Source organism: Bos indicus, chromosome 7, assembly GCF_029378745.1.
Source record: "Bos indicus isolate NIAB-ARS_2022 breed Sahiwal x Tharparkar chromosome 7, NIAB-ARS_B.indTharparkar_mat_pri_1.0, whole genome shotgun sequence".
NCBI classification, from domain to species: domain Eukaryota; kingdom Metazoa; phylum Chordata; class Mammalia; order Artiodactyla; family Bovidae; genus Bos; species Bos indicus.
In genome coordinates, this window is record NC_091766.1 from 13,471,729 (window position 1) to 13,615,907 (window position 144,179).

The window sequence follows — 144,179 nt, forward strand, 5'->3', positions numbered from 1 at the left end:
GATGGCATCACTGACATGATAGATATGAGTTTAAGTAGGCTCCTGGGGCAGAGAAGGCAATGGCACCCCACTCCAGTACTCTTGCCTGGAATATCCCATGGATGGAGGAGCCTGGTGGGCCACAGTCCATGGGGTCGCTAAGAGTTGGACAAGACTCAGCGACTCCACTTTCACTTTTCACTTTCATGCATTGGAGAAGGCAATGGCAACCCACTCCAGTGTTCTTGCCTGGAGAATCCCAGGGACTGGGGAGCCTTGTGGGCTGCCGTCTATGGGGTCGCACAGAGTCGGACACGACTGAAGTGACTTAGCAGTAGCAGCAGGCTCCTGGGGTTGGTGATGGACAGGGAAACCTGGCATGCTGCAGTCCATGGGGTCACAAAGAGTCAGACAGGACTGAGCGGCTGAACTGACCTGAAGTACCACATTTGTTCAATACATAAAATGAGCATAGTATCCTGGGGGATAAGCTGAGTTTTCAGTTAGGGAAATTCTTGTACCATCCTTCATAATACACAAATGAGAATTTCCAAATATGCACACATTATCGTTTCAATTGTAAAAATTGAAACCTGTCCAATTTTACTATTAATTACCTGTAATTGTTTTCCTCTTGGAAAAATCAGACAAGATCAAGTACATGTTCTGATTTTAAAAATTAAGTCAAAAAGATTCCTGAAATCTGACTAGCAATAGTTTTTCATGATAGAGCCACATGAAAATTCCCATTTTGTATATGGCTGTTATTTTCATGTGTCAAATTTCCAAAATGGACTGGAAAATGCATTACCATTCATAGAAAATCTTATGGTCCATAATATGTATTCAAAAAGTCCCCATTTGATGCATTCTGCTAATTCATAGATGGACCCACCGAATCACACTAGAAGGAATCCATCATCCTGTTTACTTCTATTTGGTCATCTGGGATTAAAGCAGGTTTGGAAATAGTAATCAGTCATTGCACCCTGGTGGGACAGAGCCCTAGGATGGGAATCAGCAGACCTTTGTCTGAGTCCCACATTTTTCACCCACTAAACAAAGGGGGCGACAGAGGATGAGATGGCTGGATGGCATCACTGACTTGATGGACGTGAGTCTGAGTGAACTCCGGGAGTTGGTGATGGACAGGGAGGCCTGGCGTGCTGCGATTCATGGGGTCGCAAAGAGTCGGACACGACTGAGTGACTGAACTGAACTGAACTGAAACATGGAGTGTGTGGAAATCTCCCCACCTCTGGGCACTGGTACTCCTTACATTGAAGTCGGGCAAATAACATCCACTTGGAGATATGGGTTATCAAGGAAGGAGAAATTTCCCCTTCTACCCTCTTGGGTTCTTGTGCATGGAATAATAATAGCATCGACACAAGGCAGATTAATAGGAGAAAAGGAAACACATTTGAATTCTTGCACATGGAGGTTTCATAGAAATGGGACCTATGAAGTGTCCAGAACAGGCAACTTTTATACTTTTTAGAGGAAGAAACAATAAATTGGTGAGGAATTGGCAGGACAAAGAATCTTAGTATTTGGGTGCTTAATTAGTGAAGAATCTAAATAGTCTGGGCTTGGGGTAGTAAATTAAAGAGATATAGAGTATTGTTTATACAGGTTTCTAGGCTCCAAATTCTCCATTTCTTGATGATAAGTGGGTCCTTCTATCCCCAAATGCAGGGAGTAGACCTTTCATAAGAGATATTCATTTCCTACTTTCATAGAGACAGAGAAGGACAGAGTTTCTTTCTTATATCAGCTCCTCCAAAAACAACTTCAGTTCATACTAATCAACACGTCATTTTGGCATGTTTTGGGGTGACCCATCCTGATTCCCTGGAGGAGGACATGGCAACCCACTCCAGTATTCTTGCTTGGAGAATCCCATAGACAGAGGAGCCTGGTGGGCTACACAGTCCATGGGGTTGGAAAGAGTCCGACACGACGGCAGCAACTTAGCACACAGCACATCCTGATCCCCAATAGTGGCCTCTAACAGAGGTCAGCACTTAATAAACATTCAATCTTGATTCTTAAATCAGAATTTGAGACATCCCTGGAGTAGTTAGGTATTGATGAAGTACAATCCTAATAAAGGTTTAATGATCTTAGATTCTATCCTATAGCAGAAACCTATCATGGTTCAGGGAAGTCATTCATAAAATGAGTGGAGATCCTAAAATATGTCTCAGACCACACAATCAGATTAATTTACCTTTTTTCTCTCTCTCTCTGGCTCTCTCTCTCTTTTTTTTTCTGAAAAGGGCTGTTTATTTTCTTTTTTTTTCTCTCTCTCATTTTTCTTTCTTTTTAATTTTTAACTGGAGGATAATTGTTTCACAGCATTGTGCTGGCCTCTGCCACACATCAATGTGAATCAGCCATAAGTATACGTATGTTCTCTCCCTCTTGAACATCCCTCCCACCTCCCACCCCATCCCACCCTTCTAGGTTATCACAGAGCATCTGATTTAAGCTCTCTGTGCCATACAGCAAATTTCCACTGGCTATCTATTTTACATATGGTAATTTCTTTGAGGACCCAGTGTTGTTTTTGTTTTTGTTTTTTTAAAATAATCTCATGTTTTAAGTTCTATTAAATGGAAAATAATTCTTGTAGAAAGTGACATAGAGGGTTACAAACACTGATTCATCTATTGTCTAGTCCTATAAGACTTCACTGGAAGGAATGTTGAAACAAGCAGGAAAGTGCCCAGCGTGTGGAAGTCATGTTGCCCACACTCTTTTTGAGAACCAAAGAAACGTCTATTCAATATTTTAACAAATTTTTGTTCTTGTATCTTGTTCTGTGCCAAGCAAGGAGAGGCTCTGAGAATTCAAGAAATGAAGGAAGCTCAGATGTGTCCCACCAGGCACTCTAACTCTACCTGCAGAAGAACAAAAATAAAATGTTCAGACTTCCCTGGAGGTCTGGTGGTTAAGAATCTGCCTACCAATGCAGGGACACAGGTTCAATCCCTGGTCCAGGAAGCTCCCACATGCCTTGGGGTAGTTAAGACCATAAGCCACAACTCCAGAAGCCCACGCACCCTAGAGCACCTGTTCTGCAATGAGAGAAGTCATCACAATGAGAAGCCCATGTACCGCAGAGAGTAGCCCCTACTCGCTGCAATGAGAGAAAGCACATGCAGCCACGAAGACCCAGTGTAGCCATAAATAAATAAATAAATTGTAAAAAAAAATGTTCTCTCAGGATTTAGGGGAAAAAAACTTCTGATCACAGCATATGTCACTTAACCTTGATGCTGCTGCTGCTGAAGATAAAGATACCTGGTTTACTCTGGTATTGCTATAATGCATCCATCACACATTTAGTCACATGCTTAACACTCATTCTGTTTAATTCTTATGCACCACAGTTCTATTGACTGATATCAATTTAGGTGACAACATTCAGGCTCAAAGATATTAAGATCTTTCTCAGTGTCATTTAAATACATACAGCAGATACAACTCAAAATTGACTGTGAGTCTCTGAGGCCTGTGCACTGAACTTCTCCACTGTTTGCCTACACTTCAGAGAGTTTAAGTAGGGGATCAGAGGTGTCTTCCAAACATTCTAAGGTATACCTTTAAACTATTTCTTGTTTCTTGCCCAAGAATAAAGTTCAACACCCTCACTCTGTACTCCCTTAGAGATCAAGAGGATATAAATTACAAGAATGAAGGAGCAAGTGGATACAGAAACAAAATCCAAGAGCTGGCTCAAGAGAGAGAACTGTCTTGAATCATTTTACATGGAATCTTTGTGGGATTCCCACCATCAACTCAACCTTCTTTCCTGTAGTTGATGCATCAGGTACCACCGCTGCTTTCCACTGTGTCTACCATGAACCCCCACAGGGAAGAGCCCAGTGAGCAGGACATCTCTGCCTAGGATGAAAGGATTGCTTTTTGCTATCTTTGTAGTGGGTTGATAAAACTTCTTAAAGATGTCGCAAAACCTAAACATTTGTGAAAGATTGATTTCTCATCAAATACACTCCTCTTATGAATACTTGAGAAATTTAGGACCGAGGCCACATCTGAAACCCAAAGTTGGCCTTTTATGACAATTTCAGAACTTTCAAGCCAATTCTCCCTTTTAGAGGATGGCATTTCTCCTAAATTCAGCTCTCTGAATACAGGTTGAGTTAGCAGAAAAGAACACTGTCTAGATGCCCTATGAATGGAATTTCATTGTCTGCATTCAAATCTGAATTTAATCCTTTTCTACCCCAGAGCCTAGTAAAAAATTGCATTAAAGTCCTGTGTTCCTATCCTTAACTGTAAAATGATGCTAAAACATATTTGGGAGGTGATAATGCAGATAAAAGGAAACAAGCTATATGAAATCTTAACTCAGCTCCTGGCATGTGGAATCCCTAGGTAAAAGTTTATAATTTTGTGGTTACTGTTCATTTTCATGAACATCCCCTTCATGATCATCTGGAGTACTTAGGGTATAGGTTAGAGGTTCCTGTTTCTTGTTCAGGTAGAAAAGATGCCCAAGGAAGAAAGATGGGAGGAAAATAAGCACTTAAATAAGAGTTCTATGATCCCCACCGGGAACAACAACATCAACAACATCAAAGTCTTGAACGGAATCTATATATTTTGGTGCCCTCCCACTGGCTAGTCCAACTGTCCCACTGCTTTGATGATAAGAAAACAAGGCTCCCCCAATGCCTCCTGCATTCAGTGTCTCCCGCTGCACTTGGCACTCACTGGGTTGTGCTGCGTCTCTGCTGGGGCAGGACTGAGGGATACAGATTGGCTGCCGTTTTCCACCGTTTGTTGGATGAGGGCTGAGGCTTTGTCCTCAGGACTGGCAGCAAGGCAGACTCAGGTGTGGGTCTCCTGGTGTGGACAACAACTCTGGGGCAATGGGACACACAGCTATGGAACCCACTGGACTGGAGCTGGCTAACTAAAGGTCTGGGAAACACAGGCTGATTATTTATTGTGGTGCAGCTTTGAGACCTTAATGTACATAGCAGATTATTAGCCAACTTGGTCCATGGTTTCCCAGTCTCTGAGGATTTGCTAATTTAATGGAGGAGGAAGAGGAGAAAGTGACTGTTTTAGGAAGGACCTAGACCTGGCCTCTTCTCAGAGGCTGATCTCGTCTCCTCACTCTGACTTCCAGGTTGTTTACCTCCTCATGAAATTCAGGCACATTCTATTTAATAAGAGAAGGGAATATGTGACTTTCATATCTGCATATTTATTGAGTTCATCATATAAACTAGAGAGATTTAGGCCTTCCATAACAGGATTCTGACAGTATTTCTAATTCTTTAGTTAAGATTTCTGTCTCTGAAAACTTCCTACTTTTTATGTAGTCTTGCTTTGAAGTTTTAGATTTTATGCCTTGGAGATGTATGGGTTTTGCTATTTTGAATGACAGTTCAAATTCAAGTTCTAATTTAGGTGGAATTTAAAATTTCTAATTGTAATTAATTTAAAAATTTTGCTCTAATTTTACTGCTCAGTTGAAGTACGTTTTCACATTGCACAAGTCTTTATTTGACGTATTTATCTGGTTACTTGCTACTTTGCTTAAACTCTTCAAGAGGCCTTAGAGATATCTACATTCAAAATGTGTTAGGGCTACAGTACTTACAAGGCTTGCCTGGAGAAGTATCTGATTTCCCTCACTTACAAGTCTGTTGATGGGATTCAGTTCTTTGAGGTCCAGAGAATTCTCTTAGCTTCTTACCAAATGGACCTCTGACAATATGGCAACTGGCTTCCATCTCACCAGAGCAAGGTGGTGAGATGGTCAGAGAGTGTTGGCAAGATAAAAGCTGAGTCTTTCTACACATTAAGGTTTGAAGGGACAGCCCAATAGTTTTCCAAATTCTTTTCATTGGAAGCAAGTCACTGTTTCCAGTTCACTCAAAGAGACAGGTATGTACAAGAGCGTGAACACAGGTGGCTGGTTTCACTGGGAACATCTTTGAAGCTACCCACCACACAGACCTTACCCTCTATCAGGACCATTAACTTGGAGGAAGATAAGACTACATAGATATTCCTTTGTTTTCCAGCCTCATCTCCAATCCATTAAAACTTGATCTTTTCTAGAGAATTTTCCTGTAGAAGAACTGGAACATGGAAGGATTTGCACTGCTTCAGGGTATTTTTGCAGATCCCACCATGCTGCTTCTGGCCATATAGTCAGAAAATCCTCTAGTTGCTCTAGAGGAGCAACTATGCTCACCATAGAGTCCTTCCATCAATGTTCGAATAAGCCACAGTCATTCAGCACCCCAGGTCTACAGTTCCCAGGTGACTCAGTGGTAAAGAATTTGCCTGCCAATGCAGGAGACACAAGTTTGATCTCTGGGTCAGGAAGATCCCCTGGAGGAGGAAATGGCAACCCACTCCAATATTCTTGCCTGGGAAATCCCATGGGCAGAGGAGCCTTGTGGGCTACCTGAAGTGAGGCTAGCCCTGGGAACTCCTGAACTTGTGCTGGTATCTGAAATGAGGACAGGCTTGTGAGGACTGTTTCCTCAGGCTTTGTGGTTTAGCAAACTCTTTGCAGTGAGGAAAGGCAGTAGAAAAAAACAAGCCAAGTTGAAGCCCCTCAAAGGCCTCTGAAAACCTCCAGAGAGCTTTGGAGTTAGGATGATCCCTTGGATCATCCTGGAGTTGGGGCAAAGAAGATAAATGCGTCCACCTCCACATCACATAGTAATTGGATGTGGGCTGCCTGCCTAGTGGCAGATCCCTCTAGAAGTAGATTGCTGAGCACTAACACCCAACTTTGGGGCAGTATGTTTCTCATCCCTGATAGGAGATTTTTTTTATTGTGGTAAAATAATATAAAATTTAGTCTTAATCATTTTTTAAAAATTTTATTTAAGTATAGATGTTTTACTTAGTTGTGTTTAATTTCTGCTGTATAGCAAAGTGACTCAGTTGTATATATGTATATATTCTTTTCATATTCTTTTCCATTGTGGTTTATCACAGGATATTGAATGTATTTCCCTGTGCTATACAGCAGGACCTGTTGTGTATCCATCTCTATATAATAGTTTGCATCTGTTAATCACAAACTCCTAATCTTTCCCCTCACCTCTTCTCCCCCTTGGCAAACACAAGTCTATTCTCTATGTTGGTGAGTCTGCTTCTGTCTCCTAGATATGTTCATGTGTGTTGTAGTTCAGATTCCACATATAAGTAGTATCATATTTGCCTTTCTCTTTCAGACTTACTTGGCTTAGAATGATAATCTCTAGATCCATCCATGTTGCTGCAAATGGAATTTCTTTCTTTTTAATGGCTCTGATATTCTATCATGTATGTATACCACATCTTCATTGATTCATCTGTCAGTAGACCATCTTAACCATTTTTAGGTGTGCAGTTCAGTGGCATTAAGTGCCTTCATATTGTTTTGCAACCATCACCATCAACCATCTCCAGGAATTTTTCATCTTCCCCCAACTGAAACTGTTTGTATTAAACACTAACTACCCATTCCTACTCTCAAATCTTCTCTATGCATGATTCTGCCCTCCACTAGTATGAATTAGACTTCATTTGGTATATAATAAACATGGAATCATTTAATATTTGTCCCTTTCTGTCTGACTATTTAATATGATTGGGGAGAAGGTTGATGGACTAGGAAGAGGAATTATCAGAAACATTGGGGATCAATTTTGCTCTGGTAGGTACTCTCCATTCTATTCCTGAAGGAGCATTGTCACACTTTTCCTAGAAAAGTTCCATTTGAAAAACCAATATTAATAGTGTACCACTTGAATTTCAAAATTTGAGCAGGATCTTATTCATCCTACATGTTAAAAAATCTGGCCACAATCATTAAGAAACAAAAATATACTAAATGTCTGGTTCTTTAGGTAGTGTTTAGATACTCTTATTAAATAATGGGGAAAATTATAGGCAAAGTGTAGAAATAATCAATAACAGGAAAGAGAGAGCTATGATTATTTTGCAGTGATAGAAACAAGACTGTCTGTGATCAATACATTGTCTTTATGTATCCTGGATAATACATAGGAACGTGAGCATGGTATACTCATATGCTATGCAAAATCCAAGAAGAATTATGACTCAAGTGGAAAGTCCAAAATATTTCCCAATTCTGTTAAAGCTATTCCAAGAGGATGAAATGTTGTTGCTGAACCATGAAAGACTGGGATTCTTGCCATTTGGAGGAGAAGAATTCAATCCGGGGCCAGAGACGAGGCTTGATTGCTCAGAGCTTTTGTGTAATAGAGTTTTATTAAAGTATAAAATCAGGCTACATTGTTGTTTTATAATCCCTAGTACAGAGTTTAAACTGAGTTGTAATTGACTAAGACTAAGGAATGTAGAGGAAAAAAAAGTTTGTCCTTTCCTCCTCCTTGAGAATTCCAGAACCCTCTCTCCTTGGGGACCCCCAGACTTCTTATCAACCTGCCTAGAAATTGACTCTCTCAAGGACAAATTGTGTAAAGAGAAAGTCAAGAGCTAGATAGATACATATACATGACATTATCACCGCATCTGGTTTCCTGTATCACATATTTGATTTTTCTGCCTTTTCCAGTCTTATGAACCAAAAAAGACCAAAAAAAAAAAAAAAGACACTAGCACTGAGATTAGACTATTCTGCTGATAATCCTCCAGAGGGCACACTTAATGCCCTTGTTTCTCAAGCTATAGATAAAAGGGTTCAGCATAGGGGTGACCACAGTGTACGTCACTGAGGCGTACCGGTCATAGGAAATCACCATCTGAAGGAGACTCTGCAAACATGCAAAAAGAGAGAAAAAGTTCCCCTGAGCTAGACACCCTGCCTAGGGGATGGATTTGCTGTGTGTCTGGAGATTCGCTAACATCCTGGGGACAGTGGTGGTATTGAAACTGGTGTCAGCCAAGGGCAAATTGGAAAGGAAGGAATACATGAGGATGTGAACGTAGGGGTCAGAGATGACAGGCAGAATGATGAGCAGGTTCCCAAACATGGTGACCAGGATATACCTGGATATACCAGGATATACTCTTTGGACAGGAAGGGCTGCAGGTCTGGACCATCTGAAAGGCCCAGAAGGAGGAATTCTGAGAGACCTGTTAGGTTCTGAGGTTCCATGTTGATGGGGTATCTTTAGAAAAAAGTAGAGGGCGTTGAATAAACAATTGTGGAGGCACCCAGATAAGTGTCCAAACTTTGTATTTAATAATTCACAAATAGTTTTCACTCTTGAAGACCACACACTCCAGCACCTTCAGCAATATTTCTCAATTGTGAGGACATCTTTTTTGATGCCCAGAGTATTCACCAGTTTCTTTTTCTTCTTCTTCTTTTTTTCAATCCAGAGCTTCTGTTTATCAAAAGACTCTGTAGGAAATGAAAGGAAAATCACAGAGGGACAGAACCCCTTGGTAACACATTGATTACTAGTTTTCTACTGCTGCCTCAACTCATTACCAACAACCTAGGGACTTCAAACACAAGGGAAATGTGTTATCACATAGTTCTACAGGCTAGAAGTCTGGCATAGGTATGACTGGGCTAGAAGCAGGTTGTCAGCAGTGCTGATTCCTTCTCAAGTTTCCAAGGAGGAATTTGTTTCCAGCTTCTGGATGCTCCTTCTTCAAAGCAGCAAGGGCACACCCCTCCAACCCTACTTCCGTGGTCCATCTCCCTCTGGTTGTGGCCAGGAAAGCCTCTCTGCTCTGAAGGACTCATGTGATTCAGTGGACCCACCTGGATATCACAGGGTCATTTCTCCATCTCAAGATTTTTAGTTTAAGCACATCTGCCAAGTTCCTGTCCCCACGTACTGTGACATACACATCAGTCCTGGGGATTAGTGCAGGAAATCTTTAGCAAGGGAAACATTCTACCTACCACAACCTACTAAAAAAATCATGGTCTCATACCCAGGATTTTTTTCCCCAAACTTTAAACCTTTTATTTTGTATTGGGGTATACCTGATTAACAATGCTGTGGTAATTTTCAGGTGAACAGCAAAGGTACTCAGCCATACATATACATGTATCCATTCTCCCCTCCCATCCAGGCTGCCACATAACATTGAGTATAGTTCCATGAGCTATATAATAGGTCCTTGTTGATTATCCATTTTGAATATGGCTGTGTGTACATGACCTTCAGAAATTCCCTAACTATCCCTTCCCTACACCTCCCACACCGACCCCAGGCAACCATAGTTTGTTTTCTGTCTCTTTGTATTTTGTAAGTAAGTTCATTTGTATCATTTCTCTTTAGATCCCACATATAAGGGATGTCATATGATGTTTCTCCTTCTCTGACTTATTTCACTCAGTATGACACTCTCTAGGTCCATCCCTGTTGCTGCAAACATACCAGAATATTTAAAGAACTTCTGAAAGTGAAAGTGAAGTTGTTCAGTCATGTCCAACTCGGTGACCCCATGGACTGTAGCCTACAAGGCTCCTCTGTCCATGGGATTTTCCAGGCAATAGTACTGGAGTGGATTGCCATTTCCTTCTCCAGCGGATCTTCCTGACCCAGGGATGGAACCCAGGTCTCCCGCGTTGTAGACAGACGCTTTACCGTCTGAGCCACCAGGGAAGTCCACAGTTGTTATTTAGTTGCTAAATTCTGTTCAACTCTTCTGCGATTCCATGGACTGTAGCCTGCCAGGCTCCTCTGTCCATGGGATTTCCCAGGCAAGAATACTGGAGTGGTTTGCCAATTTCTTCTTCTAGGGGTCTTACTGATCCAGGGATCAAACCCACATCTCCTGCATTGGCAGGCAGATTCTTTTACCACTGGGCCGCCAGGGAAGTCATCGTTAGTTCCTTTAGCACTGTTTTTAAAGGCATGGGGCCAAACAATGTTAGTGAGGTAAGGAAATTTTCAGATAACAAATCTATGAACCCAATAATATATCTGCTCCCTATTTTTAATGGGAAAATAAAAATGAAAAAAATATTCTGATTAAAAAAAATTATACTTAGAGGACACTAAAAAGCACTCAAATATATTGTATCTTATCTAAACGCAGTACAAGAAAGTTCATTGACTTGCAATGTAGTCCTAAAGAGATAAAACTTTACTCACTGGATTCTAAATTAAAATCAAATGTTCACAGTCAGATAGTATTCGTGTTTGCTAGTTAACTTTAAGGGGTTTTCATCGTTTTTTTGTTTTATAAAATACATCTTTCATGGAGATAGAAACTCACTCAAATGTGTGGGTGGTTTGGTCAGTCTCTTCAGATGTAACTGATAAACACTTGGTCTTGGTGAACTTCACATTTTTTAAAAAAAATATAAATTTATTTATTTTAATTGGAGGCTAATTACTTTACAATATTGTATTGGTTTTGCCATACATTGACATGAATCCACCATGGGTGTACATGTGTTCCCCATCCTGAACCCCCCTCCCACCTCCCTCTCCATCCCATCCCCTCTGGGTCATCCCAGTGCACCAGCCTCAAGCATCGATTCATTTTGCATATGATAATACATATGTTTAAATGCCACTCTCTCAAATCATCCCACCCTCTCCCTCTCCCACAGAGTCCAAAAGACTGTTCTATACGTCTGTGTCTCTTTTGCTGTCTCGCATACAGGGTTATCGTTACCATTTTTCTAAATTCCATATATATGCATTAATATACTCTATACTCTTGCCTGGAAAATCCTATGGATGGAGGGGCCTGGTGGGCTGCAGTCCATGGGGTCGATAGGAGTCAGACACAACTGAGCGACTTCACTTTCACTTTTCACTTTCATGCATTGGAGAAGGAAATGGCAACCCACTCCAGTGTTCTTGCCTGGAGAATCCCAGGGACAGGGGAGCCTGGTGGGCTGCCGTCTATGGGGTCGCACAGAGTTGGACACGACTGAAATGACTTAGCAGCAGCGGCATACTGTATTGGTGTTTTTCTTTCTGGCTTACTTCACTCTGTATAATAGGCTCCAGTTTCATCCACCTCATTAGAACTGATTCAAATGTATTCTTTTTAATGGCTGAGTAATACTACATTGTGTGTATGTACCACAGCTTTCTTATCCATTCACCTGCTGAGGTACATCTAGGTTGCTTCCATGTCCTGGCTATTATAAACAGTGCTGCGATGAACATTGGGGTTCACTTGCCTCTTTCATTTCTGGTTTCCTTGGTGTGTATGCCCATTAGTGGGATTGCTGGGTTGTATGGCAGTTCTATTTCCAGTTTTATAAGGAATCTCCACTCTGTTCTCCATAGTGGCTGTACTAGTTTGCATTCCCACCAACAGTGTAAGAGGGTTCCCTCTTCTCCACACCCTCTCCAGCATTTATTGCTTGTAGACTTTTGGATAGCAGCCATTCTGACTGGTGTGAAATGGTACCTCACTGTGGTTTTGATTTGCATTTCTCTGATAATGAGTGATGTTGAGCATCTTTTCATGTGTTTGTTAGCCATCTGTATATCTTCCTTGGAGAAATGTCTATTTAGTTCTCTGGCCCATTTTTTTTTTTTTCTTTTGAAATAACTTTTTTTTTCTTTTGCACCTTTATTACTGATTCTCTGGTTTATTTCATTTTTTAAGCCACTTATCATTTATTTATTATTATTATTATTTACTTTACAATATTGTATTGTGCCGGGAGCCAGTGAGGCATTCCACTTGTGACAAAGGTCATGAGGAAGGAGGCTCGGCATACGCAAAGGCGGGATCGAGCCTCAGGAGTCCCCCTGGATATTCTCAAGCATCTTCCCCCAAAAAACCAGAGTCTGCCTACTTTATTGCTTTGTGCTCTCACCTCTGACTTTACTGGGGACTGTCCCCCACCACCATCTCACTCTCTCTGTCAAAGAGTTAACTTACAGCTCCAATTAATAAAGTTCCTGGGCAATTAGGAGTGTTTAAATCCAAACCCCTCAGATGGCTCTCTAACTCGCCTGACAAGTTTACCCGGACTCCTACAGCTATGCATACGATTGTTTACAGTCTCTCAGCCTCGAGAGGCACGGGAAGCTTAAGATATTCAAATAGCTTAGAGCCTCTCAGAGAGTTAGAAACTGTCAGAATAAACTAGTAAAGGATTTCATTGATGAGCCAATGCTTGTTGCCAAGTTTTCACGTCCCCTGAATTGTATCCTTGAATGTGTATTAATTAATATAGTTGGTATGTAGAAAAAATAAGTAGTGGCCTTGGTGTTAGTAACTTTAGACCCTTAAGGTAATAAATTCTTTCCTTTGTTGTAAACCCATTACACATCCACCCTATAGGAATGCAATTTTATCTTCGGAAGATGGTGCCAAACCTTAAAATAATTACTCTTAGAGAAAATAAGTCTTTGTTGATAAGTCCTTGTCAAGAGTCATAAAATGTTAATAGGCCTTCTGGCCAGAAGATGATGTAAATCACCTAAACCATTTGTAGATGATAAATTTGCAGGAAAGAAACCCTGGTTTTTGATAAGGATCAAAGACTGCTGGCTTTGCATCCCCTATTATCCTCTATGTGTAACTTAGGGTATATAAACCCCTGTTAAAAATAAAGCTATGGGCCTTGCTCACTAACGCTTGGTCTCCCCATGTCATTCTTCCCTTTAACTTTCGGCTGAAGTCTCCATCTGGAGCGCAAATATCCTCTGCGACCATTTATTTGCCTGGGCTTCTAAGACCCACTCGAGAAGGTGTCTAAGGTGGGGCACCTTCTGCTATTTGAGAGGGCGCCTGCGGCCTCCGTGGTCAGAACTAACCTGGTGTCATGGGTTATATTGATTTTCCGCGTAAACCAAGCTACTCAGCCTCTTTTCTCCACTGAATTTTCCTACTGAGCTATCCTCATTCTATTACTCTTTATATCTCTAATTACCATTTGAATAGGTCGCCGACGCCGTCTCCCCTTCGAATACCCTGGATCAGCCGGGGCTGGACCTCGGCAGTATTGGTTTTGCCATACATCAACATGAATCCGCCACGGGTGTACATGTGCTCCCCATCCTGAACTCCCCTCCCACCTCCCTCCGCATACCATCCCTCTGGGTCATCTCAGTGCGCCAGCCCCAAGCATCCTGTATCCTGCATCGAAACTGGACTGGCGATTTGTTTCTTATGTCATATTATACATGTTTCAATGCCATTCTCCCAAATCATCCTACCCTCTCCCTCTCCCACAGAGTCCAAAAGACTGTTCTATACATCTGTGTCTCTTTTGCTTTCTTGCATACAGGGTTATCATTACTGTCTTTCTAAATTCCATATATATGCGTTACTATACACTATTGGTGTTTTTCTTTCTGGCTTACTTCACTCTGTATAATAGGCTCCAGTTTCATCCACCTCATTAGAACTGATTCAAATGTATTCTTTTTAATGGCTGAGTAATACTCCATTGTGTATATGTATCACAGCTTTCTTATCCATTCATCTGCTGATGGGCATCTAGGTTGCTTCCATGTCCTGGCTATTATAAACAGTACTGCGATGAACATTGGGGTACACGTGTCTCTTTCAATTCTGGTTTCCTCAGTGTGTATGCCCAGTAGTGGGATTGCTGGGTTGTATGGCAGTTCTGGGTCATAATTGGGTCGTTTATTTTTCTGGAATTGAATTGCAGGAGTTGCTTGTATATTTTTGAGATTAATTCTTTGTCAGTTGCTTCATTTGCTATTATTTTCTCCCATTCTGAAGGCTGTCTTTTCACCTTGCTTATAGTTTCCTTTGTTGTGCAGAAGCTTTTAATTTTAATTAGGTCCCATTTGTTTATTTTTGCTTTTATTTCCAATATTCTGGGAGATGGGTCATGCATATGTTCTCCTCTAGGAGTTCTATAGTTTCTGGTCTTACATTTAGAACTTCACATTTTGATGAATATGTTTTTGCTGAAAGAACAAAGCCATTTGGCATTACTGATCTTGAAGACAGTATTAATATACAATACACCAATGATTAACAATTAAATTTTAATATATATTTGAACTTGTTTTTCGTATTTGCAAATTTTTAAAAATTGGAGTATAGTTGCTTTACAATGTTGTGTTAGTTTCTGCGGTACAACAAAGTGAATCACGTATGTGTATACACATACCCCCTCCCTTGTAGACCTCACTCCCGCTTCCCCCTCCCACCCACCTAGGTCACCACAGAGCACCCAGCTGAGCTGTCTGTACTATACAGTAGCTTCCCATTAGCTATCTGTTTCATACAGTACACAAATGTCAATTTTAGTCTCCCAATTTATCCCACCCTTCTCCTGCTCCATGACCACCAGTCCATTCTCCATGTCTTGTGTTTCTATTCCTACCCTGAAAATAGGTTCATCTGTACTATTTTTATAGATTATTTTTCTAGACATTTGTTTTTATCTTTCTGACTCACTTCACTCTGTATGACTGTCTCTAGGTCCATCCATGTCTCTACAAACAACCCAATGTCATTCCTTTTATGGCTGAGTAATATTCCATTGCATATATGTACCACATGTTTATCCATTCATCTGTTTGTGGATGTTTAGGTTACTTGTATGTCCTGGTTATTGCGAATAGTGCTGCAATGAACCTTGGATGCATATGTCTTTTTGATTTATGGTTTTCTCAGTGTATGCCCAGGACTGTGATTGCTAGATCATATGGTAGCTCTATTTTTAATTTGTTAAGGAACTCCCATACTGTTCTCCATAGTGGCTGTATCAATCTACATTCCTACCACTATCTAACACCATACACAAAAATAAACTCAAAATAGATTAAAGACCTAAATATAAGACTGGGCAATTTAAAATTCTTAGAGGAAAACATCGGAAGAACACTCCTTGACAAGGAGCACAGCAAGATCTTTTTTGACCTACCTCCTCCTGCTGCTGCTGCTAAGTCGTTTCAATTGTGTCTGACTCTTTTCGACCCCATAGACGGCAGCCCACCAGGCTCCCCCATCCCTGGGATTCTCCAGGCAAGAACACTGGAGAGGGTTGCCATTTCCTTCTGCAATGCATGAAAGTGAAAAGTGAAAGTGAAGTCGCTCAGTCGTGTCCAACTTTTGGTGACCCCGTGGACTGCAGCCCACCAGGCTCCTTCGTCCATGGGATTTTCCAGGCAAGAGTACTGGAGTCGGGTACCATTGGCTTCTCCGGACCTACATCCTAGGATAATGAAAATAAAAGCAAACATACAAATGGGACCTAATTAAAATTAAAAGATTTTGCACAGCAAGTCAGTCAGTCAGTCAGTTCAGTCGCTCAGTCATGTCTGACTCTGTGACCCCATGAATCACAGCACGCCAGGCCTCCCTGTTCATCACCAACTCCCAGAGTTCACTCAGACTCATGTCCATCGAGTCAGTGATGCCATCCAGCCATCTCATCTTCTGTCGTCCCCTTCTCCTCCTGCCCCCAATCCCTCCCAGCATCAGAGTCTTTTCCAATGAGTCAACTCTTTGCATGAAGTGGCCAAAGTACTGGAGTTTCAGCTTTAGCATCAGTCCTTCCAAAAAAATCCCAGGGCTGATCTCCTTCAGAATGGACTGGTTGGATCTCCTTGCAGTCCAAGGGACTCTCAAGAGTCTTCTCCAGCACCACTGTTCAAAAGCATCAATTCTTCGGCACTCAACTTTCTTCACAGTCCAACTCTCACATCCATACATGACCACAGGAAACACCATAGCCTTGACTAGACAGACCTTTGTTGGCAAAGTATTGTCTATGCTTTTCAATATGCTATCTAGGTTGGTCATAACTTTTCTTCCAAGGAGTAAGCGTCTTTTAATTTCATGGCTGCAGTCACCATCTGCAGTGATTTTGGAGCCCCCCAAAAATGAAGTCTGAAACTGTTTCCACTGTTTCCCCATCTATTTCCCATGAAGTGATGGGACTGGATGCCATGATCTTCGTTTTCTGAATGTTGAGATTTAAGCCAACTTTTTCACTCTCCTCTCTCACTTTCATCAAGAGGCTTTTTAGTTCCTCTTCACTTTCTGCCATAAGGGTGGTGTCATCTGCATATCTGAGGTTATTGATATTTCTCCCGGCAATCTTGATTCCAGCTTGTGCTTCCTCCAGCCCAGCATTTCTCACGATGTACTCTGCATATAAGTTAAATAAGCAGGGTGACAATATACATACAGCCTTGACGTACTCCTTTTCCTATTTGGATCCAGTCTGTTGTTCCATGTTCAGTTCTAACTGTTGCTTCCTGACCCGCGTACAAATTTCTCAAGAGGCAGATCAGGTGGTCTGGTATTCCCATCTCTTTAGACAACCATAAGTGAGATGAAAAGACAAACCTCAGGATGGGAGAAAATATTTGCAAATGAAGCAATGGACAAGGTATTAATCTCCAAAATATACAGCTTATGAAACTCAATATCAGAAAAAATAAACAACTCAATCAAAAAATGGATGGAAGACCTATGCAGAAATTTCTCTAAAGTGTGTTAGTTGTTCAGTCATGTCCAACTCTTTGTGACCCCATGGACTGTAGCCTGCCAGGCTCCTCTGTCCTTGAAAATCTCCAGGCAAGAATACTGGAGTGGGTTGCCATTCCCTTCTCCAGGGGATCTTCCTGACCCAGGGATCAAACCTGTGTCTACTGCATTGCAGGCAGATTCTTTACCATGAGCCATCAGGGAAGGCCTCCTTCAAAGACATAGAGAATGTTTTCTTTATCAATGTCATACACTGTCAGAGAAAGGTTGGAGGGTGAGTTTATGTTTTGCTGTGTTTGTTTGTAGTGGCTAGGTAAAACTTCTTAAATATGCCTCTAATCCTAAGTATTTGTGAAGGGTTGATTTCTCATCAGATCCTACCTTTTATGAACAGTCAAAAAAATCAAGACCTAATCAGGTCCTAAACACTATTTTAGCCTCCTTATGCCAGCTTAAGAGCTTTTCATGCCAATTCTTCCTTATAGTGAGTTTCTGTTTCTCCTAAATTCAGCTCCCTGAATGTCAGTTGGATTGGCAGGACAGAATACTGTCAAGGTGCCTTGAAATGGAGTTTCACTGTCTGCATTTGAATCTGACTTTATCCCCTTCTATACCACAGGGCCTGACCAAAATTACATTAAAACTAAAATTTCCACCCTCAGGTGTAAAGTGATAATAATTAATTCAGGTGTAAAGTGATAATAATGAATGTTGCTCTCTTTTTGTGGGGGATAGTAATTCAGATAAAGGGCTTCCCTTTGGTTCAAAGAGTAAAGAATCTGCCTGCAATGTGGGACACTAGGGTTTGATTCCTGGGTTGGGGAGATTCCCTGGAGAAGGGAATGGCTTCTCCAGTATTCTTGCCTGGGGAATTCCACTGACAGAGGAGCCTTGGTGGACTACAGTCCATAGGGTTGAAAAGAGTCGGACATGACATAGAGACTAAAACTTTCACATTCACACTTTCAATGCAAATAAAATAACAAACTACATTAAAAAATCACTTCAGCCTCTGGTGTGTGAATTCCTACATAAATCTTCATAATACTGTGGTTACTGTCATCATTTCATCACCGTCACCTTCAAGAACATCTGGATAACTTAGGGGGACACTTTAGAGGGACCTGTTTCCTAATCAGGTAGAAATGATGCTCAAGAAAGATAGAACCAGTGTGGAAGGAAAGCAAAAACTTAAGTGTTCTGGGATCCCCACCACTAACAATAACATAAACCTCAGGCTTTGAGCTGAATCTGTACTTTTTAGTGGCCTCCTGCCAACTATTCCAACTTTCCCACTGCTTTGATGGTGAGCAAACAAGGCTCCTCCAACTCCTCCTGCCCTCAGTGTCTCCCACTGCACTTGGCACTCTCTGGGCTGGGCTGTGTCTCTGCTGGACCAGGACTGAGGGATGTAGATTGGCTGCTCCTCCCCTACCTGCCGGAGAAGGCAATGGCACCCCACTCCAGTACTCTTGCCTGGAAAATCCCATGGACGGAGGAGCCTGGTGGGCTGCAGTCCATGGGGTCATGAAGAGTTGGACATGACTGAGCGACTTCACTTTCACTTTTCACTTTCATGCATTGGAGAAGGCAATGGCAACCCACTCCAGTGTTCTTGTCTGGAGAATCCCAGGGATGGGGGAGCCTAGTGGGCTGCCGTGTCTGGGGTCGCACAGAGTCAGACACGACTGAAACGACTTAGCAGCAGCAGCAGCAGCCCCTACCTGCTGTTGGATGAGGGCTGAGGCTTTGTCCTCAGGACAGGCAGCAAGACAGACTCAGGTGTGGGCCTCTGGTGCAGACAACAACTCTGGGGGGATGAGACACACGGGTATTGATCCCATTGGACTGGAGCTGGCTAACTGAAGTCTGGGAAGCACAGGCTGCTTATTTATAGTGATGTAGCCTGGAGACCTTCATGCATGTAGCAAATTAGCCAAACTGGTCCACAGTCTCTCAGTCCCTGAGGGTTTGCTAATTTAATGGAGGAGGGAAAGGAGAAAAGTGAATGTATTAGGAAGGATCCAGTAGAGCCTGGAGGAGGCTGACTTCTGCTCCTCACTTCTGCCTTCTAGTTTATTTTCTCATCATAAAATTCAGAAACATTTTTTTTCAATTAGGGGAAGCAATACATGATTTTATTTCTGTAAATCCACTGAATTAGTCATGAAATTTAGAGAGATTTAGGTCTTCCCTCCCAAGATTCTGATAGTATTTCTATTTTCATGGTTAAGATTTCTGTCTCTGGCATTGTCATATTTTTTTTCTATAGTCCTTGTCTGGAGTTTTAGATTTTCTTCCTTGGAGAGTTATGGTTTTTATTTTATTAATTTTTATTTTATTTTTTAACTTTACAATATTGTATTGGTTTTCCCATGTATCAAAGTGAATCTGCCACAGGTATACATGTGTTCCACATCCTGAACCCTCCTCCCTCCTCCCTCCCCATACCAGAATTTTGAATGACAATCCAATTTCTAGTTCTAATATGCTTGGAATTTTAAATCCTAAATTCTATTAATTTAAGGGCTTCCCTGGTAGCTCAGACAGTAAAGAATCTGCCTGCAATGCAACAGGCCTGGGTTTGATCCCCAGTTCGGGAAGATCCCCTGGAGAAGGAAATGGAAACCCACTCCAGTATTCTTGCCTGGAAAATTCCAAGGACAGAATTAATTTAAAATTCTAACTCTTATGTTTTCTCTTCATTTGATGTATGTTGTTACATTACACAACTGTTTATTTTAACATATTTGTCTAGTAATTTGCTAGCTTGCTTAAACACTTCAAGGGGCATCAGAGAATCTACATACAAAATGGGGGCCAATGTTGTAGTCTTATCAAGGTTTGACTAGAAGAATATTTGATTCCAAGCTCATTTCCATGTCTGTTCATAGTACTGAGTGCTTTGGAGACTAGAGGATTCCCTTAGTTTCTTACCTCTTATGACTCGGCAACTGACTTCCATCAGAGCAAGGTGGTCAGTAGACTGGAGAGGACTGGCAAGATGAAAGTTGAGCTATTTTACACATTAATGGTGGAAGCGACAGGCCAATAGTTTTCCAAATTCAGTTGACTGGAAACAAGTCACTGTGCTCAGTCCAAGGAGACACGTATGTACAAGGGCATGAACAGAGGTGGTGGGGATCTTTGAAAGCATCTTTGAAGCTACCCACTTAACCAGCCTCATTCTCCCTCTGTACAGTTGACTCTAAAAAGAATAAAACTATGGAGATATTTCTCTGTGTTCCAGCCTTGGCTCCAAAACATCATCTTTTCAAGAAAAATTCCCCAGAGAAGAACTAAAACATGAAAAACTTGCCCTGTTGTGGGTACTTCTGCAGATCCCACCTTGCTGTTCCTAGCCATTCATCCAGAAATATCTCTTGTTTCTCTTAGACCCATAGAGTCCTTCCATCACTGTTAGAATAAGCCACATCCTTTCCAGTGCTGGAGTTCTACAAACATCTCAGTGTTCATCCCTTAGTCGTGTCTGACTCTTTATGACCTTTGGACTATAGCCCACCAGGCTCCTCTGTCCATGGGATTCTCCAGGCAAGAATACTGGAGTGGATTGTCGTGTTCTCCTCCCGGGGATGTTCCCAACCCAGGACTCGAACCCGGGTCTCTGGCATCTCCTGCATTGCTTATTTCTACATAATAAAGAGGTCACATCTCTCTCTAAATATATTTTTCTTTAAAACCTTTGTGTTTGAACACTTAGTGTTCATCAAGACAGTGTCCTTTTAGTTTTAAAGCAGGATATGTGAGATGCGGTCTGTTGTGACCTTCTACATCTTATCCTTGCAGTATTCCTGGCTCATAGTCTATGTATGAGGAACTCAGAGATTAAGTCTTCATTAAATAATAGACAGAAAACTAGATATGCAGTTTTCTCAATTAAGCTGCACATATTTATCTAGTTTTCTGCCTATCAGATAATAAGAATATTCAGTTACATTGGACAAGGGACTTCCCAGGGGGTGCAGTGGTAAAGAACCTGCCTGCCCTGCAGGAGATACAAGAGATGTGGGTTCTATCCCTGGGTTGTGAAGGTCCTCTGGGATAGGAAATGGCAACCAGCTCTAATATTCTTGCCTGGAAAACTCCATGGACAGAGGAGCCTTGTAGGCTACAGTCCATGGGGTTGCTAAGTGTTGGATACAATTGAGTACTGAGCACATTCAGCACAAATTGGGCATGGAACCCTGGGAACCACTGCACTTGTGGTGGTATCTGATATGAGGGCAGTCTCGTGAGGATGGTTCTCTCGATTTTGTGGTGTGGCCAGTTCTCTTCAGTATGAAAGGGCAGTGGAAAAAATAAAGCCAAGTTGAAGCCCCTCAGAGGTCTATAAAAACCACCAGGGTGCTCTAAAGATGATCCCTTAGAGTTGGCTGCAGTTGAGGGGAAAGGAATCAAATGCTTACATACTCACATCATACAGTCTTCGGATGTGGGCTGCCTTGGGCTCTCTGTAGCTGAGGGAGATCCCTCTAGAAGTTGATTCTTTTTTAAAAAGTTTCTTTATTTTAATTGGACCATAATTACTTTATAATATTGTGATGGTTTTGCCATATATCTACATGAATCTTGAAGGCTGAGTAACATCCAACATTTGGGGAAAGTGTCTCTCATTTCTGACTGATTGTGTGTGTGTGTGTGTGTGTGGTAAAACAACATAAGATAAATTTTACCCTGTTAACTATTTTTAAGTGTACAGTTAAGTGGCATTAAGTATATTCATACTGTTTTGAAACCAACACCACCATTCATCTCCAGAACTATTTTGTCTTCCCCAACTGAAACTCTGTGCCCATTAAACACTAACTCTTCTTTCCTCCTCCCAAAGCCTCTGGCAACCATCATTCTCTCCTCTGTCTATAGGAATTTGACTACTTTAGCTACTTCATATCAGTGGAATCACTCAACTTCTGTTCTTTATGTCTGATTATGTAACATGATTGGGCTTCCTTGGTGGCTCAGAGGGTAAAGCGTCTGCCTGAAATGAGGGAGACCTAAGTTCAATCCCTGGGTTGGGCAGATTCACTGGAGAAGGAAATGGCAACCCACTCCAGTACTCTTGCCTAGAAAATTCGACAGATGGAGGAGCCTGGTAGGCTACAGTCCATGGGATTGTGAAGATCAGTCACACACAACTGAGCAACTTTACTTATGTAATATAATTGGGGAGAAGTTAGATGGAATGGGAAGGAGAATTATCAGCAAAATTGGGAATTGACTTTACTTTGGTGAGTACTCTATATCTACCCCTCAGGAAGCACACATCCCAGTTTTCCTAGTAAAGTCCCAGTTAACAACTTCTTATTCAAACTTAGTATTCATAGCATCCTATTTTAATATCAGAATACTTTGGTTTGGAAATGAAATGAAATACCCATCCTATTTGTCAAAATTCATTAAGGAGCAAAAATATATTAGATGTCTTGGTCATTAAGGTAGGGTTTAAATACACATAACAGATTGGGAATAATAATAGGAAAACATAGAATCAGTTGTTGTTTAGTCACTAAGATGTTTTGGGACCTCAGGGACTGTAGCCTGCCAGGCTTCTCTGTCCATGACATTTCTGAGGCAAGAATACTGGGGTGAGTTATCATTTCCTTCTCCATGGGATCGTCCCAACCCAGGGACTGAACTCTCATCTCCTGTACTGCAGGAGGATTCTTTACTGTTAGGCCAGCAGGAAAGCCCAAAGGTTCAGTATATGACAAGAAATAGATCTGTGTTTATTTGGAGGTGATAGAAATAAGACTGCCTGTGACCAAAGGCTTTGGGTAATACATAAGGAAATTGAGAAGTGTACAGTTAGGTGGTGTGCAAAATCTTGGAAGGGTTATGACCCCCAAATAATGTCCCAATTTCAGTAGAGCTAATTTAAGAGGAAAAAAAGAAATGTAACCAGAAACCCAGATTGCTACGTATATGCTATGGAAGTGCAGATTCACAGTTACTTGTTGTACATATTTGATTTTACTGTCTTTTGCAGTCTTAACAAACAACAACAGAAAAATTACACAAGTATTGAAATTAGGCTTTTTTGATGATAATTCTCCAGAGGGTACTCTTGATGTCCTTGTTCCTTAGGCTGTAGATGAAGGGGTTCAGCATAGGGGTGACCACAGTGTACATCACCGAGACCACTGCACTCTTCCTGTGGGAAGATGAGACAGTGGAGCTGAGATACACCCCAAGGCCAGTTCCATAAAATAAGCAAACAACTGACAGATGAGAACCACAGGTGGAGAAGGCTTTGTACTTCCCATATGAAGATGAGACTCTTAGAATGGAGGATGTAATTTGAGTATAAGAGTAAATGATCCCTGAGAGTGGAACTCCACCCAAGATGGCTCCAATGAAATAGATTAATATGTTATTGATGAAGGTATCAGAACAGGAAAGGTTGAGGAGTTGAGAAAGTTCACAAAAGAAATGAGGAACTTCCACATCTTCACAGAAAGTAAGCTGTGACACCATCAAGCAGTGCAGCAGGGAGGTCAAAAGGCTGATGGAAAATGACACCAGGACCAACAAGCCATAGAAGCGGGGGTTCATGATGACCAGGTAGTGGAGAGGGTGACAAATGGCCACCAACCGGTCATAGGCCATCACTGTCAGAAGGAGACTCTCCAAAAAAGCAAAAAGAGAAAAAAAGGTCAGTTGAGTTAGGCAGCCTGCATAGGTGATGGATTTGCTGTGTGTCTGGAGGTTCACTAGCATCTTGGGGATGGTGGTGGTGCTGAAACTGACATCAGTCAAGGACAAATTGGAGAGGAAGAAGTACATGGGGGTGTGGAGGTGGGAATTGGAGCTGACAGCCAGGATGATGAGGAGGTTCCCAAGCACAGTGACCAGGTACATGGACAGGAAGAGTCCGAAGAGGAGGGGCTGCATATCTGGATCATCTGAGAGGCCCAGGAGGAGGAATTCTGAGACATCTGTTAGATTCTGTGGTTTCATGTTGATGGGGCACCTTTAAAAAAAAGAGACTGTTGAATACACAAAACAATGGTAGAGGCACCTAGATAAGTGTCCAAACTGAATTTAATCAATTCACAAATAAAGTATTAGAAGAAAAATATAGGAAGAACATTCCTTGATCTAAATCACAATAAGATCTTTTTCGACCCACCACCTAGGGTAATGAAAATAAAATGTAACATGACAACAACAAAAATGGGACCCAATTAAAATTAAAAGCTTTTGCACAGGAAAGATAACCATAAATGAGATGAAAAGACAAAGCTCAAAATACGAAAAAATATTTGCAAATGAAGCTATGGACAAATAATTAATCCCCAAAATATAGAAACAGCCTGTGAAACTCAATATCAGAAAAAAAAAATCAATAAAAGTGGGTGGAAGGCCTACATAACATGTTTCCAGAGACACACAGAATTTTTTTTTCAATCGGTATCAAATACTTTCAGAAAAAGATTGGCGGTTGAGTTTACATTTTGCTGTATTTGTTTGTCATGGCCAGGTAAAACTTCTTTAATATCCTTCTGTTCCTGAATATATATGAAGGCTTGATTTTTCATCAAATCCCACCTCTTATGAACAGTCAAAAAATGTAAGACCTAATCAGGTCTCAACACCAAGTTGGCCCCCTTATGCCAGCTTAAGAGAGCTTTTCACGCCAATTCTTCCTTATAGAGAGTTTGTGTTTCTCCTAAATTCAGCCCCCTAAATGTTGGCTGGATTGGCAGGAGAGAATACTGTCAAGGTGACTTGTAAACGGAATGTCACTTTTGCCCTATAAAAGGAGTGTCACAAGTGACAATACTGTCAAGGTGCCTTGAAAAATGGAGTGTCACTGTCTGCATTCGAATCTGACTTTATTCTCCTCTCTACCAGAGCCTGAACAAAATTACATTAACGTTAAAATTCTTATCCTCAGGTTGAAAATGATAATAATGCATGTTGCTTTCTTTTGGGGGATGGGAATGCAGATAAAGGGCTTCCCTGTTGCCTCAAAGAATAAAGAATCTGTCTGCGATAGAGGACACCTGGGTTCAGTCCCTGGGTTTGGAAGATCCTCTGGAAAACAGAATGGCTACCCACTTCAGTATTCTTGCAGTTTCCCTGGTGGCTCAGATGGTAAAGAATGTGCCGGTAATGCAGGCGACCCAGGTTTGATCCCTGGATTGGGAAGATTCCCTGGAGAAGGGAATGGCAACCCACTCCAGTATTCTTGCTTGGAGAATTTCATTGACAGAGGAGCCTGGCAGACTACAGTCCATGGGGTTGTAAAGAGTTGGACATGAATTAGTGACTAAAACATTCACACTTTCAATGCAAATAAAGTAACAAACTATATTTAAAAATTACTCCAGCCTCTGGTGTATGAATTCCTACATAAGTCTTTGTAATACTGTGGTTGTCATCATTTCATCACCATCACCTTCAAGATCATCTGGAGAACTTAGGCGACATTTAGAAGGACCGGTTTCCTGGTAGTAGAAAAGATGCCCAAGGAAGATAGAACCAGTGTGGAAGGAAAACAAAAACTTGAATAAGTGTTCTACAATTCCCACCACTAACAATAACATAAACTTCGTAGGCTTTGAGCTGATCTTTGCGTTTTGGTGGCCTCCCACTGACTATCATAACTCCCACTGCCTTGATGATGAGCATACAAGTCTCCCATATCCCTCCTGCATTCAGTGTCTCCCACTGCACTTGGCACTCTCTGGGTTGGGCTGTCCCTCCGCTCGACCAGGACTGAGCACTGCAGATTAGCTGCCTGTCCCCTACCTGCTTTTGGATGAAGGCTGAAGCTTTGTCCTAAGAACAGGCAGTAAGACAGACTCAGGTGTGGGCCTCCTGGTGCAGACAACAACTCTGGCAGGATGAGACATATGGGTATTGATCCCATTGGACTGGAGCTGGCTAACTGAAGGGCTGGGAAGCACAGGCTGATTATTTACAGTGATGCAGCCTGGAGAACTTCATGCACGGGGCAGATAATTAGCCAAACTGGTCATGGTCTCTCAATCCCTGAGGGTTTGCTAATTTAATGGAGGAGGAGAAGGAAAAAAGTGAATGTATTAGGAAGGATCCAGTAGAGCCTGGAAGAGGCTGACTTGTACTCCTCACCTCTGCCTTCCAGTTTATTTTCTCATCATCAAATTCAGATACATTTTTTTTCAATTAGGGGAAGCAATACATGATTTTATGTCTATAAATTCACTGAATTAATCATGAAACCTAGAGAGATTTTGGTCTCTTCCAAGAATGTGATAGTATTTCTATGTTCATGGTTAAGGTTTATGTCTCTGGCATTGTCATATTTTTCTTTCTATAGTCCTGGTCTCAAGTTCTGGGCTTTCTGTCTTGGAGATTTATGTTTTTTGTTATTATATTTTTTGAATTTGGAGCCAAGATGCCAAGAGTGAGAGTCACTCTGGGAACCACTGCACTTGTGTTGGTGTCTGAAATGAGACAATCTTGTGAGAACTGTTCCCTAGACTCTGTGGTTTGGCAAACTATCTGTAGCATGAAAGGGCAGTGGAAAAGTCAAGCCAAGCTGAAGACCCTCAAAGTTCTATGAAAACTACCAGGGTGTTATAAAGATGATCCCTTAGAGTTGGCTGCAGTTGAGGGAAAGGAGCCCAATGCTTATAACCTCACATTATGCAGTCATCAGATGTGGGCTCCCTGAAGCTGAGGCAGCTACCTCTAGGAGTTGATTCCTGAGGGTTAACACCCAAATTTGGAGCAATTCATCTCTTATTCCTGACAGGAGATTTTTTTTGTTGTTGTGGTAAGAAAAAAAACATAACATTTAGCTCCCCATTTTTAATTGTACAATTCAGCAGCATTAAGTACATTCACATTGTTAGCAACCATCACCACTATCCGTCTCCAGAACTATTTCATCTTCCCCTAATGGACACTTTGTGCCCATTAAACACTAACTCCCCTTTTCCTGATCCCAAAACCATCATTCTCTTTAAATTTGACTACTTTAGCTGTGGAATCATTCAGTGTTTTGTCCCTTTATGTCTCATTAAGTAATATGATTGGGGAGAAGTTAGATGGAATGGGAAGGAGATTTATCAGAAAATTTTGGAATCAATTTTTCTCTGGTAGGTAGTCTCTTCTCTACTCCTTGGGAAGCATATACCCCAGTTTTCCTAGGAAAGTCCCAATTGATAACTGCTTATGTAAACTCAGTATTCATAGTGCCCTATTTTAATTTCAAATTTCTCTGATTTGGAAATTAAATACCCATTCTATTTTCACAAAAAGATTATTTTTTTTTCTAATTTTATTTTCACAAAAAGATTATTAACGAGCAATAATATATTGGATGTGTTGATCGTTATGGTAGAATATAGATACATATGACAAATAGGGAATAATAAAAGGAAAAGTATAGAATCAATATATAACAAGAAATAGAGCAGTGTTTCCTTCCTTGGAAGGAAAGCTATGACAAACACAGATAGCCTATTAAAAAGAAGAGACATCACTTTGCTGACAAAGGTCAATATCATCAAAACTATGGTTTTTCTTTTTTTTTAATTTTATTTTATTTTTAAACTTTACAATATTGTATTAGGTTTGCCAAGTATCAAAATGAATCCACCACAGGTATACCCACATTCCCCATCCTGAACCCTCCACCCTCCTCCCTCCCCTACCCTCCCTCTGGGTCGTCCCAGTGCACCAGCCCCAAGCATCCAGCATCGTGCATCGAACCTGGACTGGCAACTCGTTTCATACATGATATTATACATGTTTCAATGCTATTCTCCCAAATCTCCCCACCCTCTCCCTCTCCCACAGAGTCCACAAGACTGATCTATACATCAGTGTCTCTTTTGCTGTCTCGTACACAGGGTTATTGTTACCATCTTTCTAAATTCCATATATATATGTTAGTATACTGTATTGGTGTTTTTCTTTCTGGCTTACTTCACTCTGTATAATAGGTTCCAGTTTCATCCACCTCATTAGAACTGATTCAAATGTATTCTTTTTAATGGCTGAGTAATACTCCATTGTGTATATGTACCATAGCTTTCTTATCCATTCATCTGCTGATGGGCATCTAGGTTGCTTCCATGTCCTGGCTATTATAAACAGTGCTGCGATGAACATTGGGGTACATGTGTCTCTTTCCCTGGGCCAAAGAACTAAATAGACATTTCTCCAAAGAAGACATACAGATGGCTAACAAACACATGAAAAGATGTTCAACATCACTCATTATCAGAGAAATGCAAATCAAAACCAGTATGAGGTACCATTTCACGCCAGTCAGAATGGCTGCTAGCAAAAAGTCTACAACCAATAAATGCTGGAGAGGGTGTGGAGAAAAGGGAACTCTCTTACACTCTTGGTGGGAATGCAAACTAGTACAGCCACTATGGAGAACAGTGTGGAGATTCCTTAAAAAACTGGAAATAGAACTGCCTTAAAACTATGGTTTTTCTAGTAGTCATGTACAGATTTGAGAGTTGGACCATGAAGGCTGAGCACCAGAGAATTGATGCTTTTGAATTGTGGCGCTGGAGAAGACTCTTGAGAATCCCTTGGACTGTAAGGAGATTAAACCAGTCAATTCTAAAGGAAATCAACCCTGAATATTCATTGGAAAAACTGATGCTGAAGCTGCAGCTTCAATACTTTGGCTACCTGATCCAAAGGGCTGACTCATTGGAAAATACCCTGATGATGGGAAAGACTGAGGGCAGGAAAAGTGGGTGGCAGAGGATGATATGGTTACATAGCATCACCAAATCAATGCACATGAATTTGAGCAAACTCTAGGAGATAGTGGAGTACAGAGGAGCCTGATATGCTATAGTCCATGGAGTCGCAAGAGTCAGACACGTCGGAGATACTGAACAACAACAACAAAGAGCTACATTTATTTTGTAACTATAGAAACAAGACTGCCAGGGACCAAGGGCTCTGTGTAATACATAAGGAAATTGAAAAGGTGTAGTGATGTGGTATGCAAAATCTTGGAATGGTTATGACTCACACTGGGTGACTAAATAATGTTCCAATTTCATTAGAGCTATTTTAATAGGAAAAATATGTAAACAGAGAGGTACATATATGGTGTGAGACTGAATATTCAGAATCACTTGGTGCACTTACTGCCTTTACCAGTCTTAGGAACATATATATACACACACACACACACACATATAGGTACATATGACACAGGTATTGAAATTAGGTTCTTCTGATAATAATCTTCCAGAGGGCACTCTTTATGTCCTTGTTCCTTAGGCTTTAGATGAAGGGGTTCAGCATAGGGGTGACCTCAGTGTACATTACTGAGGCCACTGCACCCTTCCTACAGGAAGATGAGACAGCTGAGCTGAGGTACACCCCAAGGCCAGTTCCATAAAACAAACAAACAACTGCCAGGTGAGAACCACAGGTGGAGAAGGCTTTGTACTTCCCATCTGAAGATGAGACTCTTAGAATGGAGGAAATAATTCGAGTATAGGAGTAAAGGATCCCCGAGAGTGGAACTCCACCCAAGATGGCTCCAATGAAATAGATTAATATGTTATTGATGAAGGTGTCAGAACAGGAAAGGTTGAAGAGTTGAGGAGGATCACAAAAGAAATGAAGAACTTCCACTTCTTCACAGAAAGTAAGCTGTGACACCATCCAGTAGTGCAGCAGGGAGGTCAAAAGGCTGATGGAAAATGACACCAGAACCAACAAGCCATAGAAGCGGGGGTTCATGATGACCAGGTAGTGGAGAGGGTGACAAATGGCCACCAACCGGTCATAGGCCATCACTGTCAGAAGGAGACTCTCCAGAAATGCAAAAAGAGAAAAAAAGGTCAGTTGAGTTAGGCAGCCTGCATAGGTGATGGATTTGCTGTGTGTCTGGAGGTTCACTAGCATCTTGGGGATGGTGGTGGTGCTGAAACTGACATCAGTCAAGGACAAATTGGAGAGGAAGAAGTACATAGGGGTGTGGAGGTGAGAATCAGAGCTGACAGCCAGGATGATGAGTAGGTTCCCAAGCACAGTGACCAGGTACATGGACAGGAAGAGTCCAAAGAGGAGGGGCTGCAGGTCTGGATCATCTGAGAGGCCCAAGAGAAGGAATTCAGAGACACCTGTTAAATTCTTTTTTTCCATGTAGATGAGGCACCTTATGAAAAGAAGAGTGTTGAATAAACAAAACAAATGTAGAGGCACCCAGAGAAGTGTCCATACTTTGGATTTAAGCAATTAACAAATAAAATATTCACACTTGATGACCACATGGCCTAGCAACTTTAGCAATATTTCTCAGTTGTGAGCCCATCTTTAATGAGGCCCCAAATATCATTTGCTTCTTTTTCTAAAATTTATTTATTTTAATTGGAGGTTAATTACTCATTTGCTTCTTTACTTACCTATTTTAGAGGCATGCGGCCAAAGAATGCGAGAGAAGTAAGGACTTTTTGACATAATAAATCCGTGAACATGATGTAATATGTGTCCCCTTAATTTTGAAGGAAAAATCTATAGTAAAATTTTTTCTCTCTTAGAAAAGTCATTCTAATTAAAGGACACTAAAAAACACTCAAATATACTGTGTCTTATATGAATGCTGTACAAGAAACTCTCTTGATTTGTAATGTAGTCCTAAACAGCTAAAACCACTCTCTGGGGTATAAATTTTAAAAAATTCCTAATCAGATAGAATTTCTGTTTTTTAAATTAACTTCTAGAGATTTTTCATATTTATTTGGTTTTATGACATCTATCTTCCGTGGAAATATGTGTTCACTCAAATGTGTGTTGTGGTCACACATATAACTCAAATATAAATATTTGCTCATAATGGACTTCATATTTCTATAAATGCATTTTTAATATCTCTTTTTTCCTTAATTTATTTATTTTTAATTGAAGGATAATTATAATATTGTGTTGGTTTCTGCCATACATCAACATGGATGAGCCATAGGTATACATATGTCCCTTCCCTCTTGAGCCTCCCTTCCACCTCCCACCCCTCTAGGTTGTCACAGAGCCCCAGTTTGAGTTCCCTGAGTCATACAGCAAATTCCTCACACAGCAAATTCTTACTGGATATACATTTTTTTCTTTTTTAAAAATTTATTTATTTTTTTAAATTTAAAAATGTATTTATTTTTAATTGAATGATAATTGCTTTATAAAATTTTAAAGCATAAAATCATACACTATCATTGATCCTGAGGATAGCATTCATATATTATGGACCAATGATTAATTAATAAACTCTAATTAAGACCCTGAATTTGCTTTTCTTATTACAGAATATTTTTCTATCGGTACTATAATAGTCTCAGAGAAAGTTCTGAAATTGAGATTACTGTTTGCTGTTTTTTTGTTTGTTTGTAGTGGCTAGGTAACACTTCTTAACTATGATGTATCTCTAATCCTAAAGGTTTGTGAAGGGTTGATTTCTCAGCAGATCCAACCTCTTATGAACCATCAAAAAAGTTAAGACCAAATAAGTTCTCAACATTAAGTGGGCTTCTCATGCCAGTTTAAGAGATTTTCAAGCCAATTCTTTTTTTTTTTTTTCTCATTTAATTAATTTATTTTTTTATTGAAGGATAATTGCTTTACAGAATTTTGCTGTTTTCGGTCAAACCTCAACATGAGTCAGCCATAGGTATAAATTCTTTCTTACAGAGAGTTTGTGTTTCTTTTAAATTCAGCTCCCTGAATGCAGTTTTGGTTGGCAGGAGAGAAACCTGTTTAGGTGTCTTGTAAATGGGAGTTTTGGGCTTCATTGGTGGCTCAGCAGTTAAGGAATCCGCCTGCAATGGGATTCAATCCCTGGGTTGGGAAGATTCCCTGGAGGAGAAAATGGCAACCCACTTCAGTATTCTTAGCAGGAAAAACCCCATGGACAGAGGAGCCTGATGGGCTATAGTCCTTGGGGTCTCAAAGAGTTCAACATGACTTAGTGACTGAATAATAACAAACAAAATGGTATTTCGCTGTCTGTATTCAAATCGGACTTTACCTCCTCTCTACCACAGGGCAAGATTGAAATTACATTAAAATATCTATCCTAAGATGTGCTCCTATCCTCAAGTGTAAAATGATAATAAAGCGTGTTGCTCTCTTTTGGAGGGTAATAATCGCTAAGAGTCGGACAGAACTGAGCGACTTCCCTTTCACTTTTCACTTTCATGCATTGGAGAAGGAAATGGCAACCCACTCCAGTGTTCTTGCCTGGAGAATCCCAGGGACAGGGGAGCCTGGTGGGTTTCCATCTATGGGGTCGCACAGAGTTGGACACGACTGAAGCGACTTAGCAGCAGCAGCAGCAGCAGCAATGCAGGTAAAACAAAACAAGTCACAGAAAAACATTAGTTCAGAGCCTGGCACATGAATTCCTACATAAGGCTTTGTGATATTTTGTGGTTATTGTCACGATTTTCATCACTATCACCTTCACGATCATTTGAAGCACTTGAAGGACACTTTGCTGGGCTCCTCTGTCCATGGAATTCTGCTTGTAAGAATACTGGAGTGGATTGTCATGCCCTCCTCCAGGGGATCTTCCTGACCCAGGGATCAAACTTGTGTCTCCTGAGGCTCCTGATTTGCAGGCAGATTCTTTACCACTGAGCCACTGGGGAAGCCCAGAGGGTACTTCAGAGAAAACGATTACCTGCTCGAGTTAAAATAAAAAAGATGCCTACGGAAGACAGAATAATTATGGGAGGAAAATAGACATTTAAATAAAAGTTCTAGCATCCCCACCAGAAACAACATCAACTTCCTAGTCTTCTGAGCTTATCTATCCATTTTAGTGTCCTTCTACTGGCTATCCTATCTGTCCTCTGCTTTGATGATGAGAAAATAAGGCTCCCCCAATCCCTCCTGCATTCAGTGTCTCCCACTGCACTTGGCAGTCATTGGGCTGTGCTGTGTCTCTGCTGGGGTAGGACTAAGGGATGCAGATGTCTTACATCTCCCCTACCTGGTGTTGGATAAGGGCTGAGAGTTTGTCCTCAGAACATGCAGGAAGACAGTCTCAGGTATGTGCTTCCTGGTGCAGACAACATCTCCAGGAGAATGAGAAACACAGATATAGAACCCACTGGACTGGAGCTGGCTAACTGAAGGGCTGGGAACCACAGTTTGATTATTTACAGTGATGCAGCCTGGAGACCTCCATGCAGCTAGAAGATAATTAGCCAAATTGGCCCATGGCCTCTCAGTCTCTGAGGATTTGCTAACTTTATGGAAGAAAAAAAGGAGAAAAGTGAATGTATAAGGAAGGACCTAGACCCTTCTGACTCCCAAGAAGAGGTTGACCTCTACTTTTTACCTTTGAGTTCCAAGTTGTTTATTTCACTATAAAATTCACACACTTATTTCTTCAATGAAAGAAAGCAATATGTGATTTTATATCTGTAAATATTTGATTAGTCATATAATTTAGAGAGATTTATGCCTTCCATGGGCTTCCCAAGAAGTGCTAGTGGTAAAGAACCAGCCCGCCAATGCAAGAGACACAAGAGATGTGGGTTCAATCCTGGGTCGGGAAGATCCCCTGGAGGAGGGCAGAGCAACACACTCCAGTATTCTTGCCTGGAGAATGCCATGGACAGAGGAGCCTGGCAGGCTACAGTCCATGGGGTCGCAAACAGTCAGACACTATTCAAGCAACTTCACCCACACATACGCATGTCTTCCATACCAAAATTCTGATAGTATTTCTGTTTCCCTAGTTAAGATTTATATCTCTGAGAGCTTACTACTGTTTTTTTTTTTTTTTTTTAACAGTCCTGTTATGGGGTTTTGGAATTTATGCCTTGGAAATTTATGGTTCTTGCTATTTTGAGTGACAGTTCCAATTCTAGTTCTAATTCTGTTGAAATTTAAAATATTTCAATTCAATTAGTTTAAAATTTAGCTCTACTTTTTCTGCTCAGTTGGTGTATGTTGTTATATTGCACACTGTTTATTGTGATGCATTCTATTATTTTGCTTAAATACTTCTAGGTGTCTCAGAGAGTCTACATTCAAAATGTGGGCCTGGGCTATATAGTCTTGTCAAATCTTGACTGGAAGAGTATCTGAATGCCAACTCCCTTACATGGCTATTGGTAAGATTGAATCCTTTGTGGGCCAGAGGACTCCCTTAGTTTCTTATCAAATGGGCTTCTGACAACAGGACAACTGACTTCTATCAGTGCAAGGTGGTGAGATGTCAAGAGAGGGCTGAAAAGATGAAATCTGAATCCTGGTGATGGAGGGTGAGGAGGGATGGACTGGGAATTTGAATCAGCAGATGCAAACTAGTGTATATATTAAATATAATGAATAAACAAGGCCCTACTGTGTAGCACAGGGAACTATATTCAATATCCCTTAAAAAACAATAATGGAAAAGAAAAAAAACAAAGCTCAGCCTTTCTGGATGTTTGTGTTGGCAGATTGAGTTTTTCTCATTTTAAGAAATTAGAAACTAACAAATTATTGCTTTTTTTCCTTCAGTTTTCCCCCCGAAACCCTATGCATGTTGCTCCTTCTCCAATTGCTGTGTTTTGAAAAGAAAAAAAAAAAGTGCTACTTTTTCACATCATGAGAAAAATATTCTTATCTTCAAGTAATTGGGGGGAAAGATAGTCTCATTAACAAAGTCATGTGGTTTATCTCACATATATTATGACCATAGTCATAAGAGCTTGGAGTTGCAGGTAACATATTCTAATCTTGACCTCAGGTCCTGAGTGTGAATCCTCTTGGATGCTTTCAGCCCAATAACTCAACATCTTTGTGGCCAGAAATGAGATCTTGAAAATCAGAAAAACTATTTGGGACTTTACTCAATTGGAAGTTTTCAAAAGGTAAGTGATGGAATCTGATCGACTCTTCAGGTCACATAATCCTTTTCTACTCTGAGGTCATATTACATGGTGGCATGAGGTCAACTCTAAAGTCTGGAAGCCTGAGTTCAAATCCCTTCACCACTTCAAAAGCACCATGAACCCATGTATGTATAACATAAACTTACCTTATACTTAAGTGAAATTATGGTAAAGTGGGGCATGAGAAAAGCACCCAACTTATAGGTGTATGGAAAGAATGAAATTAGCTAACATAAGTAGATGCTGAGATAGCTGCCTAACAATAGCCATAACTCTTGTTATTAGTGGTGGTGGTAGAATATAATAATGATTATTTCAGTATTATGAAAGTGAAAGTGAATTGAAAGTCACTCAGTCATGTCTGATTCTTTGTGGCCCCATGGATAGTCCATGGAATTCTCCAGGCCAGAATACTGGAGTGGGTAGCCTTTCTGTCTCCAGGGGATCTTCCCAACCCAGGGATAGAATCCAGGGATCGAACCCGGGTCTCCTGCACTGCAGGCGAATTCTTTACCAGCTGAGCCACAGGGAAACCCAAGAATGCTGAGTGGGTAGCCTATCCCTTCACCAGTGTATCTTCCCGACCCAGGAATTGAACCAGAGTCTCCTGCATTGCAGATGGATTCTTTACTAGCTGAGCTACCAGGGAAGCCCATTTCAGTATTATGATTTCTAGTAATTTTACTGTTAATCAGAAAATTTAGAACACAGATTTTGTGATAAGAACTCAAATGGTAGGGCATAGAAATGAAAATAAAGTTAGAAGAGCAGATTTTTAAGGATCCATTGACAATGAAGAGGCTTAATTCACTCATGGATTTGAACTGCCAGCAGAGCTATGATGATCTGGGTCACCATCTGCTCAGGAAGTATACTGGGTATGTACAAACCAATGGATGAGTTAATTATCCATGCTCCATAGTGGTCAATGCTTTGGAAGAGTGGTCCTCATGTGTGACCATCAAAGTAGCAACATCAACATTTAGGAACATTTTTATTTTATTATTATTATTTTTTTAAATTTTATTTAACTTTACAATATTGTATTGGTTTTGCCATATATCAAGATGAATCTGCCACAGGTATACATGTGTTCCCCATCCTGAACCCTCCTCCCTCCTCTCTCCCCATACCATCCCTCTGGGTAGTCCCAGTGCACCAGCCCCAAGCTTCCAGTATCGTGCATCAAACCTGGACTGGTGACTCGTTTCATATATGATATTATACATATTTCAATGCCATTCTCCCAAATCATCCCACCCTCTCCCTCTCCCACAGAGTCCAAAAGACTGTAGGAACATTTTTAGACAGGCGCATTTTTAAAAAATTGTTTGTTTATTTTTGGCTGCGCTGGGTCTTTACTGATGTGTGTCAGCTTTTCTCTGATTGCAGTGAACAGGGGCTACTCTCTAGTTGCGGTGCTCAGGCTTCTCATTGCAGTGGCTTCTGTTGCTGCAGAGCACAGGCTGTATGGCGCACAGGCTTCAGTAGCTGCAGCACTTGGGTTCAATTGTTGTGGCTTCCAAGCTGTATACCACAGGCTCAGTAGTTGTAGTGCATGGGCTTAGTTGTTCCACAGCATGTGGAATCTTCCTGGATCAGGGATCAAACCTGTGTCTCCTGCACTGGCAGGCGTATTCTTTACCACTGGACCACCAGGGAAGCCCTGCTGCTGCTGCTAAGTCACTTCAGTCGTGTCTGACTCTGTGTGACCCCATAGACGGCAGCCTACCAGGCTCCCCCGTCCCTGGGATTCTCCAGGCAAGAACACTGGAGTGGGTTGCCATTTCCTGCTCCAACGCATGAAAGTGAAAAGTGAAAGTGAAGTCGCTCAGTCGTGTCTGACTCTTAGTGACCCCATGGACTGCAGCCTACCAGGCTCCTCCGCCCATGGGATTTTCCAGGCAAGAGTACTGGAGTGGGGTGCCATTGCCTTCTCCAAGGGAAGCCCTAGAAGGGCACATTTTTGAGTGCCATACCCAACCTTCTGAATTCAATGCTCTGATATAATTGAATCACTTTGCTGTACAGAGCAGCCTGGTGGGCTGCCATCTATGGGGTCACACAGAGTCGGACACAACTGAAGCAACTTAGCAGCAGCAGCTGTACGCCTGAAACTGACACAACTTTGTAAATTGACTATATTCCAATAAAACTTTTAAAATATAAAATTAAAATTAAAAAAGTAAATTCATATAGAAAGAGTTAGAATGAAGATAAATTAACGAACAAAGGAAAATACTGAAGTTTCTAAAGAAAAATGTTTTTAAGTGAATATTGAATGGAGCACCATTCACAACTCAAGTAATGGATGAAATCTCATGTGAACTAATAGACAAAACTGCACACTAGTGCCTTTCAGTGATTTGTTTTTTATCACAATACAACTGAAAATGAAGAACTACAATTCAATTAAAGGAAAATACATTGACTCTATTGTGTAAAAATTGGAAAGATTGGTTATTAAAGTCTAAAAAGAGATTATGAAATCTGTATATACTGATCACAGTCACAATGCATCACTGAGAATAGATTAGATTTTGCTGGGTAAAATACAGACAACAAAAATTAAGAAAACATCAATGTATCTAAAGATGAAATATCTCTAATTGTTTGAATGTTACAACATCTTGTTGTTGTTGTTAAGTCACCCAGTCATGTCTGACTCTTTTTGACCCCATGGACTGCAGCACACCAGGCCTCCCTGTCCCTCACCGTCTCCCAAAGTTTGCCCAAGTTCATGTCCATTTCATTGGTGATGCCACCCATCCATCTCATCTTCTGATGCCCTCTTCTCCTTCTGCCCTCAATCTTTCCCAGCATCAGGGACTTTTCCAATGAGTCGGCTGTTCACATCAGATGACCAAAATATGGGAGCTTCATCTCCAGCATCAGTTCTTCTAATGAGTATTCAGAATTGATTTTTCTTAAGACTGACTAGTTTGATCTTCTTGCTGTCCAAGAGACTTTCAGGAATCTTCTCCAGCACCGCAGTTTGAAGGCGTCAATTCTTTGGTGCTCTGCCTTCTTTACCATCCAGCTCTCACAACCATATGTGGCCACTGGGAAGATCATAGCCTTGATTATACGGACCTTTGTCAACAGAGTAATGTCTTTGCTTTTCAACACCCTGTCTAGATTTGTCATAGCTTTCCCGCCAAAAAACAATTGTCTTCTGGTTTCATGGCTGCAGCCATCATCCACAGTGATTTTAGAGCCCAGAAAGGGGAAATCTGTCACTACTTCTACCTTTTCCTCTTCTATTTGCCATGAAGTAATGCAGCTGGATGCCATGATCTTAGATTTTTAATATTTAGCTTTAAACCAGCTTTTTCACCCTCCTTCTTCACCTTCATCAAGAGGCTGTTTAGTTCCTCTTCACCTTCTGCCATTACAGTGGTATCATCTGCATATCTTGATTCCAGCTTGTAACTCGTCCAACCTGGCATTTCTCATGATGTGCTCAGTGTATAGGTTAAACAAACAGGGTGACAACAGACAGCCCTGTCTTACTCCTTTCTCAATCTTGAACCAATCAGTTGTTCCATACAGGGTTATAACTGTTGCTACTTGACCTGCATACAGGTTTCTTAGGAGACAGATAAGATGGTCTGGTATTCCCATCTCTTTAAGAGCTTTTCACAGTTTGTTATGATACACACAGTCAAAGGCTATAGTGAAACAGAATAGATGTTTTTCTGAAATTCCCTTGCTTTCTCTATGATCCTCCAAATGTTGGCAATTTGATCTCTGATATCTTAATTGTTTATAAATATATTATTTGGCCAATATGTAAAATAGGTTTCTACACTTAAAATTGGAATCAGGCTTTCTGATTTTATAAATTAAATAGAGATGCCTTTTATGTAACATTAATAAGGAATAGATTGGGAGTTTGGAATTAACAGGTTCACATTGCTATATTTAAAATATAATGCCTTCCCACGAAAAAATAAATAAATAAAACACAATTCCGTGTCCACCCCCCCTCCCCCAGCAAACAATAGGAATGAAGCCTGGAATTAATTAGGAAATGAATGTTTATATGTGAAATGCAGGTGTATATGAATGGGTGGATAGAATACATGGCGTACACTTGGCCTAAGAAAGTCAAGGATTATCCATCATGAAATTCTCTCTTGTACTGCTGTGGTCTTTAAGGATTTGTACAGCCCAGGGATCAGAATGGCACCAAAAATATTTGTCTAATGAGGAATTTGGTTATTGATCCCCAGGGGTATAGCTATGGTTAGCCGTCAGCCTGTGATATGAAACAGCCCTTGCCTTCCTAGGAAAGGCACACCTGAACCAGCTTTCAGAGGTGATCCTTCTTGACTAGGAGTTCAAGGTCTCACATGCTCTGTCTGCCCTTCCTGAGGACAGTTCATCTGTCTCCAATATCCGAGCATCATGTCATGTCAAGCACTGTTACACACTGATGCCAGTCAGGTAAAGTCCCTTAGTTAATGATTTGGGGATTTTTTTTTTTTTTTTTGGTAACAGGAAAAGGTGTTTTACTAAAAATTTATCTAAGGGACACAATGAGCAGAGTCCAAGCATGTAATGGTCAGGATGAAGTGTCCTATGAGATTCCAGACAACCTGTCTTTTTGTTGACAAGTTTGTACCAATGCTCACCCAGTTCTCAATCTGCTGGTCTTCTATTTCCTCTAAAAATGGAAGAAGTCTTTATATACTCTTTATTCTCCTAAGCAGAAATATGTCTTTCTCAAACCTGATGCCTCACAAAATTTTCTGACATTTGCTTGAATGCCGTGGTGGTTGTGGGGAAGAGATTTGGTCAGTTTTTCCTTTATTTCCCTTTCTGGTTCTTCAAATACCACTGCACAGAAGTTCGTTTGCTTTATTGCTGTACTTGGGCTGCAAAGACACAAGGGATAAGTAGAGACACATGGAGCCTTAGCTGGCTGTCCTCCTAGAAAACCTGTATCTATAAAATTTGCAAGAATGTAATACATGGACAGCAAAGATAGTATAACACCTTTTAAAAAATATAACAATCCTTAAACTCCTTTGAAACTTTAAAATGGTGACATTCTGTTCCCAACTTCAGGTCTTAAATATAATGTAAGAAAATAATACACATACAAAAGGCATCCATTTTGTATCCCCTTCAGATCTTATTCCCTCCTCCTGAGAGTCAAAATCATCTTGAATGTGATAGTGTTCCCCCTCGCATTGTTTTATATTGTGCATGTGTTCACAAACATACGTAAGACAAATGTATTAACCATAACACCTATGAGTTAGGAAACAGAGAAATAAAGTATGATGTAATAATATAGTCTTAAAATCTGCCTGCAATGTGGGAGACTTGGTTTTGATCACTGGTTGGGAAGATCCCCTGGAGGAGGAAATGGCAACCCACTCCAATATTCTTGCTTTGAGAATCCCCATGGACACAGGAGCCTGAGGGGCTACAATCCATGGGGTTTCAAAGAGTTGGCCACGACTGCATGACTGAGCACACACACAACAACATAGTGAAATACTCTCTGGTAATTAAAATTAATGAAAAGCGATTAAAAATATCAACAACAAAGAGAAGGTAAATTACACAAGAACACCAATTGTAAATGACATATACTAGGAGAAGGCAATGGCAGCCCACTCCAGTACTCTTGCCTGGAAAACCCCATGGATGGAGGAGCCTGGTAGGCTGCAGTCCATGGGGTCGCTAAGAGTCGGACATGACTGAGTGACTTCACTTTCACTTTTCACTTTCATGCATTGGAGAAGGCAATGGCAACCCACTCCAGTGTTCTTGCCTGGAGAATCCCAGGGATGGGGGAGCCTGGTGGGCTGCCGTCTATGGGGTCGCACAGAGTTGGACACGACTGAAATGACTTAGCAGCAGCAGCATGTGGTCCTAACTATATAAAACTTCAAAATGCAGTACAATGCAATTGTTCACAAAACAATAAACCTGCTTACAGTAAAAATTGTTGAAGAATAATGTATAATGTAATTCATTTAGTGGTTCTCTTGAGAAAGGAAAAGCATCAAGATTTTCTAACACATGATATGGGGACTCCATATACGTCTGTGTTATTTATTGCAATAAAACACCTAGAATGAGGACTGTGATGTGTGGGAATTTGGTACTTTTCACAAGATGGGAATGCTGCTTGTACTTATTTCTGTATTTCTTTGCTTGAATAATCCTCCAGGTTTATATTTGTTGTGGATTATTACTTGTAAGTGTTCAATATATATTTTAAATTTTCTAAAATTGTAGGCTTTGTCATTAAAAAAATTATCTTAACATTTTCATAATTGGTACTAATTTGAGTATCTGATTTATTTTATCATTTATTTCATTTTAATTTCTATCTATTTCATCATGTGTCCATGGCCAATGAACATGGATATCATCAATATTTCCTTCATATCTTTTCTATGTGATAATGATTTCTAACTAGAGTTTAAGCTCATAACACATCTCTGAAATTTTCAGTTGCCATGGAACAATATTCATTCCCCCTTTCTATTGTATTCTTTTAATCTGATCACTGCTTCCTTCCTAGGAGTGTAATGAGACAGGTGCCTTTGTTCATGAAGAAAATTTTAAAATAGGATAGGTGGGTACAAAGGTCTCATATGCTGAGTATTATGCTGATGGCTCTTTATTCATTTCTCATCATTTCAATATTCCATAATATTTTATAATAGCTCCCACTAAACAAATGAGTACATTGAAGTTTCTTACACAGTTGAACAATTTTTGAATTCTCAAAGAAAGTACTGGTCCTGGATTAAGTTCATAGTATTTGAGCCTAAATAATATACCAGCTAATAAGGACTGACATAGCCACATCTGTCTCCCCCAACTGCGGAAGACTATTGTTTTATAATCCTGTAGGGTGCCTGAATATATATGTTGTTGTTCAGTCACTCAGTCGTATCCAACTCTTTGTGATCCCATGGACTGCAGCACTCCAAGCTTCCCTGTCCTTCACCATCTCCTGGAATTTGCTCATGTCCATTGAGTCAGTGATGCTATCTGACCATCTCATCCTCTGCCACCCTCTTCTCCTTTTGCCCTCAATCTTTCCCAGCATCAGGATCTTTTCCAACCAGTTGACTCCATCAGATGACCAAAGTATTGGAGCTTCAGCTTCAGCATCAGAGCTTCCAATGAATATTTAGTGTTGATTTTCGTTAGGACTCACTGGTTTGATCTCCCTGCTGTCCAGGGGACTCTTAAGAGTCTTCTCCAGCACCACAGTTTGAAGGCATCAATTCTTTGGTGCTCAGCTATACAATTTTTATTTTGCCTTCACTGGGTCTTTGCTGCAGTGCTGGACTCTTTGTTGCTAGTTGTGGCATGTGGGCTTTTCCCTGTGGTGCACAAACTTTGCTTGTTGCAACAGGAGCCTCTAGAGGCGGTGGGCTCAGGAGTTATGGTGCACAGGCTTAGTTGCTGCATGGCATGATGTATCTTAGTTCCAAGACCAGGGATGGAACCCACCTTGCCTACATTAGGAGGTAGATCACTAGGGAAGTTTCAATGCCTGAATATTTTTGAAGTGTCATATATCTGTCTTAGCTTGTAGTTTCCTGTCTTCTAAGGACCAAAAATTGTTGCTCTGCAGGCATGCTGTCTCTTCAGTTGTGTCTGACTCTTTGTGACCCTATGCACTGTAGCCCACCAGGCTCCTCTGTCCATGGGATTTCCCAGGCAAGAATATTGGAGTGGCTTGCCATTTCCTCTTCCAAGGGATCTTCCCAATCCAGAGATCAAACCTGCGTCTCCTACAGCTCCTGCTTTGGCAGGCAGATTCTTAACCACTGAGCCAACTGGGAAGCCCAAATCTTTGCTATTTTAATCTATTTTTTAAAGCTTATGCATTTAATTCTCTCTCATCTAGCTGTTTTTTTTTTTAATGATATCTCACCTATCATCTTAGGGGAAGAAATCCCCCTAGGATGAAACACAGAATGTGATATTTGTCCAGCTTCTGTTAGAATTAATTGCTAATGCAGATGAGTTGCATATCATGAAGGAATCTACATGACATTTTCTTTTTTAAAGTGAAAATTGACACAATAAAACATCAAACTCAAACATAATCAACATCTTTTCTAAAAGTATTCTATTTTGTTACTATTGTAAATGAATCTTACTTTTGACATTTATAAACTACCAAAAATAAAGATCTGGTTTTATGAAAAGGTCAAGTAAAAAATTGTTATGGGTGAGGATATATGTCATTTCTAGTCTTTGCTCAGGTGCAGAGCATATACCTGTATAGATGCCGTGACCTGTTACACAATACTTCATGGGTAGAGACGAACATATATTATAGGCAGGAGAAAAGATCTGGCATGTTTTCAAGATGAAAATATTAAACTGTTAAAGGGAAATTATAAAATCTGAGTGTTGGTTTGGGAATGCTAATTCTATACTATCCAGAGTCAACTCAGTGGTGAGAAGATCTGAGCTCAGACTTAATATTTTCTATCCACTGTGTATTTCGTAACCTTGATACAACCTCATCTTACCTAAGTGTTCGCATGGATGAATAGAGATATATTATAACTCAGATATGATAAATGTAACTTAGATCTGATAACCCATCTATAATCTGATAAGCCCCTCAAGTCATTTTGAGGTATGTTAAGTTCGGGGCACCACACTCCACAAGACAGATTAGATATATGCATTCTCATCTTTCTGCGTGTTTGAGGCAAGAAATGATTCTGAAGGAAATGTCACATTTTATTCTTTATTTCAGCCTCAGCATTTGGCACAAGGTGTGAAAAAGTGTTCAGTTCAGTTCAGTTCAGTTCAGTCACTCAGTAGTGTCCGACTCTTTGTGAACCCATGAATCGCAGCACACCAGGCCTCCCTGTCCATCACCAACTCCTGGAGTTCACTCAGACTTACGTCCATCGAGTCGGTGATGCAATCCAGCCATCTCATCCTCTGTCATCCCCTTCTCCTCCTTCCCGCAATCCCTCCCAGCATCAGAGTCTTTTCCAATGAGTCAACTCTTCGCATGAAGTGGCCAAAGTACTGGAGTTTCAGCCTTAGCATCATTCCTTCCAAAGAAATCCCAGGGCTGTTGGTGATCAATAAAAATAAAAGTCAACAAAGTGTGAAATGTGATGATGGAGGGGAAAATTAGCAAAGGGAAATATTTAAATGATCTCTTGGATTTACAATATACATAGAATTTTATTTCTTTATGTTCAAATTTAAGCACTGTTTTTTCAAACTTTATCATATATCAAATTCATCTGGTGGGTTTGTTGAAACTTGAATTTCTGGCCCTTGCCCCTAGAGTTTATCAGCAGTAAACCTACAGTGATACCAAGAATTTGCAGTTCTAATCAGTTCCCAAGGGCTGCTGCTGCTCACCTGGGGACCCTTCATTTTATTTTATTTTCACTCCATTTTTCCTTCAGATTCATCAACAATATGGAAACCAGAAATCAAACAGATGTTTCCAATTTTTATCTCCTGGGATTGACAGATGATCCAGAACTACAGCTCCACATCTTCTTCCTGTTTCTGTCCATGTACCTGATCACTCTCCTGGGAAACCTGCTCATCATCCTGGCTGTCAGCTGTGACCCCCACATCCACACCCCCATGTACTTCTTCCTCTCCAACCTGTCCTTTACTGACATCTGCATGAGCACAGCCACGATCCCCAAAATGCTGGTCAACATCCAAGCACGAAATCAGAGCATCACATATTCAGGCTGCCTCACCCAGATGTGCTTCGTCATGGTTTTTGCCTTTCTGGAAAATTTTCTCCTTACTGTCATGGCTTATGACCGTTATGTGGCCATTTGTCACCCTTTAAGATACTCAATTATCATGAACCCACAAACCTGTGGCCTGCTGATTATATTCTCACTGTTGCTAAGCATTCTGAATGCTCTGCTCCTCAGTCTGACAGCATTGCGGCTGTCCTTTTGTAAGAACCTGGAAATCCCTCACTTTTTCTGTGAACTTGCTCAGGTTGTCAAGCTAACATGTTCTGATACCCACATCAATGACCTTTTGTTATATTTGGTGGGTAGCATATTTGGTGTCGTTCCCCTCTCTGGCATCATTTTCTCTTATACTCAAATTGTCTCCTCTGTTTTGAGAATGCCATCAGCGGGTGCAAAGCTGAAAGCTTTTTCCACCTGTGGGTCTCACTTGTCAGTTGTTTCCTTATTCTATGGGACAGGTTTTGGAGTTTATATAAGTTCTATCCTGACTGGCTCATCCAGGAAGACTGCAGTGGCTTCAGTTATGTACATTGTGGTTTCTCAGATGATGAACCCTTTTATCTACAGCCTGAGAAACAGGGACATGAAGGGAGCCTTGAGAAAACTCATCAATGGGACATCTTCTTTTCTGTGGTTGTGCCATCTACCTTGGCCTTGTGTTTATAGAGCGAGGCAAAATAATAGTTAATAGATATATGTAGAATATTCCATTTGTAAGTGGCAGAATATACATTTTTTTCAAGTGTGCATGGACATTCTGTAGCATAGATCATATGTGGATCATTGATATCCAACAAAAGAGGCAAGAATATGTAATGGGTAATTGACTATATGTATATAAATGAGTTATATATAAATAATACATATAAGAAAACTCCTGCAATAAAGGAGACCCAGGTTCAATCCCTGGGTCAGGAAGATCCCCTGGAGAAGGAAATGGCAACCCACTCCAGTATTCTTGCCTGGGAAATCCCATGAACAGAGGCACATTGTGAGCTACAGTGCATGGGGTCACAAAGAGTCAGACACAACTGAGAGACTAACAATTTCACACTTTCATGTATATATATTGCATGTATATATATATATATGTATATGTATATATATATATTGCATATATATATATACAATATTACTCAGCCATAGACAGGAATGAAATATTGCCATTTGCTACAGCATGAATGGACTTGGGGGTTACTATGATAGTGAAATTAGTCACAGAGAGAAAGACAAATAAAGTATGCTATCACTTACATGTGAAATCTAAAAAATAAAATGCCTGAGTGGATGTAACAAAATTAAACAGACTCACAGATATTGAGAACCACCCAGTTGTTACTAGTGGGAAGAAGAAGGTAGGAGAGGCAAGAAATTGGCAAGGGCTTAAAAGGTACAAACTACTATGTATAAAATAAATTAGCTACAGGGATGTATTGTATTGTAAATGTAGCCAATATTTGATAATTCACTTCATTGTACAGCAGAAACCAACACAACACATACCCCCATAAAATATATAATAACTTTAAATGCAGATTAATTTATAAAAATTTTGAATGACTACATTGTACATCTGAAACTAATCTAATAATGTAAATCATTTACACCTCAGAAAAGATAAATAAACACTAGGGGTGCAATGTACAACATGATGACACAGTTAACACTGACGTACGATATATAGGAAAGTAGTTAATCTTTAAAGTAAGAAAATGTATTTTCCTTCTTTTTTCTGTCTTTTTATTGTATCTCTTGATTATGACTGTTAGCTGAACTTGTTGTGATAATCACTTCATAATATATGTAAATCAAATTATCTGCTGTATACCTCAAACTTATGCAATGATGTGTGTTAATTATTTCTCAATAAACTAAGAAAAAGGAAATATACAATGAAATTATTGTGGCAAAATTGGAAAAGGTGGATATGAACTCTGAAAAGGAATTAACTACCTATGTTGATTGAAACAAAGCTGTCCAAACAGAAGTGGAAAGAAGTAGATGGTGTGCAGCTACCTTGCCTCAGAGGGTCAGACATTGGCCATCATGAACTCATCCATTCTAGAGTCTTGATCTGGAAGGTCCAGGGATCAGCATGACACTAAAATAGCTTGTCTAATGAGGAGCTTTAGTTATTGATCCCCAGGGATGCAGAGATTGCAAGAGTCTCCCTGTGACCACCTCACTCAACGGTCCTTGCTCAGTAAGGAAGCAGGACACGTGAACCTCCTTCCAGAGATGATCTTTCTTGACCTGGAGCCCGTTGCCTCAATCAGTTTGTCTGGTCCTTCTAAGGACAGATCTGCCTTCAAGATCCACAGGAGATATATCAAGCACCATACTTCAGTGATGTCAGCCAGGTAACACAAAGTCTCTTTAATATTGTTACACTATAATTTCTTACAGTAGAAGCAGTGAGGAGAGACATAAGATTAAAACCAAGACCCTCGTGACCCCCAACAAACTCTGACTCTGTTTTTGACATGTTCACATATATGTTTGTATGAATTCTCACCAAGGACTTTTTCCACTGGGATCATACACTCTCTCTATAATGGCAGGACCCATTTTTCTCCTGAGTAGAAATCCTCCCCCTCACAAACATGGGTGCTATAAAATGTTCAGATGTTTACTTTAAATCTTGTGCTGGTGGTGAAGGGGTCTGTACAATGTATTAGTTTGCTGTGCTGTGTGCTTAGTCACTTAGTCATGTCTGACTCTTTGTGACCCCATGGACTGCAGCCCACCAGGCTCCTCTGTCTATGGGAATTCTCCAGGCAAGAATACTGGAGTGGGTTGCCATGCCCTTCTCCAGGGGGTCTTCCCACTCCAGGGACTGAACCCAGGTCTCCCAGGCATTCTTTACCATCTGAGCCCCCAGGAAGCTAGTGCTGCCATAGCAGAGTAGCACAGACTGGGTGGCTTAATAACAAAGTTATTGTCACAGTTCTGGAGATTGGAAGCCTAGATGAAGGTGTCAGCAAGACTGGTTTCTTTTGAGGCCATTTTTCTTGGCTTGTAGCTGGCCATATTCTCTTCATGTGGTCTTTCCTCTGTATGCATGTATGCAAATCTCTCGTTGAATTAAGGTTCACCTTAATGATTCCATTTTAACCAAATTACCTCTTCAAAGATCTTATCTCAAATACAGTCATATTCTAAATATTAGGATATCAGTATATGAATGAAATTAAATTAAAATACACTTGCTTCTTGGAGGGAAAGCTATGACAAACCTAGACAGCATAATAAAAAGCAAAGACATCACTTTGCTGACAAAATTCCACATAGTCAAACCTATGGTCTTTCCAGTAGTCTTGTACAGATGTGAAACTTGGATTATAAAGAAGGCTGAGTATGGAAAGATTGAAGCTTTTGATTTGTGGTGCTGGAGAAGACTCTTGAGAGACCTTTGGACTGCAAGGAGATCAAACCAGTGTATCCTAAAGGAAATCAACCCTGAGTACTCCTTGGAAGGATGGGTGCTGAAGCTCCAACACTTTGGCCACCTGATACAAACAGTTAACTCATTGGAAAAGACCCTGATGCTAGAAAAGCTCAGTTCAGTCATTCATGTCAGACTCTTTGCGACCCTGTATACTGCAGCACATCAGGCTTCCCTGTCCATCACCAACTCCTGGAGCTTGCTCAAACTCATGTCCATTGAGTTGGTGATGTCATCCAACCATCTCATCCTCTGTCATCTCCTTCTTGTCCTGCCTTCAACCTTTCCCAGCATCAGGGTCTTTTCTAATGAGTCATTGATTCTTTGCATCAGGTGGCCAAAGTACTGGAGCTTCAATTTTCAGCATCAGTCCTTCCAATGAATATTAAGGGTTGATTTCCTTTAGAACTGACCGGCTTGATCTCCCTGCAGTCCAAGGGACTCTCAAGAGTCTTCTCCAAAACCACAGTTCAAAAGCGTCAATTCTTCAGTGCTCAGCTTTCTTTATGGTACAACTCTCACATCTATACATGACTAGTGGAAAAAGCATAGTTTAGACTATACAGACCTCTGTCAGCAGAGTAATGTCTCTGCTTTTTAATATGCTGTCTAGGTTGGTCATAGCTTTTCTTCCAAGGAGTAAACATCTTTAAATTTCATGGCTGAAGTCACCATTTGCAGTGATTTTGGAGCCCAAGAAAATAAAGTCTGTCACTGTTTCTGAGGAGGTCTTACAAATAGCTGAGAAAAGAAGAGAAGCTAAAGGCAAAGGAGAAAAGGAAAGGTATACCCATTTTAATGCAGATTTCCAAAGAATAGCAAGGAGAGATAAGAAAGACTTCCTCAATGATCAGTGCAAAGAAATAGAGGAAAACAATAGAATGGGAGATCTCTTCAAGAAAATTAGAGATACAAAGGGAACATTTCATGCAAAGATGGGCACAATAAAGGAAGAAACAGTGTGGGACTAACAGAAACAGAAGCTATTAAGAAGAGGTGGCAAGAATACACAGAAGAACTATACAAAAAAGATCTTCATGACCCAGAAACCACAATGGTGTGATCACTCATCTAGAGCCAGACATCCTGGAATGCAAAGTCATAGGAAGCATCACTACAAACAAAGCTACTGGAGGTGATGGAATTCCAGTTGAGCTATGTCAAATCCTGAAAGATGATGCTGTTAAAGTGCTGCAATCAATATGCCAGCAAATCTGGAAAACTCAGCAGTGGTCACAGGACTAGAAAAAGCCGGTTTTCATTCCAATCCCAAAGAAAGGCAATGCCAAGAATGTTCAAACTACCTCACAATTGCACTCATCTCACACACTAGCAAAGTAATGCTCAAAATTCTCCAAGTGAGTCTTCAACAGTATGTGAACCATGAACTTCCAGATGTTTAAGCTGTATTTAGAAAAGGCAGTGGAACCAGAGATCAAATTGTCAACATCTGTTGTATCATCAAAAAATCAAGAAAGCTCCAGAAAAAAACATATACTTCTGCTTTATTGACTATGCCAAAGCCTTTGACTGTGTGAATCACCACAAACTGTGGAAAATTCTGAAAGAGATGGGAATACCAGACCTCCTTACCTGCCTTCTGAGAAATCTGTATGCAGGTCAAGAAGCAACAGTTAAAACTGGACATGGAACAACAGACTGGCTGCAAATAGGGCAAGAAGTATGTCAAGGCTGTATACTGTCACCCTGCTTATTTAACTTATATGCAGAGTACATCATGCAAAATGCCAGGCTGGTTGAAGCACAAGCTGGAATCAAGATTGCCTGGAGAAATAACAATAACCTCAGACACGCAGATGGCAGAAAGTGAAGAAGAACTAAAGAGTCTCTTGATGAAAGTGAAAGAGGAGAGTGAAAAAGCTGGCTTAAAACTCAACATTCAAAAAAGGAAGATCATGGCATCCTGTCCCATCACTTCATGGCAAATAGATGGGGAAACAATGGAAACAGTGAGAGACATTATTTTGGGGGGCTCACAAATCACTGCAGATGGTGACTGCAGCCATGAAATTAAAAGATGCTTGCTCTTTGGAAGAAAAGCTATGACAAACATAGATAGCATGTTAAAAAACAGAGACATTTGGATAGCAGCGAGTTGCCAGTCCAGGTTCGATGCGCGATACTGGATGCTTGGGGCTAGTGCACTGGGACGACCCAGAGGGATGGTATGGGGAGGGAGGAGGGAGGAGGGTTCAGGATGGGGAACACATGTATACCTGTGGCGGATTCATTTTGATATTTGGCAAAACTAATACAATTATGTAAAGTTTAAAAAAAAAAAAAAAAAAAAACAGAGACATTACTTTGCCAACAAAGGTCCATCTAGTCAAAGCTATGGTTTTTCCAGTAGTCATGTATGGATGTGAGAGTTGGATTATAAATAAAGCTGAGCAACAAATAATTGACACTTTTGAACTGTAGTGTTGGAGAAGACTCTTGAGAGTCCCTTGGACTGCAAGGAGATCCAACTACTCAATCCTAAAGGAATTCAGTCCTGAATATTCATTGGAAAGACTGATGCTGAAGCTGAATCTCCAATGCTTTGGCCACTTGATGTGAAGAACTGACTCATTGGAAAAGACCCTGATGCTGGGAACGACTGAAGGCAGGACAACAACGGGATGACAGAGGATGGGATGGTTGGATGGCATCACTGACTCAATGGACTTGAGTTTGAGAAGTCTCCAGGAGTTGGTGATGGATAGGGAAGCCTGGTGTGCTGTAGTCCATGTGGTTGCAGAGTTGGACATGATTTGAGTGACTGAACTGAAGTGAACTGAACTGTTTCCATTATTTCGCCATCTATTTGCCATGAAGTTATGGGACTGGATGCCATGATCTTCCTTTTTTGAATGCTGAGTTTTAAGCCAGGTTTTTCACTCTCCTCTTTCACTTTCATCAAAAGGCTCTTTAGTTCCATTTCTCTTCCTGCCATAAGGGTGGTGTCATCTGCATAACTGAGGTTATTGATACTTCTCCCAGCAAACTTGATTCCAGCTTGTGTTTCATCCAGCCCAGCATTTCTCATGATATATTCTGCATGAAAATTAAATAAGCAGGGTGACAATATACAGTCTTGATGTACTCCTTTTCCAATTTGGAACCAGTTCGTTGTTCCATGTCCGGTTCTAACTGTTGCTTCTTGACCTGCATACAGATTTCTCAAGAGGAAACATTCCCATTACTCAATGAGGATACTAGGTTACTCATTTAGTTGGACAAGTTTCTGTTTTCATAAAACAAGTAGTAGAGTCTGAGTCCATTAATTAACTCCATTAATTAATTAACTCCACTAATTTCAGAGTTCTGAGTCTAAGTACTCTTCCAAGCAATAAGGGCTGTCAAGACCACATTTGTCTGCCTCCCCAACCCCCGTGGTCCCCCACCCCCAGAGACTGAGAGGCCTTCCCTGGTGACTCAGATTCTGCCTGCAGTGTAGGAGAACCTGGGCTCTCAAGATCCCTGAAGAAAGTATATGGCTATCCACTCAGTATTCTTGCCTGGAGAACTCCATGGACTGAGAAGCCTGGAGGGCTACAGTCCATGGGGTCACAAAGAGTCAGACATGACTAAGCCACTAACAATAACTAACTAACTAGGAGAGGGAGAACCTCTGCTTACAGGGACACTCCTTCTAGGATGTTTGACATTTAGTGTTATCTTGTAGTATTCTTGTTATCTTCTAAATACTAGCAAATTATTGCTATTTTCATCTGGATGTTTTAGGAGCCTATGTATTCAGTTTTTTCCTTTCACTCATACTCAGCTTTAAAAAAAAAAAAATCATATGCCAGTTACCAGCTTAAGGGATGAACTTCCTTCATAATTTTATTCATAATTATGAATAAATAAACAGAATTTGTAATTTTATTCTTATATTTCTTTTTGTTTGAAGTTGTATAATAATTAAGAAGAAATGCAGCAATGTCTTCTTCATTTTAGGGGCTTTGTAGGTGGTGCAGTGATAAAGAATCTGCCTTTCAACACAGGAGATGCTGGAAATGTGGATTTGATCCCTGGGTTGGGAAGATCCCCTGGAGAAGGGAATGTCTACCCACTCAGTAGTCTTGCCTGGAGAATTCCATGGAGAGAAGAGCCTGGCGGGCTACAGTTCATGAGGTCTCGAGGGATCAGACATGACTGAGCACACACATTTCTTTTTTTTTTTAATATAAATTTATTTATTTTAATTGGAGGTTAATTACTTTATAATATTGTATTGGTTTTGCCATACATCAACATGAATCTGCCACAGGTATACACATGTTCCCCATCCCGAACCCCCCCTCCCGCCTCCCTCCCTGTATCCTCCCTCTGGGTCATCTCAGTGCACCAGCCCCAAGCATCCAGTATCATGCATCAAACCTGGACTGGCAACTCGTTTCATATATGATATTATACATGTTTCAATGTTATTCTCCCAAATCATCCCACCCTCTCCCTCTCCCACAGAGTCCAAAAGACTGTTCTATACATCTGTGTCTCTTTTGCTGTCTCACATACAGGGTTATCGTTACCATCTTTCTAAATTCCATATATATGTGTTAGTATACTGTATTGGTGTTTTTCTTTCTGGCTTACTTCACTCTGTATAATAGGCTCCAGTTTCATCCACCTCATTAGAACTGATTCAAATGTATTCTTTTTTAATATCTGAGTAATACTCAATTGTGTATATGTACCACAGCTTTCTTATCCATTCGTCTGCTGATGGACATCTAGGTTGCTTCCATGTCCTGGCTATTATAAACAGTGCTGTGGTGAATATTGGGGTACATGTGTCTCTTTCAATTCTGGTTTCCTTGGTGTGTATGCCAAGCAGTGGGATTTCTAGGTCATAAGGCAGTTCTATTTCCAGTTTTTTAAGGAATCTCCACACTGTTCTCCATAGTGGCTGTACTAGTTTGCATTCCCACCAACAGTGTAAGAGGGTTCCCTTTTTTCCACACCCTCTCCAGCATTTATTGCTGTAGACTTTTGGATCCAGCCATTCTGACTGGCATGAAATGATACCTCATTGTGGTTTTGATTTGCATTTCTCTGATAATGAGTGATGTTGAGCATCTTTTCATGTGTTTGTTAGCCATCTGTATGTCATCTTTGGAGAAATGTCTATTTAGTTCTTTGGCCCAGAAGAAGTAAAACTCTCACTGTTTGCAGATGACATGATCCTCTACATAGAGAACCCTAAAGACTCCACCAGAAAATTACTAGAGCTAATCAATGAATATAGTAAAGTTGTACAATATAAATAAACACACAGAAATCCCTTGCATTCCTATACACTAATAATGAGAAAATAGGAAGAGAAATTAAGGAAACAATTCCATTCACCATTGCAACAAAAAGAATAAAATACTTAGGAATATATCTACCTAAAGAAACTAAAGATCTATATATAGAAAACTATAAAACACTGGTGAAAGAAATCAATGAGGACAATAATAGATGGAGAAATATACCATGTTCATGGATTGGAAGAATCAATATAGTGAAAATGAGTATACTACCCAAAGCAATTTATAGATTCAAAGCAATCCCTATCAAGCTACCAACAGTATTCTTCACAGAGCTAGAACAAATAATTTCACAATTTGTATGGAAACACAAAAAACCTCAAATAGCCAAAGCAATCTTGAGAAAGAAGAATGGAACTGGAGGAATCAACATGCCTGACTTCAGGCTCTACTACAAAGCCAGAGTCATCAAGACAGACAGTATGGTACTGGTACAAAGACAGAAATATAGATCAATGGAACAAAATAGAAAGTCCAGAGATAAATCCATGCACCTATGGACACCTTATCTTTGACAAAGGAGGCAAGAATATACAATGGATTAAAGACAATCTCTTTAACAAGTGGTGCTGGGAAAGCTGGGCAACTTGTAGAAGAATGAAACTAGAACACTTTCTAACGCCATACACAAAAATAAACTCAAAGTGGATTAAAGATCTAAATGGAAGACCAGAAAATATAAAACTCCTAGAGGAGAACATAGGCAAAACACTCTCCGACATACATCACAGCAAGATCCTCTATGAACCACCTCCCAGAATATTGGAAATAAAAGCAAAAATAAACAAATGGGACCTAATTAAACTTAAAAGCTTCTGCACATCAAAGGAAACTATCAGCAAGGTGAAAAGACAGCCTTCAGAATGGGAGAAAATAATAGCAAATGAAGCAACTGACAAACAACTACTCTCAAAAATATACAAGCAACTCCTACAGCTCAATTCCAGAAAAATAAATGACCCAATCAAAAATTGGGCCAAAGAACTAAATAGACATTTCTCCAAAGAAGACATACAGATGGCTAACAAACACATTTCTTTATTTTACTCTCAGCATTTGCCACAGTGTGTGAGGTTATCAGTGCTTAACAAAATATTTTGGCTAATAAAGTAAGTGGAGGGAGAAATAGGCAGAAGAGAAGATTCAATTATTTTCTTGGGTTCATTATATAGATGAGTGTTTTTCTAGAGAAGTGGGTTTCAAAATTCATTGTTTGGCAGAATCATCTAGAGACCTTATTAAAAATGTTAATTGTTAGTCCTTATTTCTAGTGTTTGTCATCAGGGAATCAGGAACAGGGCCCAAGAATGGTTATTTTGAAAAAGTTCCAAAGTAATTTTAATGCTGCAGCTAGCCCATAGATTATAAATTTTATTGTTTCTCCACCTGATATTTTCCATCCGATTTCTTCATAACAAGGAATCAGGAAATCAAACAGAAGTTTCAGATTTCCTTCTCCTGGAAATGGCAGAAGATCCTGAACTCCAGCTTATCCTCTTCACTGTTCCTGTCCATATACATGGTCACTGTTCTTGGAAACCTGCTTGGCATCCTGGCTGTCATCTCTGATTCCCACCTCTGCACACCCATGTATTACTTTCTTTCAAATCTTTCCTTTGCTGACATCTGTTTAAGCATAACCACCATCCCAAAGATGCTTGTCAATAAGTAAGCACAGAATGAGAGCACCACTTCTGCAAGCTGCCTCACCCAAATGGCTTTTTTCCTGTTTTTGACCTGTTGGGAGAATTTTCTTCTTGCTATTATGGCCTATGATTGCTATGTGATCATTTATCAACCCCTAAGGTACATGTCTGGGCTTCCCACATGGCTCCGTAGTAAAGCATCTGCCTGCCAATACAGGGGACATAAGAGACTCAAGTTCAACCCTTGAGTCAGGAAGACCCCCTGGAGGAGGGCATGACAACCCACTCCAGTATTCTTGCCTGGAGAATTTCATGGAGAGATAAGCCTGGCAGGATATAGTCCATGGGGTTGCATGTAGTCAAACATGACTGAAGTGACTTAGCACACATGCATGCAGAAGGGACATAGTTATCACGAGCCCTCCTTTCTGTGTTCTGCTGATTCTATTCCTTCTGTTCTTTAGCATTATGAATGCCCTGCTCCACAGTCCAATGGCACTGAGGCTGTCCTTCGGCAGAGACCTGGAAATTCTTCACTCATTCTGTGAGTTTCCTCAGGTCATCAAGCTGGCCTGTTTTGATACCCTCATCAACAACATTCTAATACATTTCATGGGTAGCTTATTTGGGGTGTTTCTGTCTCTGGGACCATTTTCTCGTATACTCTAATTGTCTCCTCTGTTTTGAGAATGTCATCAATGAATAGAAAGTATAAAGCCTTTTCCACTTGTGGGTCTCATCTGTTGGTTGTTTCCTTGTTCTGTTGAACAGCTCATGGGGTTTACATTAGTTCTGCAGTTACTGGCTTGCCCAGAAAAATTGCAGTAGTCTCACTGAGATACATTGTGGTCCTTAAATGATGAACCCATTTATTTACATCATTTATTTACAGCCTGAGAAACAGGGACAAGAAGGAATCCTTGAGGAAACTCATTGATATGTTGCCTTTTTTTGTTCTGTGATTACATTGTCTTTGGGTGGGGGTGCGGGCTTGGTTTTCTCAAGTCAAAATGATAGGCACCCTAGATGAACCAGAATACTTGATTCTTCCATTGTACAATTCCTCCAAAATGACTAGATGGAGTCATATTTAAACTATTGCAACTTGGACTCAGAGCCCAACTTTGCTTTTAGTCTAGCTCTGGGATGTTTGTCACAACATTTCAATTCTCCATACTCTATTTCTTTGCTCATGTTCTATAGAAGCAGTATGACCCAGGAGTTCTAGTTTGAGTGACTTTTGTTTGTGATGACTCTCAGAAAAGGAAAGTTGCAGGAGGTGGATGAGGCAGGGGGCTGGGGTGGGGGTTGAGGGAGGAATGAAGGAAGCTGTGGTCCTGAATTGAGACTAGCTTCTGTCTGACTATGGAAAGGGCCATGACAATCATACCTTAGAATTATCCCTCCCATGAGGCAAGGGAAATGAGTTCACATCACACATCACATCACAGTCACTGGTGAATAGCATCCTTCTGAGGCACCAGTAGCATCCACTATAATCACTTTCAATATCTATAAAATTGTCATCATCCTTGGTGGTTGAGGTGATTGTGAGATATCTGAAATTTATCAGTGAGGAGACTTCAGTTGTAATAAGAAAAAGGAAACTTTTGTCTAATATATTAAACAATAAAGAAAGTTATCTTTCATGACAAAGACTTCAGAGATCATCAGGAACAAGAGCTAAGTACTCATCCACTCCTGCATGAGATGCCCTTATCCTCAGATTGTTCTCCACAAAGATGGTGACAGTAAATTAAAATGTTAGACTTGGACATGAAGCCCAAAGATAGAAAACTGACTTTCCTTCCCTGAGCCAGTTTTTAATAGATCTTTCTATGAGTCTGCCAGAACATCTCTGTAGTGAGTTTGAATAGTAGCTCCCCAAACAATATGTCCACTTCCTATTCTTCCTATCTTGTGAATCTTACTTTATATGACAACAGGGTGAATGTTACTTATTTGGAAAAAGAGTCTTTTCAGTGAAAGAGTTTATCCAAGATTATCTGGATAGCCTTTAAATGTAGTCACAGATATCCTTATTAGAAAGACAGAAGTAGAAAAGACACAGGAAAAAAGGAAGGGGAAAATATCTCAATATCAATGAATCAGACTTAACTTGTGGATGAGTTAATCTTGATTTAATTATATTTGATAAAAATGAAGGTAATTTTAGAGAAGCAGAGATGTTTCAATGGATATCAAATTCTAATTCTTTATTGAAGTCAGTAGTCACTAAGACTCACTTCTCAGATAATTCCTTTCTGTTATGTTACATTGTGCAAACTTTAAGTAAATTATTAAAAGAATACTCTAAGTTTATTTCTGAAGCTTAAGCCAATAATGTATCCTTGGATGAAGATCAGATGCCCCATGGTCTACAACCAAGAGATTAACACCCAGGCTGTGGTCATTTAAATTTAAATACTCCCTTAGGCTGGGGACAGTTAAACCATGCTGGGGGTAATCAGTCTAATAACAGTAGGAAATTGGGCTAGATGCCTTATGGGCAATGCCAATATATAGCTTCCCTTAAAGGTAAGGATTGGTATAGAACAGGTAAATTCAGATGATCTCGAATATACTGGGCTGCTTCTAAAGACAATTCTTGACCAAAATTCTTACTTATGACCTCATTAATATTGCTAGCTATCTTATTTTTATATTGCCCATTTTTACAAAATTGTTTCTTTCATTACCAAACGTGTGACTAAGCCTCTGATAAAATGATGATATAAAACTTCATATGAGATTGATGATTGTCATAGTGTAATTCTAGATAGGGGAAGAAATAACAAGAGGGAATATTTTCCTAGACCAAAAGAGACTAGGAAGAAGGTGGTCCAGAGACTTCCAGCTACTGTTAATAAGGCCTAGTCCAGTAATAGCACATTGAGTGGCCTATCAGAGAAATCTCTGCCAGATCTGAGAATGAACACTCCTAGAGTTGTGGGACAAAAGAGTCATGAAATGCCCCCCAAACCACGGTTGAATTCATTACCCTGAAGGGGCCCTGATAACTGAAAACTGGGCACTTCCCATCTGCCTCTCTTAGGATTAGGTCAGTGGCTACTACAGCCACTGACTTTCAACACATTTTGAAATGAATCCAAGGTGGGGAACTTGAATGAGGTGCTTTATGTTCTGGAAGAACTGCAGAACAGGCCTTCAGAGAGTTTCTTTCAGGAAAGATTTTATGAGCTCAGATTCTTGTATCTTCTCATAATGAAAAAAAGTACTGAAGTCATTAATGGTGACATCTGTTTTGGCCATTAAGGAGATAAATGCAATTGAAAGTAAAAATGGAATAGCTGTAGTTCAGACATCCAAAGTAATAATACTAGTTGGCATTATGAACATGATTTATGAAAAGTCCTTGTATAGCTAAGAGCTTCAGTTTTCTGAGCTGTGGCAGACTTGGGATGTCACCAGCCATTCTCAAAACAATGTCTGCTGGCAGCTGGTAGCTGCAACCTTATGGGTTCAAGGTGTCCTCTTGCAACTAGAATTTTCTGGAAAATGAAATTGCTTTAGATCAGATATTAGTAGAAAAAGGAGACAGGTAATGGCTAATAGTTTCTGATATGTGTATGTTAATACCACACTGGAAGTTAAAACCTCCTTAGATAAAAGTAAACAACTGGCTACCTGGCTGCAATTCTCCCCAAGGTGAGAGGTCCAGATTGGGTTTCAGGCTTATCTCAGGGAATGAACTTTATTTTGTCAGTTAAAATTCCAGTTTTCACTCCTCCAACTACTTCTAACTGAATATCTTACACCAAAATAGTGAACCAAGGAAGTGGGATTGAGATCATACAAGACTTAGATCCAGGATTTGGAACTCAGAAATATTTCCAATTAAGTGTATATTCTCCAAATTGAGGGAGAACTATGCCCCCATTTTACCCACTCTTGATTGGGAAATCCCATGGACAGAGGAGATTGCCAGGCTGCAGTTCACGGGGTCACAAAGAGTCAGACACGATTTAGCAAGTAAACAACAACAACAATAACTGCCCCATTTTAGCAGGAAGTGACCAGAACCATTGTTGCACAGTTTCCTGAATTGAAACTGAAGAGGACTCTGTGGGACTCCAGAGTACAAATCCTTTCTGCATCCCCTGTTTCTTATTTGTAGGCTCATTCAGCCTCTTTGATCTTCCCTGAGTTTCAAAGGGCAGATTCAGACAGTTGCTAATCAGGAAAGGGAGGGGATGCAGAAACATGGGAAAGTGAAAGTGTGAGTCACTCAGTCCCATGTCAGACTCATTGCAACCCCTTGGACTGTAATCCTCCAGGTTCCTCTGTCCTTGGAATTCTCCAGGCAGGAATATTGGAGTGGGTAGCCATTCCCTTCTCCAGGGGATCGTCCCAACCCAGGGATTGAATCCAGGTCTTCTGCATTGCAGGAAGATTCTTTACTATCTAGGCCACAAGGAAAGCCAACAGAAACATGGAAGGAGCAGTCAAATGGTGGTGCAGGCTTGGGGCAAGGTGCTGGTTCCTCCTCAAAGAGTATATATAACACTACCTTTGAGTTCTGAAGAACTGTATCCCTGATCCAGGAGGAGGATGGTAGCTTCAGGCTGAGTGCAAGATTCCTGGAGCACTGCCCTGTTACCTCAACACCAAATGATCAGAAGAAAGTCATACACTCTGTAGCCCTCACTCCCAATTTTTCTTTCCTTTTCTGGACACAGTGATGACATCCTGTTAGGCCTCTTGTTTGGCCCCTGTCTGTTACAAGTACTTATATCTCTGACAGTTTCAGGCTAAATTTTTGTTACTACAAGGGTGGATGTCAGTTTCAGACATAAGATACCTCGATTTAGAACAGGTGGAGAGAAACTTCTACTCTACTAGGCAGGACAATGTTCATTCTCAACAGAAAGCAGTTACAGAAGAAAAATCTCTGCTCCAATTCTCAAGAAGTTATCTTCAGTATGAAGTCCTGATGGAGGAGGGGGTTGGGGGGCAGATTTTTAGGGGAACCACTGACTGAAACCACCAACCCTGGCCAAGCATGAGAATAACCACTTGTTTGGGTTATCTTTCAATGGGAGTTCCTGTTAAGGGATGCAGAACTAAAAAGCTACGACCAACTGAAAGAATATGGGAAAGGTCAAAAGTAGGTAGGGATGCAGTCTATATGTCCTACTGACCTCCTGGGATCCTTCTCGCTGGAATCTATCTTGGTTGAGTAATGCATGCCACCAGGAAGGACCCTGAGTCAGAATGATTGGCCAGAGACAACCCAGAAACTAACCCCATTACCATAAAACCTGAAACTGTGAACTATGTGGCAGAGTAGTTCTGAATTCCCTTACTCTGCTTCATTCTGCCCAAGCACCCTTTTCCAATAAAGCTTTTCCACTCTTGCTTTGTCAGCATGTGTGTCTCCTTGGACAATGCATTTCCAAGTATTAGACAAGAGTCCTCTCAGACCCTCTCTCCTCTTTTGGTTTTGCAGCCATAAACCACTATTCATCTCCAACACTATTCCATCTTCCCCAACTGAAATTTGTCTCCATTAAACCCTAACTCCCCATTCTTCCTCCCAAAGATTCTGGCAACGACCATTCTAATCTCTATCTGTATGAGTTTGACTACTTTTGGTACCTTCTAGAAATGGAACCATTCTATTTTTCCGTATTATGTCTGACTATGTAATATGACCAGGAAGAAGTTAGATGGAATGGCAAGGAGAATTATTAGAAAAATTGAGAATTGTCTTTGCTCTAGAAGGTAGTCTCTCATCATTCTTGGGAAATCATAATCCTATTTCCCAAAAGTACTAGTTGAAAACTCAGTGTTATAGTGTCCAAATTCAGTCCCAAAATATCCTGGTTAAACAGGAAATTAGTCAACCTACTTGCTCAAAAATCTGAACAACATTATTAAGAAACAAAAATATACTTAAGGTAGGGTTTAAATCCACCTAACAAATGGTGGTGGTGGGGGGGCAAATAATATGAAACCTATAAAAACAGAAAATAACAACAAAAAAAGCTATTATTATTTTGTAATCATAGAAACAATACTGCTCATGACCAAGGGTCTGACATAATACATAAGAAAATTGAGAAGGGTATACTGATGTGCTATGCAAAATCCTGAATGGGCTATGACTCACATGGAGTGTCCAAATGATGTTACAATCCCATTACTATTCTAAGTAATTACTATTCTAAGTAATTCTACTATTTCCAGCTATTCTAAGAGGAAAAATTTTGTGGACTGAAAGATGAAAGCCAGATAGGTATATATACACTATGGAGCTGCAGATTCAAATCATTTGTTGCATATATGTGATTTTACTGCCTTTTCCAGTCTTATGAACCCAAAACAATATGGAACATGTGTTGAGATTAGATTATTCTGCAGAAAATCCTCCACAGGAGGATTGAAATTAGGCTTTTCTGATGATAATTCTCCACAGGGCACTCTTGATGTCCTTGTTCCTTAGACTGTAGATGAAGGGGTTCAGCATAGGGGTGACTACAGTGTACATCACCGAGGCCACTGCACTCTTCCTGGGGGAAGATAAGACAGTTGAACTAACGTACATCCCAAGGCCTGTTCCAAAAAATAAGCAAACAACTGACAGGTGAGAGCCACAGGTGGAGAAGGCTTTGTACTTCCCATCTGATGAGGAGACTCTTAGAATGGAGGATATAATTCGAGCATAAGAGTAAAGGATTCCTAAGAGTGGAACTCTACCGAAGATGTACCAATGAAATAGATTAATAGGTTACTGATGGAGGTGTTGGAACAGGCAAGGTTGACAAGTTGAGGAGGATCACAAAAGAAATGAGGGATTTTTACATTTGCGCAGAAGGTAAGCTGTAACATCATCAAGTAGTGCAGCAGGGAGGTCAAAAAGCTGATGAAAAATGATGCCAGGACCAACACGCCACAGGTACGGGGATTCATGATGACCAGGTAGTGTAGAGGGTTACAAATGGCCACCAACCGATCATAGGCCATCACTGTCAGGAGGAGACTCTCCAAAAATGCAAAAAGAGAAAAAAAGGTTAACTGAGTCAGACACCCTCTATAGGTGATGGATTTGTTGTATGTCTGGAGGTTCACCAGCATCTTGGGGATGGTGGTGGTGCTGATACTGATGTCAGCCAAGGACAAACTGGAAAGGAAGAAATACATTGGGATGTGGAGGTGGGGATCAGAGCTGATGACTAGGATGATGAGCAGGTTCCCAAACAAGGTCATCAGGTACAGGGACAGGAAGAGCCCAAAAAGAAGGAGCTGCAGGTTTGGATCATCTGAGAGGCCCAGGAGGAGGAATTCTGAGACACCTGTTAGATTCTGTGATTCCATGTAGATGGACCACCTTTTGAAAAAGAAGAGAGTGTTTAATACAGGAAATAAATATACAGGAACCTGAATAAATGTCCATACTTTGGATTCAAACAATTCACACATAATGTATTCAGACTTGAGTATCAAACACGGAAGTACATGCAGCAGTGTTTCTCAATTAAGAGCTCTTCTTTATTGATGCCAAGAATATTCACTTGTCTATACACCCATTTTAGAGTCATGGGGCCAAAGAATATGAGTGAAGTAAGGAGATTGTGAAATAACAAGTCCATACACACAGCAAATTATGTGCCCCCTACTTTTGAAGGGAAAATATAGAATAAAATGTATTTTCCTTCTTAAAAATATAGTTCTAATTAAAGTACATTACAGTGGAAATGACTGATGGCATCACTGACTCAATGGACATGGGTTTGGGTGGATTCTGGGAGTTGATGATGGACAAGGAGGCCTGACGTGTTGCAGTTCATGGGGTCGCAAAGAGTCGGACCCAACTGAGCGACTAAACTGAACTGAACTGAACAGTGGAAATAGATGGGGAAACAATGAAAACAGTGAGAGACTATTTTTCTGGGCCCCCAAATCACTGCAGATGGTGACTGCAGCCATGAAATTAAAAGATGCTTGCTCATTGGAAGAAAAACTATGACCAAACTAGACAGCATATTAAAAAGCAGAGACATACTTTGCCAACAAAGGTCTATCTAGTCAAAGCTATGGCTTTTCCAGTAGTCATGTATGGATATGAGAGTTGGACTATAAAGAAAGCTGAGCGCTGAAAAATTGATGCTTTTGAACTGTGGTGTTGGTGAAGACTCTTGAAAGTCCCTTGAACTGCAAGGAGATCCAACCAGTCCATCCTAAAGGAAATCAGTCCTGAATATTCTTTGGAAGGACTGATGCTGAAGCTGAAACTCCAATACTTTGGCCACCTGATGTGAAGAACTGACTCATTGGAAAAGACCCTGATGCTGGGAAAAATTGAAGGCTGGAGGAAAGGGGGATGACAGAGGATGAGATGGTTGAATGGTATCACCAACTTGATGGACATGAGTTTTAATAAGCTCCAGGAGCTGGTGATGGACAAGGAAGCCTGGCATGCTGCAGTCCTTGGGGTCACAAAGAGTTGGACACAAGTGAGCAACTGAACTGAACTGACTGACAGTGGACTATTACTGAGCCACAAAAATAACAAAATAATTTCATTTGCAACATGTACCTAGAGATTGTCATACTGAGTGAAGTAAGTCAGACAGAGAAAGACAAATATCATATGATATTATATTTGTGGAATCTTAAAAAAAGGGTACAAATGTATTGATTTACAAAACAATAAAGTTACAGATGTAGAAAACAGACTCATGGTTACTGGGGGGGACAGGATAAATTGGAAGGTTGGGATTGACAGGTATACACTCCTATATATAAAACAGATGACTGATAAGGACCTACTGTACAGGGAACTCTACTCCATACTCTGTAATGGCCTATATGGGAAAAATAATCTTAAAAAGAGTAAAAGTACAGACATTTATAAAAGACTCACTTTGCTGTATACCTGAAACTAACACAACACCGTGAATCAACTATATCCTAATAAAAAAAATTTAAAGTACACTTATAAAGCATTCAAATGTACTTTATCCTATTCAAATACAGTACAAAAATTCCCTTATTTATAGGGTAATCCTAAATACTTAAAACCCATAATCACTGGACATAAATTAAACTCAAATATTCATAGTCAGATACCATTTTTACATACCAATTATCTTTTAGAATGTTTCTTCATTTGGGTTTAAAAAATATTTATTATTTATTTGTCTGTGGGAGGTCTTAATTGTAGCACATGGTATCTCTGTTGCAGCATATGGGATCAAGTTCCCTGACCAGGGATTGAATCCGGTCCCCCTGCATTGGGAACATGGAGTCTTAGCCCCTAGACCATGAGGGAAATCTTTTTATTTAATTTTGACATCTGTCTTTCTTGGAGTAAAATGCTCATTCCAATGTGCAGATTGTCTGATCAATGTCTCTTAACTTACACATCCAACACAAATATTTAGCCTTGATGGGCTTCACATTTTGATAATAACTAATTGTTAGAAGTGCAAAATCATATGGCATCACTGATCTTAAAGATAACATTAATATATGGTACACCAGTGATTCAGTAATAATTAATAAACACTGTGTACCTATTTTTTGCAGGTTTTTTTCTATCAGTGTTACACGCTCTTGGAGAAAGATCTGAGGCTGAGTTTGCTTTTTCTTGTTTTTGTTTGCAGTGGCTAGGTAACACTTCTTAAATAAGTCTCTAATCCTAAACATATGTGAAGAGTTGATTTCTCATCAAATCTAACTCTCATATAAACAATCAAGAAATTCCAGACTAAAGCCAGGTCTCAAACTCTAAGCTGGTCTTCTTATGCCAGCTTTTAAAAGCCTTTTCAAGTCATTCTTTCTTACCAAGTAATTGTGTTTCTCCTACATTGAGCTTCCTGAAGGCAATGCAGGTCTTCATTTCTCATGCCAGGTCAAAACAAGATATACTATGGGAAAAATCAAAAGGGAGAAAACCAAAGACTAATATCACAAACACTGGGGTAGTTTATTCATCTATAAAATGGGTATATTAGTTTCACAGACCTAACCAGGTTACACAGTGGTTGTCAGTGTTAGTTCATCTTTATAATTACCTTTTTTTTTCAATTTTATTTTATTTTTAAACTTTACATAATTGTATTAGTTTTGCCAAATATCAAAATGAATCCATCACAGGTATACATGTGCTCCCCATCCTGAACCCTCCTAAATGACCCAATCAAAAAATGGGCCAAAGAACTAAATAGACATTTCTCCAAAGAAGACATACAGATGGCTAACAAACACATGAAAAGATGCTCAACATCACTCATTATCAGAGAAATGCAAATCAAGACCACTATGAGGTACCATTTCACACCAGTCAGAATGGCTGCGATCCAAAAGTCTACAAATAATAAATGTTGGAGAGGGTGTGGAGGAAAGGGAACCCTCTTACACTGTTAGTGGGAATGCAAACTAGTACAGCCACTATGGAGAACAGTGTGGAGATTCCTTAAAAAACTGGAAATAGAACTGCCTTATGATCCAGCAATCCCACTGCTGGGCATACACACTGAGGAAACCAGAAGGGAAAGAGACACGTGTACCCCAATGTTCATCGCAACACTGTTTATAATAGCCAGGACATGGAAGCAACCTAGATGTCCATCAGCAGATGAATGGATAAGAAAGCAGTGGTACATATACACAATGGAGTATTATTCAGCCATTAAAAAGAATACATTTGAATCAGTTCTAATGAGGTGGATGAAACTGGAGCCTATTATACAGAGTGAAGTAAGCCAGAAGGAAAAACACCAATACAGTATACTAATGCATATATATAATTACCTTTTTAAAAAACTTTTTATTTTGTATTGGTGTATAGGTGATTTTTTTTCACTTTTTAAAAAAATTTTATTAAAATTTTTTTAAAATATAAATTTATTTATTTTAATTGGAGGCTGATTGCTTTACACTATTGTAGTGGTTTTGTGATACATTGACATGAATCTGCCATGGGTGTATATGGTGATTAACAAAAAATGTTCTGGTAGTTTCAGGTAAACAGCAAAGGGACTCATCCATACACATACTATAATTACCTTTTGATCTTTTATAATTTAACTATGGACTGGGTACAGCCTAGAAGCAATTAAACCAGAATCTCTACCCATAGGTCCTTTTGGCATATTAACATATTGCCAGGGTAGAGAACCATCGTCAGGCAGTCAATTGATATTGCATTCATGTTACCTATTATTAACATCATTATTATACACTTCACATATTAAAATATAAATATTTAATAATGTCGCTCAGTCGTGTCCGATTCTTTGCGACCCCATGGACTGTAGCCTGGTGCTCCTCGGTCCATGGGATTTTACAGGCATGAATACTGGAGTGGGTTGCCATTTCCTTCTCCAGGGGATCTTCCTGACCCAGGGATCGAAGCCGGCTCTCGGGCATTGTAGGCAGATGCTTTACCGTCCAAGCTACCAGGGGAGCCAATACTTGCATTAGAACTTATATTTATTACTGAAAAAAAAAAACACAGAGGGTTTGCTATCCCTATATGGTCCTATTCTCCTGCATTTCAGTGTTGTTCAGGATAAACATTGTCATGAATTCAATAGATGTATTTTCCTTTCAGTGTGTCCATAATATTTCTATTGACTTCTGTGTTTATAAGTAGTTTTCTTGCAAATTGGCCTAGATTCCAGCTGACATAAAGTTGTCATTTACCACAGTATTGTATTTTAAGTATATATATCTATATACTTAAGGACATGTATCTATGTACCTATATCTCTTAAGTACATATATGAAGTATATATATATATATATCAACACATAAAATGATGCACAGTATTACCTGAAGGTTAAATTTCATTTATTTTTCAGTTTCTTATTATGACACAGATAAGTGAATTATCATGCCACCCACCATCCTACACAAGTGAGGATTTCCAAAATATATATGCATACAAGAGTACTGTTTTAGTTTTGAAGATGGAAACTTGTGCAACTTTACTATTAATTACTTATTTTCCTGATGGAAATATCAGACAAAAGCAAATGTACACTCTGATTGTCAAGGTATAAAATCAGAAAGGTTCTTGAAATTTGACTTGCGAGGCTTTTCATGATAGAGTCATATGAACATTTCCATTTTTCAAAAAGAATGATATTTCCATGGCTCAGATTTACAAAATTGTCTGAAAAATGCATTATTATTCATAGAAAACCCTATCTCTATAATATTCATATAAAAGCCCCCTGCAAATCACTTGTTCCATTCTACTAATTCACGGATAGACTCACCAGATCCCAGAAGAAGCAATCCATGGTTCTAATTGCATTTGCTCGTCTGGGACTAAAGAAGGTTTCAAAAGAAAATAATTCACTCAGGAGCTACAGAGACTTGAGACTGGAATTAAGAAGCCTTTGTGTGAGACCCACATCTTTCAGCCTTCTAAAGGTGGAGTGTGTGTAAATCTCTCCACTTCTATGCTGGTATCCCTTACACTGAAGTAGGATCAGTAATATCCATTTGTAGGACATGTGGAGGCTTCCCAGGTAACTCACTGGTAAAGAAGTAATGGTGTACTAGAATTAACAGGAGTGCCAGGCAGGGAGCTGTTCCCCCAGGTTTGGTGCTGAAAATGAAACTACCCCTCAACTTCCAATGAGCGCTGAAGAATTGATGCCTTCAAATTGTGGTGCTGGACCTGAAGATCCCACATGCTATAATGGAAGAAAGAAGATCCTGTGTGCTACAACTAAGACCAGGTGCAACTAAGTAAATAAATATTAAAAAGAAATGTGGTGCTGGAGAAGATTCTTGAGAGTCCCTTGGACTGCAAGGAGATCAAACCAGTCAATTCTAAAGGAAATGAACCCTAAATATTCATTGAAAGGATTGATGCTGAAGCTGAAGCTGCAATACTTTGGCCACCTGATGCAAATAGCCAAAAGACCCTGATGCTGGGGATGATTGAAGGCAGAAGGAGAAGCAGATGACAGAGTATGAGATGGTTGGATGGCTTCATTGACTCAATGGACATGAGTTTGAACAAACTCCAGGAGATGGTGAAGGACAGGGAAGCCTGGAGTGCTACAGTTCATAGGGTCACAAAGAGTCAGGCACAACTTAGCAACTGAACAACAGCAACAACCAGCTCCAATAAAGAATCTGCCTGCCAGTGTTGGTTTGATACCTGGGTGGGAAAGATCCCTTGGAGTACAAAATGGCAACCCGCTCCAGTATTCTTGTCTGGAAAATTTCATGGACAGAGGAGCCTTGCTAGCTACAGTCCATGGGGTCGTAAAGAGTTGGGCATGACTGAGAGCACACACACACATGCACACACAAACACAAACACCCTAAGTTACCCTTCTAATGTCAGGTTTAGAGCCTTTCAAGTCATTTCTCCCTTATAGCGAGTGCGTATGCATGTGTGCTAAGTCGTTTCAGTCATGTCCAACTCTGCAATCTCATGGATTGTAGACTGCCAGGCTCCTCTGTCTATGGGATTCTCTAGGCAAGAATACTGGAGTGGGTTGCCATTCCCTCTCCAGGGGATCTTCCCGACCCAAGGATGGAACCACTGTCTCCTGCATTGGCAGATGGATTCTTTACCCCTGAGTCACCAGGAAAGCCCAACAGAGAGTTTGTGTTTGTCCTAAATTCAGCTCCCTGAATGCAGGTTGAGTTAGCAGGACAGGAATACTGTCTAGGCACCCTATGGGTGGAATTTCATTTTCTGCTTTCAAATCTGACTTTATACTTTATACCCCAGGGATTGATCAAAATTACATTAAAGAAAACTGTTTCTATCCTAACTGTAAAATAATGATAATGCATCTGACTTTCTTTGAGAGGTGAAAATGCATATAATAGGAAACAGGCTGCATAATAAACTTAGATCAGAACTTGGCTTTTAGAATCATTGAGTAAGGTTTTGTGATGTTGTGGTTACTGTTATCATTTTTTTAAAAATATTTTTAAATGAAAGGATTTTTAAAAATAATTTTTAAAATTTATTTTTGGTTATGGTGGATCTTCATTACTATGCAGGTTTTCCCTAGTTGCAGCTGGATGGGGGCGGGCGATGGCTATGCTTCATTGCAGTGCACAGGTTTCTCATCCCAGAGGCTTCTCGTTGCAGAGATGGACTCCAGTATTTGCCATCCATGGGCTCAATATTTAGCAGCTCCAGGACTCTAGAGCACATGCCCTTAATAGTTGTGGAGCACAGGATTAGTTGCTGCTCAGAGTGTGGGATCTTCCCAGACCAAGGATTGAACGCATGTCTCCTGCATTGGCCAAGTGAATTCCTTAACCCTGAGCCACCAAGGAAGCCCGTACTGTCATCATTTTCATCATCACCTTCACGATCATTTTGAGCACTTATTAGATGTTTTAGAAGGATCTATTTCCTGATCAGGTAGAAAAAATGACCAAAGAAGATAGAACCAGTGTGGGAGGAAAACGGAAATGTAAGTGAGTTATACGATCCCCACCACTAACAACAACATTCACTTCATAGGCCTCCGAGCCGAACTATGCATTTTGGTGCCCTCCCACTGGCTGTCCCAACTGTCCCACTACTCTGATGATAAGTAAACAAGTCTCCCCAATTCCTTCTGCATTCAGTATCTCCCACTGCACTTCGCACTCACTGGGCTGTGCCATGTCTCTGCTGGAGCAGGAATGCCCCTCCCATACCTGGTGTTACTTGAGGACAGAGGCTTTGTCCTCAGGAATTTCAGTAAGACAGATTCATGTATGTGCCTTCTGGTACAGACAATAACTTCAGGAGCATGAGACACACAGATATGGAACCCATTGGCTGGAGCTGGCTATATAAAGGACTGGGAAGCCCAGGCTGATTATTTATAGTGATACAGCTTTGAGACCTTCATGCACATAGCAGATAATTAGCCAACTTGGTCCATGGTCTCTGTGTCTCTGAGGATTTGCTAATTTCATGGTGGAGGAAAACAAGTAAAGTGAATATGTTAGGAAGGATATAAACCTGTCCTCTTCTCAGGAGGGGGCTGACCTCTATGCCTCACCTCTGATTTCCAAGTTATTTACCTCATAAAGTTCAAACACATTTTTTAAATTAGAGAAAACAATATATGACTTTTATATTTGCAAATGTATTGAATCGGTCATGTAAGTGAGAGAGATTTAGGTCTTCCATACCAAGATTCTGATTGTATTTCTAATTTCTCAGTTTAGATTTATGTCTCTGAGAACTTTCTATTTTTTTATCCATAGTCCTTGTTTTGGGTTTAGGATTTTATGACTTAGAGATTTATGTTTTTTAGTATTTTGAATGACAGCCCCAATTCTAGTTCTAATTTTACTGGAATATTAAGTTTAAAGTAATTTAACATTCTAGCTCAATTTTTTTCTCTTCAGGTGAGTTATGTTCTATGTGTACCTCCCTTTAGCTGGTTCTAATTTGTATCCTTTTGCTATAATAAAACTATTATAATGAGTAGAGTGCTTTTCTGAGATCTGAGGCATCCTAGTGAATGACAGAACTTGAGGGAGTCCTCTCAGTTTGAATCATGTTTGAGAATTATTGAATGTGAGGAAGTTCCCAAATTTGTAGCAAATTGGCCTATAACAAGGGTGGCCCTGGAGATGCTTGAACTTGTGCTGGTGTCTGATAGAGGGCAGTCTTGTGAGTGTTCCCTTAGACTCTGCTGATTCACAAACTCTTTGTAGTAAGGAAGGGAGTAGAAAACATCAAGCCAAGTTGAAGCCCATCAAAGGTCTCTGAAAACCACAAGGAAGCTCTGGAGCTACAGTGATCCTTAGAGTTGGCTGGAGTTGGGGCAAAGGAGCCAAATGCTTACACCCCCACATCACACAGTCATCAAAAGTGGACTGCTTGGGGGCTCCTCTAGCTGAGGCAGATCCCTCTAGGAGTTGATTGCTGATGGCTTAGTAACATCCAATGTTTAAGCACTATATCTTTCATTCCTGCAGGAGATTTTTTTATTGTGGTAAAACAACTGTCAACTTAAAAAATATTCATACCTAAGAAAACATAGACAGAACAGTCTATGACATAAATCACAGTAAGATCCTCTCTGATCCATCTCCTAAAGTAATGGGAAAAAAAAAAAAAGAAACAAATGGGGCCTAATTAAATTTAAAATCTTTTGCAAAGCAAAGGAAACTATAAACAAGGTCAAAAGATAACACTCAGAATGGGAGAAAATTATAGCAAATGAAACAACTGACAAAGGATTAATTTTCAAAATACACAAGCAGTTCATGCACTCAATACCAGAAAAACAAACAACCCAATCAAAAAGTGGGGAAAACATCTAAACAGACATTTCTCCAAAGAAGACATACCAATGGCTAATAAACACATGAAAAGATGCTCAACATCATTCATTATAAGATAAATGCAAATCAAAACTACAGTGAGATATCACTTTTGATATCAATTTGAGTCAATTGCTAATGAGGTGGACAAACCTAGAGTCTATTATACAGATGAAGTAAATCAAATAAAAATACATGCCTGCTTAAAAAAAAAAAGAAACAAATATCATATCTTAATGCATATTTATGGAATCTAGAGAGATGGTGATGATGAACCTATTTGCAGGGCAGCAATAGAGATGCAGACATAGAGAACAAACTTGTGGACAAGGCAGGGGAAGGAGAAGGTGGGACAAATAGAATATCAAGGAAACAAATAGATAGCCAGTGGGAATTTGCTGTATGATTCAGGGAGCTCAATCGGTGCTCTGTGACAACCTAGAGGGGTAGGATGGGGTGAGAGGGAGGTTCAAGAGGGAGAGGACATATATTTACATATGTGTACCTATGGCTGATTCATGTTGACATATGGCAGAAAACAATACAATAATGTTAAGCAATTATCCTTCAATAGAAATTAAATTTTAAAAATATATTCATGACCTAAGAGTTGAGAGTTATGCTTTATTCAGCAGGAACTTTTAGGACTTAAGCAGGGAGACATCTCAAGTAACCCTGAAAGAAATGGTTTGAGGAGGCTGAGGGAGGAGGTGGGTTATATAGAAGTTTCTCTACACAAAGGCAAGTAGTCTGAATGTTGAAACTATTTTTGTGAATTAAAGGAAACCAGATATCCCAAGTTAAGGAATTTAGTGCTTTTCTGTGTATGGGAAGAGTCAAGAGTCTGGGCTCATTACTGAAACCATTCCTTTCATATGTATCTCAGCTATCTGAGGCCAGTATCCTGTGTTTTTCATATCCTGAGCTCCCTATGGCTCACCGTAGAGTAGCTGCAGTCTTATGGCTGTTAGATCACAAGTATTCTTCTCCTTCCTGAGTGCCCTTAGGGCTCACCATCTCACAGTGGAGGGCTAGAATCACTAGTGACTGTGACATCCTTGTTTTCTGATATGGCAGGAAATACTCCATCTCACAACATAACATAAAACCTACCATCTAAAGTATTTTTAACTGTACAGTTCAGTTGCCTTAAGTACCTTCACATTGTTTTCCAACCATCACCACCATTCACCTTCAGGACCATTTCATCTTCCCCAAGTGAAAATCTGTCCCCATTAAACACCAACTCCCCTTTCTTCCTCCCAAAGCCTCTGGCAGCCGCCATTCTACACTCTCTTAGGGGCAGTTCAACTACTTTAGGTCCTTGTTTCAGTGGAATCATTCAATTTTTACCCCTTTCCATCTGGCTATATAATATTATTGGGGAGAAGTTAAATGGAATGGGAAAGAGAATTATCATAAAAATTGGGAATTGACTTTGCTCTGGTAGGTACTCTCTTACCTACTCTTTGGGAAGCATATGCTCAGTTTTCAAAGGAAAGTTCCAGTTGAAAACTCAGTTAATAGTTTCTCACTTCAATTTCAAAACACCCCGATTAAGATAGGAAATTCATCATCCTCAATTCAGTTCAGTCACTCAGTCATGTCCGACTCTTTGCGACTCCATGGGCTGCAGCACGCCAGGCCTCCCTGTCCATCACCAACTCTCAGAGTTTACTCAAACTTATGTCCATTGAGTTGGTGACTTTCTCAAAAATTAGACCAAGATCATTATGAACAAAAAATATACTAAATGTCTTGACCCTCATATCAAAGTGTGGGGGGAAAGCCATTGAAAACAGTATCAGTCAGTTCAGTTAAGCTGCTCAGTTGTTTCTGACTCTTTGCAACCCCATGAATTTCAGTGTGCCAGGCCTCCCTGTCCATCACCAGCTCCCGGAGTTCACTTGAACTCAAGTCCATCGAGTTGGTGATGCCATCCAGCCATCTCATCCTCTGTCGTCCCCTTCTCCTCCTGCCCCCAATCCCTCCCAGCATCAGAGTCTTTTCCAATGAGTCAACTCTTCACATGAGGTTGCCAAAGTACTGGAGTTTCAGCTTTAGCATCATTCCTTCCAAAGAAATCCCAGGACTGATCTCCTTTAGAATGGACTGGTTGGATCTCCTTGCAGTCCAAGGGACTCTCAAGAGTCTTCTCCAACACCACAGTTCAAAAGCATCAATTCTTTGGCGCTCAGCCTTCTTCACAGTCCAACTCTTGCATCCATACATGACTACTGGAAAAACCATAGCCTTGACTAGACGGACCTTTGTTGGCAAAGTAATGTCTCTGCTTTTGAATATGCTATCTAGGTTGGTCATAACTTTCCTTCCAAGGAGTAAGCGTCTTTTAATTTCATGGCTGCAATCACCATCTGCAGTGATTTTGGAGCCCAGAAAAACAAAGTCTGACACTGTTTCCACTGTTTCCCCATCTATTTTCCATGAAGTGATGGGACCAGATGCCATGATCTTAGTTTTCTGAATGTTGAGCTTTAAACCAACTTTTGCACTCTCCTCTTTCACTTTCATCAAGAGACTTTTTAGTTCCTCTTCACTTTCTGCCATAAGTATAGAAACAATATAGCAAAAATGAGAGGGCTATGATTATTTTGCAATGATAGAAACAAGACTGCCCATGGCCAGGAGTCCTGGATCATGCATAAAAAAGTGAGAATGGTATATTGATGTGCTGTGCAAAATCCAGGTGGGAATATGATTTAAGTGGGGGAGTCTAAAATAACTTATCAAACCATTAGAGTTATTCTAAAAGGAAAAATATAAGAAAGAAAAAAAATCTGACGACACCTTGGATCTATTTCTTTTACTTTAACCTTTTCTTCCTGTTGCTTTTGTTCATGAAAAGGATACTATCTATACATAATGGCCTGCCTGCGGAACCCTGATCCTCTGCCTGAATGTTAAACCAAAGTGCCTTTGTTCAGGGAAGCACTCTGACCCTGTCCATCTGTGAATGGCTGCAAGGAAAATGAAATTAACACCTCCCTTCCCCTGAGGTTGGTCATTTCAGGAGATATTTGACTTTACTTCCTCACCTCCCTTTCCCTTTTCTATAAAAGAATCTGGCAGCCAGGCCCTGATAAGATGGCTATTTTGAGACACTAGCCTCCCATCTTTTCCATCTGCTGGTTTTCTAAATAAATTATTTCTTGCCTCAACACCTTGTCTTCTGATTTATTAGCTTCCAATACAGTAAGCAAAGCAAGTTTGGACTTGGTAACAAACAGAAAGCAGAGATGCATATACACTATGTAACTGGAGATTCAGAACTTCTCGTTGCACATATTTGATTTTACCACCTTTTCCAATCTTATGAACCAAAAGAAAAGAATGAAACAGGTGTTAAGATTAGGCAATCCTATGGGTAATCCTCCACAGGGCACTCTTGATGTCCTTGTTCCTTAGACTGTAGATGATGGGGTTCAGCATAGGGGTGACCACAGCGTACATCACTGAGGCCACGGCACCCTTCCTGGGGGAAGATGAAACAGCTGAGCTGAGGTATACACCAAGACCTGTTCCATAAAACAAACAAACAATTGCCAGGTGAGAGCCACATGTGGAAAAGGCTTTGTAATTCCCACCTGATGATGAGACTCTGAGAATGGAGGAAGTAATTCGATAATAAGAGTAAAGAACTCCTGAGAGTGGAACTCCACCAAAAATGGTACCAATAAAAAGGATTAATATGTTATTGATGGAGGTGTCTGAACAGGCAAGCTTGAGGAGTTGAGAAAGGTCACAAAAGAAATGAGGGATTTCCATATCTGCACAGAAGGTAAGCTGTGACATCATCAAGTAGTGCAGTTGGGAGGTCAAAAAGCTGGTGAAAAATGATGCCAGGACCAATAAGCCACAGGTGCGGGGGTTCATGATGACCAGATAGTATAGGGGGTGACAAATGGCCACCAACCGGTCATAGGCCATCACTGTCAGAAGAAGACTCTCCAAACATGCAAAAAGAGAAAAGAAGGACACCTGAGCTAGGCATCCTGCATAGGTGATGGATTTGCTGTGCATCTGGAGGTTCACTAGCATCTTGGGGACAGTGGTGGTGCTGATACTGATGTCAGTCAATGACAGATTGGAGAGAAAGAAGTACATGGGAGTGTGGAGGTGGGAATCAGAGATGAAAGCCAGGATGATGAGCAGGTTCCCAAGCATGGTCACCAGGTACATGGACAGGAAGAGTCCAAAGAGGAGGAGCTGAAGTTCTGGATCATCTGAGAGTCCCAGCAGGAGGAATTCTGAGACACATGTAAGATTCTGTGGTTCCATGTTGATGGGGCATCTTTTGAAAAAGAAGAGTGTTAAATAAGCAAAACAAATGTAGAGGCATCCAGATAAGTGTTCATACATTGGATTTAAGCACCCCATAAATAAAGTCTTCATACTTGAATATACACCGCAGTACTTCTGGAATATTTCTAAGTTCTCAGTTGTGAGCATGTCTTTATTGATGGCCAAAATAGTCACCTCTTTCTTTGCACCCATTTATGTGGTGACCCAAGGATGAAAGAGCAGACAAAACCAAGGAGAGTCTTGGAATGCAGGAACAGAAAAACCAAACCCTTATCATCCTTCCCTCCTCCATGCTGTAACTATTAATGGAACAGTATAACCTGTCTCCCCTCCTACCCCACAGGGAGAAGGTGTTTGCCCTACTCTTCCTCCTACCCAGTATACATGCCTCACACAATCAGCAAATGACCTGAAAGACCTCTATCCCACTCCTTGTACGCTGGCTATAAAAGTGGACTAAGGACCCCTGTTTAACATCTGTTCTCCCTTGAGCTGGCCTGCTGTTCTAACAGCATCTCCCACTCTAATAAACTTTATTTCCCTCTCATTCTGTCTCATGTCTGGAAATTCTTTTCCAACCCAAACCCGGACCATGACATTTTACACATGGGACTAAAGAATATTAGAGAAGGAAGGACATTTTGAGATCACAAATGCAGGAACACAATAAAATATCTGGTTTTTTTTCTTTGCTGTTTTTAATTTTAGTTGCTAGATAATACTTCTTATATGTCTCCAAGCCTAAACATTTCCAAGGGGTTGATTTCTCATCAAATCCAACTCTTTTATGAATATTTGAGAAATTTAAGACCAAAGCCAGCTCGCAAACACTAAGTCGGCCTTCTTATGCCAGCTTAAGTCCATATTTTTTTTCCTCTGAATTCATTTATTTAAAGATAAAACAGCCATTTGAGATCATGGAATACAATACCAATACAATAAAAGATGAGGAATTGTTATATTTTGCTTACATTAATAAATATCTTAAAAGAAGCAAATGTAGATTTTAAGATTTAAGACACTAATGACACAACTGAGAGTTTCTATCTAAGTTAACAGTGATACTGCTTGATTTTCAAGTTGAAAGATTTTTAATACCCTATATATTTCAATTAGATGGTGGCAAATAGAAAAGCATCTTTTGAGCTGAATAGTATACTGTTAAGCGGAGTTTATTTTACAGCAGTCCATCATTCTCCTGGCCTCAGTTTGTGTGTAGAAGGCATACTAGACACAGCAATGTAGAATTGCTGATAGACATCAGCAATTCACATCACATAAATGATCTACCACTCACAATGGTGAAAAATCTATTATGCATGTATTTGAATAGAAATTATTTTTAAATTCCAGAAAAATGCCATTTGTGTTTGACAGATGTGGGATTTCCCAGTTTTGCCACTGATTAGCTATCTGAGCTTCACTTTCTTCACTGTTAAACTTTGACAGAACAGGAAGAAACTGCAAAATAGGCTTTAGTAGCCTTCAGTTTATCAGCTCTGATTTTCAAAACAAACTTTCAAAGTGATTTTCAACCTCCTTCTAACCTATGATTATCCTTTTCAAAATCTTTGTCCAAATCATTCAGAGTTCCTCACTTCTCCACTGAACACATTTTAATGCATCTGCATGTGTTTATAATGACCAAAGCAAAGTTCACTATGTTAGTATGAAAGATGACCTGTACTCAGGGGACATTACAGCCTACCTGGGTATTCAATTCAGTACCCACCACTAGCAAATCTCTGAAAATTCTGTGTCTCTGTCTCTACTGTAACCTACACTGTTTTCAATCAAATACTCCATACCTGTATATGTTCCTTACCTTCATATCAAGGGAAAAATCTGAAAAGTTTTTAGAAAACTGACATTTGTGACTTGTTTATACAATTTTTACAATATTAGGACAGCCATGTTCTTTGCAGTATCCTGTAGGACAAGGCATCAAATATTTCAAAAGGCAGCCATACATTTTTCATATTTTTCTGAAACAGCTTATGTTCTAACACAATTTAAAAATCAAACTGCCACGCAGTTTTGTTTTTACTCTTTTCACAGTTACAGAGCAAAGAATAAACCTAACAATGTCCACTTCTCTTAACTTACCACCAATATACTCATACAACTCTTGATTTATTCTAAAACGCATATTGATGCGCTTGGCAAGACTATAATGAATAAAATGGCAAGCGGTAAATCTAATTCATGCCAGAAGACTGGAGAAGTTACACGGGAAGCACACACACACACAACTTCACAAAAGTTGGGAATACTGCTGATTTCAAATAAATGATGATCAAAGTGAGACCTTCATGCCTCAAGTCCCATTCAGTCAAAATCACGATTTGTAAGAACAAGTGGTGCCACCAGTGTCCAAACATACAGCACAATGCCAATCCAACTAGAAGAGATTTTCACCCAGACAGCTGTCCACTGACTTTTCATCTCACAAGAAGGCTCATACCTGTACCAGTTGGTAAGGGTCATCATGATATAAAGCGAATCCAGGAAAAGCATGAAGTGAAAGAAGGAGTAACTGTAAGTGACACCATCTCTTTCATTATCTACGGCTTGGTGAACATCATCACCATCCTCAAGTGACCCATCATTTCTGGCTCCACCATCTTCTATTAGTGTTGATTCATCAACTAAACTGACTGTTAGAGTCAGTTTATTAACCTGACCATTGTTTGAAGTATGGATGCTTGAATGAAATACACACAGTAAAAAGAGGATTAGTCCAATAATTCCTTGAGTATGCCACCACTGTACAGACTGCCCCTCCTTTGAGATAGTCCTTGTTGTATTATATCCAATTATGTTCAGTAGACTTGGGTTACATTCTGTTTCTGGTTCATTGGTCATAGCAGACCATGTCAAATACATTGTGTAGACTGTAATCACTGAAGACTGTAACAAACCAGATCTTGGTTGTGATTCTTGGATTTTTGGCAGTATGGACATTATAGAAGCACCATGGCAGAGGAGCATGTTGACACTGATGAATGCTTTATTTTCTGCACAACTGGCTGGTTGAGTATAGTAAACAAAAAACAGGATGATAGCAACTAAAGACAGCAGATAATTCAGGGCTGTAGCTGATAACAAAGCTGCATACCAACATCTCGAGTTCCCCTCTTCCATTTTTACAACCCATGATTCATTCCATGAATGGGCAAAATCAATGAGTAAGACTAGCTGTATGAGAATGAAGCAAAAGGCACCTGCCATGCCTACATAAAACCACACAGTTGTAAAAGTTCCTTCTGGAATGAAGAAGGCCCCAGTAATAATTGCAATTGCTGCAGCAAATTTAAAGAACCAGAATCCATTGTGTATTGCAGCTCTAGGGTCACTGCTGCTCTTCACTTTGATCATTAAGAGAGTGAGAAGATAGAACATAGCCAAGCCAAAACACAATCGGTATACAGCTTTACAGCCAACCAGAATATTACAAGGGACCATTCCTTTCTCATTCTCACAAAATCCAGGAATCTTGTTCAGCTGTTCTTCCATTCCAGGTATCAACATTACACAAGCTACACACATTCCAACAAGCAAAAAAAGTGCATAGATCAACCTAGTTACAGTGGAGTTATTTCCACTAGGACAGCATCAGCACAGCAAACACAGGGCACTGCCACACAAACATGGTATCCAGCTCGCCATGGAGCACAGCCCCAAGATGCTCCCCATCTCCACAATGTCGCAGGAGTAGCATATGCCAACAAGATGGAGACAGCACCTTCTCTCGCCTTTCCCAGCTTATTTACTCTAAGTCCATATTTTTAAGACCATATTTCGTTATAGAGATTTTGCATTTCTCCTAAGGTCAGTTCCCTGAATGCTCAGGCTGAGTTAGCAGGATAGAATACTGTCTAGAGAGGCTTCCCTGGTGGCTAAGTGTAAACAATCCACTTGCAGTGCAGATGACAATTCAACCCCTGGATCAGGAAGATCCCCTGGAAATGGGTATGGCAACCCACTCCAATATTCTTGCCTAGGAAATCCCATGGACAGAGGAGCCTGGCAGGCTACAATCCATGTGGTTGCAAGATTCAGACACAACTTAGTAACTAAACCACCACCACCACCTATTCTGTATAGGTACCCTATGAATGAATTTTCCCTACCTGCATTCAACTCTGACTTTACCCCTTTTCTATTCCACATGCTGCTGCTGCTGCGTCACTTCAGTCGTGTCCGACTCTGTGTGACCCCATAGACAGCAGCCCACCAGGCTCCCCCGTCCCTGGGATTCTCCAGGCAAGAACACTGGAATGGGTTGCCATTTCCTTCTCCAATGCATGAAAGGGAAAAGTCAAAGTGAAGTCGCTCAGTCGTGTCCGACTTTTAGCGACCCCATGGACTGCAGCTCACCAGGCTCCTCCGTCCATGGGATTCTCCAGGCAAGAGTACTGGAGTGGGGTGCCATTGCCTTCTCTTCTATTCCACAGAGGGCCTGACAAAAATTACATAAAAATATTGTGTTCCTATCCTCAACTGTAAGAGATGATAACACATGTTCTGGGAGTGGGAATGCAGATAAAAGAAAATAAGCTTCAGAAAAATCTTAGCTCAGCTCCTGGCAAATGGAATCCCAGGTAAAAGTTTGTGATAATGTGTTTACTGTCATCATTTTCATCACCATAACCTTCATGACCATCTGGAGAACTTAAGGGACAGTTTAGGGAGACCTATTTTCTGCTCTGCTGGAAAAGATGCCCAAGGAAGATAGAACCAGTGTGGGAGGAAAATAGAAATTGAAATAAGAGTTCTCAAATCCCCACCATTAACAATAACATGAACTTCATAGGTCTCTGCTTTGAACCTATGCATCTTTGGTGCCCTTTCACTGGCTATCCCAACTGTCTCACTGCTTTGATGATGAGAAAACAAATGTCCCCCAATCCTTCCTGCATTCAGGATCTCCTTTCTTATGAACAGTTGAGAAATTTTAAACCAAAGCCAGATCTCAAACCCTAAGTTGGCCTTCTTACACCAGCCTGAGAGCTTTTCAAGTCACCATTTCCTTATACAGAGTCTGCATTTCTCCTAAATTCACTTCCCTGAATGCAGGCTGGGTTAGCAGGAGAGAATATTGTTTAGGTACCTTATGAATGGAATATCACTGTCTACATTCAAATCTGACTTTACCCTCTATCTCTCCAGGGTTTATAAACATTACCTTAAAGTATTGTGTCCCTATCCAGAACTACAAAATAATAATAATGGTATTGCTGTCTTTGGAGGTGATAGTAAAGCATATAAAAATAACAATTACACACAAAAACTTAGCTCAGCTCCTGGACTTGGAATCCTTAGGTAAAGTTTTGTGACACTGTGGTTACTGTCATCATTTTCATCATCTTTACCTTCATGATATTTTGGAACACTTGGGGGACAATTTAGAGGGACCTCTTTCTTGCTCAGGTAGAAAAAAAATGCACCCCCTCCAAGACAGAAACAATGTTAGAGGAAAATAGAAATTTAAATAAGAGTTCTTGGATCCCCACCACTAAAAACATAAACTTCATAGGCCTCTTAGCTGAATCTGTGTATTTTGGTGCCCTCCCACTAGCTATCCCAACTGTCCCACTGCCTTAAAGGTGAGTAAACAAGGCTTCCCCATCCTTCCTGCATTCAGTGTGTGCCTCTGCATTTGACACTCACTGGGTTGGGCTGTGTCTCTGCTGAAGCAGGACTGAAAGATGCAGATTGCCTGCCCCTCCCATGCCCGCTGTTGGATGAGGGTTGAGGCTGTGTCCGCAGGACTCATAAGAAAACAGACTCAAGTATGGCTTCCAGGATCAGACAACAGCTCTGGGAGATGAAAGACCTGTACAGATATGACACCCAGTGGACTGGAGCTGACTAACTTAAGGGTGGGGAAGCATAGACTAATTATTTACAATGATACAACCTTGAGACCTCAGTGCACCTAAAAGATAATTAGATGAATTGGTCCATGGTCTCTCAGTCTCTGAGGATGTGCTAATTTCATGGAGGAGGAAAAGAAGAAAAGTGATTGCATTAGGAAGGACCTAGACCTTTCCTCTTCTCAAGAGGAGGCTGACCTCTACTCCTTACCACTGAAGTTCAAGTTGTTTACATTATTGTAAACTTCAGGCACTTCTTTTACAGATATATATATATATATTTTTTTTAATATATATTATTTTCCATTATAGAGTATTATAGGTCTGTATATATAGAATATAGTTCCCTATGCTATTCAGTAAATTTTTGTTGTTTATTTTATATATAGTAGTGTATATATGGAAGTTAATCTCAAACTTTCAATGTATCCTTCTGTGTGCCTTCCCTTTTAGTAACTATCAGTTTGTTTTTTATATCTGTGACTCTATTTCTGTTTTTTAAAAAGTTCTTTTGTGTTATTCTTTTAGTTTTCATACATAAGAGATATCACATGATAATTTGTCTTTCTCTTTCTGACTTATTTCACTTATTATGCTCTCTAGGTCCATCTTTGTAGCTCCAAATGGCATTATTTCACTCTTTTTCATAAGATCAGATCAGTTGCTCAGTCATGTCCGACTCTTTGCAACCCCATGAATCGCAGCACACCAGACCTCCCTGTCCATCACCATCACCCAGAGTTCACTTGAACTCACGTCCATCGAGTCGGTGATGCCATCCAGCCATCTCATCCTCTGTCATCCCCTTCTCCTCCTGCCCCCAATCCCTCCTAGCATCAGAGTCTTTTCCAATGAGTCAGCTCTTCGCATGAGGTGGCCAAAGTACTGGAGTTTCAGCTTTAGCATCATTTCTTCCAAAGAAATCCCAGAGCTGATCTCCTTCAGAATGGTCTGGTTGGATCTCCTTGCAGTCCAAGGGACTCTCAAGAGTCTTCTCCAACACCACAGTTCAAAAGCATCAATTCTTCGGTGCTCAGCCTTCTCCACAGTCCAACTCTCGCATCCATACACGACCACTGGAAAAACCATAGCCTTGACTAGATGGACCTTTGTTGGCAAAGTAATGTCTCTGCTTTTCAATATGCTATCTAGGTTGGTCATAGCTGAGGAGTATTCCATTTATATAGCAACACATCTTCTTTTTTAAAAATTAATTTATTTTTTATTAAAGGATAATTGCTTTACAGAATTTTGCTGTTTTCTGCCAAAACTCAACATGAATCAGCCATAGGTATGCATATTTCCCCTCCCTTTTGAAACTCCCTCCCATTTCTCTCCCCATCTCACCCTTCTAGGTTGATACAGAGCCCCTGTTTGAGTTTCCTGAGCCATACAGCAAATTTCCATTGGCTATCTATTTTACATATGGTAATGTAAGTTTCCATGTTACTCTTTCCATACATTCCACCCTCTCCTCTCCTCTCTGCATGTCCATAAATCTATTCTCTATGTCTGTTTCTCCATTGTTTCCCTGTAAGAAAATTCTTCAGTACCATATTTTTTTTTAGATTCCATATATATGTGTTAGAATATGATATTTATCTTTCTCTTTCTGATTCACTTCACTCTGTATAAAGGTTCTGGGTTCATCCACCTCATTAGAACTGACTCAAATGCATCCCTTTTTATGGCTGAGTAATATTCCATTGTGTATATATACCACAACTTTATCCATTCATCTGTCAATGGACATCTAGGTTGCTTCCAAGTTCTGGCTATTGTAAATAGTGCTGCAATGAACAATGGGATGCATGTGTATCTTTCAATTTTGGTTTCCTCAGGGTATAGGCCTAAGAGTAGGATTGCTGGGTCATATGGTAGTTTTATTCCTAGTTTTATAAGGAATCTCCATACCATCTTCCATAGTGGCTGTATCAATTTACATTCCCACCAACAGTGCAAGAGTGTTTCCTTTTCTCCACACCCTCTCCAGTATTTATTGTTTGTAGACTTTTTGATGCAGGACATTCTGACTGGTGTGAGGTGATATCTCATTGTAGTTTTGATTTGCATTTCTCTAATAATGAGCATTGTTGAGCATCTTTTCATGTGTTTGTTAGCCATCTGTATGTCTTCTTTGGAGAAACGACTGTTTAAGTCTTTTCCCCACATTTTGATTGGGTTGTTTGTTTTTCTGGTATTGAGTTGTACAAGCTGCTTGTATGTTTTGGAAATTAATCCTTTGTCAGTTATTTTTCAAGACGATTTCCCTGTAGAAGACCTAGTACATGAAGAATTTGCCCTGTTGTGGCTATTTCTACAGATCCCATCATGCTGTTTCCGGTCATAGAGTCAGAAATACCTTTAGTTTCTCTTACATTCATAGAGTCCTTCCATTGATGTAGAGCCACTCAGTGTCTGAGTTCAACAAACTTTTGATTTCTGCTCAGTTGGAGAGGACACAGTTCCCTCTGTAAATGTATATTTTTAAAATAACTTTTGTGTTTGAATTCTGGATGTCATTAATGTGCTTTTGGCTTACATTCCATGGACAGAGGAGCCTGGTGGGCTACAGTGTACAGTCTCTGGGGTTGCAAATAATCAGACATGACTGAGTGACTAACACTTTCACACACACTTATGTGAGATGATGGTCTGTTGCAACCTGCTACACCTTATGTTTCTGTCTTCCTGGTTCAGAGTCTATATATGAGAAACTCAAGAGATTGATTCCTCATTAACTTGTTAGTTGATGAGTAGAGTATATACTCAATTAAGTTGGACATGGAAGAAAAATGTTAATTATATTTGTGCAAACATGTCAGAGAAAAGTTAGGGGGACAACCAAATAACTGGTGTGTACAGAATATTTAGGGGAAAAGAAGTGGGTATCAATCAGATCAGATCAGATCAGTCACTCAGTCATGTCCGACTCTTTGCGACCCCATGAATCGCAGCACGCCAGGCCTCCCTGTCCATCACCAACTCCCGGAGTTCACTCAGACTCACGTCCATCAAGTCAGTGATGCCATCCAGCCATCTCATCCTCTGTCGTCCCCTTCTCCTCCTGCCCCCAATCCCTCCCAGCATCAGAGTCTTTTCCAATGAGTCGACTCTTTGCATGAGGTGGCCAAAATACTGGAGTTTCAGCTTTAGCATCATTCCTTCCAAAGAAATCCTAGAGCTGATCTCCTTCAGAATGGACTAGTTGGATCTCCTTGCAGTCCAAGGGACTCTCAAGAGTCTTCTCCAACACCACAGTTCAAAAGCATCAATTCTTCAGTGCTCAGCCTTCTTCACAGTCCAACTCTCACATCCATACATCACCACAGGAAAAACCATAGCCTTGACTAGACGAACCTTTGTTGGCAAAGTAATGTCTCTGCTTTTGAATATGCTATCTAGGTTGGTCATAACTTTCCTTCCAATGAGTAAGCGTCTTTAATTTCATGGCTGCAGTCACCATCTGCAGTGATTTTGGAGCCCAGAAAAATAAAGTCTGACACTGTTTCCACTGTTTCCCCATCTATTTTCCATGATATGGTGGGACCGGATGCCATGATGTTTGTTCTCTGAATGTTGAGCTTTAAGCCAACTTTTTCACTCTCCACTTTCACTTTCATCAAGAGGCTTTTGAGATCCTCTTCACTTTCTGCCATAAGGGTAGTGTCATCTGCATATCTGAGGTTATTGATATTTCTCCTGGCAATCTTGATTACAGCTTGTGTTTCTTCCAGTCCAGCGTTTCTCATGATGTACTCTGCATATAAGTTAAATAAACGGGGTGACAATATACAGCCTTGACGTACTCCTTTTCCTATTTGGAACCAGTCTGTTGTTCCATGTCCAGTTCGAACTGTTGCTTCCTGACCTGCATACAAATTTTTCAAGAGGCAGATCAGGTGGTCTGGTATTCCCATCTCTTTCAGAATTTTCCACAGTTTATTGTGATCCACACAGTCAAAGGCTTTGGCATAGTCAATAAAGCAGAAATAGATGTTTTTCTGGAACTCTCTTGCTTTTTCCAGGATCCAGCGGATGTTGGCAATTTGATCTCTGGTTCCTCTGCCTTTTCTAAAACCAGCTTGAACATCAGGAAGTTCACGGTTCACATATTCCTGAAGCCTGGCTTGGAGAATTTTGAGCATTACTTTACTAGCGTGTGAGATGAGTGCAATTGTGCGGTAGTTTGAGCGTTCTTTGGCATTGCCTTTCTTTGGGATTGGAATGAAAACTGACCTTTTCCAGGCCTGTGGCCACTGCTGAGTTTTCCAAATTTGCTGGCATATTGAGTGCAGCACTTTCACAGCATCATCTTTCAGGATGTGGAATAGCTCAACTGGAATTCTATCACCTCCACTAGCTTTGTTCATAGTGATGTTTTCTAAGGCCCACTTGACTTCACATTCCAGGATGTCTGGCTCTAGGTGAGTGATCACACCATCGTGATTATCTGGGTCATGAAGATCTTTTTTGTACATTTCTTCTGTGTATTCTTGCCGTCTCTTCTTAATATCTTCTGCTTCTGTTAGGTCCATACCATTTCTGTTCTTTATCGAGCCCATCTTTGCATGAAACGTTCCTTTGGTATCTCTAATTTTCTTGAAGAGATCTCTAGTCTTTCCCATTCTGCTGTTTTCCTCTATTTCTTTGCACTGATCGCTGAGGAAGGCTTTCTTATCTCTTCTTGTTATTCTTTGGAACTCTGCATTCAGATGTTTATAGCTTTCCTTTTCTCCTTTGCTTTTTGCTTCTCTTCTTTTCACAGCTATTTGTAAGGCCTCCCCAGATAGCCATTGTGCTTTTTTGCATTTCTTTTCCATGGGGATGGTCTTGATCCCTGTCTCCTGTACAATGTCACGAACCTCATTCCATAGTTCATCAGGCACTCTATCTATCAGATGTAGTCCCTTAAATCTATTTCTCACTTCCACTGTATAATCATAAGGGGTTTAATTTAGGTCATACCTGAATGGTCTAGTGGTTTTCCCTACTTTCTTCAATTTAAGTCTGAATTTGGCAATAAGGAGTTCATGGTCTGAGCCACAGTCAGCTCCCGGTCTTGTTTTTGCTGACTGTATAGAGCTTCTGCATCTTTGGCTGCAAAGAATATAATCAATCTGATTTCGGTGTTGACCATCTGGTGATGTCCATGTATAGAGTCTTCTCTTGTGTTGTTGGAAGAGGGTGTTTGTTATGACCAGTGCATTTTCTTGGCAAAACTCTATTAGTCTTTCCCCTGCTTCATTCTGTATTCCAAGGCCAAATTTGCCTGTTACTCCAGGTGTTTCTTGACTTCCTACTTCTGCATTCCAGTCCCCTATAATGAAAAGGACATCTTTTTTGGGTGTTAGTTCTAAAAGGTCTTGTAGGTCTTCATAGAACCGTTCAACTTCAGCTTCTTCAGCGTTACTGGTTGGGGCATAGACTTGGATTAGTGTGATATTGAATGGTTTGCCTTGGAAACGAACAGAGATCATTCTGTTGTTTTTGAGATTGCATCCAAGTACTGCATTTTGGACTCTTTTGTTGACCATGATCGCCACTCCATTTCTTCTGAGGGATTCCTGCTCACAGTAGTAGATACAATGGTCATCTGAGTTCAGTTCAGTTCAGTTCAGTCACTCAGTCATGTCCGACTCTTTGGGAAGCCAATGTAAACAAATCTTATTTTTCCTTTTATTTACCACCCCAAGCCTAGATCTGTTTATATTCTTCATTCATGAAATACCAAAAGCCTACATGTCTTTCTCCTGTCAATTCCTCATTAACTTACTGTTTCTTTGCCTAAAAGAGATAATAGCTGCCTGCTTTGGCCACTTCTTAGGTCTTATTTTAATAAGACCTCCGTGTGTAAGAATTCAAATTTGTTTCTTTTTCTCCTGTTGTCTCGCATCAATTTTGTTATTATTCCAGCCACAAGAACTCTAGAGGGGTAGAAGAGGAAATTTCCCCTCCCTCCACACCACACACATCCTACAAATGGGTGTTATTGGCCCTGGTTCAGTGTGAGGGATACAAGTGCAGAGAAGTGGGGAGATTTACACACACTGCACATTAAGTGGGTGAAACATGTGGAACTCAGACAAAGGCCTCCTAATTCCCACCCCAAGGCTCTGTCTCACCAGATTATTTCCTTTTAAAACCTATGTTAGTCCCAGATGATCAAATAGAAGTAAAACCATGAATTCCTTCTTTTGAGATGTGGTGAGTTTATAGGTAAATAGGCAGAATGGACCAAAATGCTTGCAAGGGATCTTTACTGTATGAATATTATGGATGATGGGCTTGTCTATGGATAGTAATGAATTTTCCAGCCCATTTTGTAAATCTGAGTGATAATAGTTATAATATCATTCCTTGTGCTCAGTTGCTCAGTCCTGTCGGACTCTTAACGACCCCATGGACCATAGCCCACAAGGCTCCTCTGTCCATGGAATTTTTCAGGCAAGAATACTAGAGTGGGTTGACATTTCCTCCTCCAGAGGATCTTCCTGACCCAGTAATCAAATCCCAGTCTCCTGCATCTCCTGCATTGGCAGGCAGATTCTTTACCACCTGAGCCACCAAGGAAGCCCCATCATTCCCTATGCTGCTGCTGCTAAGTCACTTCAGTCGTGTCCTACTCTGTGTGACCCCATGGACGCAGCCTACCAGGCTTCTCCGTCCATGGGATTCTCCAGGCAACAGTACTGGAATGGGGTGCCATTGCCTTCTCCTATCATTCCCTATATAAGGTGCTAAATTTCATGTGACTCTATCATAAAAAGACTATTCCTAGTCAGCCTTCAAGGATCTTTCTAGTTTTATACCTTGAAAATCAGACCATGTGGTTGATTTTGCCTGATTTTTCCATTAGCATAATTTGTAGAGATAGTTATAGAAAAATTTAATGTTTCAATTTTTTAAATGGAAGCAATACTGTTGAATGCATATATCTTTTGGAAATTCTCACTAGTGTAATATACAGAGGATTGCAAGAATTTTCAGAACTGTATCATAATAAAATTTTTTTTAATATTTGTGAATTATTAAATCCAAAGTATGGACACTTATCTGTATGCCCCTTCAATTGTTCTGTTTATTCAACACTCTCTTATTTTTCAAAGGTGTCCCCTCTACATGGAACCACAGAATCTAACAGGTGTCTCAGAATTCCTCCTCCTGGGCCTCTCAGGTTATCCAGACCTGAAGCCCCTTCTCTTTGGGCTCTTCCTATCCATGTACTTGGTCACTGTGCTTGGGAAGCTACTCATCATTCTGGCTGTCACCTTTGACCCCCACCTCCACACACCCATTTACTTCTTCCTCTCCAACCTGTCCTTGGCTGACATCAGTTTCAACACCACCACTGTCCCCAAGATGCTAGTGAACCTCCACACACACAGAAAATCCATCACCTATGCAGGCTGCCTAGCGGGGGTGACCGTCTTTTCTCTTTTTGCATGTTTGGAGAGTCTCCTCCTGACAGTGATGGCCTATGACCAGTTGGTGGCCATCTGTCACCCCCTATACTACCTGTTCATCATGAATCCCCGCCTCTGTGGCTTCTTGGTCCTGGTGTCATTTTCCATCAGACTTTTGAACTCCCAGCTTCACTACTTGATGATGTCACAGCTTACCTCTGTGCAGAAGTGGAAATGCCTCATTTCTTCGGTGACCCTTCTAAACTCCTCAATCTTGCCTGTTCTGAAAACTCCATCAATATCATATTAATTTATTTCAACAGTACCATTGTCGGTGGGATTCCACTTTCAGGAATCCTTTACTCTTATTCTCAAATTGTTTCCTCCATTCTGAGAGTCTCCTCTGTACAAAGTCTTATCTACCTGTGGTTCTCACCTGTCAGTTGTTTGTTTGTTTTATGGAACAGGCCTTGGGGTGTAACTCAGCTCAGCCATCTCACAATCTCCCAGGAAGAATGCAGTGGCCTCAGTGATGTACACTGTGGTCACCCCTATGCTGAACACTTTCACCTACAGTCTAAGGAACAAGGACATCAAGAGTGCCCCCTGGAGGATTATCAGCAGAATAGCCTAATCCCAACCCCTGTTTTTCGGTTCATGGGAGTACAAAATACAACAAAATCAAACAATAAGTGATTGCAATAAGTGATTCTGAATCTGAAGTCACTTACTGAAAATGTACCTATCTGGCTCTCTACTTTATGTTTACACAATTTTTCCTCTTTGTAGCATAGCTCTAATGGAATTGGGAGATTAGCTGGATGCCCCATGTGAATTATAACCCTTATGGGACTTTGCATATAACATCAGTATAGCCGTCTCTCTTTCCTTATGTATTACTCAAGACTCTTGGTCACAAGCAATCTTGTTTCTATCATCACAAAATAAATACAGCTCTCTCTTTTTCTTGTTTTGCATTGTTTCTATAACTTTCCTATGATTATTCCCTATGTGTTAGGTGGATCTAAACCCTACCTTAATGACCAAGACACCTAGTATATTTTTGCTCCTTAGTGATTTTTGAGTAAATAGAGTGGATATTTGATTTCTAAACTGGAGTATTTTGAAACTGAAATAGGACACTATGAATACTAAGTTTGAATAAACACTTATCAACTGGGTTTTTCCTGGGAAAAGTGGGGTGTATGCTTACCAAGGAGTAGATGAGAGGGTACCTACCAAAGCAAAGTCAGTTCCCAGTCTTGCTGATAATTCTCCTTCCCATTCCATCTAACTTCTTCCCAATCATATTAAATAGCAAGATACAAAGAGACAAAAATTGAATGATTTGACACCTAAAGTAATCAAAGTCATAGAGACAGTGGGTAGGATGATAGTTACCAGAGGCTTTGGAAAGAAGAATGGGGAATTAGTTTAGCAGAAATAGAGTTTCACTTGGGGAAGATAAAAAGTTCTGGAGATGGATAGTGGTGTGTGCGTGCATGCTCAGTTGTTCAGTCATGTCTGACTCTTTGCAACCCCATGGACTGTAGTCCACCTGGCACTTCTCTCCCTGGGATTTCCTGGACAAGATTATGGGAGTGGGTTGCCTTTTCCTCCTTCAGGGGATGTTCCTGATCCAGGGATCAAACCCATTTCTCCTGCATCTCCTGTCTTACAAGCAGATTCTTTACCACTGAGCTACAAATGTTCCTGAATTGGACACTTCAGATGTCTAAGAGGGTAAGAAAATAATAGCAAATACAACAACTGACAAAGGATTAATTTCCAAAATATACAAGCAGCTCATATAACTCAATACAAGGAAAACAAACAACCCAATCAAAAAGTGGGAAAAAGACCTAAACAGACATTTCTCCAAAGAAGACATACAGATGGCTAACAAATACATGAAAAGATGTTCAACATTGCTCATTAGAGAAATCCAAATTACAACCACAATGAGATATCACCTCATACCAATCAGAATGGCCATCATAATTTATTGTTTCTACAAACAATAAATTCTGGAGAGGGTGTGGAGGAAAAGGAACGCTCTTGCACTGTTGGTGGGAATATTAATTGATACGGCCATTATAGAAGACGGTATGGAGAATCCTTAAAAAACTAGGGATAAAACCACCATATGACCCAGCAATCCCACTCCTAGGCATATACTCTGAGGAAACCAAAATTGAAAAAGACACATGTATCCCATTGTTCATTGCAGCACTATTTATAATAGCTATAACATAGAAGCAACCTAGATGTCCATCAGCAGATGAATGCATAAAGAAGTTGTGGCACACAATGGAATATTACTCAGCCATAAAAACAAACACATTTGAGTCAGTTCTGATGAGGTGGATGAACCTACAACCTATTATACAGAGTGTGAAGTAAGTCAGAAAGAGAAAGATACATATCATATTCTAATGCACATATACAGAATCTAGAAAAATTGTGCTGAGAAATTTATTTACAAGGAAGCAATGGAGAAACAGACATAGAGAATAGACTTGTGGAGATGGGGAGAGGGGAAGAGAGGGTAAGATGTATGGAAAGAGTAACATGGAAACTTACATTACTATATGTAAAATAGACAGTCAATGGGAATTTTCTGTATGGCTCAGGAAACAAACTCTATCAACCTAGAGGGGTGGGTTGGGAGGCAGATGGGAGGAAGGTTCAAAAGGGAGGGGATATATGTATACCTGTGGCTGATTCATGTTGAGGTTTGACAGAAAACAACAAAATTCTGTAAAGCAATTATTCTTCAATTAAAAAAAAAAGATAAAATGGCTAAGAGGGTAAATTTTATGTTGTTATGTTATCCTGTCAGGCATGACAGACATATTACTCCAATGTTGGGTGTTACTCAGCTGTCAGCAATCAACTCCGAGAGGGATCAGCCTCAGCTACAGAGCATTGCTAGGCAGCCCAATTCGATGACTATATGATGAGGATGTGTAAACATTTATCTCATTTGCCCCCAGTTCCAGCCAACTCTAAGGTTAGCTCCAGAGCTCCCTGGGGGTTTTCAAAGGCCTGTGATGAGTTTGAACTTGACTATTTTTTCCAATGTCTTTTCTGGCTCCAAGTTGAGTTCAGTTCAGTCACTCACTCGTGTTCAACTCTTTATGACCCCATGAACTGCTGCATGCCAGGTCTCCTGTCCATCACCAACTTCCAGCATTTACCCAAACTCGTGTCCATATGGTCGGTGATACCATCCAGGCATCTCATCCTCTGTCATCCCCTTCTCCTCCTGCCACCAATCCTTCCCAGCATCAGGGTCTTTTCCAATGAGTCAACTCTTCACATGAGGTGGCCAAAGTATTGGAATTTCAACTTCAACATCAGTCCTTCCAATGAATGCCCAGGACTGACTTCCTTTAGGATGGACTGGTTGGATCTCCTTGCAGAGCAAGGGACTCTTGAGTCTTCTGCAACACCACAGTTCAAAAGCATCAATTCTTTGGCACTCAGCTTTCTTCACAGTCCTACTCTCACATCCATACGTGACTACTGGAAAAAACATAGCCTTGACCAGACGGGCCTTTGTTGACAAAGTAATGTCTCTGCTTTTTAATATGCTATCTAGGATGGTCAGAACTTTACTTCCCAGGAGCAAGTGTCTTTTAATTTGGTGGCTGAAGTCACCATCTGTGTGATTTTGGAGCACCAAAAAATAAAGTCTGACACGGTTTCCACTGTTTCCCCATCTATTTGACATGAAGTGATGGGACTGGATGCCATGATCTTCGTTTTCTGAATGTTGAGCTTTAAGCCAACTTTTTCATTTTCCTCTTTTACTTTCATCAAAAGGCTCTTTAGTTCCTCTTCACTTTCTGCCATAGGGTGGTGTCATCTACATATCTGAGGTTATTGATATTTCTCCTGGCAATCTTGATTCCAGCTTGTGCTTCCTCCAGCCCAGCATTTCTCATGATGTACTCTGCATATAAGTTAAATAAGCAGGTTGACAATATACAGCCTTGATGTACTCCTTTTCCTATTTGGAACCAGTCTGTTGTTCCATGTCCAGTTCTAACTGTTGCTTCCTGACCCACATACAGATTTCTTAAGAGGCAGGTCAGGTGGTCTGATATTCCCATCTCTTGAAGAATTTTCCACAGTTTATTGTGATCCACACAGTCAAAGGCTTTGGCATAGTCAATAAAGCAGAAATAGATGTTTTTCTGGAACTCTCTTCCTTTTTTCATGATCCAGCAGATGTTGGCAATATGATCTCTGATTCCTTTGCCTTTTCTAAAACCAGCTTGAACATCAGGAAGTTCACAGTTCACGTATTGCTGAAGCCTGGCTTGGAGAATTTTGAGCATTATTTTACTAGCATGTGAGATGAGTGCAATTGTGTGGTAGTTTGAGCATTCTTTGGCAATGCCTTTCTTTGGGATTGGGATGAAATCCATCACCTCCACTAGCTTTGTTCGTAGTGATGCTTTCTAAGGCTCACTTGACTTCACATTCCAGGATGTCCGGCTCTAGGTCAGTGATCATACCATCGTGATTATCTGGGTCATGAAGATCTTTTTTGTATAGTTCTTCTGTGTATTCTTGCCACCTCTTCTTAATATCTTCTGTTTCTGTTAGGTCCATACAATTTCTGTCTTTTATCGAGCCCATCTTTGCATGAAATCTTCCCTTGGTATCTCTAATTTTCTTGAAGAGATCTCTAGTCTTTCCCATTCTATTGTTTTCCTCTATTTCTTTGCACTGATCACTGAGGAAGGCTTTCCTATCTCTCCTTACTATTCTTTGGAACTCTGCATTCAAATGGGAATATCTTTCCTTTTCTCCTTTGCTTTTCACTTCTCTTCTTTTCACAGCTATTTGTAGGGCCTCCTCAGACAGCCATTTTGCTTTTTTACATTTCTTTTCCACGGGGATGGTCTCGATTCCTGTCTCCTGTACAATGTCACGAACCTCCATCCATAGTCCATCAGGCACTCTATCAGATCTAGTCCCTTAAATCTATTTCTCACTTCCATTGTATAATCATAAGGGATTTGATTTAGGTCATACCTGAATGGTCTAGTGGTTTTCCTTATTTTCTTCAACTTAAGAAAGAAATTGGCTACAAACAGTTTGCCAAACTGCAATGTCTGAGAAAACAGTCCTCACAAGCCTGTCCTCATTTCAGACACCAGCACAAGTTCCCAGGGTCCCAGGGGGACCCTCACTTCAGGTCAGCCAGCTACAAATTCGAGGACTTTCTCATATTCAGTAATTTTCTAGAATGCTCAATTTAAGGAGAATCCCGCTGGTTTAATAGTACACCAGAAACTTACAGAACTCAGGAAAGTTCTTGGCTCAGATGGTATAGAATCTTTCTGCAATGTAGGAAACCTGAGATCAATCTCTAGATAAGGAAGATCTCCTGGAGAAGGGAATGGCAACCCACTCCAGTATTTTTGCCTGGAGAAGTCCATAGACAGAGGAGGCTGGTGGGCTACAGTCCATGGGGTCACAAACAGTTGGACACGACTGAGTGACTAACACTCTATGATTATATCTTTTTTAATAGTAAAGGACACAAATTAAATCAGATGAAAGATACAACATAGACAAGATCTGGAAAGTCCTATAGGTGAAGCTTCTTGGTTTCCTCTTTCCATGGAGTCCAGATCCATTACCTCCTCCTAGCTACAACATATGACAATAATACTAATATATATATATTGCTAACAACAGGCTGGTTCCAAATAGGAAAAGGAGTATATCAAGGCTGTATATTGTCACATTGCTTATTTAACTTATATGCAGAGTACATCATGAGAAATGCTGGGCTGGAAGAAGCACAAGCTGGAATCAAGATTGCCGGGAGAAATATCAATAACCTCAGATATGCAGATGACACCACCCTTATGGCAGAAAGTGAAGAGGAACTCAAAAGCCTCTTGATGAAAGTGAAAGAGGAGAGTGAAAAAGTTGGCTTAAAGCTCAACATTCAGAAAACTAAGATCATGGCATCCCATGAAGTTATTTCCCATAACTTCATGGGAAATAGATGGGGAAACAGTGGAAACAGTGTCAGACTTTTATTTTTTGGTGCTCCAAAATCACTGCAGATGGTGACTGCAGCCATGAAATTAAAAGACGCTTACTCCTTGGAAGGAAAGTTATGACCAATATAGATAGCATATTGAAAAGCAGAGACATTACTTTGCCAACAAAGGTCTGTGTAGTTAAGGCTATGGTTTTTCCTGTGGTCATGTATGGATGTGAGAATAGGACTGTGAAGAAGGCTGATTGCCAAAGAATTGATGCTTTTGAACTGTGGTATTGGAGAAGACTCTTGAGAGTCCCTTGGACTGCAAGGAGATCCAAGCAGTCCATTCTAAAGGAGATCAGCCCTGGGTGTTCTTTGAAAGGAATGGTGCTAAAGCTGAAACTCCAGTACTTTGGCCACCTCATGTGAAGAGTTGACTCATTGGAAAAGACTCTGATGCTGGGAGGGTTTGGGGACAGGAGAAGGGGACGACAGAGGATGAGTTGGGTGGATGGCATCACCGACTCCATGGACATGAGTTTGAGTGAACTCCAGGAGTTGGTGATGGACAGGGAGACCTGGTGTGCTGCGTTTCATGGGGTTGCAAAGAGTCGGACAAGACTGAGCGACTGAACTGAACTGAACTGAACTAGGTGGCTCACCTGAGCTTCAGTCTCTAGAATTTTTGTTGAAGCCAATTCCATAAATGTTATTAGTTGAATTTTTGCCCATATGATTGAACTCCATTTCCAGCTTCCCTCCCCAGATGTTGGGTTGATAAACTTGAGAACACAGTTGTTTAGGCATCTTGGTTTTCTTCTAGTTCATCAACCAGACCACATTCTTTTCAGCCTCTGGATCATGCATTTATTTCTCTCTGTCTCATCTCTCCTGAAACAAAAAATGGGAGGATTTTTCAAGCTGGCGGGAGCTAATGGAAAAGCACTGGAAGATGTTAGGGAAGGAAGGCGGGTTGATAGGATAGGCCATTTGTGTTTGCTAATTGCTGCTTTCCTTTTTGGGACCTCCCAGGTGGTGGTAGTGGTAAAGAAACCACCTGCCAATAAAGAAGACAGGGGTTTGATCCCTGGGTCAGGAAGATCCCCTGGAGAAGGAAATGGCAACCCTTCTTGTCTAGAGATTCCCCATGAGAATCCCCAGGGACAGAGGAGCCTGGCAGGCTAGAGTCAATAGGGTCGCAGAGTCGGACATGACTGAAGTAACTTAGCACACAGGCACGCTTTTCTTTTTAACTGGAGGATAATTGCTTTACAATGTGGTGTTGGTTTCTGCTGGACAATAAAGGGAGTCAGCCATAGCTGTACATATATCCCCTCCTTCTTGACCCTCCCTCCCCACCTCCCATCCTACAGCTCTAGGTCATCACACAGTGCCAGGCTGGGCTCCCTGTGTCGTATATCACCTTCCCACTAGCTTTCTGTTTCACACATGATAGTGTATATATGTCAATGCTACTGCTTTGGTTGCTGCTTTTTTTAATTTAGGCTCTTACATTCCCACAGAAGCAGGGAGACAGGGGAACTAATTTTCTTGATGATTAGATTTCAAAGAGAAGGCTTTGTGAAAATCATTCTTTGGTTGTAAAAAGGATGAGAGACTTGGAGAAGATTTCTCTACATTTACTAATAAAAGAAGCAGCCTGGACTTGCCTGGTGGTTCAGTGGTTAAGGCTCTGTGCTTCCCCTGCAAGGGGCACAGGTTAAGTCCCTGGTCAGGGAACTAAGATTCCCACATGCCCATGGTGTGGCCAAAAAGAAAACGAATAGAAAAGGAATTTAAAAGTTTTCTAATGTAAGTACTCTAAGAAAAGAGAGCGAAGACAGATTTTTTTTTTTTTTTTTTTTTGGTTTTAATTTTATTTTATTTTTAAACTTTACATAATTGTATTAGTTTTGCCAAACATCAAAATGAATCCACCACAGGTATACATGTGTTCCCCATCCTGAACCCTCCTCCCTCCTCCCTCCCCATACCATCCCTCTGGGTTGTCCCAGTGCACCAGCCCCAAGCATCCAGTATCGTGCATCGAACCTGGACTGGCAACTCGTTTCTTACATGATATTTTACATGTTACAATGTCATTCTCCCAAATCTTCCCACCCTCTCCCTCTCCCACAGAGTCCATAAGACTGTTCTATACATCAGTGTCTCTTTTGCTGTCTCATATACAGGGTTATTGTTACCATCTTTCTAAATTCCATATATATGCGTTAGAATACTGTATTTATGTTTTTCCTTCTGGCTTACTTCACTCTGTATAATAGGCTCCAGTTTCATCCACCTCATTAGAACTGATTCAAATGTATTCTTTTTAATGGCTGAGTAATACTCCATTGTGTATATGTACCACAGCTTTCTTATCCATTCATCTGCTGATGGACATCTAGGTTGCTTCCATGTCTTGGCTATTATAAACAGTGCTGCGATGAACATTGGGGTACACGTGTCTCTTTCCCTTCTGGTTTCCTCAGTGTGTATGCCCAGCAGTGGGGTTGCTGGATCATAAGGCAGTTCTATTTCCAGTTTTTTAAGGAATCTCCACACTGTTCTCCATAGTGGCTGGACTAGTTTGCATTCCCACCAACAGTGTAAGAGGGTTCCCTTTTCTCCACACCCTCTCCAGCATTTATTATTTGTAGACTTTTGGATCGCAGCCATTCTGACTGGTGTGAAATGGTACCTCATAGTGGTTTTGATTTGCATTTCTCTGATAATGAGTGATGTTGAGCATCTTTTCATGTGTTTGTTAGCCATCTGTATGTCTTTTTTGGAGAAATGTCTATTTAGTTCTTTGGCCCATTTTTTGATTGGGTCGTTTATTTTTCTGGAGTTGAGCTGTAGGAGTTGCTTGTATATTTTTGAGATTAGTTGTTTGTCGGTTGCTTCATTTGCTATTATTTTCTCCCATTCTGAAGGCTGTCTTTTCACCTTGCTAATAGTTTCCTTTGATGTGCAGAAGCTTTTAAGGTTAATTAGGTCCCATTTGTTTATTTTTGCTTTTATTTCCAATATTCTGGGAGGTGGGTCATAGAGGATCCTGCTGTGATGTATGTCGGAGAGTGTTTTGCCTATGTTCTCCTCTAGGAGTTTTATAGTTTCTGGTCTTACGTTTAGATCTTTAATCCATTTTGAGTTTATTTTTGTGTATGGTGTTAGAAAGTGGTCCAGTTTCATTCTTTTACAAGTGGTTGACCAGATTTCCCAGCACCACTTGTTAAAGAGATTGTCTTTAATCCATTGTATATTCTTGCCTCCTTTGTCGAAGATAAGGTGTCCATATGTGCGTGGATTTATCTCTGGGCTTTCTATTTTATTCCATTGATCAATATTTCTGTCTTTGTGCCAGTACCATACTGTCTTGATAACTGTGGCTTTGTAGTAGAGCCTGAAGTCAGGTAGGTTGATTCCTCCAGTTCCATTCTTCTTTCTCAAGATCGCTTTGGCTATTCGAGGTTTTTTGTATTTCCATACAAATTGTGAAATTATTTTTTCTAGCTCTGTGAAGAATACTGTTGGTAGCTTGATAGGGATTGCATTGAATCTATAAATTGCTTTGGGTAGTATACTCATTTTCACTATATTGATTCTTCCAATCCATGAACATGGTATATTTCTCCATCTATTAGTGTCCTCTTTGATTTCTTTCACCAGTGTTTTATAGTTTTCTATATATAGGTCTTTAGTTTCTTTAGGTAGATATATTCCTAAGTATTTTATTCTTTCCATTGCAATGGTGAATGGAATTGTTTCCTTAATTTCTCTTTCTGTTTTCTCATTATTAGTGTATAGGAATGCAAGGGATTTATGTGTGTTGATTTTATATCCTGCAAATTTACTATATTCATTGATTAGGTCTAGTATTTTCTGGTGGAGTCTTTAGGGTTTTCTATGTAGAGGATCATGTCATCTGCAAACAGTGAGAGTTTTACTTCTTCTTTTCCAATTTGGATTCCTTTTATTTCTTTTTCTGCTCTGATTTCTGTGGCTAAAACTTCCAAAACTATGTTGAATAGTAGTGGTGAAATTGGGCACCCTTGCCTTGTTCCTGACTTTAGGGGAAATGCTTTCAATTTTTCACCATTGAGGATAATGTTTGCTGTGGGTTTGTCATATATAGCTTTTAGTATGTTGAGGTATGTTCATTCTATTCCTGCTTTCTGGAGAGTTTTTATCATAAATTGATGTTGAAATTTGTCAAAGGCTTTCTCTGCATCTATTGAAATAATCATCTGGCTTTTAATTTTCAATTTGTTAATGTGGTGTATTTCATTGATTCATTTGCGGATATTGAAGAATCCTTGCATCCCTGGGATAAAGCCCACTTGGTCATGCTGTATGATCTTATTAATGTGTTGTTGGGTTCTGATTAACAGGAAAATTGGCCTTGGAATACGGAATGAAGCAGGGCAAAGACTAATAGAGTTTTGCCAAGAAAATGCACTGGTCATAACAAACACCCTCTTTCAACAACACAAGAGAAGACTCTATCCATGGACATCACCAGATGTTCAACACCGAAATCAGATTGATTCTATTCTTTGCAGCCAAAGATGCAGAAGCTCTATACAGTCAGCAAAAAAAAAAAAAAAAAGACTAGGAGCTGACTGTGGCTCAGATCATGAACCCTTTATAGCCAAATTCAGACTTAAATTGAAGAAAGTAGGGAAAACCACTAGACCATTCAGGTATGACTTAAATCAAATCCCTTATGATTATACAGTGGAAGTGAGAAATAGATTTAAGGGTCTAGATCTGATAGAGTCCTGATGAACTATGGGTGGAGGTTTGTGACATTTTACAGGAGACAGGGATCAAGACCATCCCCATGGAAAAGAAATGCAAAAAAGCAAAATGGCTGTATGGAGAGGCCTTACAAATAGTTGTGAAAAGAAGAGAAGTGAAAAGCAAAGGAGAAAAGGAAAGATATAAGCATCTAAAAGCAGAGTTCGAAAGAATAGCGAGAGGAGATAAGAAAGCCTTCTTCAGCGATCAATGCAAAGAAATAGAGGAAAACAACAGAATGGGAAAGACTAGAGATCTCTTCAAGAAAATTAGAGATACCAAGGGGATATTTCATGCAAAGATAGGCTCAATAAAGGACAGAAATGGTATGGACCTAACAGACGCAGAAGATATTAAGAAGAGGTGGCAAGAATACACAGAACTGTACAAAAAAGATCTTCACGATGGTGTGATCACTGACCTAGAGCCAGACATCCTGGAATGTGAAGTCAAGTGGGCCTTAGAAAGCATCACTACAAACAAAGCTAGTGGAGGTGATGGAATTCCAGTTGAGCTATTTCAAATCCTGAAAGATGATGCTGTGAAAGTGCTGCACTCAATATGCCAGCAAATTTGGAAAACTCAGCAGTGGCCAGAGGACTAGAAAAGGTCAGTGTTCATTCCAATCTCAAAGAAAGGCAATGCCAAAGAATGCTCAAACTACCGCACAATTGCACTCATCTCACACGCTAGTAAAGTAATGCTCAAAATTCTCCAAGCCAGGCATCAACAATACGTGAACCGTGAATTTCCTGATGTTCAAGCTGGTTTTAGAAAAGGCAGAGGAACCAGAGATCAAATTGCCAACATCATATGGATCCTGGAAAAAGCAAGAGAGTTTCAGAAAAACATCTATTTCTGCTGTACTGACTATGCAAAGCCTTTGACCGTGTGGGTCACAATAAACTGTGGAAAATTCTGAAAGAGATGGGAATACCAGACCACCTGACCTGCCTCTTGAGATATCTGTATGCAGGTCAGGAAGCAACAGTTAGAACTGGACACAGAAAAACACACTGGTTCCAAATAGGAAAAGGAGTACGTCAAGGCTGTATATTGTCACCCTGCTTATTTAACTTCTATGCAGAGCACATCATGAGAAATGCTGGACTGGAAGAAACACAAGCTGGAATCAAGACTGCTGGGAGAAATATCAATAACCTCAGATATGCAGATGACACTACCCTTAGGGCAGAAAGTGAAGAGAAACTAAAAAGCCTCTTGATGAAAGTGAAAGAGGAGAGTGAAAAAGTTGGCTTAATGCTCAACATTCAGAAAACGAAGATCATGGCATCCGGTCCCACCACTGCATGGGAAATAGATGGAGAAACAGTGGAATCAGTGTCAGACTTTATCTTTTTGGGCTCCAAAATCACTGCAGATGGTGACTGCAGCCATGAAATTAAAAGACGCTTACTCCTTGGAAGGAAAGTTATGACCAACCTAGATAGCATATTGAAAAGCAGAGACATTACTTTGCCAACAAAGGTTCATCTAGTCAAGGCTATGGTTTTTCCCGTGGTCATGTATGGATATGAGAGTTGGACTGTGAAGAAGGCTGAGCACTGAAGAATGGATGCTTTTGAACTGTGGTGTTGGAGAAGACTCTTGAGAGTCCTTTGGACTGCAAGGAGATCCAACCAGTCCATTCTGAAGGAGATCAGCCCTGGGATTTCTTTGGAAGGAATGATGCAAAAGCTGAAATTCCAGTACATTGGCCCCCTCATGCAAAGAGTTGACTCATTAGAAAAGACTCGGATGCTGGGAGGGATTGGGGGCAGGAGGAAAAGGGGACAACAGAGGATGAGATGGCTGGATGGCATCACTGACTCAATGGACGTGAGTCTAGGTGAACTCCGGGAGTTGGTGATGGACAGGGAGGCCAGGCGTGCTGTGATTCATGGGGTCGCAAAGAGTCAGACACGACTGAGCGACTGAACTGAACTGAACTGGGTTCTGATGGCTAGAATTTTGTTAAGGATTTTTGCATCTATGTTCATCAGTGATATTGACCTGTAGTTTTCTTTTTTTGTGGCATCTTTGTCAGGTTTTGGTATTAGAGTGATGGTGGCCTCATAGAATGAGTTTGGAAGTTTACCTTCCTCTGCAATTTTCTGGAAGAGTTTGACTAGGATAGGTATTAGCTCTTCTCTAAATTTTTGATAGAATTCAGCTGTGAAGCTGCAATGGGACTGGAGGAATCAACCTGCCTGACTTCAGGCTCTACTACAAAGCCACAGTCATCAAGACAGCATGGTACTGGCACAAAGACAGAAATATAGATCAATGGAACAAAAGAGAAAGCCCAGAGATAAACCCACACACCTATGTACACCTTACCTTTGACAAAGGAGACAAGAATATACAAAGGAGAAAAGACAATCTCTTTAACAAGTGGTGCTGGGAAAACTGCTCAACCACTTGTAAAAGAATGAAATTAGAACACTTTCTAACACCATACACAAAAATAAACTCAAAATGGATTAAAGATCTAAATGGAAGACCAGAAACTATAAAACTCTTAGAGGAGAACATAGGCAATACACTTTTCGACATATATCACAGCAGGATCCTCTACGAACCCCCTCCCAGAATATTGGAAATAAAAGCAAAAATAAACGAATGGGACCTAATTAAAATTAAAAGCTTCTGTACAACAAAAGAAAGTATAAGCAAGGTGAAAAGACAGCCTTCAGAATGGGAGAAAATAATAGCAAATGAAGCAACCGACAAAGAACTAATCTCAAAAATATACAAGCAACTCCTACAGCTCAATTCCAGAAAAATAAACGACCCAATCAAAAATTGGGCCAAAGAACTGAATAGACATTTCTCCAAAGAAGACATACAGATGTCTAACAAACACATGAAAAGATGCTCAACATCACTCATTATCAGAGAAATGCAAATCAAAACCACAATGAGGTAGCATTTCACGCCAGTCAGAATAGCTGCTATCCAAAAGTCTACAAGCAATAAATTCTGGAGAGGGTGTGGAGAAAGCGGAACCCTCTTACACCATTGGTGGGAATGCAAACTAGTACAGCCACTATGGAGAACAGTGTGGAGATTCCTTTAAAAACTGGAAATAGAACTGCCTTATGACCCAGCAATCCCACTGCTGGGCATACACACTGAGGACACCAGAATTGAAAGAGACACGTGTACCCCAATATTCATCACAGCACTGTTTATAATAGCCAGGACATGGAAGCAACCTAGATGTCCATCAGCAGATGAATGGATAAGAAAGCTGTGATACATATGCACAATGGAGTATTACTCAGCCAAAAAAGAATACATTTGAATCAGTTCTAATGAGGTGGATGAAACTGGAGCCTATTATACAGAGTGAAGTAAGCCAGATGGAAAAACATAAATACAGTATACTAACGCATATATATGGGATTTAGAAAGATGGTAACAATAACCTGGTGTACGAGACAGCAAAAGAGACACTGATGTATAGAACAGTCTTATGGACTCTGTGGGAGAGGGAGAGGGTGGGAAGATCTGGGAGAATGACTTTGAAACATGTAAAATATCATGTAAGAAACGAGTTGCCAGTCCAGGTTCAATACACGATACTGGATGCTTGGGGCTAGTGCACTGGGACGACCCAGAGGGATGGTATGGGGAGGGAAGAGGGAGGAGGGTTCAGGATGGGGAACACATGTATACCTGTGGCGGATTCATTTTGATATTTGGCAAAACTAATACAATTATGTAAAGTTTAAAAATAAAATAAAATTAAAACAAAAAAACAAAAAACTGGAAATAGAACTGCCTTATGACCCAGCAATCCCACTGCTGGGCATACACACTGAGGACACCAGAATTGAAAGAGACACGTGTACCCCAATATTCATCACAGCACTGTTTATAATAGCCAGGACATGGAAGCAACCTAGATATCCATCAGCAGATGAATGGATAAGAAAGCTGTGATACATATGCACAATGGAGTATTACTCAGCCAAAAAAGAATACATTTGAATCAGTTCTAATGAGGTGGATGAAACTGGAGCCTATTATACAGAGTGAAGTAAGCCATAAAGAAAAACACCAATAGACCTTACAAATAGCTGTGAAAAGAACAGAAGCAAAAAGCAAAGGAGAAAAGGAAAGATATAAGCATCTGAAAGCAGAGTTCCAAAGAATAGAAAGAGGAGATAAGAAAACCTTCCTCAGTGATCAATGCAAAGAAATAGAGAAAACAACAGAATGGGAAAGACTAGAGATCTCTTCAAGAAAATTAGAGATACCAAGGGGACATTTCATGCAAAGATGGGCTCGATAAAGGACAGAAATAGTAAGGACCTAACAGAAGCAGAAGATATTAAGAAGAGATGGCAAGAATACAGAAAAACTGTACAAAAAAGATCTTCATGACCCAGATAATCACGATTGTGTGATCACTGACCTAGAGCCAGACATCGTGGAATGTGAAGTCAAGCGGGCCTTAGAAAACATCACTAAGAACAAAGCTAGTGGAGGTGATGGAATTCCAGTTGAGCTATTTCAAATCCTGAAAGATGATGCTGTGAAAGTGCTGCACTCAATATACCAGCAAATTTGGAAAACTCAGCAGTGGCCAGAGGACTAGAAAAGGTCAGTGTTCATTCCAATCCCAAAGAAAGGCAATGCCAAAGAATGCTCAAACTACTGCACAATTGCACTCATCTCACACGCTAGTAAAGTAATGCTCAAAATTCTCCAAGCCAGGCTTCAGCAATATGTGAACCGTGAACTTTCTGATGTTCAAGCTGGTTTTAGAAAAGGCAGAGGAACCAGAGATCAAATTGCCAACATCTGCTGGATCATGGAAAAAGCAAGAGAGTTCCAGAAAAACATCTATTTATGCTTTATTGACTATGCCGAACCTTTGACCGTGTGGATCACAATAAACTGTGGAAAATTCTGAAAGAGATGGGAATACCAGACCACCTGACCTGCCTCTTGAGATATCTGTATGCAGGTCAGGAAGCAACAGTTTGAACTTGACAAGGAACAACAGACTGGCTCCAAATAGGAAAAGGTGTACATAAGGCTGTATATTATCACCCTGCTTATTTATCTTATATGCAGAGTACATCATGAGAAACGCTGGACTGGAAGAAGCACAAGCTGGAATCAAGACTGCTGGGAGAAATATCAATAACCTCAGATTTGCAGATGACACCACCCTTATGGCAGAAAGTGAAGAGGAACTAAAAAGCCTCTTGATGAAAGTGAAAGTGGAGAGTGAAAAAGTTGGCGTAAAGCTCAACATTCAGAAAACGAAGATCATGGCATCCGGCCCCATCACTTCCTGGGAAATAGATGGGGAAACAGTGTCAGACTTCATTTTTTGGGGCTCCAAAATCACAGCAGATGGTGACTGCAGCCATGAAATTAAAAGACGGTTACTCCTTGGAAGGAAAGTTATGACCAACCTAGATAGCATATTCAAAGACAGAGAAATTATTGCCAACAAGGTCCGTCTAGTCAAGGCTATGGTTTTTCCTGTGGTCATGTATGGATGTGAGAGTTGGACTGTGAAGAAGGCTGAGCACTGAAGAATTGATGCTTTTGAACTGTGGTGTTGGAGAAGACTCTTGAGAGTCCCTTGGACTGCAAGGAGATCCAACCAGTCCATTCTGAAGGACACCAGCCCTGGGATTTCTTTGGAAGGAATGATGCTAAAGCTGAAATTCCAGTACTTTGGCCCCCTCATGCGAAGAGTTGACTCATTGGAAAAGATTCTGATGCTGGGAGGGATTGGGTGCAGGAGGAGAAGTGGACAACAGAGGATGAGATGGCTGGATGGCATCACTGACTCGATGGACGTGAGTCTGAGTGAACTCCGGGAGTTGGTGATGGACAGGGAGGCCTGGCGTGCTGCAATTCATGGGGTCGCGAAGAGTCGGCCAGACTGAGCTACTGAACTGAACTGAACTGAACACATAAGAAAAACACCAATACAGTATCAGTTCAGTTCAGCTCAGTTAAGTTGCTCAGTCGTGTCCGACTCTTTGCGACCCTATGAATCGCAGCACGCCTGGCCTCCCTGTCCATCACAAACTCCCGGAGTTCACTCAGACTCACGTCCATTGAGTCAGTGATGCTATCCAGCCATCTCATCCTCTGTTGTCCCCTTCTCCTCCTGCCTCTAATCCCTCCCAGCATCAGACTCTTTTCCAATGAGTCAACTCTTTGCATGAGGTGGCCAAAGTACTGGAGTTTCAGCTTTCGCATCATTCCTTCCAAAGAAATCCCAGGGCTGATCTCCTTCAGAATGGACTGGTTGGATCTCCTTGCAGTCCAAGGGACTCTCAAGAGTCTTCTCCAACACCACAGTTCAAAAGCATCCATTCTACAGTGCTCAGCCTTCTTCACAGTCCAACTCACATCCATACATGACCACTGGGAAACCATAGCCTTGACTAGACGGACCTTTGTTGGCAATAATGTTTCTGCTTCTGAATATGCTATCTAGGTTGGTCATAACTTTTCTTCCAAGGAGTAAGCGTCTTTTTATATCATGGCTGCAGTCACCATCTGCAGTGATTTTAGAGCCCCCCAAAATAAAGTCTGACACTGTTTCCACTGTTTCTCCATCTATTTCCCATGAAGTGATGGGACCGGATGCCATGATCTTCATTTTCTGAATGTTGAGCTTTAAGCCAACTTTTTCACTCTCCTCTTTCACTTTCATCAAGAGGCTTTTTAGTTCCTCTTCACTTTCTGCCATAAGGGTGGTGTCATCTGCATATCTGAGATTATTGATATTTCTCCCAGCAGTCTTGATTCCAGCTTGTGTTTCTTCCAGTCCAGCGTTTCTCATGATGTACTCTGCATATAAGTTAAATAAGCAGGGTGACAATATCCAGCCTTGATGTACTCCTTTTCCTATTTGGAACCAGTCTCTTGTTCCGTGTCCAGTTCTAACTGTTGCTTCTTGACCTGCATACTGATTTCTCAAGAGGCAGGTCAGGTGGTCTGGTATTCCCATCTGTTTCAGAATACTAACACATATATATGGAATTTAGAAAGATTGTAGCAATAACCCTGTATGTGAGACAGCAAAAGAGACACAGATGTATAGAACAGTCTTTTGGACTCTGTGGGAGAGGGAGAGGGTGGGATGATTTGGGAGAATGGCATTGAAACATGTATAATATCATATAAGAAATGAATCACCAGTCCAGGTCTGATGCAGGATACAGGATGCTTGGGGCTGGTGCACTGGGATGACCCAGAGGGATGGTACGGGGAGGGAGGTGGAAAGGGGGTTCAGGATGGGGAACACGTGTACACCCGTGGCAGATTCATGTTGATGTATGGCAAAACCAATACAATATTATAAAGTAAAAAAAAAGAAAGAAAGAAACAGACACATTGCCATATGTAAAACAAATGGCCAGTGGGAAGCTGCTGTATAACACAGAGAGCTCAACCAGGTGCTCTGTGACAGCCTAAAGGGATGAGATGGGGTAGGTGGTGGGAGGTAGACTCGAGAGGGAGGGAACATATGTATACTTATGGCTGCTTCGTGCTGATGTATGCCAGAAACCAACACAACATTGTAAAGCATTTATCCTCTACTTAAAAATAAATAAATTCTTAAAAAATAGTCAGTTCCCACAATTGGAAATCATGAAGTGAGTCACCAGTCCAGGTTCAATGCACGATGCTGGATGCTTGGGGCTGGTGCACTGGGACGACCCAGAGGGATGGTATGGGGAGGGAGGAGGGAAGAGGGTTCAGGATGGGGAACACGTATATCCCTGTAGTGGATTCATGTTGACGTATGGCAAAGCCAGTACAATATTGTAAAGTTAAAAAATAAAATAAAATAAATAAAAAATTAAAAAAAAAAAGAAAATCATGATTCTTTTCCCAGTTGCCAGACCCAAGACTGTTTTCAATCTCAAAGCTTAGAAATTAAACGGATTAAATAGGAGATGAGCCCCCCTTTTGGAAGCCCATTCTTGTTCTTCAAAATGGTAACACTCTTCAAGGACATAACTTGGTGGCCAGTTGATTCCACTGGACTCCAGTCCTGGTGTGAGCAGCGATTCTTCTTTACCAAGTTGAATATTTATGTGTTTGCGTTTGCCTTTCCTGCCTGCAGTGCCTTGGCAAACACACCATTGAAAGACAACACATCATCCAATTTTGGTTTTTAACACGTATTTATTTATATTTCCTTTTGGTTGTGCTGGGTCTCCCTTATTGCATGTGCAGTGTCTCTAGCTGTGGCAGCGTGGGCTACTCTCTAGTTGTGAGGGTAGTGATAAGTGTGGGCTTCTCCTTGTGGTGACTTCTCCTGCTGTGGAGCACAGGCTCTAGCATGGATGGGCTTCAGTAGTTGTGGCTTATGGGCTCTAGAGCACAGGCTCAGTAGTTGTGGCACGCAGGCTTACTTGCCCCATGGCAAGTGAAATCCTACTGAGCCAGGGATCAAACCTCAGTGCCCTGAACTGGCAGGTAGACTCTCAGTCACTGGACCACCAAGGAAAGTCCCATTCAATTTCTTTATGGTGAAGAATATGGGAAAATAAACATCCATCAAGACATCTAGTAGTTTGAACATATTCTGTACCCCGTGAAGCTGCTCAGCATCATATATCTCCAGGGTGGCAATTCTGTGATTCAATTCTTACTCTCCTGAACTCTAATCCAGCACTCTGTCCTGGCACAATACCTGAATATATGTCCCCTTTCATTCAGATTTGGTCACCATCTGGATCTTGTGTTTCAACCTCAGTAAATTCACCTAGAGTGAGGCAGCTAGACCCAACAATTTATTAGCACCTGACCTGTTCTAATCTTCTTGGTTTTGCAGTTTTTCTGTCCTAGTGATACATGTTCAAACCTTATTTTGGAAGCATACTAAGTATATGCAGAAAAGTTCAACCATGCTGAAAATCAAATAAATAATTTGTTTGTCAGTGTATTTTCTGTTTGGACATAGAACGTGATCTGATAAATGCTGAAATCCAGGATTTAAGCTCTATGAGGGCAAAGATTTTTGTCTTTTTTTCCTCCCTTCACTTCTGTGTTCCAGATATTTGCATCAGCCTGGCACACTGAGAACTTGTCAGTAAGTACTGTTGAATAAATGAATTTGGCAAGAACTAGCAATGGTATTAAGAACAGGCACTATTTCATAACTCCCATTCAACTATTCTGAGTCTGTACTTGAAGTGGCTGATATCAGCCTGCAAGACTGGAAATCCAATCCATTTACAGTGATGGATTAGTAAAAGGAGGGATACAGAGAATAGAACTGAGGTTAATAGAGACAACACTGTAAGAGGTGAAGACAAAGTACTCACTAGGCAATTTTGACAAAAATCCCTTGTGGAGGATGGATAAGAAACAAAACTTGATGTGACTAAAAGGCAAAATTTCTTGTTGGAGAGAGTGTGGAGAAAAGGGTACCCTCCTATACTGGTGGTGGGAATGTAAATTGGTACAGCCACTATGGAGATTCCTTAAAAAACTAAATATAGAAGTTCATATAGAATGTATGATCCCACAATCCCACTCCTTGGCATACATGCAGAGAAAACCATAATTCAAAAAGATACATGCTCTTCAATGTTTATTGCAACAAAACTGTTTATTCACCAAAACTGGGACAAGGAAGCAACCCAAATGTCCATCAAGAGAGGAATGATTGAAGATGTGTACATATATACAATGGAATATTACTCCGTTATGAAAAAGAACAAAATAATGCCATTTTCATTAACATAGATGGACCTAGAGATTATCAAACTAAGTGTAGTAAGTCATACAAATATATTGTATCACTTACATGTGGAATCCAATAAAAAATGATACAAACAAACTCACAAAACAGAAAGACTCACAGACCTCAAATTCAACCTCATGATTACCAAAGGGAAGCGTGAGGGGTGGGGGTAGTGATAAATTGGGAAATTGGAATGAACATATATACACTACTATGTATAAAATAGACAACTAATAAGGACCTACTGAATAGCACTAGGAACCCTACTCAATATTCTGTAATCACCTATGTGGGAAAAGAATCTGAGAAAGTATGGATATATACATATAACTGATTCACTTAACTATATAGCAGAAACTAATACAACATTGTGAATCAACTATACTCCAATAATTTTTTAAAAATATTCTGTGGTAACCTATACAGGAAAAGAATCTGAAAAAGAATAGATCTGGGTACATGTATAACTGATTCACTTTGCTGTGCACCTGAAATTAACACAACATTGTAAGTCAACTATACTTCAATAAAAATTTTTTAAAAGAGGCAGGATTTCAAACACTTGAATGCCAATATAGTATACTGAGTAAATGCAACCTGTTGAGTAATTAAGCATAGGTCTACATTCTAAAATTCAATCAGTGGTCATTAAAAAACACTCTCTCTACATATGTAAAATTATTAAATAATAGTTGATAGTCTAAGTTCATGAAATGTGTTCCTAAGACAATTCTGAAATTGTTTAATGAGCTGAATGCAAGATATTTGCATTAAAATGTATATGCTTTGCTTAAATAAAATACATGTTTATTCAAATCACACATACAAGAAAGAGGCAGGATTTCTTTAGCCAACTACTGCTATCACTGTCAGCTCAAAACCCTTGGATCAGTGTTCCCATCACTGAACACAGAGTGTTCTTCCAAGGACTTTTTGTAGAGCCCTCTTGATGTCCCTGTTCCTCAGGCTGTAGATGAAAGGGTTCAGCATGGGGGTGACCACAGTGTACATCACCGAGGCAATCATGCCTCTCCAGGAAAATGAATCAGAACTGAGATAAACACCAAGGCCTGTCCCATAGAACAAAGAAACCACAGACAGGTGAGATGCACAGGTACAAAATGCCTTATATTTCCCATGAGCTGATGGGATTCTCAGAATGGAGGAGACAATGCAGGTGTAGGAGAAAAGGATCCCTGAGAAGGGAGCAATGCCAAGAAAGCCAGTCACCACGTACAGCAGGATGTAACTGATGAGCGTGTCTGAGCAGGCAAGTGTGAGGACCTGAGAAAATTCACAATAAAAGTGTGGAATGACCCAGTTGGTACAGAAGGACAGCCGTAACATCAGCAGACTCTGGATCAAGGAGTATAATAAGCTGATGAACCAAGACACAAGAACCAGCAGACCACAGAGGCAAGGGTTCATGATGACTGTGTAGTGCAGGGGGTGACAGATGGCCACAAAGCGGTCATAGGCCATCACAGTCAGAAGAAAAGTGTCCATAACTCCAAAAACCATGAAAAAATACATCTGGGTGGTGCAGCCTGCGTAGCTGATAGATTTGCTCTGTGTCTGGATGTTCACCAGCATCTTTGGAACTGTGGTGGAAGTGAAACAGACATCGGTAAAGGCCAGGTTGGAGATGAAGAAGTACATGGGGGTGTGGAGGTGGGAGTCTGAGCTGATGGCCAGGATGATGAGCAGGTTCCCAAGGACAGTGACCACAAACATAGATAGAAACAGCTCAAATAAGGCGTGCTGGTGCTCTGAGTCTTGGGAAAATCCCAGGAGTAAAAATTCTAAAACACATGTTTGATTTCCTGCTTTCATGTTGCTGATGCATCTGCTAGATGATTGAAGAAAGGGGGGAGAAACATGAAATAACCACTGGACTGACTCTAGAGTCTCTCTGTGTGTGTTAGAGGAGCCCACTAGGCTCCTGTGTCCATGGAATTCTCCAGGCAAGAATACTGGAGTGGGTAGTCTATCCCTTCTCCAGGGGATCTTCCTAACCCAGGGATCGAACTCAGGTTTCCTGCATTTCAAGCAGATACTTTACTGTCTGAGCCACCATGGAAGCCCATAGAGTCTTTCTACTTCTTTAATTTCTTAAAGTGAATGATTTGGTATAAAAGCATTAACATGACAAAGCTTCAGAATCCTATATTGCTATTTGTCTATACAGCATTTCAACCACTGTCCACTGACCTTTGGGATACACATCCATCCTCTTCACTCTGGCTTGTTGTTGGTTAGTCACTAAGGTGTATCTGATTCTTTGCAACTGCATGGACTACAGCCCACCAGGCTCCTCTGTCCATGGGACTTTCCAGGCAAAATAATGGAATGGGTGGCCATTTCCTTCTCCAGAGTCTCTTCCTGATGCAGGGATCAAAATCGTGTCTGCTGCATTGCAGGCAGATTCTTTACTACTGAGTCACCAGGGAAGCTTCTATCTCTGGCTTCAGTTCAGTTCAGTTCAGTTGCTCATTCATGTCTGACTCTTTGCAACCCCATGAACTGCAGCATGTCAGGCCTCCCTGTCCATCACCAACTCCTGGAGTTCACCCAAACTAATCTCCAAGGATTCGGTGATGCCATCCAGCCATCTCATCCTCCGTTGTCCCCTTTTCCTCCTGCCCCCAATCCCTCCCAGCATCAGAGTCTTTTCCAATGAGTCAACTCTTCACATGAGCTGGCCAAAGTATTGGAGTTTCAGCTTTAGCATCATTCCTTCCAAAGAACAGCTAGGACTGATCTCCTTTAGAATGCACTGGTTGGATCTTCTTGCAGTCCAAGGGACTCTCAAGTCTTTTCCAGCACCACAGTTCAAAAGCATCAATTCTTTGGTGCTCAGCTTCCTTCACAGTCCAATTTTCACATCCATAAATGACCGCCAGAAAAACCATAGCCTTGACTAGATGGACCTTTGTTGGCAAAGTAATGTCTCTGCTTTTGAATATGCTATTTAGGTTGGTCATAACTTTCCTTTCAAGGAGTAAGCGTCGTTTAATTTCATGGCTGCAATCACCATCTGCAGTGATTTTGCAGCCCCCCAAAAAGTCTGAGACTGTTTCCACTGTTTCCCCATCTATTTGCCATGAAGTGATGGGACCAGATGCTGTGACCTTAGTTTTCTAAATGTTGAGCTTTAACCCAATTTTTTCACTCTTCTCTTTCACTTTCATCAAGAGGCTTTTTAGTTCCTCTTTACTTTCTGCCATAAGGGTGGTGTCATCTGCATATCTGAGGATATTGGTATTTCTCCTGGCAATCTTGATTCCAGCTTGCGGTTCTTCCAGTCCAGCATTTCTCATGATGTACTCTGCATAGAAGTTAAATAAGCAGGGTGACAATATACAGTCTTGACATACTTTTTTCCTATTTGGAACCAGTCTGTTGTTCCATGTCCAGTTCTAACTGTTGCTTCTTGACCTGCATACAAGTTTCTCAAGAGGCAGGTCAGGTGGTCTGGTATTCCCATATCTTTCAGAATTTTCCACAGTTTATTGTGATCCACACAGTCAAAGGCTTTAGCATAGTCAATAAAGTAGAAATAGATGTTTTTTCTGGAATTCTCACTTTTTCCATGATCCAGCGGATGTTAGCAATTTGATCTCTGGTTCCTCTGCCTTTTCTAAAACCAGATTGAACATCTGGAAGTTCATGGTTCACGTATTGCTGACGCCTGGCTTGAACAATTTTGAGCATTACTTTACTAGAATGTGAGATGAGTGCAATTGTGTGGTAGTTTGAGCATTCTTTGGCATTGCCTTTCTTTGGGATTGGAATGAAAACTGACCTTTTCCAGTCCTGTGGCCACTGCTGATTTTCCAGATTTGCTGCCATATTGAGTGCAGCACTTTCACAGCATCATCTTTCAGGATTTGAAATAGCTCAACTGGAATTCCATCACCTCCACTAGCTTTGTTTGTGTGATGCTTTCTAAAGCCCATTTGACTTCACATTCCAGAATGTCTGGCGCTAGGTCAGTGATGACACCATCACGATTATCTTGGTCGTGAAGATCTTTTTATACAGTTCTTCTGTGTATTCTTGCCACCTCTTCTTAATATCTTCTGCTTTTGTTAGGTCTACCATTTCTGTCCTTTATTCAGCCCATCTTTGCATGAAATGTTCCCTTGGTATCTCTAATTTTCTTGAACATATCTCTAGTCTTTACCATTCTATTGTTTTCCTCTATTTCTTTGCATTGATTGCTGAGGCAGGCTTTCTTATCTCTCCTTGCTATTCTTTGGAACTCTGCATTCAGATGCTTATATCTTTCCTTTTCTCCTTTGCTTTTCGCTTCTCTTGTTTAGGATCATCAAATCTAAAAGTTAGTGGAGGACTTCCCTGGTGGTCCAGTTGATAAGAATTCACCTGCCAATGCAGGGAACATGGGCTTGATCTCTGGTCCAAGAAGATCCCACATGTTGCAGCACAACTAAGCCCATATGTCACACCTGCTGAAGCCCTCATGCCCTAGAGCTCATGCTCCACAAGAGAAGCCACCACAATGAGAATTCCACTCACGGTTACTAAAGAAAGCTCCGTGAAGCACCAAATACCTAGTGTAGAGAAAAACAAACAAGTACATTTTCTAAAAAAAAAAAAAAAAAAAAATTAAAAGTTAAAAGCAACTTTGAAACTTAGAGATAAATGGTTCATTCTTGCTCTAAAGCAAAAGTGGAACATGAAGCCCAGTGAAATACAGTAACTTGTTCTAGATTATTTACCTTGTCTGGGACCAGAAATGAGTTTGTTAACCATGCCTCAGAGGTGAGAAAATTTGAGAGAATATCTCAACTATCTAGACAGAGTACTGTGGGATGAGTAGAATTAAAGTTTATTTCTTATGTAAAAATGAAGAAAATATTTTCACTAAATAATAAAACACATTTACAAATGTTTAGGGGCTTCCCTGATAGTTCAGTTGGTAAAGAATCCGCCTGCGATGCAGGAGACCCTGATTCAATTCCTAGGTCAAAAAGATCTGCTGGAGAATGGATAGGCTACCCACTCCAGTATTCTTGAGCTTACATTGTGGCTCAGCTGGTAAAGAATCTGCCTGCAATGAGGGAGACCTGGGTTCAATCCCTGGGTCGGGAAGACACTCTGGAGAAGGGAAAACCTACCACTCTAGTTTTCTGTCCTGGAGAATTCCATGGGCTGTATTGTCCATGGTGTTGCAGAGTCAGACACGACTGAGCAAGTTTCACCTACAAATGTTTAATGCCTGGTATGACAAGGACATTGAGGGCAGGAGGAGAAAGGAGCGGTAAAGGATGAAATTGTTAGATAGCGTTATTGACTCAATGGACATGAGTTTGAGAAAATTCCAGGAGATGGTGAAGGACAAGGAAGCCTGGCATGCTGCAGTCCATGGGGTCACAAAGAGCTGGACATGACTGATTGCCCAAACAACAACAAATACCAAGACTATCACTATCTCATAGAAACAGGGCTATGTGCTTCCTGGACATTTGTCATGTGATGAAACACTCTTCACCTGGGAAGTTAAGGGACTGGTTTAAATGTCCAAGGAAAATGTGTCCATCAAGTCTTAAACCATTTCAGTACCATTAGATACTAGAATGGTCACAAATAAAATTTTGTTCTCTATGCTGTTGCTGCTGCTGCTGCTAAGTCGCTTCAGTCGTGTCCAACTCTGTGAAACCCCATAGGTGGCAGCCCACCAGGCTCCCCCGTCCCTGGGATTCTCCAGGCAAGAACACTGGAATGGGTTTTCATTTCCTTCTCCAATGCATGAAAGTGAAAAGGGAAAGTGAAGTCACTCAGTCGTGTCTGACTCCTAGCGACCCCATGGACTGCAGCCTACCAGGCTCCTCTGTCCATGGGATTTCCCAGGCAAGAGTACTGGAGTATGGTGCTCATTAAATATTGGGAGGAAAGAAATTGCACCAAGATATTTACACATGAACCTGAAAGGATGAGTCGTATGTGGCACCCACATTACAGTGATGCTTAGAATGGAGCTAAGAAGATGACACTCATCTAGAGTCCACCTGCCCTCTGATTCTCACCATCCCTGGTCCTGAGGGTCTATTACCCAAAGTAATAGATCCTATAGCCAGCAATTAGGGATAACATAAGATCATACAATGATTGATACTGAAGGACAGGGAAGCCTGGCATCCTGCAGTCCATAAGGTCACAGAGTCTGACACAACAGCGACTGAACAATACAATGACTGTCAGTGTTCTGTTTGCCTTTTACAAGTCTTTCTGCACACTTGCTATTCTGTAATGCACCTAATTACAAAGGAGAAAGACTACCATTGGCTGTCATCACTGTCAGTCTCCTTCGGTATTAAAATCCAAGTCCCCTAAGTTTCCTTAGGAGGATGAAGGACGGGTCAAATGGGCAAAGGGGGGTCCAAATGCGCAAACCTCCAGTTATGAAGTAAATAAGCCATGGGGTTCTACTGTATAACATGGGGACTGTTTGCATATTTGAAAGCTGCTAAGAGAGTAGAATTTAAAAGTTCTCATCACAAGAAAAAACTTTGTAATCTTTTTCTTGAGTTTGTGATCTTGTGACTTGGTCTTAACTGGCTTGTTGCCATCATTTTGAAGTATTGAGTATTGAATGTCTTCAAATATTGAATCATTTTGGTATACATCTGAAAATAATATCGTGTTATATGTCCACTGTCAGTCAATAATTTAAAATAACTCAAGGCAGATAGTGTCTTTGGAAAGATAAAAATGACCATATCATATGCAAATTGTTTAACTACACATGAGCATCTTCATTTTATCTGACTTTGGGGAAGATGGGCAGTTTGTAATTGTCTATAAGGGCTTCTGATCAGTTGAAAGGCAGTCCAACTTCCATGACTCATATTTGAAGTATGATAGTTTGTAAAAGATTCCCATGATTTTTAATAAATGTAGATTGTTCTCTTGCATTCCAACTTGCTTTATTCAGCAAAGTAGTAGAGAGTATATGAGAATGCCTGAGATTCTAGGTATTCCTTGGAGTATGCTGTGTAAGTTAATGGATCAACTGCCTTGAAAGAGAGGAAAGTAATTTTGTCTCCTACTGACCTGTTGTGGGCTTCCCAGGTGGCACTGGTGATAAAGAACCTGCCTGCCAACACAGTATATGTAAGAGGCCAGGGTTCGATCCCTGGGTGGGGATCGCAGATCTATCGCAGAGTTCTTGGCACACAGAAACCCTTCAAATGACTACAATGAGTGAATTAATAAGTAGATGAGTGTACAAACCAGTATTTCTCCAAAATCTCTGGGTGTCTATGACTCCCAAACCTTCAGCAACTCTTGTCCTCAAGGAAGTTACTATGTGGAAAGAAGATAAAAGAAATAAGATGTTAATATTAATAGAAGAGAGATAGAAAGAGAGGCAGAAAAGGAATATCAACTTTCTGCACATTAAATAACCAAGTCCAGACTTCCCTGCAGCTCAGTTGTAATCAATCTGCCTGCCAATGCAAGAGACAAGAGTTCTATCCCTGGTCTGGGAAGATTCCACATGCAGTGGAGCAACTAAGCCCATGCGCCACAACTACAGAGCCCACACTGTAGAACCTGGAAATAGCAACTACTGAGCACCTAGAGCTCATGTTCCGCAACAGAAGAAGCCACCACATTGAGAAACCCAGGCACCACAACTAGAGAATACCCGCTGCTCTTTGCAATCAGAGAAAAAAGCCTGCACAGCAACAAAGACCCACATAGCCAAAAATAAATTAAACGGGCCACATGCTCACTCCCAATGTTGAACCATCCCTAGTTCCAACAATTTAGCCTATTTCCTCTGGCCATGATATTTACTTGTTCTTTCACTTGGGATCTTTCTTCTTTTCAGTTTTAATTTTTTATTGAAGTAGAGTTGATTTAAAATGTTGTGTAATCTCTGCTGAAGAGTGAAATGATTCATTTACACATATGCATTGTTTTCTATATCCTTCTCCATTATGGTTTATCACAGGATGTTGAATATAGTTCTCTGTGCTATACAGTAGGACCTTGTGGTTTGTCCATTCTGTCACCTGGGGTCTTTACCCAGGAAAGTATCAGCAATTGCTCTTCTAGTCCTTCTCTGAAATACCATCATACGTGTCTCTGACTTCCTGTCCTAATTATCTAAAGGTACAAACTTAAGGTAACTGAGAGACTGAATAGGGAAATTCCACATTTGCAAGAAATTTCACAAAGGATGAATTATCACACAGCTATTTTTCTGTGATGATAAGTAAAGATACTCATCATCTTCTGATTTCCCTTTCTGGAATTTCTTCAACATTTATATTCCAAATTCTTTCACTTCTGCTAAATACTTTTAATCTCTGAATGAGGAGATCCTTCCTTTTTGTGCTCTCCCCTCAAACACTTGAAGACCTCCTTCCAGGACAGAACAATGGGGTGTGTGTGCGAGCTTAGTCTTTTGACCGTTTGTGACCCCGTGGACTGTAGCCTTCCAGGCTTCTCTGCAAATGGGATGTTTTCCCAGCAAGAATACTGAAGTGGCTTGCTGTTTCCTCCTCCAGGGGATCTTGCCAACTCAGGGATCGATCCCTCATCTCCTGTGTTTCCTGCATTACAGGTGGATTCTTGACCACTGAGCCATCTGAGCAATGGCAGGTAAGAGGATAAAGACACTCATTCCTTTACCTCTGGTTACAGGGCCTAAGAAACTGGAAAGGAAAGAGTCAGGGAGTAGGCAGACACTAGACAAATGCCCCCTCTTTCTATCTTCTCAGCATCACCTCATGGGTGACCCTCATCCTTTCAGGATCATACACAAACATCCTGGTGCAATTTTTCTCTTCCTATAAGTATTTATGAACACCAGAGAGGATAGTACTTTCCCAGGTAATGCTAGTGGTAAACAACCTGCATGCCAATGAAATGTGGGTTCAATCCCTGGGTTGGGAAGATCCCCAGGAGGAGGGCATGGAATCCACTCTAGTATTCTTGCCTAGAGAATCCCATGGACAGAGGAACCTGGCAGGCTGTATATATAACTGTATATAAATATATATAAACTGTATAAATATATATAAACTATATATATATATATATATATATATATATATAAAACTGAGGTGAAATCTCACTCTGTTGTGGCAACTTCACACAAGTAGTGTAGCCATTCACCTTCCCAAGCAATTATCCTCTAGAGCTATTTCTCTATAGACATCGTAGGGTTTTCTTTGCCTTGTGCTTAATAAGTCAATGCCCTTTCTACTCAATCATCTGTTTTTTCTACTTCCCACAACACTTACTGGGATATGCAGGCTTGCCAACATGGGATCACCACAGGGGCCAACTTCCCTAAATCCTGTTCTCTCGTGGAGTGTGGGTGATGAAGGAAGAAGGTCTGTCCCACTAAAAACAAAGATATAGACCCCAAACATGGTCTGTTTGGGGTCTGTTGATTTCACCTGGAGAAGGCATTGAGTGTCTTTGGTCTCGCACATGGAGGCCTTGGTGACTATAAGTTGATGTGTTACAGCTTTTGTGCCCCTAGAGACTGAATGCCTTCTGAAGCTTGTTAGACAAATTGATCAATGGATCTTCAATTCTCTGTTCAGTTTGACTCCTTAAGGACAAGGAGCACACAGGGAAGGATCTCTGACCTGCCCAGTTCCTTGTCCCTGTGAGACTTACAGAGGGTCTACCTGTGATTCCTGTATTTTGGGTCTGTTTACTCTGGGAAGAATCACTCTGGTCTCCCTTCAATCTCTTCTTTGAGACAAGTGTCAGCATTTTGGATTTGTAGTTTCCACATTAGAAAGATTGCAGGGTACCAAAGGGTGCCAGGATTCACTAGGGTAGTTCTCAAACTTAAGCCTGCACCAAAATTATCTTGAGAATGTGTTACACCACACACTGCACAGTCCTAACCGAAGTTTCTGCCTCAGTAGATTTGGGGTTGAGTTTTTTGGGTGGTACTTAGTGGTAAAGTATCCACCTGCCAACACAGGGGACTCGAGTTCAGTCCCTGGGTCAGGAAGATCCACTGGAGAAGGAAATGCCAATCCACTCTAGTACTGTTTCCTGGGAAATCTCATGGACAGAGAAGCCTGGTGGGCTAAAGTCCATGGAGTTACATGAGAGTTGGACACAACTTAGTGACTAAACAACAACAATGTTTGGGGCTTAGCTCTAATAGTTTGGATTTTTTTAAGTTTCCAAATTTTGCCAGTCCCCACGACAATCTTTTGAGAATCACTGTCCTGGGGTTCAGTTCAGTTCAGTCGCTCAGTCGTGTCCGACACTTTGTGACCCCATGAACCATATCATCCTCTGTCGTCCCGTTCTCCCCCTACCCTCAATCTTTCCCAGCATCAGGGTCTTTTCAAAAGTGTCAGCTCTTCACATCAGGTGGCCAAAGTATTGGAGTTTCAGCTACAACATCAGTCCTTTCAATGAACACCCAGGACTGATATTCTTTAGGATGGACTGGTTAGATCTCCTTGCAGTCCAAGGGACTCTCAAGAGTCTTCTCCAACACCACAGTTCAAAAGCATCAATTCTTCAGTGCTCAGCCTTCTTCACAGTCCAACTCTCACATCCATACATGATCACTGGAAAAACCATAGCCTTGACTACATGGACCTTTGTTGGCAAAGTCACATCTCTGCTTTCTAATATGTTGGCTAGGTTGGTCAGAAATTTCCTTCTAAGGAGTAAGTGTCTTTTAATTTCATGGCTGCAATCACCATCTGCAGTGATTTTGGAGCCCACAAAATAAAGTCTGACACTGTTTCCACTGTTTCCCCATCTATTTGACATGAAGTGATGGGACCAGATGCCATGATCTTTATTTTCTGAATGTTGAGCTTTGAGCCAACTTTTTCACTCTCCTCTTTCACCTTCATCAAGAGGCTCTTTAGTTCTTCACTTTCTGCCATAAGGGTGGTGTCATCTGCGTATCTGAGGTTATTGATATTTCTCCTGGCAATCTTGATTCCAGCTTGTGCTTCATCCAGCCCAGCATTTCTCATGATGTACTCTGCATAGAAGTTAAATAAGCAGGGTGACAATATAAAGCCTTGATGTACTCCTTTTTTCCTATTTGGAACCAGTGTGTTGTTCCATGTCCAGTTCTAACTGTTGCTTCCTGACCCACATACAGATTTCTCAAGAGGCACATCAGGTGGTCTGGTATTCCCATATCTTTCAGAATTTTCCACAGTTTATTGTGATCCACACAAATAATTTGAGTATTATCCAAACTACCATAAAACTAATGGAAAGGAAGAAAACTTACACAAACATAGGCACAAAATTATACTAATTGTGGGTATATGTGTGTGTGTGTGTGTGTGTGTGTGTGTGTGTGTGTAAAAAGTGTGTATGTATAGAGAAGAGACTGGTAGAAAATGAAATGAAGTGTTGACAGTGAAAAATAATCCAATTGACTGAGGTTTTTGTTAATATATAGCTTCCCATCTTATCCCAGACTTACCTATTCAACATCTCCAGGAGAAGAGTTTGAGAATTTACGTTTTAAAAATGTTTACTTATTTGCTTGCATAGAGTCTTAGCTGTGGCACACAGGATCTTCGTTGCAGCCCACAGATGCTCTAGTTGTAGTGAGAGGGCTCCGGACCTCAAGGGCTCAGCAGTTGTGGCATGGGGGCTTAGTTGCACCCACATGACACATGCATTATAGTTCCCCTTCCAGGGATATATCCTGTATTCCCTGAATTGCAAAGTGGATTCTTAATCACTGAATCACCAGAAAAGTCCTAACTGAGGGGTTACTTTTGAAAGAAAATTACAATGCATGTGAGAGTTGAATGGCAAAGAAGGCTGAGTGCCAAAGAATTGATGTTTTTGAACTGTGGTGCTGGATAAGACTCTTGAGAGTCCCTTGGACAGGAAGGATATCAAACCAGTCAATCCTAAAGGAAATCAACCCTGAATATTCACTGGAAGGACTGATGTTGAAGCTGGAGCTCCAATAATTTGGCCACCTGATGGGAAGAACTGACTCATTGGAAAAGATCCTGATGCTGGGAAAGATTGAGGGCAGGAGGAGAAGGGGATGACAGAGGATGAGATGGTTGGATGGTATCACTGAATCAGTGGACATAAGTTTGAGTAAACGCCAGGAGATAGTGAAGGAAAGAAAAGCCTGGCATGCTGCAGTCTATGGTGTCACAAAGGGTCGAACACTATTTAGTGTCTGAGCAACAACAGTTTTACTTTATTTTATGTTTATTGCATATAGGCTCACAAGCTGGATCAAGATTGCCAGGAGAAATATCAACAACCTCAGATATGCAGATGATACGACTTTTATGGCAGAAAGTGAACAAGAACTAGAGAGCCTCTTGATGATGGTGAAAGAGTAGAGTAAAAAAGCTGGCTCAAAACTCAATATTCAAAAAACTGGGATCATGGCATCTGGTCCCATCACTTTATAGCAAATAGATGGGGGGAAAGTGGAAACAGTTGCAGATTTTATTTTCTTGGGCTCCAAAATGACTGTGGCTAGTGACTGCAGACATAAAATTAAAATACACTTGCTTCTTGGTAGGAAAGCTATGACAAACCTAGACAGTGTATTAAATAGAGGAGACATCACTTTGCCGGCAAATGTCCATACAGTCAAAGCTATGGTTTTTCCAGTAGTCATGTACAGATGTGAGATTTGGACCATAAAGAAGACTGAGAGCTGAAAAATTGATGCTTTTGAACTGTGGTGCTGGAGAAGACTCTTGAGAGTCCGTTGGACAACAAGGAGATCAAACCAGTCCATCCAAAAAGAAATCAATCCTGAATATTCACTGGAAGGACTGATGCTGAAGCTTCAATACTTTGGCCACCTGATGGGAACAGCCAACTCATTGGAAAAGACCCTGATGCTGGGAAAGAGTGAGAGCAGGAGGAGAAGAGGCCAACAGAGGATGAGATGGTTGGATGGCATCACAAATTCAATGGATATGAGTTTGAGGAAAACTTGAGAGATAGTGAAGGACAGGGAAGCCTGGAATGCTGCAGTTCATGGGGTTGCAGTCAAACACCACTTAGCAACTGAACAACAACAACATACAATATATACAATATCCATGTTGTGTATTTTATATTGTATATGTGTATATATAATGAAATTCATCATTTTAATAATTTTTATGTATAAAAGTTCTGTGGCATTGAGTACATTCACAATGTTGTGCAACTATTACCTCCATTTATTTCCATAACATTGTCATCATCCAAACAGAAGCTTTAAATCCATTAAACAGCAACTCCCCATTCTTCTCTCTGATCAGACCCTGAAAACCTCCTTTCTACCTTTTGTCTCTTATGAATTTGCCTATTTTAGACATATCATGTAAATGAAATCATATAACATTTATCCTTTTATATCTGACATTAAAATACTTAATGGTAAACATTTCACTTAGTAAAATGTTTTCAAAATTCAACCATGCTGCAACACCTATCAAAATTTCATTCTGTTTTAAGATTGAATAATATTCCATTGTGTGTATATATCCCATTTTGTTTATTCTTACATTATTGGTGGACACATGGCTTGTTTTATTTTTTGGCTCCTGTGATTAATGCTGCTCTGAACATTGGTGTGCAAGAATCTGTTTGAATTCCTGCCTTCAATACTTTGGGGCATATACATACACAGAATTGATGAATCCTGAAAATATACCTTTAAAAGGATTTCAAGGGGCCTGAGCAGCTGTGGGGGCAACATTATTTAGCAGCAATGCCAGCAGTTCCAGCCCACTGCTTTACTTTTTAGCTGCATGAGCATAGGAACATGGTCATTATGCCAAAGAGAAAATCCCCAGAGAATACATAAGGGAAGGATGGATCCAAATTAACTGAATAGGGGCCTACCAGACAGTTTGCCAGGTTTTCAGCAAAACCTGCTTCTTCAAACCCTGAACCTAAACCAAGAAAAAAAATCTGCAAAGAAAGAACCTGGAACAAAGAGTAATATGGGGGCTGATTGTTGTTGTTTAGTTGCTAAGTCATATCTGAATCTTTTGCAACCCCATGGACTGTAGCCCATCAGGCTCCTCTGCCCATGGGATTTCCCAGGCAATAATACTGGAGTAGGTTGCCATTTCCTTCTTCAGGTGATCTTCCTGACCCAGGGATTGTACCTGAGTCTCCTGGGTTGGCAGGCAGATTCTTGACCACTGAGCCACCTGGGCAACCCAATGCTGGCTATAACCTGAGCCATATGCTTGAGTTGTTTTGAACATATTTGAATCCCCACCAGATGGTAGAATTTAAATGCATGCTGACTACAAGCACAAAGAGCCCAGAAGACTGGTTGGAACCAGAAGGTTGATGATACTGACCCTCGATTACTCCATCACCAACCAACCAGAGAATTGTGCACCAGCTGATCATGCACTCCACAATCCTCTTCCTCACCCTGTCTTTAGAAACATTTCCTGGAAAGCCATCAGGGAGGTCTGAGCCATTTGAGCATTAGCTGCCTATACTCTTTGTTTGGCCTTGCAAATAGAGCCTGCACTTTCCTTTACCTGAACCTGAAGTTAGTAGATTGGCTTTTCTGGATGCAGGCAAGAGAACCCGGGTTTGGTTCAGTAAGAGAATGGCTACCCTGAACACTGTTATATGACTACTCAGAGATCTGTATGTAAGTTAAGAATAACAGCTAGAACTGGACATGGAACAACAGACTGGTTCCAAATAGGAAAAGGAGTACATCAAGGCTGTATATTGTCACCCTGCTTATCTAACTTATATGCAGAGTACATCATGCAAAACACCAGACTGGATGAAGCACAAGCTGGAATCAATATATCTGGGAGAAATATCCATAATCTCAGATATGCAGATGACACCACCCTTGTGGCAGAAAGTGAAAAGGAACTGAAGAGCCTCTTGATGAAAGTGAAAGAGGAGAGTGAAAAAATTGGCTTAAAACTCAACATTCAAGAAACAAAGATCGTGGCATCTAGTCTGATCACTTTATGGCAAGTAGATGGGGAAACAATGGAAACAGTGACAGACTTTATTTTGGGGGGGCTCCAAAATCACTGCAGATGGTGACTGCAGTCATGAAATTAAAAAACACTTGCTTCTTGGAAGAAAAGCTATGACCAACCTAGACAGCATATTAAAAAACAGAGACGTTACTTTGTTGACTGTCTAGTCAAAGCTATGGTTTTTCCAGTAGTCATGTATGAATGTGAGAGTTGAACTATAAAGAAAACTGAGTGCTGAAGAATTGATGCTTTTGAACTGTGGTGTTGGTGAAGACTCTTGAGAGTCCCTTGGACTGCAAGGAGATCAAATCAGTTCATCCTAAAGGAAATCTATCCTGAATATTCATTGGAAGAACTGATGCGGAAGCTGAAGCTCCAGTACTTTGGCCACCTTATGCAAAGAACTGACTCATTGGAAAAGACCCTGATGCCGGGAAAGACTGAAGGAAGGAGGAGAAGGGGATGACAGAGGATAGGATGGTTTGATGGCATCACCAACTCAATGGACATGAGTTTGAGCAAGCTCCGGGAGTTGGTGATGGGCAAGGGGACCTGGCATGCTGCAGTCCATGGGGTTGCAAAGAGTGGGACATGACTGAGTGATTGAACTGAAATGAACCCTGAACACCCTTCCTTCCAGCATGCAGAACCTATGGAAAGTACAAATTGGTCCCAAGCAGGGGCTAAGTTGGACAGTGTATGAGACTGATGGACCATCCGTTTCCTATCTCTCTCCAAGAGTTTAATCTCTTAGGACTTGGTAGAGAGAAGGGGTAACTAAATATCCTTTTTTTTTCATTTAGTACTGGGGTGTAGCCAATTACAAATGTTGGGATCCTGAAAGGTGAACAGAGAAGGGATTTAGCCATACACATACATGTATTCATTCTCCCCCCAAACTCTCCTAGGATGCCACATAACATTGAGCAGAGTTCCATGTACTATACAGTAAGTCCTTGTTGGTAACCCTTTTAAATATAGCACTGTGTACATGTCTATACCAAACTCCCAAAGTATCCCTTCCCTTCTTCTCCGGCAACCATGCATGACTGGTTTCAGTTGTGTCTGACTCTTTGCCACTCTATGGACAGCAGCCCACCAGGTTCCTCTGTCCATAGGATTCTCCAGGCGAGAATACTGCCATGCCCTCCTCCTGACAACCGTAAGGGAACTCAATATTTTGAGTCATGGAGATTGTATCTTTCTCTAAGTCAATGCCTTCAAAATGGCAGGACCTTCAATTGGAGTAACTTGATGCCAGTTGGGACAAGAATAAAATCAAGCCCTGTGGTCTTGGAGACAGTTGCAGTCACACTTGGAAGGGATGGAATGCATGTTCAGGGGAGCCTCAAGTGCCATAATGCATAGAAACATGGAACACCATCTGCTTCATGGATTGAAAATAAGGAGAGTGGAACTGGGTGAGTGCCTTGCAAAAGAGGTGAACAGTTTATCACCTTCTTTCTCTCTGTCTCTTTCCATGTCTTACTGATTTAAGAGCTTTGCAGGAACTCTGCTATTCTCCATGTAGCTCCTTCAGTAAACCCATATTTGACACAATTTGTGGCAGTTTTAAGAAATGGTTTACAAATTCTTTTATATTCCTCTCCCTCATGGCTCAGCAGTGAGGGAGGTCTCACTTCAATCCCTGGGTCAAAGATCCCCTGGAGGAGGAAATAGTAACACACTCCAGTATTCATGCCTGGGGAATTCCATGGACAGAGGAGTCTGGTGGGCTACAGTCCATAGGATCACAAAGAGTTAGACATGACTAAAGCGTCTGAACACACGTGAAACTGAAGTCCATAACCCCTCTCTTGAATCAACTTGTAATTCTAAGTATGAATTGTAGTTGAAACTATTAATATCTACTGTCTCTAAAGAGTTTGATGCTCAGTCTATTGAAATGTCAGTTTCTTAGTTTTAAAATAGGGCCAGTAAGAATTACAATTTTCCATAATATTTTTAGAATCAAGAATCAAAGATCCCAGCTATGTATTCTCACATGCTCCTACATTCAATGGCACAGGTATAAATCTCTTTCCTTATCTCTGTTGACTCTACCCAATTTAATTTTTATTTCATGCAAGCAGTTTCTCCAGGGACTAAGGGTGGGGCAAATGGGGAGATACTGGTCAAAGGATCCAAACTTCCAGATAGAAGATGAATAAATTCTGGAGATCTAACTAGAGTCAGGGCTTCCCTAGTGACTCAGACAGTAGAGAATCTGCCTATTTAGAGAATCTGAAACTGCCTATGCAGAAGACCCAAGTTTTATCCCTGGGTCAGGAAGATCCCCTGGAGAAGGAAATGGCTACCTAAGCCAGTGTTCTTGACTGAAGAAGTGCATGGACAGAGGTTACAGTCCATGAGGTCACAAAGAATCAGACACAACTGAGGGACTAACACTTTCACTTTTTCAAATGGGAAGGGAATTCAAAAGAGAGGATATATGTATACATACATACATATATATATATATATATGTCAGATTCTATATCTGATTCACTTTGCTATATAGTGAAAACTAACACATTGCAAGCAACTATACTCCAATAAAAATTAGTTTTTTAAAATGTATTTGTTCATTTTTAACAGCCGTTGCTGCAAAGGGCAATGTGTACATGAATATGTGGAAGGGAAGGTTGCAGGATCTCAAGCTAGAAAAATAAAGATATATCTTTAAAATAATAAATTTTGATCTTCAAATGAGAGGTAACATTCCATGGCATGTGGAAGCTTTGCTGCTGCTGCTGCTGCTAAGTCGCTTCGGTCGTGTCCGACTCTGTGTGGCCCCACAGACGGCAGCCCACCAGGCTCCACTGTCCCTGGGATTCTTCAGGCATGAACACTGGAGTGGGTTGCCATTTCCTTCTCCAATGCATGAAAGTGAAAAGTGAAAGTGAAGTCGCTCAGTCGTGTCTGACCCTCAGCGACCCCATGGACTGCAGCCTTCCAGGCTCCTCCATCCATGGGATTTTCCAGGCAAGAGTACTGGAGTGGGGTTCCATGTGGAAGCTTTAAGAAATGGCAATTAGCAAACATGCAAAAATTAACTGCTATAAACCACAGTATTTAATATTATTTTGAGAATTCAAACAAATGCATAAAATGAAAACAAGAAAGGGAGATAAACATTTTAAAGTGACAACAAATGTATCATCATTTGTTGATCAGATGTTGGAGGTGAAGATCTTTCAAATCTCTGAAGATGCAGCTTTGTGAGGGTCCTTCATCACTCATTTCAACAAATCCCTTAAGGCAGTTGTTTTCAAGTTTTAGTCACCCATAGGATCCACTTGGGTGGCTTGTTAAACACAAGTAGATAGGGCTGACTCTGGAGTTTCTGACTTAGCATCAATAGATCTAGGATGAAGGAAAAACGTGCATGTCTAACAAGCTCCCAGGTGATGTTGATGCTGCTGGTCTGGAGACAAAACTATGAGAAACACTACTCTTCTTTGTGTCCCTAGGATGCTGTCTAATAAGTTTTCCCTCCATTGCTTACATCTCCCTCCTCTATACCACCCCAACCTTTACTTTGGTACGCTGCCTCTTTCAGATGACATCATGGAAACCCCTAGTTGTCTTGATTGTTTTCCTATAGCACACATTTTCTTCCAGAAAGTACAGGGAGATTATCCAAGAAGGGAATTCACACCATATGTCTGGGAAGCCCAAGATGCTTTGCCTTGGGGACACAGAAAGCTTATTTCAAAAGTTTCGAAAACTTCGGTAGCTGAATTCTCAGGCTGTCTCATTAAATAAATTGGCCTGTTGTCACTCTACTCTTTAAACAATTAAGCTCCCTTGGGGTAGAAGGAGAATAATAGAAAAGAAACTTTCTGCCACTGCTGTTTCCCTGAAGATCGTAGTAAAGAGAGGCAAATTTCTTTGTTCCAATTATTCTTAATTTATCTGGCTATGCTCAAACATTTACAGTCCAGATTATTCCCCTGGAGATTAAAAAGCTTTCTTCATGAAGAAGTCTCCCAGGGCTCCGTAAGATTCTACCCTAATTCTTTCTTCCCCTTTATAGGATTTGATTTCAAAGTTAGAAGTTTCTCCCTCAGGGATGCGTTAATGCTGCAAGTTGCCCAGTGGACTTGAATCTGGGAATCCCATTGTAACAGAAACAAAATGCTTTAGAAAGTTTCCTATTTCAAGAAAGGGAATGCAGCCATTAGTGATATTGCTACTGAGACATCAAGCGTTTTGACAAAAGGAAATATCCCTTAAAACGTATTTACTCAGCCATTAAAAAGAATACATTTGAATCAGTTCTAATGAGGTGGATGAAACTGGAGCCTATTATACAGAGTGAAGTAAGCCAGAAAGAAAAACACCAATACAGTATACTAATGCATATATACGGAATTTAGAAAGATAGTAATGATAACCCTGTATGCAAGACAGCAAAAGAGACACAGATGTATAGAACAGTCTTTTGGACTCTGTGGGAGAGGGAGAGGGTGGGATGATTTGGGAGAATGGCATTGAAACATGTATAATAACATATAAGAAATGAATCGCCAGTCTAGGTTTGATGCAGGATACAGGATGCTTGGGGCTGGTGCAATGGGATGACCCAGAGGGATGGTATGGGGAGGGAGGTGGGAGGTGGGCTCAGGATCGGGAACACGTGTATACCCATGGTGGATTCATGTTGATGTATGGCAAAACCAATACAGTATTGTAAAGTGATTGGCCTCCAGTTAAAATAAATAAATGTAAATTTAAAAAAAGAAAAAAAAACACAACTTATTTGGCATGTGAGGTCACTGCAGACCTTAGGGAAGGCAGTTGTGATGGAGGTAGAAATACTCCTGATGAGTTGGTTGAGAAGAGAGTGAATGTTGTGAAAATGGAAGTAACAGATACTGACCAAATTCTTTAGAAGTTTGGAGCGATACCCAAAGGGGAGTATGGGTCTGTAAGTGTTTTATTTCCCTTGAAAGAAATGGGAATGGGGATGATTGGATATTATAACAGGTCAAATGAGATCATATATCCAGATGAGGCTCTACAACTGAGAACTGAAGCATCGTGTGTAGGATTCATTCAAGCATGGGCTTTTATTTCTATTAATAACTCCTGAATCTCTCAGCAGGAACTTCTTCTGTCTGTATGATTAATTAACTTTTTATATCACTTATGCAGATTAATGATATCCAAACCAATACCACTTACCTCTCAGATAATGTGGGGTGTTCTGAAGGCTGTCAACTCAACCTTTCCAAGATAACCTGACGTTTTATCCTCCCCAAAATGTTGCTTTTTCTATGATCCCATCTCGTTGAAAGCATACACCATCAATTTTGGTACCCACAGAATTTTATTTTATTCCAGTGTTCTCAACCAGACTGATTTTGCCCTCTCTGGAACAACTGGCAAAATCAGTCTGGCTGAGAACACTGGAATAACCAGTTTCTGCTTATCACAACTCAGTGCTGGTATCTCACGAGTAGAGACCAGGGATCCTGATAAACATCAGACAATATACAAGATAGACTCTATGACAAATATTAATCAGATCAGATCAGATCAGTCGCTCAGTCGTGTCTGACTCTTGGCGACCCCTGGCAGCACGCCAGGCCTCCCTGTCCATCACCAACTCCTGGAGTTCACTCAGACTCACGTCAATAGAGTCAGTGATGCCATCCAGCCATCTCATCCTCTGTCGTCCCCTTCTCCTCCTGTCCCCAATCCCTCCCAGCATCAGAGTCTTCTCCAATGAGTCAACTCTTCGCATGAGGTGGCCAAAGTACTGGAGTTTCAGCTTTAGCATCATTCCTTCCAAAGAAACCCCAGGGCTGATCTCCTTTAGAATGGACTGGCTGGATCTCCTTGCAGTCCATGGGACTCTCAAGAGTCTTCTCCAACACCACAGTTCAAACATCAATTCTTTGGCATTCAGCCTTCTTCACAGTCCAACTCTCACATCCATACATGACCACAGGAAAAAACCATAGCCTTGACTAGACAGACCTTTGTTGGCAAAGTAATGTCTCTGCTTTTGAATATGCTATCTAGGTTGGTCATAACTTTCCTTCCAAGGAGTAAGCGTCTTTTAATTTCATGGCTGCAGTCAGCATCTACAGTGATTTTGGAGCCCAGAAAAATAAAGTCTGACACTGTTTCCACTGTTTCCCCATCTATTTCCCATGAAGTGATGGGACCGGATGCCATGATCTTTGTTTTCTGAATGTTGAGCTTTAAGCCAACTTTTTCACTCTCCACTTTCACTTTCATCAAGAGACTTTTTGGTTCCTCTTCACTTTCTGCCATAAGGGTGGTGTCATCTGCATATCTGAGCTTATTGATATTTCTCCTGGCAATCTTGAGCTGGAGCTTGTGTTTCTTCCAGTCCAGCGTTTCTCATGATGTACTCTGCATATAAGTTAAATAAACAGGGTGACAATATCCAGCCTTGACGTACTCCTTTTCCTATTTGGAATCAGTCTGTTGTTCCATGTCCAGTTCTAACTGTTGCTTCCTGACCTGCATACAAATTTCTCAAGAGGCAGGTCAGGTGGTCTGGTATTCCCATCTCTTTCAGAATTTTCCACAGTTTATTGTGATCCACACGGTCAAAGGCTTTGGCATAGTCAATAAAGCAGAAATAGATGTTTTTCTGGAACTCTCTTGCTTTTTCCATGATCCAGCAGATGTTGGCAATTTGATCTCTGGTTCCTCTGCCTTTTCTAAAACCAGCTTGAACATCAGGAAGTTCACGGTTCACATATTGCTGAAGCCTGGCTTGGAGAATTTTGAGCATTACTTTACTAGCGTGTGATTTGAGTGCAATTGTGTGGTAGTTTGAGCATTCTTTGGCATTGCCTTTCTTTGGGATTGGAATGAAAACTGACCTTTTCCAGTCCTGTGGCTACTGCTGAGTTTTCCAAATTTGCTGGCATATTGAGTGCAGCACTTTCACAGCATCATCTTTCAGGATTTGGAATAGCTCAACTGGAATTCCATCACCTCCACTAGCTTTGTTTGTAGTGATGCTTTCTAAGGCCCACTTGACTTCACATTCCAGGATGTCTGGCTCTAGGTCAGTGATCACACCATCATGATTATCTGGGTCGTGAAGATCTTTTTTGTACAGTTCTTCTGTGTATTCTTTCCACCTCTTCTTAATATCTTCTGCTTCTGTTAGGTCCATACCATTTCTGTCCTTTATTCAGCCCATCTTTGCATGAAATGTTCCCTTAGTATCTCTGATTTTCTTGAAGAGATCTCTAGTCTTTCCCATTCTGTTGTTTTCCTCTATTTCCCTGCATTGATCAGTGAAGAAGGCTTTCTTATCTCTTCTTGCTATTCTTTGGAACTCTGCATTCAGATGTTTATAGCTTTCCTTTTCTCCTTTGCTTTTCACTTCTCTTCTTTTCACAGCTATTTGTAAGGCCTCCCCAGACAGCCATCTTGCTTTTTTGCATTTCTTTCCCATGGGGATGGTCTTGATCCCTGTCTCCTATACAATGTCACGAACCTCATTCCATAGTTCATCAGGCACTCTATCTATCAGGTCTAGGCCCTTAAATCTATTTCTCACTTCCACTGTATAATCATCAGGGATGTGATTTAGGTCATACCTGAATGGTCTAGTGGTTTTCCCTACTTTCTTCAACTTAAGTCTGAATTTGTCAATAAAGAGTTTACGATCTGAGCCACAGTCAGCTCCTGGTCTTGTTTTTGCTGACTGTATAGAGCTTCTGCATCTTTGGCTGCAAAGAATATAATCAATCTGATTTTGATGTTGATCATCTGGTGATGTCCATGTATAGAGTCTTCTCTTGCATTGTTGAAAGAGGGTGTTTGTTATGACCAGTGCATTTTCTTGGCAAAACTCTATTAGTCTTTGCCTTGCTTCATTCCATATTCCAAGGCCAAATTTGCCTGTTACTCCAGGTGTTTCTTGACTTCCTACTTCTGCATTCCAGTCCCCTATAATGAAAAGGACATCTTTTTTGGGTGTTAGTTCTAAAAGGCCTTGTAGGTCTTCATAGAACCATTTAACTTCAGCTCCTTCAGCATTACTGGTTGGGGCATAGACTTGGATTACTGTGATATTGAATGGTTTGCCTTGGAAACAAACAGAGATCATTCTGTCGTTTTTGAGATTGCATCCAAGTACTGCATTTCAGACTCTTTTGTTGACCATGATGGCTACTCCATTTCATCTGAGGGATTCCTGCCCGCAGTAGTAGATATAATGGTCATCTGAGTTAAATTCACCCATTCCAGTCCATTTTAGTTCACTGATTCCTAGAATGTTGACATTCACTCTTGCCATCTCTTGTTTGACCACTTCCAATTTGCCTTGATTCATGGACCTGACATTCCAGGTTCCTATGCAATATTGCTCTTTACAGCATCGGACCTTGCTTCTATCACCAGTCACATCTACAGCTGGGTATTCTTTTTGCTTTGGCTCCATCCCTTCATTCTTTCTGGAGTTATTTCTCTACTGATCTCCAGCAGCATATTGGGCACCTACTGACCTGGGGAGTTTCTCTTTCAGTATCCTATCATTTTGCCTTTTCATACTGTTCATGGGGTTCTCAAGGCAAGAATACTGAAGTGGTTTGCCATTCCCTTCTCCAGTGGACCACATTCTGTCAGATCTCTCCACCATGACCCGTCCATCTTGGGTTGCCCCACGGACATGGCTTAGTTTCATTGAGTTAGACAAGGCTGTGGTCCTCGTGGGATTAGATTGACTAGTTTTCTGTGAGTATCAATAAATTTTATTAATAGAATGCTTGAGCAGTGACAAAATGTAAAAAGAAAGTGAAATCATTTCATAGTGGGAAGCAGTTTGGTTGTTAGAAAACTACCAAAATGAGTTTAGAAGACATGGCATTTGAAAACCAATGATGTGTTTTTCATAGATTTGTTTTGTGATTTTCTGAATCTCCCCTCCCTGCTATGATGCTTATTCTTCAAGGAAACAGGTAAATCAACACCTTCTTGTATTGTCTTTTGAGACGTCCAATTGAGAAATGTCTATCCTCACTTTTTATCACTTTGCTTTTTGTGAATCATATAAACACACCCTGTATTTTGTGACAATTGTGTGCACACTAGTAGTTGGACAAAAACAGATCCTACTCTGTATACATACTAATAGAAATAAACCAAACATTGCTTCTTTGGGGAGTTGTAGAGCACTCTATACAAGGTCCAGTGATCCAGGAAGAAAGGGAGTTAGTGGAAGTATGTGATTTAAAATGGGAAATTAGTCACCCTATTTGCTCAAAAACCTGCCCAAGATCTTTAGGGGATAAAAACATCCTAAACATCTTGGGCTTTCAGGTAAGATTTGGATTCTCATATCAAATAGTGGAAAAAATCATAGGAAAATATAGAAACAGTAAATTTAAGAAAGAGAGGGCTATGATTATTTTGTAGTGATAGAAACAAGACTGCCCATGATCAAAGGTCCTGGATCATGTATAAGGAAAGACAGAATGGTATACTGGTGTACTATGAAAAATCCTGGTGGGAATATGACTTATGTGGAGAATTCAAAAAGAATCTCCCAAGTGATTAAAGCTATTCTAAGAGGAAAACCTGCATAAACAGAAAGCAGGAAGCCAGATAAGTATATATACACTATGTGTTTGCATATTCAGAACTTCTTGTTGCACATATTTGATTTTACTGCCTTTGTAGATCTTTTTTGTGATTGTTCAGTCACTAAGTTGTGTCTGATTCTTTATGCCCCTTGGACTGCAGCATGCCAGACTTCCTTATTCTTCACTATCTCTTGGAGTTGGCTCAAACTCATGTCTTATGAACCAAAAAGCAAGATGGCACAGGATTTGAGATTAGGCTATTCTGTGGCTAATCCTCCACAGGGAACTCTTGATTTCCTTGTTCCTTAGACTGTAAATGAAGGGGTTCAGCATAGGGATGACCACAGTGTACATCACTGAGGCCACCGCACTCTTCCTAGGGGAAGATGAGAGAGCTGAACTTATATACACCCCAATGCCTGTTCCATAAAACAAACAAACAACTGACAAGTGAGAACCACAGGTGGAGAAGGCTTTATACCTCCCACCTAATGATGAGAGTCTGAGGATGGAGGAAATAATTCGAGAATAAGAGTAAAGGACCCCTGACAGTGGAACTCCACCAAAGATGGTACCAATGAAATAGATTAATATGCTACTGATGGAGGTGTCAGAACAAGTAAGGTTAAAGAGTTGAGAAAATTCACAAAAATAATGAGGAAGTTCCACACCTGCACAGAAGGTAAGCTGTGTCATCATCAAGTAGTGCAGCAGGGAGTTCAAAAAGCTAATGGAAAGTGATGCCAGGACCAACAAACCACAGAGGCGAGGGTTCATGATGACCAGATAGTATAGGGGGTGACAAATGGCCACCAACCGGTCATAGGCCATCACTGTCAGAAGCAGACTCTCCAAACACGCAAAAAGAGCAAAAAAGTTCACCTGAGCAATGCACCCTGCATAGGTGATGGATTTGCTATGCGTTTGAAAATTCACTAGCATCTTAGGGATGGTGGTGGTGCTGATACTGATGTCAGCCAAGGACAGATTGGAGAGGAAGAAGTACATGGGGCTGTGGAGGTGAGGGTCAGAGCTGACAGCCAGGATGATGAGCAGGTTCCCAAGCACAGTCACCAGGTACAGGGACAGGAAGAGCCCAAAGAGGAGGAGCTGAAGTTCTGGATCATCTGAGAAGCCCAGGAGGAGGAATTCTGAGACACGTGTATGATTCTGTGGTTCCATGTAGATGGGGCACCTTTTGAAAAAGAAGTGAGTGTTGAATACACACAACAATTGTACAGGTACTCAGATAAGTGTTCATACTTTGAGCAATTCATAAATAACGTGTTCATGCTTGAGGACCATACCCCCCAGTTTATTTCACAATTTTCTGAGTCTGAACACATCTTTATTGATCCCCAGGGCATTCACTTGTTTCTTCACACATCTGTTTTTGAGGCATAGGTCCAAAGAATATGAGACAAGTAAGGACATTTTGAGATCACAGATCCATGAACATAGTAAAACATTTGTTCCCTACACGTTAAGGAAAAATGTGGACTAAAAATTCCTCTTCTCTTAAAAAAAAAATCAATCTCATTAAAGAACACAATGTGCTTAGTTGCTCAGTCATGTCCAACACTTTATGACCTCATGGACTGTAACCCACCAGGTTCCTCTGTCCATGGGGAGTCTCCAGGCCAGAATACTGGAGTGGATTGCTATGCCCTCCTACAGGGGATCTTCCCAACCCAGGGATCGAACCCAGGTCTCCCACATTGCAGGTGAATTCTTTACCATCTGAGCCACTAGGGAAGCCCAAGAACACTGGAGTGGATAAACTATCGCTTCTCCAGGGGATCTTCCCAACCCAAGAATCGAACCGGGGTCTCTTGCATTGCAAGTAGATTCTTTACCAGCTGAGCTACCAGAGAAGCCCAAAGAAGCACTCAAATGTGAAGCAGGAGATAGATGGGCCACTGGACCAGGCAGCTAATGTTTGTCGAACAGAACAAAACTGAAGTTTTTGTCTTTAGCCACACAAGAACGATGCCTGCTTCCCTTCCCCCACTGATACAGAGAGAATAACTAACGGGATATTCATTGCAGCAAAAATGGAGATGAATGAACAATCTTTGGCACACACCAGCCAAACAGGCCTACAAGAGTTAAACAATCTTGGTTATTCTTTAGTTGTTACTCCTAACAAACACCTGTGGCTGGACAATCTTTCACAAAGCTAATTACTCTCTGACTCCATATAGATCTTACTCTGCACCAGGCAATCTTCTCCCCTACACTGTCTTGTAGTATTCTGCATTTCAGAAAGGAGATCATGGGCCAATAACCACAGGGGCACCAGACCTGGTTGCTGAGTTGCCTGATGCCAGCTGTGGCCATTTTGAAACTTTGCAAAAGAAAAAAATCCAAGACCTTCAAGAGGATATAAAACCTCTCCCTATTCCTGAGAAAGGGGTGGGGGCATAGTTCTCGAGGTGCTAACCTGCTGTGCTTCCCTTTTACCTGGCAAAGAAAATAAAGAAACTCTTTTCTATTTCCTCCAGACTCTGTCTCTGTATTTATATTTGGCCTTGGCAGACAGGGAGCCAAGATTTTGGCATCATTAATACCATGATTATCCACTTCACATATTAAAATGCAAAAATTTAGCAATACTTGCTTTAGAACTTATATTTATTACTGATAAAAATAGAGAGGTTTTGGATTTCTCTGATGGTCAAGTGGTTAAGAATCCATACTTCCAATGCAGGTGGTTCAGGTTTGATTCCTGGTGGGGGAACTAAGATCATATAGGTGTTTCAGCATATAAAATCATGCAAAGTACTACCTGAGGGTTAGAATTCATTTATTTTTCAATTTCTTATTATGATACAGATAAAAGAATTCTAATGCTGCCTTCCATCCTACACAAGAGAGTATTTCCAAAATATATAAGCCTATGACTATTGCCTCAGTTCTAAAAATTGAAACGGCAACTTTCCTATTAATGACCTAGGCTTATTTTCCTGACCAAGATATCAGACAAAAGCAAGTACATGCTCCGATTGTCAAGGGATAAAATTAAAAAGATCCTTCTTCCGATTTGCATAGGGAATGATGTTTCCATAGCTCAGATTTACAGAATGGTCTGGAAAATAGTGGCTCAAACAGTAAAGAATCTGCCTGCAGTAGAGGAGACCTGAGTTCAACCTCAGCATTCAGAAGATCCCCTGGAGAAGGGACTAGCTGTCCACTCCAGGATTCTTGCTTGGAGAATTCTGTGGACAGGAGGCTGGCGGGCTACAGTCTGTAGGGTAGCACAGACACGGATACGACTGAACGATTTTCATTTCACTGGAAAATGTATTTCTATTCATAGAAAACTCCATCATTCATAATATTCAAGTAAAATGCTCCTGAAAACCACTTGTTCCATTCTGCTAATTCACAGATAAACTCACCATATCCCAGCAGGAGGAATCTATGGTTCTAACTGCATTTGCTCATCTGGGACTAAAGCAGGTTTCAAAAGAAAACAATCAGTTCACTCTGGTGGGAGCCATGGGGTGGGAATCAGGAAGCCTTTGTGTGAGACCCGCATCTTTCACCCACTAAATGTGGAGTGTGTATAAATCTCCCCACCTCTCTGCACTGGTATCCCTTACATTGAAGTCAGACCAATAATAATATCATTTGTAGGACAGTGTGATGTTGAGGAAGGGGAAATTTCTCCATCTACCACTGCTGAGTGCTTGTGGCCAAACTAATAATAATATTGACACAAGTCAGATTAACAGAGAAAAAGGATAACAAATTTGAATTCATGCACATGAAGGTCTCATAGATGGGGCCTAAGAAGTGTCTGAAGCAGGCAACTTGTATCCCTTTTCAGAGAAACAATAAATTGATGAGGAATTTATGGGACAAAGAAATTTAGGCTTTGGGTTCTTCATTAGTAAAGAATCTTAACAGCTTGGACTTGGGGTAGTATATTAAAGAAATAACAAGCTTTGCTTACATATAACTTCTAGGCTCCAAATCCCCCATCTCTGATGATAAAGGGGTCCTTCTATCTCCAGATACAGGACAGCCCCTTTCATGTGAGAGATTTATTTACTAATTTCAGAGAAAGAGACAAGAATCAGAATCTCCTTCTTGAATCAGCTGCTTCTTGAATAACATCAATTATAACTAACCAATATGCCATTTTGCGTGTTTCGGGGCAGCCCAACCTGATCCCCAGTAGTGGCTCAGTTGTGTCTGACTCTTTGCAGTCCCAAGGACTATAGCTTCCCAGGCTTCTCTGTTCATGGGATTCTCCAGGCAAGAATACTGGAGTGGGTTGCCATGCCCTCCTCCAGGGGATCGTCCCGACCCAGGGATTGAACCCGTGTCTCTTGCATCACCTGCATTGGCAGGAGGATTCTTTACCACTAGTGCCACCTGGGGAGCCCCTGTGTGTGCTAAGTTGCTTCTGTCATGTCCAACTCTTTGTGACCCTATGGACTGTAGTCCGACAGGCTCCTTTGTCCAGGTCAAATATTCAGTCACAGTTTTTAAATAAAAATTTTTAAAATTTTTATTTTATACTGGAGTATCCCACTACTGCCACACCTTGCGTTTTGGGCTTCCCTGGTGGCTCAGCTGGTAAAGACTCTGCCTGCAATGCAGGAGACTTGGATTTGATCACTGGGTTGGGAAGATCCCCCAGAGAAGGGAAAGGCTACCCATTCTAGTATTCTGGCCTGGAGAATTCCACGGAGAAGTCCATGGGGTTGCAAAGACTCAGACCCGACTGAGTGACTTTCATTTCATTTCTCTGAAGTCCCAGTGGCCTAATGGATAAGGCACTGGCGTGGGCTCGAGTCCCATCTGGGGTGGGGATGGATAAGGCACTGAAAGTTCTCCTTCGGGCTTCCCTTATAGCTCAGCTGGTAAAGAATCTGCCTGCAATGTGGGAGACCTGGGTTTGATCCCTGGGTTGGGAAGATCTCCTGGAGAAGGGAAAGGCTACCCACTCCAGTATCCTGGCCTGGAGAATTCCATGGGCTGTATAGTCTATGGGGTCACAAAGAGTCGGGCATGACTGAGCGACTTTCACTTTTTTAGGACTTCCCTGGTGGCTCAGATGGTAGAGCGTCTGTCTACAATGTGGGAGACCTGGGTTCGATCCCTGGGTTGGCAAGATCCCCTGGAGAAGGAAATGGCAACCCACTCTAGTACTATTGCCTGGAAAATTCCATGGATGGAAGAGCCTGGTAGGCTAGAGTCCATGGGGTTGCAAAGAGTCGGACACAACTGAGCAACTTCACTTTCACTTTCACATAGTTGATTAACAATGTTGTGATAGTTTTAGGTGTACAGAATTTGGTTTATTATTGAAGTAGTTAGCTAATGAAATACAATTCTAATATTAGTTTAATGATCTTATATTCTATTATGGTGGTGGTTTAGTTACTAAGTCATGTCTGACTCTTCCAACCCCATGGACTGTAGCCTGCCAAGCTCCTCTGTCCATGAGATTCTCCAGGCAAGAATACTGGAGTGGGTTGCCATTTCTTCTCCAATATTTTATATATATGAAGTAGAATTAGAAGCCTATCACATCTCAGGGAATTCATTCAGAGAATGAGTGGAAATCCTAAAATATGTCTCAGTCCACACAATAAAATTAACTTCCCTTTTTCTTTCTCTTTTTCTCTCTTTTTTTCCATTTTTATGATCCACTCTTTTTAAAAAAATTACTGAATGTTGTGAAAGTAAAAAGTGAATGTGTTAGTTGCTCAGGTGTGTCCATCTCTTTGGGACCCCATGGACTGTAGCTCACCAGGCTCCACTGTCCGTGGAATTCTCTAGGCAAGAATCCTGGAGTGGGTAGCCATTTCCTTCTCCATGGAATCTTCCTGACCCAGGAATTGAACCCAAGTCTCCCACATTGCAGATGGATTCTTTACCCTCTGAGCCCCAGGGAAGCCCAATTGAAGGTTATGCTGCTGCTGCTGCTAAGTCGCAAATTCTATTAAATGTAAAATGATAGCTCCTGTAGAAAGTGACACAGAGTCATGCAAGCACCATTTTATCTTTTGTCTAGCCCTACACATCACTGGAAGGAAGGAAACTCAGGCAGGAAAGTGCCCAGTGGGTGGAAGCCACATTGCCTACACATATTGTTTATGAGAACCAGAAAGAGTCCATTCAATATCTAGCAAAAAAATTTCTTGTTGCAATCTCTTTTGTGACAAGCAAGGAAAGGCTCTGGGGAATCAGAAATAATTGAGTATCAATTTTTTCCAGGCATTCAGAATCTACTAGTGTAAAGAACAAAAAGTAAAATGTTCTCTCAGGGTCTAGGGAAAACCAAACCTCAGATCACAAGATATTTTATTTGAGTGATTGGTACTTAACCTTGAGAATAACAATAATTATAACAATACTTAAAATTCATTTGGTTTTACTATAATGCATCCATCACACATTTATTCACATGCTTCATACTCATTTTGTTTCATTCTTAATACAGTTTTGTCAACTATGTATCAACTTAGATGGCAACACAGGCTTAAAGATACTAGTAACTTGCCCAGTTCTTTGTCATTTAGATAATAAATAGGTCAGATAAGAATCAAAATTAAATTGTGGGTCTCATGCACTGAACTTGTCCACTCTGTTTCCCTACATTTCAGAGGTAGTTTAAGCAGAGGTTCAGGAGTCTCTTCTGATTTTCCTAAGATATATTAAAACCTTTGAACTGTTTCTTATTTCCTGCCTAAGAATAGAACCCAACGCTCTGACTCTACACTCCCTTAGTGATCAAGAGGGTGTAAATTACAAGAATAAAGGAGGAAGTGGACAGTGAAGCAAAATTCAAGACCAGGGGCAAGATAAAGAACTGACTTGAATTGTTGTAAGCAGAATCTTTCTAGAATCCCCACCTTCAACTCAGACTTCCTTCCTATAACTAAAGTAGCAGGTGCTGCACATGGTCACCACTGTGTCTGCCATGAATACCCAGAAAGAAGAGCACAGTGATCAAGGGATATCTGACTGGGATGAAAGAAAAGAGAGTTTGTTTTTGTTTTTAATAACGGTTTGATGACATTTCTTAAATATGCCTTCAGTGCTAAACATTGGTGAAGGGTTGATTTCTCTTCAAATCCAACCCTCTTACAAACAGTGAAAGAACTGAAGATCAAAGTCAGGTCTCAAATACTGCTTGCCTTCTTGTACCAACTTAAAGCATTTTCAAGTCCATTCTTCCTTACAGAGGTATTGCATTGCTCCTAAATTCAGCTCCCTGAATGCAGATTGGGTTAGTAGGACAGGATACTATCTAGGTGCCTTATGGATGGAATATCACAGTCTGCATTCAGATCTGATTTTACCCTCTTCCTCCTTCAGGGTTTATAAAAATAAACCTTAAAAATAAACCACAGTACCTTAAAGTATTGTGTTCCCATCCAGAACTACAAAGTGATGATAATGTTGCTCTATTTTGGGAGTGGCAATTGCAATAAAAAGTAACTAGCTACATAAAAGAACTTGGCTCAACTCCTGGCATTTGGAATCCTTAGGCAATATTTTATGATACTATATAGGTTACTCTCATCGTTTTCATCAGCATCCCCTTCAAGATCTTTTGGAGCACTTGGAAGATAATTTAGAAGGAATGCTTTTCTGCTTAGGTAGAAAAGATGCCCCCCAAAGATAAAACCAATGTCAGAGGAAAATAGAAATTTAAATAAGAGTTCTCGGAGCCCCACCACTAACAACAGCAACTTCATAGGGCTCTGAGCTGAATCTGTGCATTTTGGTGCCCTCCCACTGGCTATCTCAACTGTCCCATTGCTTTGATGATAAGAAAAAAGGCTCTCCCATACCTCCTGCATTCAGTGTCTCCCTCTGCACTTAGCACACTCTGCTGTGTCTCTACTGAAGCAGGACTGAGGGATGCAGATTGCCTGCCCCTCCTCTACCTACTGTTTGGATGAGGACTGAGGCTTTATCCTCAGGACTGGCAGCAAGGCAGACTCAGGTGTGGGCCTCCTGGTGCAGACAACTCTGGGAGGGTGAGACTCAAAGTACAGAATTTGGCTATATGAAGGGCTGGGAAGTACAGGGTAATTATTTAGAGTGATATGCTCTAAATATATCTAGAACATCAATAGACTTTGATGCTCATAGCGGATAATTAGCTAAATTGGTCCAATTTTTTTTTTCTCAATCTCTGAGGATTTGTTAATTTAATGGAGGAGGAAAAGGAGAAAAGTGAATGTGTTAGGAGCTATCTGAACCTTTTCTCTTTCCAGGAATAGGCTGACCTCTACTTACCTCTGATGTCCAAATCATTTACCTTATTGGAAACTTCAGATACTTTTTTACACATGCATATATCCATTATTTTTCATATTCTTTTCCATTATAGATTATTACAAGACATTGAATATAGTCCCCTGTGCTATATAGTAAGTTGTTGTTTAGATATTTTATATACAGTAGTTAGTAATTTTATATACAGTAGTTAATATGTTAATCCCAAGCTCCCAATGTATCCTTTCCTCTCCTTACCCCTTTAGTAACCATCCGTTAGTTTTCTAAGACTGTGACTCTACTTCTGCTTTGTAAATAAGTTCATTTGTATTACTTTTTTAGATTACACATATAAATGATGTCATATAATTTTGTCTTTGACTTACTTCATACTATAATTTCTAGGTTCACTCATGTTGCTTCAAATGGCATTAGTCAATTCTTTTTCATGGGTAAATAATATTCCATTGTATACAACACTACACCTTCTTTATCCATTCATGTTAAAGGACATTTATGTTGCTTTCATGGCTTAGGTACTGTAAACAGTACTGTTATGAACTTTGGGTTGCATATGTATTTTAAAAAAAATTTTATTGGAGTCGAGCTGATATACCATGTTGTGTTAGTTTCATGTATAAAGCAAAGTGAATCAGTTATGTATATACATATACCCACTTTTAGACTCTTTTCCCATATGGGCCATTATAGAGTATTGAGTATAGTTCCCTCCACTATACAGTAGATCCTTATTAGTTATCTATTTTATATATAGGAGTATGTATATGTCAGTCCCAATCTCCTAATGTATTCCTCCCCCCTTGCCCACTGATAGCCGTAAGTTTCTTCTCTATTTCTGTTTTGTATATAAGTTCACTTGTACCATTTCTTAAGATTTCACACATATAAGTGATATCATATGCTATTTGTCTTTCTGTGACTTATCTTAGTGTGATAATCTCTAGGTCCATCCATGTTGATGCAAATAACATAATTTTGTTCCCTTTTATAGCTGAGTAATATACTATAGTGTGTTTGTACCACATCTTCTTTATCAATTTCTCTGTTGATGGATATTTAGGTTGCTTCTATGTCCTGGCTATTGTAAACAGTGCTGCAATGAACATTGGGGTAGAGGTATCCCTTTTTAAAACTTGTTTTGACTGTACTGGGTCTTCATTGCAGTGTGCAGGCTCCTTGTTGCAATATGAGAGCTTTCTCTAGTTGTGGCATGTGGGCTTTTCTAGTTGTCATTTATCCATAGTGACTTGGGTGATTTATCCACAGCCACAATTAGACTCACAGTCACTGGAAATACCATGCCACTATCTTAAACCTCAATTATATACCCTTGGCCAAGACATATCATTAAAATCATCTTTTCCCCCCTCCCCCAGAGTTCACTTTGCTATCCTCCAATTACAGAATCTCACAATATACCTTTTTTCTCCCCTAATATGATTTTTCAGTCAGAGTTTAATCAAGAAG

At 40.6% G+C, this 144,179-nt stretch overlaps 6 protein-coding genes and 4 pseudogenes across 6 annotated transcripts; 3 read left to right on the forward strand and 7 right to left on the reverse strand.

Annotated features, from left to right (window-relative positions):
* Positions 1–23,424: 23,424 nt before the first annotated feature.
* On the reverse strand, positions 23,425–24,372 carry LOC109560919 (olfactory receptor 7E178-like). Its single transcript, XM_019963371.2, has one exon. The coding sequence runs from the start codon at positions 24,352–24,354 to the stop codon at positions 23,425–23,427; it is 930 nt and encodes a 309-aa protein (XP_019818930.2). The 5' UTR covers positions 24,355–24,372.
* A 5,277-nt stretch (positions 24,373–29,649) lies between these two features.
* On the reverse strand, positions 29,650–30,519 carry LOC109561192 (olfactory receptor 7E178-like). The gene has a single exon (XM_019963587.2). It carries the CDS (start codon positions 30,517–30,519, stop codon positions 29,650–29,652), a length of 870 nt encoding a protein of 289 aa, XP_019819146.2.
* A 14,177-nt stretch (positions 30,520–44,696) lies between these two features.
* Positions 44,697–45,689, forward strand: LOC109560923 (olfactory receptor 7G2-like). Its single transcript, XM_019963376.2, has one exon. The coding sequence runs from the start codon at positions 44,697–44,699 to the stop codon at positions 45,687–45,689; it is 993 nt and encodes a 330-aa protein (XP_019818935.2).
* A 9,467-nt stretch (positions 45,690–55,156) lies between these two features.
* Positions 55,157–56,270, forward strand: LOC109560922 (olfactory receptor 7G2-like; annotated as a pseudogene).
* Positions 56,271–61,819: 5,549 nt separating this feature from the next.
* Positions 61,820–62,805, reverse strand: LOC109560921 (olfactory receptor 7E24-like; annotated as a pseudogene).
* A 12,259-nt stretch (positions 62,806–75,064) lies between these two features.
* LOC109560920 (olfactory receptor 7E24-like) lies at positions 75,065–76,018 on the reverse strand. The gene has a single exon (XM_019963372.2). The coding sequence runs from the start codon at positions 75,992–75,994 to the stop codon at positions 75,065–75,067; it is 930 nt and encodes a 309-aa protein (XP_019818931.2). The 5' UTR covers positions 75,995–76,018.
* A 1,452-nt stretch (positions 76,019–77,470) lies between these two features.
* LOC139184075 (serine incorporator 1 pseudogene) lies at positions 77,471–79,757 on the reverse strand (annotated as a pseudogene).
* Positions 79,758–88,941: 9,184 nt separating this feature from the next.
* On the forward strand, positions 88,942–89,937 carry LOC109561190 (olfactory receptor 7E24-like; annotated as a pseudogene).
* A 20,522-nt stretch (positions 89,938–110,459) lies between these two features.
* LOC109561189 (olfactory receptor 7D4-like) lies at positions 110,460–111,796 on the reverse strand. Its single transcript, XM_019963585.2, has one exon. The coding sequence runs from the start codon at positions 111,698–111,700 to the stop codon at positions 110,768–110,770; it is 933 nt and encodes a 310-aa protein (XP_019819144.2). The 5' UTR covers positions 111,701–111,796; the 3' UTR covers positions 110,460–110,767.
* Positions 111,797–134,696: 22,900 nt separating this feature from the next.
* Positions 134,697–135,647, reverse strand: LOC139183896 (olfactory receptor 7E178-like). The gene has a single exon (XM_070792200.1). It carries the CDS (start codon positions 135,624–135,626, stop codon positions 134,697–134,699), a length of 930 nt encoding a protein of 309 aa, XP_070648301.1. The 5' UTR covers positions 135,627–135,647.
* Between the last annotated feature and the right edge of the window lie 8,532 nt (positions 135,648–144,179).

Coding starts and splice junctions, on each gene's coding strand:
- LOC109560920 (XM_019963372.2), bottom strand. CDS start 75,994: ATGGAACCACAGAATCTTACATGTGTCTCAGAATTCCTCCTGCTGGGA.
- LOC109560919 (XM_019963371.2), bottom strand. CDS start 24,354: ATGAAACCACAGAATCTAACAGATGTCTCAGAATTCCTCCTCCTGGGC.
- LOC139183896 (XM_070792200.1), bottom strand. CDS start 135,626: ATGGAACCACAGAATCATACACGTGTCTCAGAATTCCTCCTCCTGGGC.
- LOC109561192 (XM_019963587.2), bottom strand. CDS start 30,519: ATGGAAAAAAAGAATTTAACAGGTGTCTCTGAATTCCTTCTCTTGGGC.
- LOC109560923 (XM_019963376.2), top strand. CDS start 44,697: ATGGAAACCAGAAATCAAACAGATGTTTCCAATTTTTATCTCCTGGGA.
- LOC109561189 (XM_019963585.2), bottom strand. CDS start 111,700: ATGAAAGCAGGAAATCAAACATGTGTTTTAGAATTTTTACTCCTGGGA.